This window comes from Miniopterus natalensis, chromosome 7, assembly GCF_054644295.1.
Source record: "Miniopterus natalensis isolate mMinNat1 chromosome 7, mMinNat1.hap1, whole genome shotgun sequence".
Taxonomy (NCBI): Eukaryota; Metazoa; Chordata; class Mammalia; order Chiroptera; family Miniopteridae; genus Miniopterus; species Miniopterus natalensis.
This window is the reverse complement of record NC_142087.1, coordinates 74,499,345-74,630,993: the sequence shown is the minus strand read 5'-3', so window position 1 is coordinate 74,630,993 and position 131,649 is coordinate 74,499,345. Positions and strand designations below refer to the sequence as shown.

Sequence of the window (131,649 nt, the reverse complement as noted above, 5' to 3'; positions counted from 1 at the left end):
AATGAACATAAAGCTCAAGCACAATGTCCAGCCCAAAGGGATGCTCAATAAATGGTAATTTTATTGATAAGAAATGTGTATGGTGGGTAAGAACATGAACTCAGAAATCAGACAGACCTGGGGTCAAATATAGAATCTTCTACTTCTTAGCCGGGCAAATTATTTAACCTCTCTGCCCCTCAGTCCCCTCATCTGTGAAATGGGAGCAATAACAGGCCCAGCTTACTAAGTGATTTTGAGGCTCTAAGGAACGGCTGGCACATTGAAACCAGCCAAGCAAAGTGAGTTATTATTAGGCTCCCATTCCCACTTTGAGTTTGTGGAGGAAGAAGCAGGGTAAAAAGGCTGTTGCTACAAACATAATGTTGTGAAAAGAAGTCATACATGAAAGAATTAGTGCTGTGTGATGCCATTACACGAAGTCTGCAAGCAGGAAAATAGTCATTGGTGCTGGGATTCAGCATAATGGTTCCCACCGAGGGTGGTGGTAGAGACTGGGGCTGCTAGGCGTCTGGTCTGGGGTCTGGTGACCCTGGTGCGCTGCCTTTTTGAAAATTTATCTCCCCGTCATTTATGTGCGCACTTTTTTGTGTGCACGTTACACTTCAATAGAAAGTTTCCTTCCAAAAGCATCTGTGGTCTCTTAGAAGCCAGCAGTGGCTGAGGGTTGGGGGACACACAGATGGGGCCTCTTTCCTTGCCAGCCACCACAGTTTCTGTTTCAGCTCAAGGTACAGGTTTCAGCTCCCCCTCCAAGTGCTCCGGTTGGCACCCACAAAATTCCCCTTCCCCTTGTGATGCAGACTAATGACCACATCCGGGTTTACTCTGGTGCTGCCCAGCTCCCCTTCCCCAGTGATACGGTCTGATGGCCGCATCTGGGTCCAGTCTGGCTAATCAGTCCCCGGACAGGAAATGTCACTAAGTCCCCATGAACAGCAGCCTCATATTCTTGATCTCACAAGTGGGGTTGGTGCGGTTCATTCCTTATTTCATTAATTCAAACACTTTTTGGCACCCACTATGTAAGTAGCTCCAGGGGAGGGTTGTGGTCGGTACAAAGATGCTTCATTCATTCATTCATTCATTCATTCATTCATTCATTCATTCATTCATTCATTCATTCAGTATTAATTGAGCACCTAGCAGGCATGGTACTGGGGATGCCTCTATGCAGGAAACAGACATGGCCCCTGCTCTCCTGGAGCTGACTTGTTACTGGAGGGTGATGGAAAACAAATAAATAAGTAAATATACAGTATATTAGATGGCGACGTGTGCCATGGGGAAAGATTAAGCCGAGACAGGGATATGGAGTGTAAGACATGTCAGGAGTTTGCACTTTTTAGCGGTGTTCAGGGAACGCCTCCCTGAGAAGGTGACATTTAAGCAAAGACTTGAAGAAGAGGAGGGAGAGGACCGTGTGAGGACAGGAGGAAAGAACATTCCAGCCAGAAGAAGAGAGTGGGGCGCTGAGGTCAGAGAAGTTGCAGGGAACCAGATCCCTGCAATGTTAATGTCATAAAAACAAAGAAAGGCGAAGAATCATTCCAGGTTAAAGAAAACTAAAGAGACGTAATAACTAAATGCAAGACATGACCTTGAACTGGATCCTGTACTAGAGGGGAAAGTGTGTAAAGGACATTGTTGCAACAGCTGACAAAATAAGAATATGGATGGTAGATTAACGCATTGTAAGCTTCCTGCATTTGGTAACTGGAGTAGCTACATAATATAATATCCTGTTCTTAGGAAATATATGCTGAAATATCAAGGGGCATGATGTGTGCAATCTATTCTCAAATGATTCAGAAAAATAAATATTAATAATGATGAATAAATATATTCACATGAGCAAAGAGAAGATGATAAACATGGTAAAATAATAAAAATCGGTGAATCTGGGTAAAGGGTATACTGGAATTCTTGGAATTATTCTTGCAACGTTTTATAAATTTAAAACTATTTTGCAACCTGTAATTGTGGTTGCGTCTGGATTGGGGAAGTGGGTGAGGAAAGAAAGGAAGAGAGACTCACCTTTCACCCTTTTTGGAAGCACCACCTAGTCAAATAAATAAGTAAAAAGTGAAAAATAACATAAGTTCATAAATTAGACACACACTCTAGGCACTGCGTGAAGCCACTTACATGTTTGAGGTGATTCTCATTTATTTCTCTCAAGTATTCCATTGCACAGAGGAGGAAACTGAGGCTCGGAAAAGGGAGGTGATTTGTCCGAGGCAGAGCCCAGAACCAAGAACTAACCCAGGTCAGTCTCAATTCAGAGGCCTCAGAATAAATTGGGCAGGATCTTTGCCTTTAAGGAGAGATTTCTCAAAACTGTCTTCATTATTTAAAGGATAAACTAAACACTAGGCTCTTGACTGTGTAGGTGTGGGTTGTCCACTGTGAACATTAATCTGGGTGTAGCTATTTGACCAATTAGTCATCCAACAGATGTCTGTTAAAAATCTTATTGGACCCAAAGGCAGATTTATCAGTCCTGGGAGGTGTTGGGAGCTCTAGAGTGTTCCGGGGTGACCGAGGGGCAGCCAGGGTACAACCAGGAAGCGTTTCTGTGTAAATTACATAAAGAGACCTCAGAAGAAATGGTCCCCACTTTCCAAGTGTCCAATAATTTGAGGTGAGTTACGATTTGCCTTGTCAATAAATACCCTCTTTGTTTCTATTTCACATTTATAATTTTGCATTCTTTTTCTAGCGCAGCTGGCGTGGCGCAGCAGCTGAGCATCGACCTCGATGTAGGAGATCACTGGTCAGATCCCGGTCGGGGCACATGCCCGGGTTGTGGGCTCCATCCCCAGTCGGGGGCGTGCAGGAGGCGGCCGATCAACGACTCTCTCATTGATGTTTCTCTCTCTCTCTCCCTCTCCCTTCCTCTCTCTGAAATCAATAAAGATATATTTTAAAAAATAAATAAAATAAATAAAATTGCATGAACTTCAGAACCCATAACCACCAAGAGTCAAAGAGGGAGCTCCAAGTCCGACGGGACTGAGCAGTTACAACACAGTAAGGACGCTCCGCTGGGGACAACCCTGATCCAGTCACTCAAGAAGTCCCAGGGCTTCTTTCACCTTTTACACTGAGTTGCCTCTAAAACTCCTTTTTAACCAGCAATTGATATTTTTATTACCTGCTTTCCTGCTGTCTGTCCCAAAAGTGGCTGGGTAACTGCCAATGGCTTTCTAGCACATGTGTGATAATACTAGGTAATAAAATGAGTGCTTCTTATGTGCTGGGCACCCCTCTAAGTCCTTTACTGGAGGTATCTCATTTAAGCCTTAGAGCAACCCTTTGAAGGACATACTATTACTATCTCCATTTTACAGATGAAGACACTGAGGCATGGAAAGGTTAAGTACTTTGCCCAGATCACAGAACTGGCATGGGGAGGAAGCAAGAGTCAAATCTGGGCAGTGGGTCCACAGTGCAGGTGTCTGTGGCTCACACCTGCCCAGAATCCAAATTTTCTTTTGGGGACCCACTTGCCCTCCTACAGACCATGTGATCTGGGTAGAGCTGATCATACTCCCTGGTTCTAAGGTGAGTCATATCACCCATTCCTAGCCCATCAGAGCCACAAATTGTCCTGGCCATAGTGATTAATTCAATAATGACCCCAGCCAGGTCAGTGAGAACCTTCCCTCAATCCTTTACTGAATTCATGCAGAAGAAAGTACTCCTTAGGGTGGCTGGGATCTGCCAAGTCCCTCTTTGTCACTTGCTCAAGAAGGAAGCCGACATAGGCAAATCTGAGCTAAGAGACTGGGCACAACCAAGCTCCTGGATCCAGCCATGCCTGAAATGCCCGTAGACTTTTCCATTATGTGAACTAATATATCCTGTCTCTGCCCCCCCCCCCCCTTGTTTTTTTTTTTGGCTCAGGCTAGTTAAGCACATACTGAGAATAGAGAGTCAAACAGTGGTTGTGGTTTAGGCCATGGTCAGAGCCCATCCCCTTACTTTTTTTTCCTTTCTTTTTTTACTTTCTTTAATAGCTTTATTGAGATATTAAATTCACTGAATACCATATGACTCACCCATTTAAAATACTGAATTCAATGGCATTTCATATATATATTCAGAGTCATGCAGCCACCTCCACAATCAATTTTAGAACATTTTCACCACCCTTAAAAGAAGCTTTGCACCCATTATTAGCCACTTACTCCCCAACCCCTCTCCTTGCGGCCCTTGCCAATCACTAATCTACCTTCTGTGTCTAGAGATTTGCCTAGTCTGGACATTTCATAGAAATACGATTATATCATATGTGCTTCTTTGGGCCTTTCTTTCACTTAGCATGTTTTCAGCATTCATCGGTGTCATAGCATGTATCACTACTTCACGCCTTTTTATTGACGAATAATATTCCATTGTATGGAGAGACCACATTTCATGTATCCATTCCTCAGTTGAATATTTGGGTGGTTTCTGTTTGGCTATAATAAATAATGTTGCTATAGACCTAGTGTACATGTTTTTGTGTGGACATGTTTTCCATTTGGAGGTATATACCTGGGAGTAGAATTGCTGGGTGATATGGTAATGCTGTTTAACCTTCTGAGGAACCGCCAGACTATATTCCAAAGTGGCTGCACCATTTTCCAGTCTCACCAGCAAAGTATGAGCCTCCTCCACAATCTTACTTTTGCTGTGTGACTCTGGCAAGTTGTTTCAACCCTCTGGGCCTTAGTTTCCCACATCTGAAATGGGGATGAATTGTTGTGAGGATTAAAAAGAACTCATGTATGTGAGATTTGGGTCAAACCTGAGTTCTTGACCTCAGTTCTCATCTGTAAAATTGGGATAGCAAAAGCATTTCCCTCACAGAGTTCTGAGGATGAAAGGGAACTCCGGAGGCCAGTAGTGACAGGACACACTCAATAAAAGGTGGCTGTAGACCTAGTTATAATGATTCCCCTCTTTCCAAATGAACAAAACTCGCTTGCACATTTGTGTGCTGTGCACCTGGCTGTATCACATGTATTAATGCTCTCTTGATTTTTTAGTTGGAATTCCTTTGCCTCGTGAAACTCTGGGAGATTGGTGGTCAAATCTGTGATGATCAGCTGACATTTGGGAACCTTCAGTGTGGATCAGTGGTGTGACATGATCTGCTGATGAATGACACATTCGCTGAGATAGAGCAACTATGCCAAGCTTTAAGCATGAGAGTGTGAAAAACCCATGACTGAGTCATGATCCCAAGGGAGAGGATGAGGGTGGGGAGGTAGGGAGAGGACTGATTGGGGCTGGGTAAAATCACAGTTCCCTAAAGGCATCTGCCTTTCTCTCTGACCTCAACACTTTCTTTCCCTCCTCCTACGGGACCCATCAGTCAGAGTAAATCACTTGCACTTTCTGGAACAAGCAATGCTCTCCAGACTTTGTACATGCTGTTCTCTCTGCCAGGAGCACCCTTTCTGCCCATGTTCTTCCTGTCACCTGGCATAGTCCAGTTTACCCTTGAGATTTCCTCTTAGAGGTCAATTTCTCCAGGATGCTTTCTGCAGTGGGGATTTTAATCTTGCCTGTGCACATTTGTTTCCTCTGGTTCAGAAAAAAGCATCTCAGTTTTCCTTTGGGGAACCACTCCCTCCCCCGCTCTTATCCATGGGTTCAGGGATGGGCCCCTGGCTTCATGGGCATGCCTGGCCAATCAGCATGTTTGACTCTCCTGGCCACAGTGATTGGTTTCTGGATGGGCATGTCAATCCAGAGAGGCCAATGAGAACCATTCTTGGGATTTTGGCTGGAATTGTTGGGAAAGAGGATCTCCTTTTACACTGGGTGTGCCAGTTATAAATATAAAGCAAGCTTCCAGTGGCTGCTGGCCATCTTTGCCAGCATGTGCAAAAAGCCTATCCAAAAGGAAATCCAAAACAGAGGAAGCAGAGCTTAAAGATGGAGGAAGGGAAGGGAGAGGGAGAGAGAGAGAGAGAGGGAGAGAAGAGACACAGAGAAATATTTATTGACATTATTTGAACCCTGGATTCAGTTCATGCCTGAAGGCAGTTTTATATGATTTCTCAGAAACCAGTAATCTCCCTGCCCCTCATCATTTATTTGACTAGTTGGGTGGGTATTCTACCACTTACAACCTAAATACTCCTAACTAATACTCCTCTACTCTGGGCTGGGATGGGTACCCTTTTGGGATCTCTCATAGCCCCCTTGCCTCTATTTTCATTGCCGTTATTAGGTTGTGTCATAACAATCTCTTTGTTTGGTCATATCTCCCATTAAACTCAAGGAGCAGTTGTATGTTGTCTACTGCTGTATCTCTAGCACCTAGCCATGCCTGGCACCTATTAGCATGTCAATAAGTTCAATTTTAATTGCCTTTAAAAAAATTACAAATGAATTCATGATAGCATATATGCAAATACACACAAAACAATTGTAAAGCTTTTAATGGGTCCATATGGAAATGCACAAAAAGAGTGGAAATATATCACCCATGCATCATGGTGTAAGTTACCTTGCATCATGGTGGTTACAAGAAGAATGTGCCTATGTATCAGTCATTATTAAAAATTAATTTAAGCCCTGGACCCTGTGGCTAAGTGATTAGAGCATTAGCCCATGAACCAAAGAGTCGTGGGTTCGATTCCAAGTCAAGGGCCTGTACCTGGTGGCAGATCCCCGCCCCAGTCAGGGTGCGGTTGGAAGGCAACCAATCAATGTGTCTCTCTCACATTGATATTTCTCTCTCTCTCTCTCTCTTTCTCTCTCTCTCCCCCTTCCTCTCTTCCTTCCACTCTCTCTGAAAATCAATGGAAAAAATATCCTTGGGTGAGAATTAACAAAAAAAAACAGAAACAAAACAAAACAAAAACATTAATTTGAAATGAAGCTTAACAAAAGCAGCACATGCTCTTTGTAATAATGAATATTCACAATTCAAAAAGTATAGTTAAAAGTGAGCTCCCCTGCCCACCCCGATAAATATTTGTTGAATGAAGAGTTGAAAATCTTAAGTATAAATAGTTGATGAATGATTGAATAAGAAAACGGTTTTATCCAGAGACCTCAATTTGAGGTGACCCCCTTCCCCCCTCCTCACCCCCAGGGGGTCAGCTGGTTTCCCTGAAAGTATGGGCCTTGGGCCAAGGTTTTATTTCTTTCCGGGATGGGGCCCCTATCAAGGAATCTTTTTCCCCTGGAGCCTCAGAGAATGACTCACAAGGTTTTGCTTTGACAATTAGTTACCTAGTGACCAGAGAGTCACCTCCTGATCCTCAAACAGGTGGGTTCTATGGAGACTCCCTAGGGTCGGGGGGAAAGGGGGTGCTGTGTAGCTGTGTGGCCAGTGGCTGATTGTTGTTTCTCAAGAAACAGCCTCCAGCAGACACGCAGCTCCTAGTTGTAACAGACAGTGGGGAGAGTCTGTTGGCCCAGACAGTGGGCTCAAGGTCCGGTCCTGCCAATGAACTTGCTGTGGGACCTCTCCCTTCTATAAAATGAAAGGAGTATGTAGCCGACCCTGGTGTTTGCCTATCTAATAACTGTCCTGCCCTTTCTTTCTTGCTTATAGAACCTCACTTCGGGGGAGGGGGTGCATTGGGTGGCCATGTGTGGATTTTATCAGCTTGGGAATTACCAGTTTGGGAGATTAATTCTAATCCCTGATTTTACCCTTTACCATCTGGGTAAGTCCTACTTCCATAGCCCTGGTTTCCTCATCTGTAAAATGATGATATTACCAACCTTAGTAGTTTGTAGCATGAGTTAACAATGGTTCCCAATTGGGGGTGATTTTTCCCCTCAGAGGACATGTGGCAATGTCTAGACATTTTTGGCTGTTATAATTGGGGGAATGGGGGTGAAAGGAGGGTGCTACTGGCTGTTAGTGAGCAGAAGCCAGGATGTTGCTAAATATCCTACAGTGCACAGGATGGGCCCCATTACAGAAAATTTATCTGGCCCCAAATGTCACTAGTGCCAAGATTGAAAAACTCAGGTTAAAAGTATTAATGTGGCATGTGTTCTAAGGGGGGTGGATGGCAAGGATACTTTTCTATTGCCTTAGCACAAAGTTGCCCACAACATAGAGTTAAGTGGAGAAGTTCGGAGAGCCAGAGAGAGCTACACTATTCCTCATGAGGGTGGTGGGGAGAGCAGCAGTGGTGCCAGTGTCTCTGTGTATGACCCCCTGGGAGAAGCCAACTGGCTGCCCAGGCAACCCCATCGGTCAGACGATAGTCCTATGGCCACACCCAGTGTCAAGGGAGGCTGGGAAACGGAGTCTTTATTTTGGGTGCCCATGTGCCCTGCTAAACTTGGTGTTTCTATTACTCATGAAGAAGAAAATAGATTGGGGAATGTGGAACTGGCAGTGTCTGCCGCAGTCAGCTACCATTTATTGAGCTCCTGCTGTGTACCAGATGCTTGCCATCCTTTGTCCATTTAATCCTCACAAGACTTATGGCAGATGAGGAAGCCAAAGCTTGGAGAGGACAAGGGACTATCTCAAAGTTACAAAGCTAGAAATGTCCATGCAAGATAGCAACTCAGGTTTCTGTACGCTACTTTGTCAATGCTTGCTGATGGGCTCAGACTGAGTGGGCCACCCAGTTGGCTCCTTAGATGAACAACTGTTTGTTTGATCTGCCTAACAACAGTGCCTTCTTCTGATTACAGAGCCCCAGCTTTTGTTTGGAAAATGTAGAAGATGCTACTGGTGCCGTGGCCATTGTCATAATCTTCAATGCACATTGGCCCAACCTTTTTCTCTTTGTTCTAGGACTTTCTTAGGTCACCAGGAACCAGCGAGCTCTTGCATGCCGAAAGTTCTGGGCAATTAAAACTTCTTGAGAGCAGCTCTTAGACAACTATCAGGAGTTGGTAGATAAATCCCTCAGTACTGCAACCCTAAAATGGGGTAACTCTGAGGTGCCTGTTCTACACTGGTTCCCATAGTTGGGTAGAATTAAGCTCCAATGGCTTGCAGTGGTAACTTACTCAATTACACATCCTCTGTTCACTGCCTTCCCTTCCCTGTCTCATTCCCTCAACTCCCTAATGGTTCTGCCTGGGATCATCACCCAAATAAGCTACTTGTACCTCAAGTCCTTGTCCTGGGGTCTTCTCCTGGGGGAGCCCACTCTAAGGGAGGAAACTATTCTCCCCATTCTTTGGTCTCTTTTTATGCTGTTAAAGTGGTACTGACCCCACCCCCAACTCCAGGGATGGGCAGGACTCAGATCTGACCAATCACCACCATAACTCTTTAGCTACCTTGAATGGTTCAGAGACCACCATGTGACCCCCAAGCAGGCCAATGACAACTTCTTCCTGAATTTCTGTTGGAACATATGAGAAAAAGAACATTTTTCTGCTATGGTCTCTAAACTTCAGGATGTTGGCTCCGGGGCCCACATTCTCTGAGAGTGAAGCCACCTCCAGAGGAAAGGAGTGCTGAGATGAAAAAGAGTAATCAGATCCTGATGGCTTTAAGTGTGTCTCTGGTTCCAAGGAAGTATATAAATAATTTTAAATGTCATTTATTAGACTGAGACATCCTGAGCTCTCCTGTTCCCCACAGGCAGGACTACTCCCCACTTACTGCCTCCCTACCTGGCCCCTCAAAGCTGCAGGGCTTGCAAAATCTCTGGATTTGGCCAGAAAACAGTTCTTGCCTAAGTGTTCCAAGTTGCTTTAGCAACATTGTGGAGCAAGGAGAGTTACCCAAGTTTAACTTTACCTTGCCTTGCCGGTACTCACGATTGAGAAATGAGCTGCTTTCATTTCCTCAACTCCCATAGTCATTAAGAAAGAATGAAAGGTATTTCCCCTTTTCTTTGCCAGGCAGCTAGCTGGGACATTGTGATGGAAAGGTCTGAGTTTCTTTTACCCCCAGGCAGAATTAACAGGCTCCTTTTTCCACAAGGTTGAAGGGTGGACAAGACTACTACACTGGGGGACCTGGAGGAACAAGTTCCTGGAGGAGCCAGGGTGACTCAGTCACAATCTTTGGGGACCAGACATAGGAATATGCCTTTCAAATATCCTTCTCCAGAAGTTGAGAAACTTAGGATTCTTTTTTGTAAATGACCGAAAACCCATTTGAAACTGGCTTATGCAAAAAGGGCAATTTATTGGCTTCAGTAACTGAAATAAAAAAACAAAACCCACCCAAGTTAAATAACTAAAGAATTCTGGCTGGCCCAGCCGGCGTGGCTCAGCCGCTGAGCGGCAACCTATGAACCAGGAGGTCACGGTTCAATTCCCGGTCAGGGCACATGCCCAGGTTGTGGGCTCGATCCCCAGTAGGGGGCGTGCAGGAGGCAGCAGATCAGTGACTCTCATCATTGATGTTTCTATCTCTCTTTCCCTCTCCCTTCTTCTCTCTGAAAATCGATTACAGAAACATAAAAAAAAAAAAAAAAGAATTCTGGCTTTAGACCTGCCTGGATCCATGAACTCAAACAAGGTTGCCGGACCCTATCTTGCCATCTCTTGGTTTTGCTCTTCAGTGAATTGGCTCCATTTTCAGTCTCCACTTGACAAGATGGAAACCAGTAGCTCCATATCTGCATCCTACGAAGCATAGCAGTTCCCCCTTATCCATGGGGGATATGTTCCAAGATACCCAGTGGATGCCTGAAACCTTAGATTATACTGAACCCTATATATACTGTTTTTTCCTGTACATACATACCTTTTAACTTAAAGGAAGCAGTTTATGGGAAGTGCAAGATTTTATTACGCTACTCAGAATGGTGTATAATTTAAAACTTATAAATTGCTTATTTTTGGAATTTTCCATTTAATATTTTTGGACCACAGTTGACCAAAGGTAACTGAAACTGTGGTAGGCAGTTAGACAGACATGAACAGAGCAAGGACAATGGGCCAGCAACAGAGGGCCACCAAGGCAGAAAGCCCCAGGTTCCTAGAAAAGGACAATTGTAGGGTGGGACCTTACCCTTAAGATGATCTTTCCTCCCCTAGCATAACGATAGTCATGTGGTTTGGACCCCCTGACCTTTCCTCCCTAGAGATAACATCTAGGCCTCAGTTGTATTTCAGCTCCAGGCCCAGAAAAGCAGCAAAACCGGCCACAGCTGACCTCAGGACCAGCTGCATTGGATAATGGCCCCTTCCCTGGTGCCAGCCAAGCAATCAGTGAGAACACAACCTGGAAAGAACACCCCTGGAAAGCTGATGAATAATTCTACTCTTAATTTTTTTTATTTTAAATATATCTTTATTGATTTCAGAGAGAGGAAAGGAGATAGAGAGAGAGACAGAGAAACATCAATGATGACAGAGTCATTGATTGAGCCCACAACCCAGGCATGTGCCCTGACCGGAAATCGAACCCCAATCGCCTGGATCCTAGGTCGACGCTCAACCGCTGAGCCACGCCTGGCCAGGCCTGATGAATAATTCTATTGAGAGCTTCCCCTGGGACCTCCCCTAAAATCTCCACCCTTAAAACTCTTAGCCCAAGCCTTTCCTTTCCCTTTCTCCTCCCTCTTCCCCCAGGAACTTTACCATTAGCTTCCTCACCCCCAAGCTCCAAGGGCCCTTCCTTGGCCTCTATAACTTGTATCTTCAGCCCATTACTTCTAGGAATTACTTCTTCCATCTCTGTGATTTTATAAATAAATGTTCTCTTATAGTTTGGGTCTTGGCTCTGAATTCTTTCCTAGCCAGAACTCAAGTACTGAGGTTGCTGAACCCGGGTCTAGTATGACCCCCCTGGTCTAACACCTGGTGCCCTTCCCGCCATCTACAACAAAACCATGGAAAGCGAACCTTGGATAAGGGGGGACTACTATACAAGTCTGGTGGGAAAGAGAGGGTCATTTCTTAGAAGCTTCAGCATGAAGTTCTAGCATTTACTCTGATTGAACTAACTTAGGTCATCGCCCATCTCTAAACCAATCACTGTCACTCAAGGAAGGCAATGCTCTGATTGTCCAGGCCTGGTCACATACCTGAACTTCAGGGACTGAATGTGGGTGAGGTGAAGTTCTCCTAATAAAAACTGGGTGCTGTGAGCAAACATAGGGGAACGAATGCTGGGCAGGCAAGGACAATTGATGGCCAAGAGTGCCTGGTCTAGGCCATGAATCTCAGGGGCTCTGGGCTTCTTGGCACTCTTTCTGGGTCCAACTTGTTCTTTGGTCTAGATCACTAAAGGAGAACCAAGGTGGCCACTCAAGAGACCACCAAAGCCATGAAGCAGACTCTGTTGATTGCTTAATTCCCCTTTTCCTTGCCAATGGAACCTAATTTTGGGTGATAAGGAACAACATGCCAGGCCCAGAGAATGAATTCTGATTTGTTTAAGTCAGCCATGGCAATCTTGTCTCCCTTTGTCTTTATCTTGGGGTAAGCATGGAACCTATTCCTGGCCAACTTGGCAACTGGGGTAGTCTGCTGAGGGCTTCTGGGAAGTATTCTCCATCCTGTTCAAAGAAAGAGAAGATTTCTCCCTCAGCCTCTTTTCTTTTACACACACATTCTTCCATCCTTTAGACACTGTTGTTCTAGGATGTAACATTTGGAGCTACAGTAGTCATTTTGAGACCATGACGGAAAAACCAACGGGATCCTTGGGAAGCTCATATTGAGATGCTGAAATATCCAATTCTTAAAAAAGCCTACTTATTGAATTATTGTTACCTGAGATAATAAGTGTCCTAGTCATTTAAGGCCCTCTTAATCGAGCACCCAGTTATCTGCAGCCCAAAGCACCCTAATGGTTTCACTCTAGACTATAAAAGTTGAAGGCAGGGAGGGCAGAAGGCAGAACAAAAAAGGCTGTCACTTCTCAGAGATTATTCTGGTTCTAAAGCTGGTCAGGCCTCTTCCACTTTGCTCTTTGAATGTTCTATTATGAATCACTTGCACATGGTAAACATTAATAATTCATTAGGACCCTACCACTATGGACTGAGTTTTGTAAACTTCCTTGTAAGTCTGAAAGTTGCCTGAAGCCCTGTGCAAGCATCTACAACACAAAGGATAAGAGTGGGCTTGCCTAGGAGTCTGGTTGTTGACATTTTTATCTTTGTTTTTCCAGTGTTTTATTTGTTAATGATATCAAACCTACAGAAAAGCCAGACAAAAATATGACAAAACACACCTATATGTTGTTTACTAGATGCATCTATTGTTAGTATTTTATGTTATCATTCTCTCTCTCCCTCTTTTCCTCCCTCCCTGTTTAATTTCTGAACCACCTGAGCATAGTTACATATATCATGGCCCCTTACTAGTAAATACTTCAGTGTGTATTTGCTAAGAATAGGAACATTACCTTACATAACCCCAGTAGAGTTATCAACCTCAGCACCTTTAACACTGATAAAATCCTTTAATCTACCATTTCTACCATGGGTTTCCAACTTTGCTAATTGATCCAATAATGTTCTCAAGTTTTTTTCTCCTCAGGTACAAGATCTGTTTAGGGTCAGACATTGCACTTAGTTGTCATGTCTCTAGTCTCCTATAATCTGGAACATTTCACAGCCTTTCTTTGTCTTTTATGACATTGACATGTTTGAATAATACCCACTACCCCACCCCTTGTATTATTTTTGTTTTTAAACACTGTTTCTCAGTTGGGATTTGTCTATTATTTCCTCATGATCAGATTCAGTGTAGGTATTCTAAACCTGGCTACTGATTTTGATTCTGCTAGAACCTGGCCATACGCTCCTAAGCAAGTTACACCTCCTCTTTGAGTCTCATTTCCGCTATCTGTAACCAAAAAAAAGGTTGGATTAAATGATTAAAATTTTCATATGACACTAACCCTTTAAATTCATTCTTTCATTTTTTTTCCTTTTAGAAGAATAAAAGGAAGTAATAATAGAAGTAAGTAGCTGCTGCCAATTTGGGATCCATTCATTCATTCAACAGATATTTACTGTTCACCTATAGTAGCCAGGATACTTCCTATTGGAAGGTCCAAAAATCCAACCCATACTGACTTGAGCTCCAAAAAGAAAAAGTCCAGAGATAGATGGAGCTTCAGGCCATGCTGGATGCAGATGCTCAAGTGATGTCTCATGAAACCTGTGTTTCTCCGTTTCTTCACCCTGCTTTCCTTTCTGTCAGCTTCATTCTCAGGCTGGCCCATTATGCGCTGTGACAAGATCATCTCCAGCAGTGCCAGGCTTCCAAACAACCAGCTCAGCAACGCCAGTGGAAAGATTGCTTCTGCTTCCCATTGTTCCAGCAAAAATCCTGGGTCAGGCTCTCATTGGCCAGAACTGGGTTATATGCCTATGCCTACACCAATCACTGTGGACAGGAGGGTGGGATTTTCTGGATGGGGGCGTGGATTAGTCTCCTTCCCCAAAGCAAGAGGTGGTGTCTTCTCCTGGACTGTGTATTGGTCAGGGAAGCAGCGTCACTGTGAGTGATTATCCCACAGGGTAAGGGATTTATTATAGGAAGTAGGCCTCTGACAATTATGGGAGGAATCGGAGAGTAAAGGCTTGTAAGAGGACTTAGAGAATCAGAGAAGAATCACCTGTCAAACTGAGAAACGAACCGTGTCCAGCTACAGAAGTGAAACTGCAAAAGGAAGTTCGTGGAGAGATCTATAGGAGCAGTTGCCTCTGCGAATCTACAGATAAGCATCTGGTCAGGAGCTCAAGGCAGCTTTTGGTCAGCAGGGCCACCGGTTAAAAAAAAAGAGCTTGAAGTAGAATAGTTGAGAGCAAGGACAAGTTCACCAGTCACAAAAAGAGATAGTTACAATCTGGGTTGTTAAGTGTTTTAATAGAGGAAAGCATAATGGGTAATGGGAGTCCCAAGGGTTTGCTGATTCTAGTCTAGAAATCAAGGAAGGCTTCCTGGAGAAGACAACATTTGAACAGAGATCCGAAGAATGAAGATAGAGCCAGATGAACTGAGGGAAGAAGAGAGAAGAGGAAATAGCACGTGCAAAAGTCTAGAGGTAAGATAGGACTCTTGAGGACTAAAAGTAGTTCAGTCTGATTGGGGTGTAAGTAAGGATGGTCAGGGTTGATGTAAGGGGCCAGTGAGGGCCAGACTGCAGGTCTTATAACAAGGACTTTGAACCCTTCCCTAAGAGCAATGGGGAGTCTTAGAAGGACATGAAAAAAGGGAGAGGTAAGTGTCATATTTAGGTGTTGACAATTTGGAAATGGGAGGATTTTCTAAGTATCTCCCTTCCAGGATAAGTTCAAATACTTCCTTCCTTTGGAACAGCAAAGTGCCTGGAGGTCGGCATCTTCAAAGTTGTTGCAGTGGTTCATGGTATTCTCAAGGACCCAGGCTCTTCTCATCTTTCTGCCCTGTAATCTCCAGCAGTTGGCATTTGGCCTCAGAACTGTCACCTGCTACTGCTGCTGCAGTGCCACACATCATATGATCACAGGACATTGATCAAAGCTGGAAGGAAGGGGCAGGGGCAAAGGGTTTCACCTCATGAAGCTCTATGTATCTTATTAATAAAGTGAACCCCCTAATTTCTCCTGACATTTCATTGGCTAAGAGCTGGATCATGTGCCCATTCTGGACTAATCATTGCTGAAGGGGAATGGATTACTGTTCCTATTAAAGCTGGATCATTATTTATCTGCTGGGATTGGAGAGCAACCCACCCTCCAAAGATCAAGGGATTTCTACCCCTAAACTGAGCTCTAAATCAGGGTTCTTTGGAGTGTTATGCTTGTGAAAAAATATGGGAGGAAGCCAAACTGGCCAAGGGAGCTTCAGGCTGGAGTGCAGATCTGATGGTCTTGATCAACTCAGTGGGAGTTACAGAACCTAGACTGCTCCTAGTCCTGCACTGTGCTCAGTCATCATTGGCTGGAGCGACTCAGGAAGACCATGGTCTTGGCTTGAAAATTGAGACAGATTCCATAGAAGCTGTAGCTGGAGGCTGTCAGCTAACAGCACTCTTCACTGGAGAATGGCAAGTTCTTCCTTGAAGCTGTGCCCTTCCAGGCCTGCCCAGTATCTGGCCTGTCTGTGCCCAAGGAGGTCAACCTTGAGGTGACACATCCATTTCTGCCAGGATCAGCATTGGATTTGACACAGGGAGTCAGAAAACCAATTGAGAGATTAGGCTCAATTCAGAAATTCAGTTTCTTTTTTTTTTTTTTTTAAAGTGTTTCCCCACACTGAATATTTTTATTATAGTAAAATTATAACTTGCATATATGCACAAAGAAGAAGATAAAATCAGTCATAATTTTTCCACCATTGAAAAGATGATATTAATAAGATCATAATAGCTAACATTTATGTGCCAGGCACTGCAAAAGACAACTCATATTCATTACCTCATTTAATCCCAACACTGCTGCTTAAGTAAGTTACTTAGTCCCTCTATGCCTCAGTTTGCTCATCTGCCTAATGGGGAGACACAATATATTAACCACATGGGTTGTTCAGTGGATTCAAAGAGTTAATCCGTGTGAAGTGCTTGGAACATTGCCTGGTTCAAATAAATACTTAACAGAGAGTAACTATTATTTTCATTACATGTTCTCATTTCTTTATCCACAATTCTGAAAAAAAATTTTTTTTAACTATGAAAGCCAATAATTTCCCAAAAGTCTGGTACCAAAACTTATTTGGGAGCAAACCTTTATTGTCTTATTGAGGCTCTTTATTGTCTTGTTGAACCCACTTAGTGTGAATATTCATATGTTTCATATCAATGTGTTTGATTCTGAGATTCTATAACAAAAATGGCATATATACCACATTACTTTTCTAAAATCTAAACATTTCTAAATTTTGAAACACTGATTTCTGATAAGAGACTGAACTTGTGCTATCAGTCCTCACGGCAACTCTGTGAGGTGGGTGCTATTAAAGTCCTTATTTTACTGAAGAGGAAACTTAAGTGCAGAGGCATTATATTCTTAGCCCAGGGCCACCTAGCTAAGGGATGGGAGAGGGAGGTTGTGAACCCAAGGCAGACTGATTGTTAAAATAGTTTCCTTTATTGCAAGACTTTCCAGAGCCTTTAATATCCTAAGATTCTCTGTAAATCTCCAGGAGGACGTTAGAAAATATATCATTCCCCAGACTTATAGACTGTGAATGTCAAGCTTGTTTTTCAGAGGAGATCTCCCAGTGCTAACACTGAGGACCAGGGAGGTCCCTTAGAGGAGATAAGGACTCCTGGGCCGACCAGGAGCATAAGACCAAACTAAGTGCACACAGACAGACAGGGAAATCCTTGGCGACTCCCAACCTGTCACCAACTGACTTCATAGGACTTCAAAAATATTCCTACTTCCTGACTTGTACAACAAATGACAAAACCATCTTTGAGGTCCTTTAGTATCAGGAACGCAAGCAGGAAAAATTCTGACTGTTCCTGGAGTTCCCAGATCACCTTCCAACTCTTTAGTAACCAAACTTGTCTTTTTTCACTGTCCCAACAGCCTCTCTGAGACTATTTCAGCTAGGGCCGGGCTTGCCAGATTCAATTTACTTCATGCACTTAAAAGAAATGTAAAACTCAATTGTTCCACTGACTTTGGAAGTTTTGCCTTCTAATTTCTGAAATGGTGAAAGCTGATCCAAGATAAACAAAATTCAAGCAAGATAAAAATATCCAGAAAACATAGTCTTCCTCTCATTATTACCAATTTTGCACATCTCCTTCCAGGTGAATTTTATACGTACATCAGTATATACTATTGTATCTGTTGAGATGCGTTTGGCTGCAAGTAAACAACAATATCCAACATTTAAGGGAGCAATGATATCATCAAGGATCCAGATCCTCCCCCCCTCCCCCGTTCTGAATTCCGTGACCTCTGGGCCTACACTTTGTGTCTCTTTTTAAAAAAAAAATTTTTATTGATTTCAGAGAGAGAGAGAAAGAAACATCAATGATTAGAGAATCGTCATTGATCAGCTGCCTCCTGCATGCCCCCTACTGTGGATTGAGCCCGTAACCCGGGCATGTGCCCTCACCGGGAATCGAACCGTGATCTCCTGGATCCCAGGTTGATGCACAACAGCTGAGCCACACCAGCCAGGCCACCTTGTGTCTCAATATTGGGCAATTCAGTAGTGTGGGTAGGAGGAGTATCCTGGAAGTCACTCCCATGCCGGGACAGCAGGCAGCACCTTCACTGTGCATAGAAGAGACTGTGAGCGCCACGATGACAGCCACTAAACCCAAACTGAATGGATTCCCCAATTTAGCTTCTCTTTAGCTGTTCCTCCCAAAATGCCCTGGCTCCCTGATGCCAGGGCAGGGAATGCTGGGAGTTGATGGTTTTGGTGATTGCAATTAAAACACCTTATCTTTGCTATTCTAGTCATGTAATGACTCCATGGACACATTGAAAGGGCTGGGCAATAGACTGGCCCTGAACTCTTGTTTCATTCTCATCACAGTAGAGCTACCTCCAGATTTAAGGAAAGCAGGACCAGGCTGGGAGATGGGATGCATGTAAAGAGTGAGTATAAGAGAGAAATCGAGAGTGATTCTAATGAACTTTCGGGCTTAAGCAACCGAGTGTTCAGTAAGGGAGGAAAAGGTTCTGGGGGTTAGGAATCGAAAGCTCAATTCTAACAATGTTAAGTTTGAGATTTCTATTAGACATCAATAAGTAACAGTTGGACACAAGAGACAGGCATTTATTACCTCCAAACTTCTTGATAAGTAAATCATACGTTTGTAGGTTGTTGGTTTTTGAACTTATAGCCAAAAGTACTCCAACAGATATAATATATGCATATACATATGTGTGTGTCTATATTTAAATATAGGAATCTATCATCTATCTATCTATCATCTATCTATCTATCATCTATCTATCTATCTATCTATCTATCTATCTATCTATCTATCTATCTATCTATCTATCATCTATATCTATCTATCATCTATCATCTATCATCTTCCTATTTATCTACCTGTGGTTCATGCATTCAGGGGATGGGAGACTAGCAGCTGTGGAATGGGGGTGGGGGAGAGACTAAAAGGCTTACTTTTTCTGAATACTTTTATTTTGTTTAAACAAGAAAATGGAGGCTTGGATGTAACTTGCGTAAGGTCATACAGTGAGTGGGTGACATAGCTGCCATTTGAAAGGAGGTTGGCCTGGCCTCAGAGTCCAAACTCCGTCTATTCTAACAGACTCTCTCCTAATGGAGCTAGAAAGGGAAATGAGTTCTTCCAGGAAAAGCGCTGATCTTCTTGCCTGCCTCTCCCTGGGCTGGCTCCTCAGATGTCTCACTGTGGCCTCTCCTGTGGCTGAACATCAATAGCTGCCTGAAGGGATTCCTGTCTGTGGCTGGAAAAGGCTGTGTGCACTCTCCTTCCCTCTGATACAAAAACCACAAAGCCTACGGCTACAGCTGCAGTGAAAGTGGTCCCAGAAGGCCCCCAGACTACCCACTTGTCCCAAATAAATGGATTTCTCTTGCCTTCCTTTACTTAAGGATTAGAGCTGCTTGGGATTCCAGTCGGAGAAGCCCAGCTCTACTACCACTGATGGAGCTATGTGCTCTTGGGAGAATTACTTACCTTCTCTGTGCCTCGGTTTCCTCATCTGCAATATAATATTAAAAACAGTAGCTATCTCACAGGACTGTCATGAAGTTTCAGCGAGTCAGCAGATGGGAATCACTGGGTTCTCTGTCTATCTGGCTCACCATTAGTCCACCTGCATCGCTCCTGCCTCACACACTCCCTCCCCGTACAAGGCCTTAGCACCAGCTGTTCCCTCTACCTGGAATGCTTTTCAGGTCTTCTTCCAAAAACAGCACCTTGATTTCCCCAAGGGAACTACAACCTCTCTCCTACTTTCTGTTCACGGTGATTAGCAAAGCTGATTCCATTTCCACCTGGCTCTATGCCAGCCCAATCACACCTTATCCCCTGAGGGTGATAAGTGGTTGGTTCAGAAAAGGACAGATGACCCCATTAGAACCAATAGGACTTCATTCTGGGATGTTTTGTTGACAGCAGTGAGAAGACAGATTCTCTTGGCCCTGTAATTGCTGAGAGGGCTGGAGCCACTGGTGCCATCTTGTCCCCAGAAGGAGAGGCTCACTGCTGAAATGGAGGAAATGTACCTGAGGCATTATTTTAGCCCTTGGATCCAACTATGCTTAAAGCTGATACTTGAAGCTAGTCTTTTCAATTAAGTGATCCAATCAACTTCTTTTTTTCACTTAAGCCGATTTTAGTTGGTTTTTTGTCACTCACGCTCCTTATTAATACTCCTCACAGTGAGACCCCCTTTTCGCTTGAGCTAGTTTGAATGGGTTCTGTCACTTATGACCTAAAGATCTTGGACTAGAATTAAGGATTGAGCTTCTATTCTGATGACCATGCTTCTGCTCAGTTCCCAGTGACTGTATGTTCCAAATTTCTGGCCTTACTTCCTTCTCTTGACGTTCTCTTTTGAGAACTTGCCTGAGTAAAAGAGAAGTGGGACCTCCCATTCATCAAGCAATTACAATTTTTTAAAAAAACATATCTTTATTGATTTCAGAGAGAGAGGAGAAGAGAGATAGAAACATCAATGATGAGAGAGTCATTGATCGGCTGCCTCCTGCACGCCCCACACTGGGGATCGAGCCCCGAACCGGGGCATGTGCCCTGAATGGGAATCGAACTGAGATCTCTTGGATCCTAGGTCGATGTTCAAAGCTGAGCCACGCCCGGCCGGGCAAGTGATTATAATTTTAATCCTCACGGCTGTCCTCTGAGGAAGGTATTATAACCAGCCAGAAGTGAGATGGGGATCAATGAAGGCAGGGCTATATAGATGAGGAAACTGAGACTCAAGTCACTGGTAAAGTGACTTGCCCAATATTATCCACCTAGTAAATAGCTGATTTAAACCCTGATCTATATGACTTCAAAACTGGCCTTTAACCACCATCTCGACTGTTCAATAGCAAGAATATGCCCATGCACAGCCACCTATCTAAATGATATGCATCAGAAGTCCCCTGCAGACTCCAAGTCTAGGTGTTTATCTTAAGAAACTGAAGTTGTGCTTTGCAATATGGAAAGTGAAAAACTGGAGACAACCTAAATGCCCCTGAGTGGGGATTAGATAAAGTATGATATAAGTTGTGCTAGGAAAAGTTATATATATTACAGGTTAATGGTGAAAGTCATAGGCTCTAAAATCAGACTGTTTTGAGTTCAAATTCTGACTCTGCTATTTACTAACTGCTATTTACTAGCAGTGTACTAGGGCCCCCCTGTCTCCACATCCTCCCAGCAGGAGTCGTTTGTTGATTTGTTGATGGAGCCATTCTGACAGGTATGAAGTGATACCTCATTGTGGTTTTAATTTGCATCTCTGATGATTATCGATGTTGAGTATTTTCTCATGCAATTTGTTTTCTTATTGCCCATGATTGCTTTGGCCTGTAAAGGCAGACCTGAGTTGTGACAGAGACCCAATGGCCCACAAGACAAGGTATTTACTAAGTGGCTCCTTACCTAAAAGATTTGTGGACCCCTGTCTTATTTGATTCTTATGACATTTTTAAGCCCCTTTGTACTAATGAGAAGACTGGGCAGTTATGCTACACCCAGGGTCACATGGCAGGAAAAGCTTGTCTTGGAACTCAGGTATCCTGGCTTCTGAGTTTGAGGCCTGGCCACTGGGCTAGAACCTTCCTTGCTAGCTTTCCCTGTGCCTGGGAATCCCCCAGCTTATGGCCCATCAGCACTGTTACAGTAGAGGCCGGTCCAGCATGAGAGTGGCCGTGTCTCCTCAGATGGCCTTGCGGGGCGCCTTGCCAGGCCCTTTTTTTCCCCTGGAGCCGAGCCTAGCTCACATAGGCCACTCTGCAATGCTGTGGGCAGGAGGCCTCTCTCGCCAGCAGTGTTTGGTTACCCCAGTGACATTCAATTGTTCCTAAGAGAGGAGGCCCATTTTTGGCAGCTCCTAGACCTGGATTCCAGGAAGCTCTGCCTGACTCCTTTTCTGTTTGTTTCCAATCAGCCAGGTCCCCTGTATCACTTTCCACTGGGTTGCGTAAGTCCGCCCGCCGCTCTCTCTCACTCTCTCTCTCGCTGTTATCTCTATACCACTCTGAGCTCATCACCGGCCTGGGAGGAAGACACGGGACCTACAGGGCAAGGGCAAGGTAGAGGGCATGTCAGCAGGAGTTTACTGCTGCCCACAAAGACCCAAATGGCAGCTTGGCCCAGCTTTAAAGTTTCCAGGGATGGGTGTCTTGAGCCCTGAAAAGAGACTCCTGGGGTGGCAGTTCAGCCCTGTGGATGAAGGACCCATGCCTGTGTATACACCGGCACAACCTCTTGACCCTTTGCAGGGTAGCTTGACAGGAGCTAGTGAGACAGGCCAGTAAGCCAGGACAAGTGGAAGAGGGAAACTGAGGCAGAGAGCTGAACAGACTCGCAGAGCAATTTACAGCAGATACAGAAGGTCACCTCCCTAGAAATAACATCTAGGCCTCGGTTGTATTTCAGCACCAGACCCAGAAAAGCAGCAAAGCCAGGTGGGTGACACCAGGACAAGGTGCAGTGACTGACAACCCCCTGCCCTGAGACTGACCGATCAGTGAAGACCACGGCACTGGAGGAGCACACCTAAAAAAACTGATAAATATTCTGCTGAAACCCTCCCCGAGGCCTCCCCTAAGATACACTTTTGAGAAAGATAAAACCTCAGAACAAAGGACCCAGCGAGTACTCTTCCTCTGGGGAGCACCCTTCTTCCCCCACGTCTTCCCCCACAGGAATCATCTCCTAAACTCTAAGGGGCCCCACCAGACTTGCAACCTGGGAAGCAATGGGTGGTGGCGGCTCATAGCGGGCTAGTCCCCTGAACCTGACCCCAAGGCCCCCTTTTCTCTGACTTCCCAGAGAGCTAGGGCAGCCCAGCCTGGGCTCTCCTGCTGCTTCTTCTATACTAAGCCCTTTTTGGTTTTATTCTTTAATAAGCGTTCCCTCATAGTCATCTGGACTCGTGTTGTGACATTTTTCCTTCACGAAGTCAAGAACCCACACACTACAGGCCGGCCCTAGGCAGACTCGCTTAGAGCTAGGTCCCCTTTCCAGTAACACCAGGAAAATTGAAATTAAACAAACAACTCTGGAGGCAAGTGCCTGAGTTCAAATACTCGTTCTGCCACTTACTGGCTGTGTGACTTTGGGCAAATTACTGAATCTCTCTGTGCCTCAATTTCTGCATTCATATTTTGGAGATAATAAAACCTCCCTTATTAGACTGTAATAACAACTGAATCATTGTAAATGGCTGAGTACAATGCTTGGCACATAATAAAGGCTCAATAAGTACAAGTGATTATGATTATAATTATAACTATTATCAATGATATTCACCAGAAAGAAAAGGTCATATATGTGCCCAAGAAGATATGAATAGTAATATTCATCACAGCACTATTTTTAATAGTGGCAGATTGAAAACCACCTAAGTATCTCTCTATAGGGAATGGCTAAACAAATTATGACATGCCTGCATTATGGAACTCTGGGCAGCAGTTATAAGGAATGAATCAGATCTATCTGGCCTGATATAAAAAGACTTCCAAAATACAGTGTCCAGTGAAAGGGAAGTGAGAAGCATATACAAAGCATGAAAATGTATGTAAAACACAAAAATGCAAAACACTCTAGGCGTAATGTACATAGCACCATCTGACATAGTTGTCACATTTAAACGTAAATTAGTTAAAATAAAATAAAATTTAAAATTCAGCTGCTCCTTGGTGGCATCAGCCACACGTCAAGTGTCCAATAGCCACTTGTGGCTAGTGGCTAGTGGATAGGACAGTGCAGACACAGAATATCTTCATCACTGTGGAACTTTCTATCTGATGGTGCTGGTCCAGTTGGGTAAAAAAGCCAAACTAATAAAAAGCAATTACCTTGGCATGGAGGGAGCAAGGATCACAGGATTGCATTTCTCTTTTTTTTTTTTCTCTTCCTTTTTGTTCATCCTCACTCGAGGGCATTTTTTCCATTGACTTTTTAGAGAGAGTGCAAGGGAGGGAGAGAGAGAGAAACATCAATGTGAGAGACACACATCAATTGGCTGCCTCCTGCACATGTCCCAACAAGGGCCAGGGATTGAGCCTGCAACGGAGGCATGTGCCCTTGACTGGGGATCGAACCCATGATCCTTCAGTCTGGGAGCCGATGCTCTAACCATTGAGCAAACCGGCCAGGGAAGCATTTATTTATTTTTTTAAATATGTATTTATTGATTTCAGAGAGAGGAAGGAAGAGGGAGAGAGAGAGATAGAAACATCAATGATCAGAGAGACATTGATCAGCCATCTCCTGCACGCTCCCCACTGAGGATTGAGCCAGCAGCCCGAGCATGTGCCCTGACTGGGAACTGAATCACCATCTCCTGGATCATAGGTCGATGCTCAACTGCTGAGCCACGCCGGCCAGGCAGCATTTATTCTTTCAACAGATATTTATTGACACTCTGTTCCAGGCAATATCCTCACACTGCGACCACAATTATGAATAAAACAGGCCCAAATCTCTTGACATTCTGCATCCAGGGGGTGGTCTGTCAAGTGGAAATGGGTGCTGAAATGGGTGCTGAAAAATAGAGCAGGGATGTAGGTAAAGAACACTGGAAGATGACACACGGTGGTCATTGAACACATTTTTTTCACTTACCTGCATTTTTTTAGAAATGAGAAGACTGCTTTATTTGTGTAATTAAAAATTTATAGAAGGAAATAGAAGTACCTCAGCCCTGGAGAGAGGAAACCTGGATTCCTGCCTGGTTCTGTCCCTAACTTGTGTGCCCTGTGCTTTAACCTTTCTGGTCCCCCATTTCTTTATCCCAATGGGCATTAGACAAGGGCTCCGAGGCTCCTCTGTCCTGTGGTTGGATGCTTCCACAAGTCTCTGCACCTGTCCAGGAAGCCCAGGGATAACTGGAGACCTTTGGAGGTGTTAACATGTAAAGACTCTGCAGGAATCACAACAAATTAAGGAGGAGGGGTAGGGGGAGGAAAGGAGGTGGGGAGATCCCCCCCACTCCACCCACCAGTCAGCAGAGGCTGGGAGCTTTGCCTGAGGGCTCTCTGTGCACCCAGGTTAAACCAACACAGAATTCTTGAGAAATTCCTGTTAACAGTAGTGCAGATAGAAACTCTGTAATATAATAGCTAATATCGCCCTGGCTGGTGTGACTCAGTGGATAGAGCATCGGCCCACGCATCGAAAGGTCTCGGGTTTGATTCCTTGTCAAGGGTGAGTACCTGGGTTACCTGGGCTGCAGGTTGGATCCCTGGCCCTGGTAGGGGCATGTGCGGGAGGCAAGTGCGTGTGGGAGCCAACCGACTGATGTGTCGCTCTCACATCAATGTTTCTCTCTCTCCCTCCCTTCTCCTCCCTCCCTCTCTTCCACTTTCTCTAAAAATCAATGGAAAAAATATCCTTGGTGAGGATGAACAATAACAGAATAATAATAATAGCTAATATTGATTAAGCACTGACCATGCTCTGGGCATCCTTTCTGTGGAATAACTCATTTAATCCTCATGACAACTCTATGGAGGTGGATACAATTTATCAAGCCCATTTTACAGATGGAAAAAACCTGAGGCTCCAACAAATTATATAACCAGATTATTGGGTGGAGGCCACCCAGAGGCCAGCCTCCAGAGCCCTAGGTCTTACCACCATGCTTCAGTGCCTGCTGTTTACAGTCAACTAGAACATAAACAGAAGACATAAAGGCTTTTGCTTGTTTAAAGCAATCCATGCATGTGTTCTGGGTGCATAGACCAAGTGAGGATTAATTCTGATTGAGGATGTTGGGTTTTCTTGTTTCTGCCCTAACCAGCCACTCCCCAGAAGCCAAAAGAATCCTGTCAGACCATAAACCTCCCATGGCTCCCAGCTTATTCATTATAAAAACCTCACCAGGATCAATGTGGCCTTCTGTGATGGCCACCACCCTCTTCACCTCTGATCTCCTCCTGCTCCCTCGCACTCCTCTTCAGCTAGTCGTTCACCCAGTTGCTCCACCTTGACAGCTTGGCACTTCCTCTGGGTGTTTATGAGCTGTAACCTCAGCCACTGAGGCTTCTTGGTGGAGGTGAGGTCTGAGCTGAGGCTGGCAGGGTGTGTACGTGTTAGCCCTCAGTGCATGGGAAAGGGAGGGGAGGCCTTCAGGGAAAAGGCGAGAAAGAGAGGGAGAAAATGAAAATGTTTCATTCAAGGGACATAATGAAAACCTGCGAGGTCCATGTTCCCGAGAAGAAGAAGTGAGTGGGAAATGGCAAGGAGGAATGAGAAAGGTGGGCAGAGATCACTTCATGCAGGGCCCGGCACAAGAGTAAGGTTATTTGGATTTTTTCTTGAGGGCAATAGGGAGCTATGGAAGAGTGCTGAGCCAAGGAGGGGTGCATTTGGATTTGCTTTCCCCCAGCCCACTCTATTTTTCCAGGATGCGCTTGGCTGGTCATGGATTGCCATCTGTTTTAGCTATAGGTGACCCTGTCTCAACTTCATCAATAATTCATCCAATAATTTTTTTAAAAAATTACTTCTTTTCCCCTCTTGAGGTGTGTGTGTTTAAAGCAATTTTAGGTTTACAAGAAAATTCAGAGGGAGGTATAGAAATTTCCCCCATATTCCTTGCCCCTCCACATGCGCAGACTCCCCCATTATCAACATCACTCACCAGAACGGCCCATTTTTTTACCCAGGATGAACCTATGTGGATACATCATTACCACCCAAAGTCTATAGTTTATCTTAGTCGTACATTCACTCTTGGTTGTACATTCTATAGGATTTTTTTTTTTTTTTGCTATTACGACCCATGCAATAAATAATTCCATACAAATGTCAACTCACAGATATGCAGGATTATTTTGAGGATAAATTTCCAGAAATGGATCAAAAAGGTATACGTATGTATTATTTTGATTGATTTTGCTAGGTTGCCTCTGGAGAGGTTGTGGTGATTTATACCCCGCCAGGAATCGTGAAGGTGCCTGTTGCCTCAAACTCTGATCACCCAGCATGTTATCAAGCTTCTAGGACTTTGCCAATGTGATAGATGGATGGAACACACTGGGTTCTGTAGTTTTCATCTGCATTTCTTAGAATGAGAAGAGCTGAGCAGCTTTTCATATGTTTACCAGCCATTTGATTTTCCTTTTCTGTGAGCTGTCTGTTTGCGCCCTTTGTTCATTTCTCTATTGGGTTGTTGTCTCTAAGAGCTCTTCTTACAGGAGGAAGAGTAGCTCTTTGTGGTATGAATTACAGGAATTTTTCCCTGGTTTGTTATTTGTGTTTTGACTTTGCACATGGCAGTTTTTTCTCCCCCGTCCCTCTTGTGTACTCTCTTTTCGCCCTCTCTTTGCTCATAAACTTATTTATTTTTAATTTTAATTAATTAATTAATTATAATCCTCATCTGAGGATATTTTTCCCATTGCTTTTCAGAGAGAGAGAAAAAAACAAACAAACATTGATGGGAGAGAACATTGATTGGCTGCCTCCCGCACGAGCCCCAACAAGGGTCAGGGATTGAACCTACGACCGACCGAGGTACATGCCCTTGGCCAGAATGAAACTTGGGACCCTCCCTCTAGTCCACAGGCCGACGCTCTAACCACTGAGTCAGATTGGCTAGGGCTAACCTTTTTTTTAATGTAGTCAATATATCAGTCTTTTATGGCTTCTGGACTTCGAATCATAGAAAGTCCTCTTTCATATTTTCTTTCCTTTTAGGATGAATGCATTTTATTTTATTTTATTATTTTCATTTCATTTCATTTCACTTCTTTTTTTCTTTTTTTTAAGCCTTACCCAACGATGAGAGGAAGGGAAAGGGGGGGGGGAGACACATTGATGCGAGAGAGAAACACCGATTGGTTGCCTTCAGTATGTGCCTCGACTGGGGACCTGACCCAAAACCCAGGTATGTGCCGCACTGACCAGGAATCGAAGCAGCAACTTGTGTGTGCTCAGGATGACACACAAGGAACTGAGCCACTCCAGCTGGCCTCATCTTTTCTTATAGTTTCATTGTTTGTGTGTTTCACAATACAGCCAAAGGTTATCCTACTCTGTGTCTCATTCTGTTGCTTGCTGTTAACTGCTGCCTCATATGCCATCATGTGACTGATAAAAAACCCCATTTTATTAGCCTGTTCCCCTCACAATGGAATTTAGGTTGCTCCTAACTTCCTCAGTGCTGCAGTGGGCACCCTTGTGAATTTCTCCTTTTGCTCACTTGCCAGAATTTCTTTGGTGCACACACCCAGAAGTAGAATTTCTGAATGTAAAACAGCATCTGATTCTGGTCTTAATTTGCATTTTTTCCGATTAATCCTGAGGCTGGGCTTTTTTTCACGTGTTTATGGGCCCTCTGGGTTTTCTCTTTATTGCAGTAATGTTTCTTTAAACCCTTTAGTCCCTTTTCATTGAGGTGATTGTCATTTTTTCCTCTTATTGATCTGTGAGAGTTCTTTATAAATTCTGGATAAAATTCCTTTGTATATTGGTTGTGAATATCTTCTCTCGGCTTGTCACTTGTCTTTTCCTTCTGTGGGGTCTTTTGTCCTATAGGAATATTTAATTTTTATATAGTCCAATATGTTAATATTTTCCTTTATAGTTTGTGCTTTTTGTGCCTGGTTTAGGGACTCCCTTTCTCTCCAAGTTCATAAGGATATTCTTCTGTATGTTCCTTTAATCATTTAAGAGTTTTTGAAGAAAAAAAATTTTTTGAAATCTAAAATAGTGCCAAAGCAGACAGAGATGCTTTTATGTTCATTGAAATGGGGTATGGGTTAAGAAAATTGAGAAACATAGCTATAACCTCTGCCATCCCGTGGCCTCTAGCTCAGGGCAACATTTGCTGTCATGTGGGTTGATTGATTATGGCTGGGCTCTGGGCTGTTAAGATCCTAGACTTAGATTTTCTCTCACTGCCTTTGATCAACACCCCTCATTCTTGCCTGTGGCCCTGGGGTTTAGCTGTGGCTACAGCTCCTCTCTCTGGCTCCCATTTCTCTACTTAAAGCAATGCTGCTGGCTCAGAGCCCTTCCCTGGGACTCAGGGGATGCATACAGGGAGAGAGGGGGAAGGAGCAGAAACAGCTGTTTTTCCTCTTTGAGACCATGACAATATCTGATTCCTCCAGACACCTGCCACAACATAATGTCCTTGGCTAATTGGCTTTCCCTGTTGCCAACATGGGAGGCCTTCCCTCCAATGAGTGGGTGATATTTGGAGTCCTGTCCAGCCCTTGGGAGTTTGGAGAGTTTCTCACCCCAGCAGTGAATGAACTGAGCCCAGCTTTGGAACGTCAGCTTTCTGTTCAGGAGCGGAGCTGGCGGGGAGCAGCACTGGGCTTGGCTATGAGAGTTCTCTGACCTAGCCATGGGAACTCTCCAGCATCCAGGGCCATGTTAGGATCTTCCTGGCCTCTAGCATTCTTATTGTTGAGGCTCTTCCTGGGCCTCTAGCACTGTTACTTTTTAAGGCCCCATCCACCTCCTATTAAGCATAACAAAATGCAGCCTCATGGCCTTGTAGATATAATTAGTTGTAACCATGTGAGTTCATAGGCAGTTATTAGTTGACCTAATATTATATTTGTAGACATTCTAATTAAACATTGATTAATTTCAATTTTTGCAGCTTCTGTTTTATATTTTGTAGTCTATTATTTTTCAGGTCTCAAATATATATATATATATATTTAAATATGTCTTTTAAAAAGACATATTGATTTCAGAGAGAAGAAGGGAGAGGGAGAGAGAGGGATAGAAACGTCAATGATGAAAGTCATTGATCTGCTGCTTCCTGCACACCTCCTATGGGGATTGAGCCCGCAACCCGGGCTTGTGCCCTGACTGGGAATTGAACCACGATCTCCTGGATCGTGGGTCAGTGTTCATCCACTGAGCCACGCCAGCTGGGCAGGTCTCAAATATCTTTATGTGCACTTGAAATATTTGGGGATTCTGGGCTCTGGTCTATGGTGTCCATTGCTAAAACTGGCCCAGTCCCCAGTTTTCCTTCATAAGATCGAATTTGCCAAGGCCCCTACAACCCACAGACTCTCCAAGCACTTGCCAGGCACCTTCCAGTGTATTAAATTATGACCTGCTTTCAAATCTTCCTCTAGTAGGTGACATTGAGGGATATTTACAGAAATATTTTTGTCCTCTCAGCAGAATCAAAGAGTATTTGCTGGACCACTTCATCTGTGTAAAATCTGGATTGTGTTCTGAATCCTCTACATATAAAATCACAAGATATTTGCAGAATACTATATTGTGTATAGTCATGGCTTGTTTGCACTGTCCCCTCCTCCGTGTAAAATCAAAGAATATTTACAGAACACCCTCCTATCTGTAGACTCGTTAACTGTCAGTTTCCTATGTTTAGTGCCATAGAATATTTACAGAGCACCTCTGTTCTAGGTAGAATCAGGGAAATGAATGCCTCCTGTGAGTAGGATCATTAATCATTTGTAGAGCCCTCCCCAAGATCACCAACTGTTTGCATAGCACATTGGAAGACCAAGGAAGATCTTTTCCATCTATAGAATTATATAATATTTGTAAAGTCTTGGCCTAGGTATAAAATCATAAAATGTTTACAGGGCATTCCCTGTGTATAGAATTTTAGAGCTTGTGAACAACTTTTCTGTGTAGAGAATTATGAACTGTTTGTGAGGAACACTCTCATGTATACAGAATCATGGACTGTCTGCAGAGTCTCTTATTGTGGCCAGAATCTTGCACTATTTGCAGAACACCTGTATATAAAATCATTAAATGTTTGCAGAGCCTCTTTGCTTATCAATATGTATAGATTCTGTATAGATTCATCTGTATAGATTCAAGGAATGTTAGCAGAACCACCTTTTTCTCTGTAGTTGACTGAGCCCCCTACATTTAGAATCATGGAATGTTGGCTGTATGGACTCATGGAATGTTGACTGAGCCCCCTACATATAGAATTATGGAATGTTGGCTGTATGGACTCATGGAATGTTGACTGAGCCCTCTACATATAGAATCATGGAATGTTGGCTGTATGGACTCATGGAATGTTGACTGAGCCCCCTACATATAGAATTATGGAATGTTGGCTGTATGGACTCATGGAATGTTGACTGAGCCCTCTACATATAGAATCATGGAATGTTGGCTGTATGGACTCATGGAATGTTGACTGAGCCCCCTACATATAGAATTATGGAATGTTGGCTGTATGGACTCATGGAATGTTGACTGAGCCCTCTACATATAGAATCATGGAATGTTGGCTGTATGGACTCATGGAATGTTGACTGAGCCCCCTACATATAGAATTATGGAATGTTGGCTGTATGGACTCATGGAATGTTGACTGAGCCCCCTACATATAGAATCATGGAATGTTGGCTGTATGGACTCATGGAATGTTGACTGAGCCCTCTACATATAGAATCATGGAATGTTGGCTGTATGGACTCATGGAATGTTGACTGAGCCCCCTACATATAGAATTATGGAATGTTGGCTGTATGGACTCATGGAATGTTGACTGAGCCCTCTACATATAGAACCATGGAATGTTACTAACCAATCCTCACTTTTTATATGAAATGTTTACTCTGTATCCCTGCTTACATGCTGGAGAGAAGTGAGAGATGCAAAGGGTCGTGGCCAGGTCATGGAAGGTCTTAAAGATCAAACGAAGCTTAGACTTTATTCCTTAAACTGTAGGGAGCCACCAAAGTCTTGGAAGTAGAAGACTGACACAATGAAAATTATGTTCCAGAAAGCTTAATATAATAAAGGAAGTAAATAGGATAAACTGAAAGGTGGTGGCTTATAAAAAGAATTTTTCAAAACAAAACAAAAATTAAGGTACTGATTGATTTTACTAAACTCAATAATCTTTAGTAAACACTTTGATAAAATATTCATTCTTTAGTGCACAGTTAGCAAACTACAACCCACGGTCCAAGTCTGGTAACTCTTTTATACCAGTTCTTCCCATCTTACTCTCTCTTCAGAGGCGTTTTGTGGCCGAGGGTTAGAGCCCTGGAAAAGTCTGACCATAGCAACTGTGGGTGAGGCAGGAAGCCATGGGAGCCCTCATTCACTGCTGCAGGGAGTGCAAATTGGTACACCCACTTTGGAGAACAATTTGGAAACAGTTAAGCAGAAAACATGCATACCCTATGGCTCATCAAATCCATTCTTGTGTGTATGTGCTCTGGAGAAACTCTTGCCCTGACGCACAGGATACACACAGAAAGGCGCTGTTAGAGTTTTTATTGCTGTTTAACATCCACTCCAAACCAAATGGTATAAACAATAACAATTTTATTATGCTCATGGATTTGGAAAGGACACAGTGGGGACAGCTTCTCTGGAGCTTTTGCTGTGGAGACTTGAAGGTTCGGATGGCTTGGCAGTTGGGGGCTGGAATATCTAAAGATTTGTTCTCTCACATGTCTGGTGATTGATGCTGGCAGTTAGCTGGGACCTCTGCTGGGGCCACTGACCAGAGCACCTGGGCTTCCTCCCAACACAGTGGCTGAAGGCCAATCAACAAGTCAGTAGCTGCATTTCCTCAGAGTATGTGTAGTGTCATTTCCACTTCTTTTTATTGGCTATAAGTGATTCACAATCCCACCCAGATTCAAAGGGAGAGGAATTAGAGAACGTTCTAGAAGAGCATGGAGTTGGGAAATATTGTTGAGGCCAACTTGGGAAAAGATTCTGCCACAGGTGTTCATTGCAGTGGTGTTTGTACTGGCCTCCATCCCTTATCCAAACCCCTTGGGGCCAGATGTGTTCTGAAATTTAGAAAATCTTAGAATTTTGAAGGTAATATGGTACACACACTGAATATTTACAAAACACTCCTTGAGGGGGATGGGTCACTCTGTAAGTAAAAGCTCTAAATATTTCCTCAGTGGAACATATGTATAACAATAAGTGCAGTAAAGATTATAGATAGCTGCCAGGCCAGCATGGTTCAGTGGTTGAGTGTCAACCTATAGACCAGCAAGTCATGGTTTGATTTCCAGTCAGGGCACATGCCCGGGTTGCAGGCTTGATCCCCGGTGGGGGGTATGCAGGAGGCAGCAGATCAATGACTCTCTCATCATTGATGTTTCTATCTCTCCCTTCCTCTCTATGAAATTAATATATAAAAGAGTATAGATAGCTTTCTGTCTACCAAGGTCCAGTTTTGTCACTAAAGAAGTTCAGGTCAGGCCAGGCCTTGCTGCCAAATAAATTATGAAAAAATTTTAGGTTTCAGATTTTTCAGATTTTTGAATTGTGGCTAAGGATCTATGCATCACTAATAGCAAAATACTGGATACAACCTAACTAGACATCATCAGGAAAAAAAGACTCTAAAAAGTGTGGCCTAATTATACGCTGAAACACTATACAGCAGGGAAAAAGAATAAACTCAAGCTACATGTTTTATTGTGGATATCTTATAATGTTGAGAGAAAGCAAGTTGCAGAAGAGTGTATTTGTGATCAGTAAGGATAAGCCAGGTTATACAGTCTTGACAAACAGCCCCTATATCTGAGGCCTAAAACCGAGTTTTAGTTCTTGCTCATGCTACGTGTTCATCACTGGCCAGATGGGGTTTGATGAGAACCCAGCAGTTGGGGCAGCTGCTCTGTGGAAAATTGATGGTTATCGTGGCAGAGAGAAAAGAGTGGCAAAGGACACACTGTTTCTTAAAGCTGCTGGCAGGAAGTGATCCACCTCTGCTCTGAGCATCAGTTTCCTCGGCAAGGAGGTGTTTAACCACGAACCTCATAGTCAATGCACAGCCACCTGGCATCTCTGGCACTGGAACCACTCAATGCTAAGTAAGGCTCCTGGGACCTGGAGAACAGTTATGCTCATGTCAATGATCTTTATCTGCTGACCGCCTCTGGAGGTTTGAACTGAGGTAGTCATTCCTCAGTGATATTATCACACTACTGGTTATTAGTATTTGTGGATTGTGCAACGGCTTCCCCAAGGCGGGTGGCTGAAACCTTCTCCAGTAGGGTTTGAGAGGGTGGGCAGGACACACAGGCCCAACTGGTGCTCTCCTGGCATTTCTCCAGAGACCTCACTTTCTTTAGGCTACTCCCCTCCTCTAAAACCTTTAAGGGCTCCCTATGGCCCACAGGAACAAGTGTAAGAATAGTGATAGCTCCCATTGACTGAGTACCTGTTACATGGCAGACACTTTATAGACACCATCTCAAATCCTCACAGCAACCCCAGGAGAAAGGAACTGTGTGATCTCCATTTTACAGATATGGACATGGAGGTTCAGAGGGGTGAAATAACCTGCCAAATCACAGAGTCAGGGGAAGGAAGAGGCAGGACTGGTTAGTCATCAGATCTTTCTGATGCTGGGGCCCCTGCTAAGTTACAGGGTCAACCCCCCCATCCTTGTCTTACCCCTCCCCTTTTCCTTTTCCTCCAAGGGACCTGCTGCTCCAGCCAGGCTGGCCTCCTCTCAGTGCCCTTGAGCAAGCCTGTTTCACCTCCCCTTCAAAGACCATCTAGAATCTCACCAGACACCTTCCCTGCCTGCCTGCAACATGAATCCTGCCCTCATTGCACTGTACCAGTTACTCACTTTCCTGTTCATCTAGTCTCTGGGCTTCGAGAACCTCCACTTAGTCACCCCTGCACTGTGCTAGATGCAAAGATACAGCAGAGAATGAAACAAAATCCCTGACCTCATGGACTAATGTTCTGACACGGGAGACAGAAAATGGACAAAGAAACATACATGGATAAAATAATGTCAAGATGAAAAGTGCTTCGAAAAAAAAAAAGCTGGGTAAGGGGATAGAGAGTTCTGGGGTGGGGAGAGGAAGATATTTTAGAGGAAAGGTCTCTTAGAGATAACTTTTGAGCAGAAATAAAAGTGCAGTGATCTCGTTTGACTGAAGAACTGACTAGTAAATGAATAAATGAACAAATGCATAAATGTAGGCTTGAGTGAGTTGGAAAGGGAGTGTGGAAGGAAGAATTTGAGGTAGGGACCCCCTCTGACATCTTTTCCCCCTCCTTTCATTAAAAAACAACTGAGTTTTTTCAGTGCCTTGCTATTTTAGATGGGACATGAGTAGAGATTGGTCAGCGGTGTATAGTCCAGATGTGGGAAGGCCTCCTCATTTCTTTTCTCAGGGGAACAGAGGAATTCCTTGCCCACCTAGGCTATGGTAGAGGTGGGTGGTGGGGGAATCCAACTGTAGCGGATGGTTGCTGTTTTGAGTTGGCTAGATCGCCACCATCCCCTTCCTGATTGGAACCCATTTTATATGAATCAAAGGGGCCAGATCTTTTTCCCTGTCCCAACGTGGTCAGAGGTATGCAAGTCTCTGAGATCTCTTCACCTCCTGGCACGCTGTGGAAGTCAGTCCAGTGAGTGCCACTTTACAGATGTGGAAGTGATGGAGTGAGGGCTTCCAAGGACATAATGCATCCAAGGCCAGTGAGGAGCCACCTTTGGCCTATTCACAAGAAGCCTCTCTTCCCTCCACTTCTAGAGCACCCAGCCTCCTGGCTTTGCTTCCTTTCCCTCCTTTTTCCTGGCAGAGTCACACTCTATTCTGCCATTCAAAGTTGGACTTCCCTAAGGCTTAGTCCAGGTGCTCCCTCTCTTTCTCAAAACCAGCGGCCCACAGATGGTATTGAGGTGTGGTTTTTATTTGCATTTTTCAAAAGACGTAAGCATCTTTAATTTATCTTTATTGTTGACAGTATTACAAATGTCCACCTTTTCCCACCACTAATCCTTTCCACCCTGCACCACACTATTGTGTGTGTCCATGGGTTACGCATGTATGCATACAAGATCTTAGGTTAATCTTTCCCCACACACCCACTCACCCACCTCTGCCTTCCCTCTGAGAATCAGTCTGTTCCAGAAAGCATCTTTTCATATGCTTACTGGCCATTTGGATCTCTTCTTTTATAAGAACCGTATTCGTCTTTTGCTTGCCTTTTTTCCCCTTTTCCTTACTGGATTGTTGCTCTTGTCTTCATAATATTTTGGATGTAAACTCTCTATATTTCTGTATCTTCTCCTACTGTGCAGCCTATTTTTCCCCCTTAATAGTGTCTTTTGATGAAGAGAAACTGTTATTTGAATGTAGACTGGTCTATCAAATTTTTCCCTTTTGGTTAGTGTTTGTGTCCTCTGACGAGTCTTCACCTACTCCGAGGGCATGAAGCTATTCTTCTATGTTTTCATCTAAAAGCTATATTTTGCTTCCTATTTCACATTTAGAGTTACAATTCACCTTGAATTGGTTTTGTGGAAAGTGTGAGGTAGCAGTGAAGAGTCTTCCCCTCCCCCCCACATGAAGTCCAATTGATGTAATACTAGTTCAATTAAACAGAACAACACTGCAAGGTGCTTAGAGGGGTGTTCGTGGTACCATTCTTGCAGCTTCCCTGTAGGTTTCAAAATGTTTTAAATTAAGCGTTGGGGGAAATGATGGGGAAAAAAAGGCAGAGGGAGTATTGTAGATAAACAAATACTAAAAATCATTCCAAATGCAATGTGTAAAACTTGATTTGATACTATTGAAAAGTAAACAGCTATAAAAGACATTCTTTAAATAAATGGGGAAATTCGGGAATGAATCATATTTTATAGGATATTATGGTATGATTGTTCATTTTCATAGGTTTGAAAATATTATTGTGGTTATCCAGGAGAATGCAATTTTTCTTAGGATTTTTGCTGAAGTATTGAGACATAAAGTACCAGTAAGGCAGCAACTTATTTTTCAATAATTCAGAAAAAATTTGTATATATAAATACAGATAAATCTGGAAGATCATAACAATTGTTGAATCCAAATGGAGAATGTTCCTTGTACTATTGTTTCAAGTTTTCTGTATGTTTGAAAATGTTTATTGAAGACATGGCAGGTCAGCTTGTTTTTGGCCTAGGGCCTCACCTCTGCTATCTCACTTATTCCACACCACTTCACAGAAACCAAATAGAAACTCAGAGGGGTTTGTGATTTACTTAAGGTCACACAGCTAGTTGACGTCAAGCCAAGATTTGAACCCACATCTGTCTGCGTCAAAATCCTCTGCTTTTCTTTTTTGTCACTTAAGCCTCTTCTCTCCCATCTCATTTTCCAGGGTTGATGGAGCTGGTGAGAGCTATGTGTGTTTACTACACGCACCGGACTTTGCAGATATTACTCAAATCCTCACAACAACCTGATGCAGTTGTTAACTAATAACATCTCCCATTTTACTGAGAGGCACAGTGAGGTTAAGTAACCTGCCTAAGGTCACTCAGGTTAAGAATGGAAGGGCTGGGAGTCAGAGAACCTGGGCAGTCTGGTTCTAGAGTCCTCAGTTAAAGGATCAAAGGAACACTGAAAAGTATGTCATCTTTAGGAATATAAAGCAGACTATTGTTGGTTCTCACAGAATCCCTGCAAAATCCCCTCTCCTCCTGACTGCTTCTGGCATTCCAAGACAGTGCCCCCAGGTTCAGGGAGCTCTTGCCTCAATTCAGCTGGCAGCTTCTTGAAGCTGTGGCTGGTTCTACTGGTCCTGGCCATTAGTCTCTAGGGACTGCTCTGCCTTTGAGATCTGGCCCGGCCTGATCGAGAAAAGCAATGTTTTGAATATAGTCTCACACTTTCCTATGGAGTAGGATACCAATTTGCGTGCAGGATGGAAATTAGGGGCCAGATGGAATACGCAGGCAGTTACGACCTAGTGGTCAAGGATCTGCCTTGGGAGATAGGTCAGTTTTAATTTGAGCCCTTAATGCAAGGCTTTAAGGTGAATTGCTCCTCCCTCTAGGAGTCTGTTTCTTCTTTTTTTTTGACAATAGGAATAATAAGAGTACATATCTCAGGGATGTTGGGGGGATATAATGAGATAAATAAAACCCAGTATCTCTCAACATATGTCTTCACATTGATAACTGTTATCATTACAAACTCACGATTTTGCGGGATGTGGAATCTGCATAGAGTTCCAGCCTCATCCCTGCTTCTCTCCCTATCTTACTGGAGTCAATCTGGGGACAAATCAGGCTTTTTAACCTCAGGCCTTTGCATCTGCTATTCACTTTTTAATGTTTCAGTTCATGTCATCCGTTCATTTTGGCCTTTCTTGACCCCACTGGCTTGCCTCCAACATGTTCTCCTGTTTTCTTGCGTTCCTATCACTTATCAGTACCAGATATTACGAATTGATGTTTCTTTTTCTCCTCTCATTTGAATGTAGGTTCCAAGAAGACACAGATTCTGTCTGTTTTGTTCTTTGAAGTCTCCCCAGCATCAAGATCGGTGTCTGGCATATGTCCGGCGTCCCATACATGGTAATTGAATGAATGAGTGAACTGGGTGAATGAATGAATACTTAGCTCCAGATCTCGTGCCGCACTTGGCGACCAGCCGCTTCGACATTGCAGACCGCCCCTTGGCTCCCGGGTGCAGGGGTGCCAAAGCGCAAAGCCTACGGGCACTTGAGCGACGCTCCCCGAAAGCCTGGGCGGTGGCCGCGCCGGGAGAGGGGTTGTAGCCATTTGGCGACGTTCCCTGCTGGCGCCGAGCTGCCGCCAGGGCCGAGCGGCGAGCGCGCGCGCGCGGGTCTTTTGCTACGGTGCCCGGCGGCACTGGCCCCGCCCCGCCCCGGCCCGCCCCCCGCCGCCCGCCCGCCCCGCCCCTCCCCGCCCCGCCCCGCCGCTGCGCTCGCTCCGGGCCGCTCGGGCCCTCGCTTGCTTCATGTGTCCCGGCCCGCGGCGGCCGGCGGCTGGGAGCGGCGAGGCGGCGGCCGGCGAGACCCGGGAGGTGGTGGCCGAGGCCCAGGCGGCGGCGGAGGCGGAGGCCGAGGCGGCGGTGGACGGGAAGCGGCGGGAGCAGGCCCGGCCCGGCCCTCGAGCGGCCGCCCGGCTGCAGCATGCGCGTCCGCCGGGGGCTGCTGCGGCTGCCGCGCCGCTCGCTGATCGCCGCGCTCTTCTTCTTCTCGCTCTCGTCCTCGCTGCTCTACTTCGTCTATGTGGCGCCCGGCATAGGTAGGAAGGGGCCTGGGGCCCGGGGGGGACTGCCGCTCTGGCCACGAGGGAACTCCGGGAACCCCCGCCCTGCCCTGAGGGGACGCCGGCCCGGAGGCGACCCCGAGCCTGGCCCTCAGAAGCTGCTGGGACCCCGGCCTGACCCTCGGGAGACGCCAGGACATTCCCGCTCTCTGCGCTCGGACGGGCTCCGGAACTCCCCCCCCCCCCCGCCCCAAGCCAGCCTCCTGCCCTCCTAACCCCATCCCCTCGCGAACGCGACCTGCTTTCACACACCCCTCCTTGGCGCCGGGACACCCCCTTTCCCGTCCTTACCTCCCTGGAACCCTCTCTTCCCGCTTCTCGGTTCGATTAGTGCCGCTCCTCCTCCCCCGGGGTCTCCTCAAGCCCCCGTTCCCGGCATTCCGCGCACCCCAACCTCGCCCGCCCGCCCGCCCGCCCGCCCGCGGGTCCCGGCCGAGCGGCGAGAGCCGGGTCTGGAGGCGCCCCACCTTCCCGGTTGCCATCCATCCTCCCCCTCCCGCCTCCGCGGTCACTCCACCGTTTCCCTCTCGTCATCGCTACCCTTTCTTCCCTCCGCGTCCCCCCGTTACATCCACCTCAGGTCCTCCTCCCCGACACATCCATTCTCTCCCGAGCGGCTGGATCCCTTTGCTCGCGCAGCGCACCCCTCCCCCGTACGGAGGTCCGCTCCCCATTCGCTCTACTAACCCCGTGAGCGTCCGAGCCATTTCCCCGTCTCTGCCCCACCCCCGCCCGGCCTACCCCCAAGGGCACACTCTTGTCACCCCCACCTTACGCACCCCCCCCGTTCGTCTCAAGCCCCCACCCCCTTCTCCCGCCCCCTGCCAGTTTCTTCCTGAATGAAGGCTTAAGATGCTGCCCCAGCGCTTCCTTTTTCTTTCACTTCTGCCCTCTCCGAGCCTTGAGGGTAGAGAAGGTGGCCCTTCTGTATTCTCCGGTGCCTGCTCTGGGGTCAGAGGGAACATTTAAATTGGCCCTGGGGGAGATGTGATAAAGGCCTCGCGTAGATGGTGTCAGGTGGGAGGGAGGGGAGTGGAGACAAGATGGGTTGGGTACTCATTCTGCTCAAAGGCACGTCCTTTAAAGGAAGGACAGCCCCTGAAGAAACGGAACCCCTCTGCCCAAGACTTCATAAGACGACGGAGCAGACGTCTAGGACGTGAGGAGGGATTAGGAGGAACTGTATAGGGAGTGTTAAGGTCAGAGGACGTTGAGGTCAGACTTGGATTTGAGTCCCTGCCCTGTATGACCTTGGGTTAGTTATTAAACCTCAGCTTTTCTCCTCTGTAAAATGGGGTACTATTCCTAACCTCATAAAGTTTTAAGGATGGAAGTAGATAAATTTCCTTTTAAAACGCTTATCACTATACCTGATGCATAGTTTTCATAAAAAACACATACACGGACAAAAACTTTAGTAAAAAAAGGAGTAGATGGAAGGTTTCAGGAATGTATTTGCCTGACTTGGTGTCACCATGGAGCTCTAGAGAAAACCTCAGTTTAGGCTGAAAAATTATCAGGGGATGATGTTGAGGGCAGGGTAAGGAGAGTAAATTCTGCTAGAAAAAGTCTGGATTATTTGGATGTTAGGAAAAGGCTGATGGTTTAATTAACTATAGAGAAATACCATGTGGGATTGTAGTGGTGACTAGTGCATTCTGAACTAGCTGAATAGAGAAATTTCTAGATAGGGCAGGATAGTCTCTCCTGATTTTGTTAAAGAGTATATTTCACTTGATGGTTAGTATTGATGGTTTGTACTATAACTGGGTCTAGGAAGATAGAACAGGCAACATCAGATTGCCCTAGGTTTGTGAGGTGTCCAGTAGACAGAGTATATGGCCTGATGGATCAGTAGATAGGAATTTTGGCAGAACAAGAACAGGTTGAGGGAGGGGAGGGGCGGGGGCGGGAACAGGGTCGAGGGGGTCAGTGGGGGGAAAAAGAGGACATCTGTAATACTTTCAACAATAAAGGGAAATGAAAAAAAAAAGAACAGGTTGAGTAATTAGTAGAATTAATTGAGAAGAGCCCGTTAGCATATTGGATATTAGACTCTGATAAAAATGGGTGTGAAATGATGGATTTGGACCTAGAGGCAGCCTTGGAGCCATAACCCCTTTTGTGAAAGTGACAGGTTATTTCTGCTGTGGGTGCATAAATCAGGCATATCTAAATGGAAAAATATATCCCTCTGGGATTGTAATCACCCTTCTGATTACAAGGATTAGAAGCCAAATTCTCCAACAGAAATGGAACTTATCAACTTAATTAAAATTCCTCAGTGGTAGATTTTTAGGTCATTGGAACCCCAGTGAAAAGTGATGGGCTTTTACCATGCTTAGATTCCTATATCACTTATCACTGAAAAGGCTGCAAAGCACTTAAATTTTCCATTGTATCTCCTTAAATATAAGTCTTCTAAAAGGCAGATCTTCTTAGGACTTATATTCTGTTAGTGAGAGAGGATGTGGAGTGGTGTTAGGGTTCATGAAAGCATGGTTGGTTAGATTCAGCCAATTTGGTGGTTTTGACTAGGCTTTCCTGTTAATGAGCTTAATTTTTCAAATGACCAGGTTTGGACAGTGGCATGGCAAATCTTTTTAAAAGGTTAAGGCAGTCTAAAAAACTAAAAGGTTTATGTGCTTTGGGATATGAAGACCTTATTTGAGATAATTATTAAAATGAGCTTAGAAAATAATATTAGGTCAAACCCTATGAAATTTCTGTGTTTGCAGGGAAAATACAGTTTTATATAATGGCGGTTTGGTATGGCTCAACCTAATACATTTCCAAGTAATGACAATTGTTTTCTGGCATAATGGAAAGTGTCAGACTTGTATTTCCTTCCAGGTTTAATTTTTTCCAGTCCTCTCTTTTGATTTGCTTTATATACCCTGTGGCCACATTTTGCTCAAGGGCTAAAGAGAAACTATCACTCCAAGAGTGTGTTACAACTGTATTCAGAAATAGGTAGACTTGAATTTGAGATGAAAAAAAATCATGTTGGTTATAAAAGTTTTAAAGTTGTTCATATAGTATAACCCAGCCACGGTTTCAGCCTAGCCATTAACTTAATACTTTTGAGATCTAATGCTAACTCTTAATGTCAATGACTCATAGTTTCAAAGCAAAGGGAAATTTTCCTGGACTTGAGGGTCACCTGAAATGGGAGGATGTACTGTTTGACCTAGGAGATTGGATGTGAGGAAAATTACTAAATATGACTATAATAGATTTGTAACAAATACAGAGGACTCTTAGCTACTTTAATATCCCTATCCCAATCCAATTAGTATTTTTTTAATATGGCTTCATTGGACATTATGTTTTTGTTAATTCAAAAGTAATGTTTTATATCAGCAGTTTAAAAGTAGAAATGAAAAGGATGGTGCAGGAAGTGTGATGGAAGTGGTGGATTTGAAAAAGGAAGAGGAAGGTGATAGGGTGATAAAAACGCCTCTTTCCTCGAGTTCTCTGTGCCCCTCAGCCTGAGTGATTCTTGTTTATTTAATCACTTATTTTACATACACTGTTGAAATATCCCTGTTCCTTTCAGGGTTCTGAAGAAAACTTTGAACTTATTTATGATCCTTTACCTTAGAAAAGACCTAAGAGCTCAGAGTACTTCCACATTCCAGTCTGACCAGGTCTTTTAGGAGATATGTGAACTATTTATAGATGTACATATGAAGTGTTGATTTAAAAACATCTTCATGAGTTTATGATGCCATCACATGGGAAGGTTGTATAGAGGTTCCTGACCTTTGCAAATTGTTAAATGTTGCCAATTTTGAGAGAGGTGCCTGTGCATGGTTAGAGGTAATACTCTATGCACTGATGAAATTTTATTAATTGCAATTCTACCATTTAAACTAACATTTCTTTTGTCCTTTGATAATGGAAAGGAAATGGGGAATGGTTTTTCCGTTTTGGCCTGCTTAGTTCCAAGAAAAGTTTGATTTATGGCTGGCTTTTGGAAAGCAGGAACCAGTAATTCTAATCCAACCTGACTTGACCAGATGACCTTGAGCAAGTCACTTGATTCTCTGATCTGCTTGGCACAAAAAAACAAAGCTGGTTGAAAAACTAGAACTACATCATAATCAAACTTTTAATGAATTGTTTTTACATATAGAAAGTTGAGAATTCATCCACATTCTATACGAATACTAGTCCTAAGATTTTAGATAAGATACATGTTTTGTATAACCAAATGCAACTTTTTCTAATAACTGCAGGACAGTTGCAGATTTCCCCCAGGTTAGTATTGTATGAAAATAGCTGTTTCTCATTGTTTCTCACATGAAAATGTGCTCTAAATGCCTCAATGCACTTAGTTCCTGAGCTTTTCTGGAATGAAATAAATGTGAAATGTGGATTATTTTATTTTAGAAAATTAAGAAGCCTCACCCTGTTAAAGACACCCCCTCTTTCCATATGTGCCTGCATATGCACACTTACATGTTTTCTTCGAGTATTGTGTCATGTCATTCTTCTCAGAAGGAAACCATATTTGGAGAACAGGTTGGAGTTATAAATCTGAACAGCACCTTTTTGACCAGGACTTTGGTCATGTTTTATGCCCTCTTTGCAGAATTTTGCTATGTTGGAAACAAGGTTTTGGGTTTGGAGTTGAAATGTCTTTAACAGTGAAAATCTGCTAGACTTGGACGCTTTTTGGAAGCAGCCGTTCAGACAGTATCAGTTACTTTTCCAGGCCATCAGTACTCAAGCCAGTAGATGATTCTGCTCCAGTCCAGTTTCCTGCCCCATGCTTGACAGGCCAGTGGGAGCAGCCTACAATAAATCACCTGGAAGGAAGGTCTCTTTGTGTTGCCGTGACTCTTTAGAGCTCTCAAGGGAGTAAGAATTCCAAAGCATAGATCCAAAATGCTACTGACCTACTTGCCCTAATTTTACAGTTTTTTAGATCATGGAAGATATGTTGAACACATCGAACCATATAAAGCAAGCAAAACTTTAGCAAGCAATAAGTAAGGAATGCGATGCTGCTGAGGCCTGTCAGAGAAATGAGAGAAAACTGGAGGTTAACGCTGGCCAAGATAAAAGATAATCTGAAGCAAACAGATTGGGTGTTGGCTTAAAAGAAATTAATGGCGCTATCATGAGAAGAGGGAGGCTTGTGTGTACTATTAATGAAAGGGCAGTTACTCTTTAGTTTCTAATACTAGCGACATAAAGGAATGTGTTTCTTTACACACTATGTGTATTTTTGTGGAACGTTGTGAGGATATTAAAGGAATGTAAGATCTGTGGATCAATAGTACAGTATTTAATACAGTATGAGTGCCTATCATGTTACCAACTATGGGAGTTAATTGAATTCTAGTCTGTTGACTGCTTTTTTTATAGATGATCATATAAACCCATGTCGAGTCATTAATTTGCCTCAAGCAGAAAATTATAAGATATTCCTGAGGCAGATACAATATGGTTGAAAAGGCAAGATTCCTCACAGGAAACAACTGGAGAAAAATAGAAGGTAGTATGTAATCAAGTGCTAAATTGTATGATACTGACCCATAATGAGATGGGGTTCAGACAGGTATTCATGCATTTATTCAGCAGATAGTTTTTTTCAATTCCTCCTCTTGTCAGATACTCTTTTGTGTATTGGGCAGTGTAGAAATGAATGTGGGGGAGCATTTCTGGACGTTTTTGTCCTTGTGGTGCTTTTATTCTAATGGGGAGACAGCCAATATACAAGATAATTTCAGACAGTGGCAAGAGTGACTGAGGGTCTGTTTTAATATATATCTTTATTGATTTCAGAGAGAGGAAGGGAGAGAGAGAGAGAGAGAAACATCAATCATGAGAGAGTCATTGATTGGCTGCAGCCCGAAACCCGGGCATGTGCCCTGACCAGGAATCAAACCCTGGTCACCTGGATCCTAGGTCGACGCTCAACCGCTGAGCCACGCCCGGCTGGGCTGAGGGTCTGTTTTAGATTGAGTGGTTAGGGAAAGGCTGATTGAAGAGCTCACAGGCCTGGGGGGAGTGGTTGGGGTGAGTTTGGGGAGCACTCAGTACATGTAAAGGCCCTGAGGCAGGGATGAGCTTGAGTGAAGGTTGACTGGATTTTGTGAGTGAAAGGTGAGTGAGTGGTAGGAGATGAGTTCAGAAAGGTAAAGGAGGGGTCAGCATCCTGTAGGCCATGATAAGAACTGTAGAATAGGACTGAACTTTTAACTTAGAAATCAGCCTGACCTAGATTTGAATCAGCCCTGAGTGGGCAAATCATTTTCAATTTTCTTATCTGCCAAATAGAGGATATACTCTCTTTCTGAGTGTTGTTGTGAGAAGTAAATGGAATATGCATTTATAATGGCTTAACACAGAGTTTGACACAAAGCTCCATATTTGTAATTATTATTTATAACCTCAGATGTCCAGTTGGTCTAATGCTAGTACTACACTGAGAGTTAGGAGGATTTGGCTACAGTCTGACTTTACCAATAACTAGATATAAACTTTTACTTCAGTTTTCTCATCTGTAAACTTAAGTAATTGGACAGATTCTAGAGTCCCTTTTGCATCTGATATTAACATGATTCTGAGCAAGTGTGAGTTGAACCTTGAATTATGAAAAGGAATAGTGACTTCTGTCACTATTAAAGCCACCCCATTTTTAAAAATTCAGATTTCAGATTTCTCATTCACTTAGTCTCCCACCTCTACTGAAATACTGAGCCATAGATTCTGCAGTGCTGCTGTAATGGTGAAGTATTTGTGTGTAATCATCAGACTTCACAGTTTCACTTTTGGGGTGAATAGCAAGTTCATACTGCAATACTATTGTTTTAAGACATAAATCTTAAAGAAGACAGATTTCTACACTGAAGTCTATCTTTGAAATTGTTGTGACAAAGAAAGGGGGGGAAAAAGAAATTTGTGTTGCCTTGGTCAAAGGAAAAAACTAAAAGAATTTTATGGAAATATCTTTTGGATGTTAAGATCTTCACCCCGTTTTGTCCTCTGGGTAATCCTTTTGAGTTTTAATCTTATAAATCAGTCCTTTCCTCTAGCTTCATACTTTTGCTTTTAAGCATGAAATAGAGCCCTGGACTCATTCCCTATTCTCAGTCCTCTAGGTAACTGGATGTTAAATGAAAATGAATATTACATTTTGACCCAGTAATTCTTTTTATATTGTGGCTTTATACTGGAGAACATTCATACCTCCTGCTGATCCCGTGAATTCAGTGTTTTCCCAAGCATGGGAATCACACTGAATAATTTAAAGTGCTATCTCTTCTCAAATTCCCCCTTTGCCTCCCTTCTTTTGTTAAGTGAGTAAGCAATTATTAGACTCTAGGTATTGTTCCTCCCCCTTCCCAGGTTACAGAAATATGCAGGTACTTTGCATCAACTAGAAGGGAACCTGGTCATTGTTTCTGAGGTACCTTACGTACTGTCATCAATTACAAACAGTGCTCTGAGGCAATTAGTGGCCTGATTACGAAGATGAAAAAGGTGTAGTATCAGGTACAGGAAAGTGTACATTGTAGGAAAGCTCAGTGTTGTGTTTTAGAACTTAAATTAATCTAGGGTATACTAGTGAGTGCAACTGTTTATTATTAAAGAGCTGAAAAACATTTAAATATCAGTAGAAAGGGAACTTTTTTCACCCTTCAGGTGGTCCTCTAAGTATGATTAATAGACGTTTAAACTTTTGCCTAATTCTCATGTGTTCAACACCCCTAAACTTAGAAAGATGGAAAAACGGGAATATTTTTTCCTCATAGAACTACTAATTGCCCCATTTTGAGGAGTTATGCTTTTAGGCACCAAGACTAAATTATATTCTTGATTGTGATGTGTATTTTTTCTGATCAGTAGACCATGGGCTGAGGAAGGTCAGACAATAGTGTTTTTCTAAATGTGTTGTGGTCATGTTTGTGTAGTTAAAATCTTTTATTCTAGTTTAGAAAAATCACAAAGTTGCCAGTTTAAGGAAGTTGGGGCAAAGATGATAGTAGACTGGCTTTTTAGGGTTCTTAATGTACTTATTTTGATTCTGTGTATTTTAAGTAAAAGAATTTACTCTTAACTTTTGAATAAAAGCTTATAATTTATAGAGAGAAGTTTTCTGGATTATAATTTCCTTGTGCCTAGGATAGGGCCTCCATTATATGCAATTAAATACTTAGTGATGCGAGTGAAGAAAACACTGAATTCACTGTTGCCAGGGCACGCCAGCCTCTTCGTTGTTGGATTGCATTTACCCTGAGGGGAGGAATGCTTTATATATATATATATATATGTTTTTATTGATTTATTTCAGAGAAGAAGGGAAAAGGACAGAGAAATAGAAACATTGATAAGAGAGAGACATCAGTCGGCTGCCTCCTGCACACCCCCTACTGGGGATTGAGCCCACAACCCAGGCATGTGCCCTGACCAGGAATGGAACCGGGACCCTCTTGGTTCGTGGGTCTACACTCAACCACTGAGCCACATCGGCCAGGCAGAATGCTTCCTATATTAATCCTGATTTTGAAATGCTTTGTTTTTTCTTGCTTTTTTTGTGTGTGTGCATGTGTGCAAACATAAAGTTTGCCATGTGTTTTGATCATTTAAATGTGCAATTCAGTGGCATTAATTACATTCACAATGTAACACAACCATCATCACTATTTCCATTACCCTAACTCTGTTACCATTAAGCAGTAACCCCTACCACCCCCTCAACCTAGTTTCTGTCTCTATGAATTTGCCTTTTCTGGATACTTCATATAAGTGAATCATATAATATTTGTCCTTTTATGTCTGGCTTATTCCACTTAGCATGATAGTTTCAAGGTTCATTTATATGGTAGCGTTAGCGTATGTCAGAACTGCATTCTTTTTATGGCTGAATAATATTACATTGCATGTCTTCATCTGTTGATGAACACTTGAGTGGTTTCTACCTTTCGGCTATGGTGAATAATGCTGCTATGAATTTTGGTGTACAAGTATGTGTTTGAGTCCCTGTTTTCAGTTCTTTCGGGTGTATACCTAGGAGTGGAATTGCTGGCTCATATGGTAATTCTATTTAATTTTTTGCAGAACTGCTAGGCTTTTTCCACAGTGGTGGCACCAATTTACATTCCTGACAGCAATGTATGAGAGTTCCAGTTTGTCCACATACTGGCCTACACTTGTTATTTCCTGTTTTTTCTTTTCTTTTGAGTATAGGTATAGGCATCCTTGAAGGTGTGAAATGATGGTTCATTGTGGTTTTGCTTTGCATTTCCTTAAAGACCAGTACTGTTGAGCATCTTTTCATGTGTTTATTGGCCATTTGTATATTAAATATTTTTTTTCTTCTGATTCTTTGAACACCAGTTGATAATTCTTTATTCACCAGAGCCTTCGTTTCCCCATGCCTTCCCAGTCCATGACACAGGCACAAGATGGCAGGTGGTGATGAGAAATGGGCTGCTAGGATGGTCCCTGGATGACTGGGAAGTATGTAGGTGTGTGATGTGAGCACAGGGTTATTTTTCCCTATTTCCTTCAAAACATTATCAGAGAATGAAGAAAGTGCTAAAGAATGAGGAAACAGAAAAATCTAACATGTAAAACCTGCTGGCTCCTGCAACTCTCCTGATAAAATTTGGCAATTTTTTTTTTTTGGTATCAGCGGAACTTCAAAAGTATTTATCTAAACGTGAGTGATAATGTAGTGATTAAAGACAGGCAGGTACTTACAAATTTTTTATATTTTGGGGCCTGTGATAAAAGAAAAAAATTACAACTTGGCTATACATTTGCCTGATTTGGCTATTTTCTCAGAGCTAATTTCATTAATCTCTACATGTTACATCCCTACAGTGATGAATGAAGCCTAAATCATATCTGTTACTTTTTTTAAAATCCTTACCCAAGGATATTTTTTTTTAAATGAATTTTAGAGAGAGAAGAAGGGAGAGGCAGAGAGAGAGAGAGAAATATCAATCTGAGAGAGAGATGGATTGGTTGCCTCCCATACGTGCCTTGGCTGGGGATCAAACCCGAAACCTGGGTATGTGCCCTGACTGGGAATTGAACCCATGACCTTTCGGTGCATGGGATGATGCTCCAACCAACTGAGCCACACTGGCCCGGGCTCTCTCTTACATTTTAACTCTTTGGCTAGGGAGCACAGCTTTAGGTTAGTAAAAAATGTTCAGAGTTTTGAGTGATTTTATTCTCCCGGGTGGATGTGTTCAGTTGAGGGTCAGTTCATCTGGGATTCAATTGGTGTTAACATTCCTTAATTGCCAGGAATAATAGTGAATATATTTTAATTGTAGACATTTAAGACAGCAAAAAAATTTTAAAGAAATTTTTGAAAAGACATAGTTCAATGTCTTACCCCATTGGGCCCACTGGTTGTGCCTGTTCTTGGTAGGGATTAGTGGTAGTGGTGCTATTCATATTTATTGGGAATGTTTCTGCTGTTTATCTCCTGAAGAGCGTGATGCTGATGAGCAGTACCTGAAGTTTCTTAAAATAGATGCTCTCAGGACCAATGGAGGAGGGATGCATTTACATGCTGAGGCCTCTTCCCTTAGACCTTGAAGAGTGTTAGACTTAGAAGACTTAGACTTAGTAGGTGCTCAGTCTATTTATTTGTCAGATATGATGAATCTTGTCTCCTCCCCTTCAGTGGCTCTCATTGCTCTTAGGATACAATTCAAACTCATTATTGTAGCTTATAAGGCCGTTGGTGACCTTGGCTTCTGCCTCCCTTTTCAGCTTCATTGTGCTCCTCCTCTCCTTTCCCTCCAGCCATGTGGGCCTTCACCTGGTTTCCAGCACAGACTAAGCTCTGTCCTTGTCTTTTTCACTGGCTAACTCCTATACTCCTGCCCAACCTCAGACCTCTAATTCAGTGTTAAATGCATGAGCCCCATCTCTCTTGTTCATTGTTGTAGTTCTAGTGCAAGGGTGGGGAATGTCCGGCCATATGGCCTGCAAAATCATTTGGCCTGGCCCTGCCAGGGCAACCACAGGCAGGACTCAAAATTCAATAAATTTAGGAGCTTTTTCATAGCTAATTTTTAAGTTGATGATTTTGTATGGCTCACAAATGGTTATAAATATCCAAATGGCCCTTGACAGAAAAAAGGTTCCCCACCCCTGCTCTAGTGCCTAGAACACTGTTTTGGCACACAGTAGATGCTCAGTAAATATTTTGTTGTCAGTGAAGTAAAGTTGAGGCAGCAAATCTGAGGTCCTAAAAGGTACGTCTAGCCAGTCCCCTGCTCATTTGAGTAAGTTAAAGGTTGATGTACTAAATACTAAGACTTCAAGGTGAGAAACTAAAAGAATTAAATAAAAACATGATGGATTTGTAAAAATGTTAATTATATTTGAAAGTATGATTCATAGCATAGTTTCAGATTAATTAAGCCCAGTGCAGTCAGATGTTTGGTTATATGGGTTTTTGATGACAAGTAGGAGTTTTAAGTTTTACCTATTTAGGATTCAACATGGACTTTAACCCTTTTAAGTGCTTTGTATCTTATGTTATATAGCATGAATATGATAATGCTTTGAAATTGAAAATCACAAATGACTGTATTAATGGTTTGTCTTGTACATAAACTTGAAATTTAGTTTAAGAAGATGGATAAACTAGGAAAACAGTCCTCATTTAGAATGGGGGCAGATGCAAGAAGTTTTACACATTGCTAGGAGCCTAGTTTCTGATTTTTAATTACAAAAGTATTTAGGTTAATGGCTTTGGTATTTTCTAATTTATGGTAATAGCTATTTCTTTATGTCTTGAATATACTTGCCTACCTTTGAGAGGGAGTTTTTGCCTAGGAAATGAGAAATTGTCTTATATTATGCTACTTTCAAGGATAGATGAGGAAGAAACACTTTCTGAAATCGGAAGTCTATATGGGTGGTATAGGAATAAATCTGTTATTCATAAGTAGCTAGTCTCTAGTGCTCCATACTATAGGATGGAAGGTGGAAATGACCTCTATTGCTGAGATTTTTCAGTAATAGCTTAAGCTTGACTAGTGGCAGGCTTTATCTGAAAGGGACAGGTGGAATCCTTCACTGTGTGTGTGTGTGTGTGTGTGTGTGTGTGTGTGTGTGTGTGTGAATGTGAGAGTGGGAGGGTGTGAAATGTTTGGGTTTTGGTGTTGGTTTGATATTCTGTTTCATTGTTAGCTTGCTTGCGTGCCTGGCTTTTTCATTCTGGTTTTAAGTATCCAGAAATCTTAAGATTTGTGTGAATTAAAAGATTTGGATTTATTTGAATTTCATTTGTCACTAGGGGTAAGAGCTACTTTTTTTGGTTGGCTTTATTTATGTTTAAGATAATGTTTTTCCTTAATTATTTTGTTTTGTTATAGAAAATTTTCAAATATATACAAAAGTAGAATGAATAGTATAATGGACCCCCATGAACAAAGGTAATTTTTTTGATGTGACCTTTATATTTATGAAAAATTAAAGGTGATAGGGCCCAAAGGACCCCCAGCCCCAAACAACAACAACAACAGTAAAACAAAACAAAAGTACAAGCTTTGCCTATTTTACCTGGATTTTTTAAGCTTTTGGATGATCGGATTTCATTTTTGTTCAGATGTCTTCTTGATCCAGTTATTGGAATGAGTGTTTCCTAGTGTATAAAAAGGGAAGCCCAGCTGGGCGTGGCTTAGTGGTTGAGCATCGACCTAGGAAGAGAGAGAGAAGACAGCTATCAACACAGGATTACTGTGAGGGCTTATTTAAAAAAAAAAAAAGTTTTATTGATTGATTTTAGAGAGAGAGAGAGGAAGAGTGGAGAGAGAAAGAAAAAAAAAAATCAACCCATTGTTTCACCCATTCACACACTAATCGGTTGATTCTTGTATGTGACCTGACTGGGGATTGAACCCACAACCTTGTCTTATCTGAATGATGGTTTAACCAACTGAGCTACCTGGCTAGGGCTACTGTGAGGTTTAAAGAAGAGAATATTTGTCAGATGTTTGCAAGTCTTGATACTAGATAGATAGATATTCAGCAGATAAACCGTTTACAGTTTCTTAGTCACAGTGCTAAGTTGGAATAGAGAGAGAAGGGCAAGGAAGGAAACTTCCTACTGTGTTAGCATCTCTGATGAACTGGTCGTGGTAGAGCAGGGTTGAAGCAGTTAATTACAACAAGTTTAATTTTTTCCATTACCCCGTCCTTCATTTGAACTCTGAAAATTTAGATCTGGAAGAACAAGGGTCAGCATGTTTGCAAAGGAGAAGTCCTCCCATGCTGTGGTGGTATTGCCAAGGCTGTGCTGAGCTGGAGGAGCAGGTGCTATGGCTGGGGATGCTGAAGGCTCTGAGGTGCCCTGGGAGTAGAGGATTATTGCTAACGTGTGTACCACCTGTGTTCTTTTGATTTCCTTGGCCCTTTTTTCTGAGAATATATTGCTAATTTCTGTAGCTATTCACGCCAGTTTGACTAAAGCCAAGCGGGAAGCTTGCAATGGAAAGAATGGCAAAAATAATTCTTTTAGGTCTTGTTTTGGAACAGATTTTGTGGTGTGTGTTTAGTAACATTCCCCAGTAGCCGCAAATTAAACACCACTACCAGTTTAATTTGGGTATTGTTAGTTCTATTGATTTAATAGTTCAGATATTAAAATAGTAAGACATTCTGCATAGATTGAAGTTATAGTTTCAAGTTGTGTATTGTATGTGTGAAAAACTGACTCTTTTCATTGTGATACTTGAGTAAACACAGATTATTTATGTAAGCTTGTATCATCAGACATATCCCAGAATCATGTTTAATTGGGATCTAGCAAATGTTACCACCGTTGTTCTGTTGAACAATATTTTAAAACTATTAAATCAACTTTAAGAATGATAAAAGAAATTAATTTATTTATAATCATCTTTTCATCACAAGTGTTTTCATTTTTTTGTTTTTGTCTCATCTTTATACACACACAGATATTTGAAAAATTTGCACCTTAGGAAGTGCTAGGCCAAGAGAACTGATTTTTGAAGGGTAATAGCAATTTAGTAAATGCTGTGTTCGTGCTAGGATAACTTTTACAATCTTTTTGCTATAACATCTTTTCCTGGTTGGTTCTGTGTTTCCCCACTATAATTCCACATAGTGCCTTGATATAAGATTATTTTTGGCAAGAAATTCTTGAAAGGAAAGCTATAAAGAAAATATACTTGCTGTGTTTATCAATATATGAAAAACTTGATGGGAAATTCTAGCCCCTTTGGTGACAAGTTGATTTAATCTCATTCCTAAATACTATTAATAAAATTAAATAGAAGAATTTCAAATTTCTTTAAATGTTATAGCAGTGTGGCTAATTTAATATGAAAGTATAATATTTGATCTACTCTTTTGATTGGATTCTACAATGTAGAAATAAAGGCTTTCTTGAAACCTATTTGTGCTTAGTGATTATTTTTTTCCAGTCTGGTAATTTTTGCCCGGTTTTCCCACTATAATGTGTATATATCTATTAGTATGGATCCATGCTTTTTAATTTTTAAAGTTTACTTATTTTTATCACCATAGGCTTGTGACTTTAATGTTACTATCATTATTTTTGTACATGCTCAGTTGTCCTGATTAGGCCAATGGGAACCCCTTTGCCCTGATATCTGTCCTTTTTAATTTTTTAAAAAATATGTTTTTATTGATTTTAGAGAGAGAGGAAGGGAGAGCAGTAAAGAGATAGAAACATCGATAAGAGAGAAACATCATGTGGCTGCCTCCTGCATGCCCCCTACTGGGGATCGAGCCCATAACCCGGACACGTGCTCTGGCTGGGAATTGAACCCATTAGCTCTTCGTTCATGGCTCTATGCTCAACCACTGAGCCACACCGGCCGGCTGACATCTGTCCATTTTACACATGCCCATCCTTCTTGAACACTTCCTTATTACCTCCTGGCCTAACAAGGTGTCCTGGGCACATTTTGTGCTTTCCTACCCCAGACCTAGAGTCGCCTATTTCTCCAAAGAACGCATTCTTTTCAGCGCAGAAGGGGTATTTAGAAGTCAAGATCCAGGTGCCGGGCGCGCTTATCGCTATTGGAGTGTTGTGACGTCTAGGCCATCTCAATGTATAGCGCTATGGGATATATGTATGCATACCCATGCACACACTGGCATCTATATTTAGTTTTGCATATACATATCCCTGTGATTTAAATCCTACACCTCGGGGTTCATTCTAGTTTTCTTCCTTTCCATATTTGTAGCTCCTCTTTGACAGTGAGAATCCTAACTCATTTTCCTTAATATATTTGCTCAATCCCTTGTATGTAGGTAGCCATGCGCCCATTTCCCAGTCCCTTTCGGAGATCCCTCTCACCCCAAACATAGTTCAGTTCTCTTTGCTGGGCTGTCCTTTTTTCTTCTCACCCCTCTTGAGCTCCCTTGCCCTGCGCCAGGCCATCTACCAGCATGTGTGCCCTCTGTGCCCCATGGGCTCTGACCCCCTGCATCAGGCTGCTCCTTCCCTGTGTGGACATTCCTCTGAGCCCTGCCTGCACTCTGGTGCCCCATCGCGGCACCCCCCCTTCCCGGCTGGACGCTCTCCTCTTTCTGGCTACGCCGCCTCACGCAGGGCAGCCTTCCTCATCCTGCTGTGGCCCATTGGGTCTCCCGTGGCTGCCCGTGGCATAGACACCCGGCCCCACCTAATGACTGAATTGTTCTTGGAAGAAAAGGGGAAGGGAAAGGGGCTTTATAAAACTTCTTGATGAGAACATTTCTTTTTTTTTGGAGAAGGGGATTATTCCTGACCATGTCACCTAGTTTCGCTTTCTGAAACTCACCGTTTCACCTTTTAGACTGTTTCTGTGTCTCTTGATGCACAGAATAATCTTGATTTCTTCCTATAGACTGCACATTTTTCGCTAACCAGAGGGTAACAGTGAAACATTTAGCCCACATCATGATGGCGAGTCTTCTCTTCCTCTTCAGTCTTTCCTCTGACTTAAAGACGGTGGTGTTTGAGAAATCCTGTTTCCCGGAAGTGACTAACCCTGGTCAGTAGTTTCCATCTTCGCTCTCCCCTTCTTCTAGCTCTTTGGTCCATCTTCCTGTCTCCCAGCATGGCAGTGGCAGCAGGTGCTGCCTCCACTTGTTGAGCCCTTTCTATAGGCGTTTTGTGTGCATTTCCCTATTAATTAACACCCTAGCCCCGAGATGTAGTGTTTTACAGATGAGGAAAGCAGGCTTGTAGAGCTAAATAATTTGTTCAAGGTCACATAACTTGTAAGGGGTGTAATTTGAACACAAGCCTGCTTTTTTTTCTTTTTTCTTTTCCTAGAGCTTAAGCTCTTGAATAAGTCTATGCTGGCTCTAGAGGATCAGGACACATTTGATTAGATCAAGTTTTTCACTCACTGTTTTTTATTTCTTTTCATTTAAGAAGAGAAAGTGGAAATTCTTGAAAGTTACAGTTAGAGGAAGAAAAATAGATGCTGTTAGCTGTCTGGAAATACTGACCCTTAAATGACTATATTACTGAATTAGGCCCAGAGGAGTGGTATTAGGTCTGAAGCCCAGATAAGTGCACTTTCTTTTCTGATCTGAGTACAATTTCTGCCTTTATACAGAAAGGGCAGTTTTAAGTATGAGGATCAGAACTTTTCTAACTTCTCTTTGGAAAGTAATGTGAAAATTAAAGTCTTAAGGTATACTTAAGCTGTCTGATGCTTTTTAAGAAGGAAGAGCGGCCCAGCCGGTGTGGCTCAGTGGTTGAGCATCGACCTGTGATCCAGATCTTGGTTTGATTCCTGGTCAGGGCACAGGCCTGTGCTGTGGGCTCGATCCCCAGTAGGGGGTGTGCAGGAGGCAGCCGATCAATGATTCTCATCATTGATGTTTCTCTCTCTCTCCCTCTCCCTTCCTCTCTGTCTGAAAAAAATCAATAAAAACATATATACACACATATATATGTGTATATATGTGTGTGTGTATATATATATATATATATTTTTTTTTTTTTTTAAAGGAAGAGCAGCCTAGACTTCTGCTGAGCTTACTCATTTTATCAGCCCCAGTTCTGGTTTTTGTGTGTGTGTGTGTGAATGGAATGATGTGACTACTTGTCATGTTGAAAACGGGTGTCCATCGTATGGTTTTGATGTATTTTCTAGGTGCAGACATTGTTTTGCACCCATCACTTTCCCTGTGACTGGTTAGGCATTTTTGAGGTAGCTGTGTGGAATTGGGGAACTTCCCCCAGCCTACTCCTTATGCAAAGAGTTGTGTGTTTTTTTTAATCCTCACCAGAGGATATTTTTTCCCTTGCTTTTCAGAGAGAGGCAGAAAGGGAGAGAAACACATCAATTGATTGCCTCCCACACGCTCCCCGACATGGGTGGGAGATGGAGCCTGCAACCGAGCTACATGCCCTTGACTGGAATCAAACCCAAGACCCCTCAGTCCATGGGCTAATGCTCTAACCACTGAGCAACCGGGTAGGGCAAAGAATTGTTCTTTATGCAGAGCTGCAGGCCTGCCTTGGAGTCAAACTGGCACCATAACCTCATTTGCACTACTCTAACCCTGGAGCTGAGCTAGTCATATCTGAGCATAAACACACTGACTGTCAGCCAGGCTTTTGAAAGTGGTGAGGAAAGTAAGCTTGTTTCTTGATGATGTATAATTGTGAGAATAGTAAGTGTATCTATACTCAGTTCTCAGACTTCTATGTATCAGAGGTGTAGAAAGCTAGCTTGCTTGCTTTCTGTCCGTCGTCTGTGTTGTGCTCTGTTTAGACAAAGAGAATTTGCCTGCACCTGGGAGATATAAATCTCAATGAGCTCTGGAGTCATACCTTCGGAGCTTATGTACCAGCTCTGCAATTTGTAACTCTGGGCAAGTTACTGAGCCATTCTGTTCCTGCATCCGTTTCTTCATGGGATGATAATAATTCCTACTTCATAGTGAAGTGCTTAGCAAGGTCCCTGGCAGTGGTGAGCATATCTCATAAATGTTAGCTGCTCCTGTGATTGATATTCTGCCTGTTGGGAGACTAATCTTAGGTGTGTTTTGGTGACTAATTCACATATATAGAGCATAACAGGATCTTGAAGAATTACAATATAAAAGAGTAGGGGAGGATATTCAAGATTACTGGAACATCTTCTGTACTTTATATGTGGAGAAATGGAAACTTAGAGATGGTGAAGGGTTTACTCAGTCTCCCAGACAATGTCAAGACTAGAACTGATTCCCAGTGTAGTTATTAAACCAGCGATTTTCATAAAGGTGGCATTGGGTGATGATGATATGATGACATCAGTATTTTTTTTTTATTTTTTTATTGGGTGTGAGGCAGAGAGAGGTTTATGTATAAGTAGAAAAAGCACACTCAACGTACTTAATTGTTTTTGTAATGCAGACTACAGTGAATAAGTTAAAAAAGAAACTCGGCAGATGGGATTACACCAAAGATAGTGAGAAAGCATGATTCTAGGGGGCTTGGTTTCAAACAGTTGCATTACTCTCTGCTGTCCTTACAAACATGGGATAAATGGAATGTCGGGGGTTTTGTTGCTGGAAAAGCCAGGTTATATGTACCTTTGGGGTGAGCAGCAAGATTAAAACTGGTACAAAGGGCATTGAAGCTCCTTAATCAGAGTGTGATGGGGATCATTACAGGACTGGTACAACTAGGGTTTTGTGTTTTTTCCACAGTTTTTATTTATTTTGGGTTCTCAATATAATATACTCAGTGTATGAAATTTTGAAAATACAGCAAAGCATAAAGAAGATAAAGACAGCCTAAAATCTCATGACCCCAAAACAATTAATTCCCAATTAACATTTTGGGTGCTATTTCTTGGTATGTGAAATTTTTCAAAAACATAATTGAGCTCACATTATATGTACAGTTTTATATGGCAACTTAAAATGTTGAAAGTATATCCTAGAGGCAAAATGACTGTCAGGTTTTCAGTCCTTTAAGAGAATGTGAACTTTACCATATGCCAGAGAACATTCTTTTGTGTGTGTGTTTATAGTAGTAACGTCTAAAGCAAGCTGATTGTGCTACACCTTTGTTTTTATCAGAATGACTCATATTTTCCCATCAATAGGTAGTCTCAGAAATGAAAATAATAAATTACTTGATCCATAAGGAAGTTTTGCCTGGTTCAACAAGCCCAGTTTTGGTCACTTGAAGCTCTTATCTGTTATGTAATATTCTAGGACCAGTGTACAGGCATAATCTGCTAATTTATGTTAAATTAACTGGTTACCAGGTAAAGTATTTAACTACAGTTTACAGCAGAGAGAACAACCTATTCTTGCCAAGAAAGATTTGGTTTGGTCATATGCAGAAAGGAAAACCATATATTCAGGGAATATAAGTTACAGATAAAATTGAAATCCAAAGGTGAAGATTCTTCATTATTTTTCTAAGATTGACTCTTTACACCAGAGACTTAAAGATTGTTCAAAATTCAGTTCTGAAAAATAGTGGGTTAAAAATAGCACTTGTTCTGGGAGGGGGAAATGAGCAGGGGATTGACTGGAAGGGGGCTAGAGGAAAATTTCAGGGGTTTTAGGAATGTTTCTGATCTTGACAGCGTTTTGGGTTACACAGGTTTGTGCAATTGTCAAAACTCGGCAAATGTACACTTATTCATTTTATGAAATTTTACACCAAAAAGTGAAAATTTTATGCAAATATTGATCTCTTATTAATGATGTGCATGCTAAAGTACTTAGAGGATCGTATACCGATCTCTGCAATTTACTTGGAAATTCATGAAAAAATAGGATGAATTGATGAATAGATGGATATATTTGCGATAAGAAAGTTAAGAGTAGATTCAAGATGCTGAGTATATGGGTGTTCACTAAAATTCTTTCAACTTTGCTGTATGTTTGAAATTTTTAATAATAAAATGTTGGTTAAGAGAGTGTTATAAATTAGTACCTTTAAGGTTCTAGTTGCAGTTATCGGGCAGAAATGGCGTCATTTGAATCTGACACTGCCGTGATCATTTTAATTTTGAGATTGCTCAAGAGAGAACTAGTAATTGTTGGATTCTTCATCTTTACTATGTTAAGGATCTCTCAGTTTCTTTCTTATTGAGTGCAAAGATTATTTTTGTCATTATTGTACTGCCCTGGAAATCACCAGATGGCATAAACCTTGTATTAATTGCCATAATGTGTTCCTTTCTGCATAGAAGATCCGTGGATACACAAACACCATTTTGCCCAGACACTTTCCAAGGCTAGCACTCAGTACAAATCTGTATTTTTCTGTTCACCTTCCCTACTCTTCACACTTTAGCCTGGATATTTTCTATTGTTCTGTCTTCCAGTTCACTAATTCTCCTTTTTTTGCTGTGTCTAATTCAGTATTAAATCCATCTGTTACGTTAATTTTGATTATTGTATTTCTCAGTTCTAGAATTTTTATTCGATACTTTTTATAGATTCCAGTTTTATGGTGACGTTCTCTGTTTTCTCCCCATCTTTTTTTTTTTAAATATATCTTTATTGATTTCAGAGAGAGAAAAGGAGAGGGAGAGAGAGAGATAGAAACATCAATGATGAGAGAGTCATTGATCCTCTGCAGCCTGCAACTCGGGCACGTGCCCTCACCGGGAATCGAACCCTGATTGCCTGGATCCCAGGTCGACGCTCAACCACTGAGCCACGCCCGGCAGAGCTCCCCATCTTTTTTCTTCATTTCCCCCCCCTTTATTTTCTTGAATGTAGTTATTTTTAAAGCGCATGAGTAATAACTCCAGTATCTGAATAACATGTGGATTTCTTCTTGTTGTCTGGTTCTTTTGATATTCAGTCATTTGGTCTTGTCTCTTGGCATGCCTGGTAACAGTGATTGAAAACTGGACATGGTGTATAAAAAGTTGTAGTGGCCCTAGATTATTTTTCCCTCCTCTAGAGAAGGCTCATTCCCGTTACTAGGCAAATAGGATGGGGCTGGTCCCATGCATCCTGTCAGCGTTGAGCTGACCAAAGCTGGTGTGCGGTTTACTTCCGGTTTCTCTGTAGTCTTAGGGAGTAGTCCTGCAGGAGTTCCAGCGGAGACCCTTAGGTGTTCAAGACCCTCCTCCCATGGTGAGCCCTGAACTTTCATTTTTGTCTCCTCAGCACTTGTAATGGATGAAAACTCTGCTGTGTTCTTTGGAGGCTTCTTATTTGTTCTCTTAGCCTCCAGAACTATGCAGCTTTGGTATTTACAAATCTCTTAAGGGGAAAACTCGCTCAAGTCTTTTCATCAGGATCCTTGCCCCATAAGTCTCTCTTTTTGTTTCTCCAGACCTGAGATAACTGCCAAAAGTTCTGCTGGTTTCTCTGCCTCCTAGTAGTGGCTCCCGGTCCTATGCCCCGAGTGTTTGCCTGCTTCCCCAGACTTGTTCTTAGTACTCAGAATTGGCAGATGTCTTGCAGGACAAACCAACTATAGTACGTTGGCTAATTCCTGAGGGGTTCATCCTTCTTCAAGATTTTGTTCCCTCAATTCCTGGTAGCCTCAGAAGCTCTGCAAAGCCTTCAGACTTTTTACATTTTTATTTTACCTGGCTTTTCTGGTTATTCTCTGAGGGATCCCTTGTCTACAGCAAGGTACTCAGGCATAGTCAGAAGCAGGAGCCACTTTATATATAAATTGTGGCTCATGTGTTTTATTTATTCCTTGTGTTGTAGAAAAGATGTTAGTCTGTGCTCCATATATTAAGGAAGATGTGTCCAGTTTAAAGGGAATTAAAAAGAAATCTGTTTATTAATCTAAAAATGAACCAGCCAGTACAAGCTTATTTATACATTACTACTATGCTTTTTGTGTAACAATATCAGTGGTAAGTAGTAGCATAAAGAAGTTAAATGATTTTAACTAAGGCCAAGTTTCTCAATCTCAGCACTGTTGACATTTTGGGCTGGATAATTCTTTGTTGTTGGGGGCTGTCCTGTGCATTGTAGAATGTTTAGCAGCATCCCTGGTCTTTTACTTACTAGGTCCAATAGCTCCTTCTCCCCCAGCTTGTGACAACCAAAAATGTTTCCAGATATTGCCAAATGTCTCCCAGGGAGCAAAATGACCCCTGTTTGAGAACCACTGGTGTAATTTGATATATATTACCAGAGATGTAGAATTGAATTTTGAGTTACTGAAGTTGTTGCCTTTCATTCTTTCCTGATCACTTGATGGCAGGTGTGGGGGCCCTAAAATGGTTACAAGAGTAAATGGAGTTTTTCACCATTAGCTTGCCTGCTGTGATTTGGGAGCTTAGGCCACATGTTCACTTGTTCTAGAGTTGAGAAGACTGACTCCTGATTCTAGGCAACACGAACTGTTCCAGCTCATGCGTGGTGTCTCCTTGGGCCTCTGCAGAGCAGTACTGTTGCAGTCTGTACTCATTGTGATCTAACACATGTACAGTCTTTAAGCTGACGGGAGCAAATTAATACAGAGACATCTACACTGAATGTAGATAACCATTTGAAATCTAAGGTAGGAAGGGCATAAAGAAATCAGAATTAGGGCTAAAATTAAGGGTTAAAAGAGATAAAGACCACTTAGAAGAACAATGACTTAGAAGGGATATTTCTGAATGGTATGACACTGCCAAAAATCATTTAAACTGTTTGCTACTCTTTCTCTGCAGACATTTTCCTGTTTTTCAAATCATTCTGCTTTGATGCCAAGGCTTTTATTAATAATGCATGGCCTTTTTATGGTACTCGCTTCCCATCATGCCGTTTAGGTGCTGAGTCAGAGAAGATTGTTATAGCAGCACCTCAGCACCAGTGAAGAGGAGAGATCCCTCTGCAGTGCTCATGCTGCCATTTTTCTTGCGCATATATCTCGTAGCAAGCATTTCACCTTAATTTCTGTGAAGCTTCAATTCAGAGGATGCTTTTTTTCTTACTCTTAAGGAATAAAGCTTTAAAAACTTACCCAGAAATGTTTGACATGAGGCGTTTGAGAGCCCTTAAAGTTGGGGTCTGAAAAAAGAAAACTAAGTTGTTCTGAATGTTAGTGTGAATTGCATTCCACCTCTGGGACAATAGCCACTCTTTTCTCACTTTTCTAGCTGTTGTCTGGATATGTCTCTTCTGAATCCCTAATTTATATTTTGTAAAATTTAAACTGATATTTTCACATTACCTTTGTGATAGGCAACTGCTAGGAGTCAAGACAGATAAGAGGGAGTGGGACAAGTGATTAATTGTTGGGTGAGCACTGGGATGTTGGCTTGGAGCCAGCATTTTTCTCCGTTTGCCAGCCCACAGCATTCTGGATAGCTGTTCAGAGTCTGACCTTCGAGAGCTCAGCAGCTGCTGTCCACGCTGCTTTCAAATGAGGTCTGTCTGGGCCACAGTTTTTCATTTCCTGGTTGGTTAGGACATACTGTGTTGTGATGGGTCCTGGGGCAGGAAAGGAATTTTTGAAGCCATTGAGTATGAGTTGGGTGGTACCCACAGCACCTGCTGTAGCTCCTGTTGGAGATGGTAACATGGAGGTGTTGTTAGATCTATGATGAGCATCTTAGCCTTTTACTCGTGTCTGTCTTTAAACTATGACACATCTTAAAACTTGTTAAATCAGTTAACTAATGTATGGTGTGTTTAAGTGCTTAAGTCAGGATTTTCCTAGAGTTACAGCCTTCATTATCCTGGGCTTTAAAGGTAGCTTAGAAATTATATCTCTTCACAATTAGAATAAAAATATGGGTAAAAATAATAATTGTATGGGAACTCTTTGTAATATCTTCAAAATTTTTCTGTAAGCCTAAAATTATTCTAAAATAAAAGGCTTATAAAAATAATAATAACTGATTTACTAGTACCAGTGAAGAGGAGCATGCAATGCTTACACTGTCCACTTTGTTCTAACCACTAACTTGTGGATCTGATATTTGTCATTTCAAATCCTCACAAGACTGTAAGAAGTTCAGTCTTGCGCTCAAGACTACACAGCTAATCAGGGTCTGGACTCAGACGTTGGTCTGAGCTGAATGAAAGACTAATCCTACCCAACTTTGCCTCCTCTGTGTTCACTGGGGAGTGGGGATAGAATTAACATGAGCAAGTGGTTTGTCGTTTAAGTTTCATTTGAGGGTCATTTAAGTTTACACATATGCCTTGTTTTTTTTTCTCTTATACGCTAAATAATATTGCGTGGCACTTACTGATTTGCATGCTTGTCTTTTTTGGTATATAGCCTCTGTCAGTTCAGGGACCAACTTTTTCTTTTTAAATTAAAATAAATTCTGAATTAAAATGTGAGTGCTAACCATATACAAGGCACTGATCTTAGAGCTTTGCGTGTGTTGCTTATCTTCCTAACCCAATGACATGGGTGCTATTTTCATCATTTTATAGGTGAGAAAATTGAGGTACAGAGAGGCTGTAACTTGACCAAGATTTACACAGTTAATACAGTGTGGCAAAGCCAGCACTAGAGTCCAGGTAGTCTTATTCTGGAGGCCAGGCTCTGAACCACTGTGCTGCAGTCCCATTTTAATGTCTTTGGACCCCCATTGCTTCATAGTAGATACTTAAATGTTGATTGATGGTTAGATTAATAAATAATGAATATAAAAGCAACACCATGGAGGGTAAAAATAATGAAATTCTGATTTTATAAAGTATTTCCTTTTTTCAGTTAGAGGATGTGAACTCAAATGCTGGTATCTGTAAGGACTAGGTAGCCCCTAGTGAGGGATAGGGTCAGCTAAAAAGATGGTATTCTGTTAAAAGGAGACAGCCACCAGGCTGTTTAGCACCTGATCATTGCATCAAGGTGGGAACTGCATGCCCATTTTTGCTAGATCTTTCAGTATTTTAAGAGAATAAAAAATCTGGATTTTTATGTGAATAATAACAACAAATATTTAAATAAATATAGTGCTTATTGTGTTCCAGGCTTTCTTCTTAGTGTTGTACAAATATTAACTCATTTAATCCTGAATGAGGTAGGGATATTGTGATCCCCATTTTATGGGTGAAGAAACTGAGGCACAGAATAGTTAGGTAATTTGCTCAAGGTCATCAGCCTGTAGGATTTACCACTAGGTGGTTCTCCAAAGTTGATACTTATAATCACCAAACTACTTATCTGGCAGTTCACAGTTTAAAAATAAAAGGAAAACAAGAAGATACCTAATAGGCCAAACGAAACACATTTGTGTGTGGATAGTTTGTAATAACTTCTCATCTGATCATTAACTGTGAGATTGAGACAATTTATTTCTAACCTAAGTGCTTCATTAGAAATTTTTAGTTGAGAACTTTTATTTGTGGTATGCAAAGTTATTTCACTCTTCTATATCATTTCTCTACCTTTATTTTTCTCTTACAAAGGAATGTAAAGTTATATGAAATTCAAACAGTATAGTAGTATATAATCTTAAAAAGTCAAAAGTCCTGCATAATCTTCCCTGTTCCTCCAAGTAACCACTATGAAACAGCCTAGGCTTTTTTCTAAACATAAACTGTGTTTTTAGTTCCTGAGTTCATTTCAGGTATATTAGTGTTGTTAAATATAAAATAGCTGATTTGTTACTTTATTTGGTAAATTCAAAACCTGGAGTTCTTATACATTAGCCTTTCAGGTTTCCTTGATGTTCTTGATTGTGGGGCAAAGAATTTACTATCCTTCCACCATCTTTGATTTTGTTTGCCTGATACTTTTTTTTTCTTTTAAATATTGTTTATAAAAATTAGAGTTACCAGTTTTGTTAGCATAGGGTTGGTTTGAGTTTTGCATACCATTTCTTTATGTTATTTTATTTTTTGTTATCTTCACCTGAGGATTTTTTTCCTTTTTTTTTAATTTAAATTTTAATTTTTAGAGAAAGTGGAAGGGAAGGAAGGAGGTGGGGAGGAGAGAGAAACATCAATGTGAGAGAGACACATTGATTTGCCTCCCGCATGCCCCAACCTGGCCGGGGATTGAACCCGCAACCCAGGTACGTGCCCTTGACCAGGAATCGAATCCATGACCCTTGGATGTATGAGTCGACGCTCTAACAACTGAGCCACACTGGCCATGGCCATACCATTTATTTAACCTACTTTATCAAACAGATTTTTTTCTAGTGTTGGTCATTTCAGCTAAGAAGGTGGATACTGGAATAGAATTCATGTAAATTAAGTTACAGACTTCTGAAGATTAAAAATAAGGTTCAGTAGGATATACATTGGAGAGCTATAGCTTGAAATATGTTTCAAATTGTGAACATATGTACTATTTATTACTTAATTGAAATTCTAGACTGGTGTTCGATTTTTTAATTGAGAAACTTATCTTTAACTTTGGATTTGAAATGTGTTATAAGCCAAGATTGTGCTTTCAGATTCTTTTTAAGTATGGATTCTAATTTTCCCCATCTCTTTTGTTAACCGTTTGATTTTTTTACCTCCTACAATTAGAATAGAAATCTTGAATTTTTGCCTCAGGCTCACTAACTATACCATGCATACTCTTTCAACTATATTTAACAAATATTTATTGGCTTGCTACTATATTCTAGGCACTGTTCTAGGCTCTGGATACACAACTAAAACACACAAAGATCTTTGCCTCATGGAACTAATAATTATTCTAGTGTGTAGGGGTCAAGTCAGACAAAAAGAAAGTTATGTATCATATTAGGCAATTAGTGCTATGGAGAAAGATAAGCAGAGAAGGGGAAAGTGTGGATAAGTGGATTTTGGTGAGCAAGGAGGGGTTGCAGTTTTAACTACAGTGCAGTTGGGGAAGGTCTCCCTGAAGTGACAACTAAATAAAGACTTTCAGGAGTTGCACAAGCAAGCCTTGTAGTTGCAGCCCAGCTGAGAGAGCAGCATGGGCAGTGACCTTGAGGTGGGAGCTCGCCTGGGGTATCTTGGAACTGCCAGGAGGCTCTTGAGGCTGGAGCAGAGCCAGCGAGCCAGGCAGAGCGTAAAAAGAAGGGTGAGGATGAGGCACAGACCCTTCAGAGCAGAGGTGGGCAGACGTAAATGGCCTCACGTAAATGTTTTAGGCTTTGCTGTCTGTAGCAAGTACTCAACTCTGCCTTGTGGCTTGTAGCGCTGAAACAATCATAGACAATACTGTACATAAACGAATAGGTGTGTCAGTGCTCCAATAATACTTTGTTTACAAAAATAGGCAATGGGCAGGGTTTGACCCCCAAAGTTTGCTGACTCCTGGTTTAGAGACTTGTAGGCCATTTTCCAGAGTTTGTCTTTTACTCTGAGTGAGATGAGGTTTTTGAATAGAGAGGAGTGAGATCATTTGACTTCTATTTTAAAAGGATGCTGCTGGCTGCCTGGTTGAGAAGATTGTCAAGGGCTGAGGGTGAAAGGGTAGATTTATCATTAACCAGGACAGGAAGGCTACAGGTGGAGCAAGTTTGTGGGTTGGTGGAAGGACAATGGACAGTTAAGCTAGGGAGGACTGTTAGATGTTGAAGATGCAGTTGGTATACAGACTGGGTGTTTAGGGTAGAAGTCAAGGCTGGACTGGGAGTCTTCAGCATACGTATGGCATTTAAGGTCACGAGACTGAATGAGAGAAGACTGAGACTGACTGGAGCTTTGTCTGGACTGTTTTGATACTTTGGGAATTGATTCTTTTGACCCTTAAAAAGTTCAGAACCTTCATGCCCCTTGGGTTAGGTTTATTATTTACCACATTTAATCTTATTAAGTTACAATTCTGGTTTTTATATATAGCTTTTTTGTAGTAAAATACATATAACTTAAAATTTACCATTGTAACCATTTTAAGTGTACAATCTAGTGGCATTAGACACATTCACAGTACTGTGTAGCCATCACCACTATCCATTTCCATAACTTATTCATCATCCTAAATGGCAACTCCATACCCATTGAACAATTTCTCAGTTCCCGTTTCCCCTGACCCTGGGTAATCACGTTACTACTTTCTGTCTCTGAATTTGACTGTTCTAGGTACATCATATAAGTGGAATCATGCAATATTTGTGCTTTTGTGTCTGATTTATTTCACTTAGCACACAGCGTTTTCAGTGTTCATGTTGTAGTATGCCAGTGCTTTCATTGTTTTTTAAAACTTCTTTGAGTGATGAATATAAACCCCTTGTATTGAGTTTTATTTGTAAGAGGAATTCTTTGCTACAGAGAGGTCTCAATAACTTAGCCTTGTGTTCCAAAGTACTCATAGTCTGTGTGCCTGGAAAGCTTTAAGAGTTTACGGAAGTGTCTCTTCAGCCCATGAACCTCTCTTTCTTATTTGTGCTACTGGTAAAATAATGACAATGATTTTATGTAGCTGGGAGATTTACTCTCATAGCTAATGTGATATGATGGATTTTCTGATATTATGTGGCATTTTTAATTAATGATAAGCTTGTCTCATTTGAAATAGAAAACCTGAAAAATAAGCTTAAAAATAGCAATCAAGTCAGAATAGATTCCTTTTGGAAATGGGAGGAGGGGTATTTTGGAGGGCATAATCTATAGCTTGCTCATTTGATAAATTGCTGAGCTTGGGGTTAAATCCTGTAATGTTTGCCCCTTGCTCTAAGGCAGTTGTAGAGTTATTTGCAATATCTCTGAAATAACCTCTTCACTCTTTGCTTGATATCAGCAGTATTTATGGCAGTGAGTGCCCTGAAGGAAAACCTGGCTCTTCTGTGGAGTTCAGGAGTTAAGTCCACTGAAAGCTCAGTTGACATGTGAACAAGGCATTGTTTGTTTAACCAACATTCGGTCTCTTAGTCAAGTCTCAGTAATGTTCTTGACTGTGGTGGCAGAGACGATGAAGGATGGAATGCAAATTAATTTTTAGCTTAACTTCAGGAATGGCAGTTGCAAAAAATCCTTTGTTAGTTTTAAAAAATTTTGAGAAAAAAATTAGAAGCAAGAGGTTATTTCCAAGACACAGCCCCAGTTTAGTCCTTTCCAGTAGACCTTTCAGGTCATTTCCTGTAGTTCATTGAGTCATCCAAGCAGTGCTGAAAACCATCAGCTATAATGAAAGTTGAAAAGGAAGATCAGAGTATCCATTGTTCTCTCTTTTTGCACTATGGTTAGCTTTGAGTCTTGGCCCTAGATTTTTAAATTTTTCTTTTTTTTAATGTGATTATCTAGTGGGCAAATGATTAATATATTAGAGAGGTTGGAGGGGACTTTGCTTTGGGCTCTAGGAACCCTGAGAACTTTTCACTTTGCTGGTTAGCAGTAACAGCAATAGTGTCTGTATTGATGTACATATGGAGGCCAAGAATCTCCAAGGTCTTGGTAGCAAACTTAGTGGGAGCTTTTAAGCCAGGTCAAGGCAGTGATTGACGCTAAGCTTGTTTTCTATAAAATTGAAATAATACTTACTTCATCTAAATTAAATGAAACCACTTACTCTTAATTTTTTTCTTGAATAAGCCTGAGCAAGGAGGAAGTTTGAGAAGAGTGTGTCCTTGTTACATGTCCTATTTCACTTCATCCTGGAAAAGACCAAGTTCCTGGATGGCTTCCAGGGCTCAGTGATAGTATATCTTATCAAGCATGCATTGGTAGGCTGTTTTCAAGACCTCATGGCCAGTCTTGCCCTTCAGAGGCAGTGCCCACGCCAGTGGTGTATCCACCTGAGGGCTCATGGCTGCTGCTTAGCTTGTGGCTACAATAGGAAGGCATCTGCATTCTTTGAACAGTAGGTGAGTAAACTTGGGAAAGGGCCTAAACTCTTGTCTAGCCAAATTATTACCCACCTGTCCTGGACTATAAATAATGCTGTGACATACATTCAGTCCTATTTGAATTCCAGGGTTGGTTCTGCTTCTCTGTCTTGATTCCCTTGTGCTGTCTCTGGGAAATTAATAACCAAGTTGACTTTCAACTTTTAATTTAGCCCAGGAGCCCTAGGCTGTATCTGATTGGCATATCAGGAGGAGTGAGATATAGGCTCACTTCCAATGTCATCTGATTCTCTACCTTGCCATTCTCCTGTGCTCTGAAAAAATAAAATTTGTTTACTCTGTGTCCTAAGGTAGAAAATGTCTTTTAGAGCACATGCCAGTATTCGACTTAAAAGATATTTTACCTATCACATTAGACAAATTCATATTGAGTGTGATGTATTTTGTATTACATTCTGGTTATATTTAATTTTTGTTTCATCCATTCAGCTGCATAATAAAAAGCAATTTCTACTCTTTTTCCATGTAGACAGTTCCACTTGAGAAATCAGAAGTAGATTGAATAGAATCAAAGAAGCCTCACTTTAACATGAACACCATCAAATGTTTGCACTCAGCATTCGGGACCAGAGATCAGTGTGTTTAGCCTAAATGGTGTGAAAGGGAATAAAAAAAATGGAAATAATGGTACACTTTAGCCAGTGTTGAAGTTGTCAGTGGGTTAAAGATAGTGCTGTTCTGGAAGTACTGCTTTGGAGAAACTGGAGTAAGGGTGTGGTGCTGAGGGGGATTAAGGGGTAACAGGAGATTAGGAGCATTTTACTGGACTTAATATCTGTAGTGGTTTCTTAGAGCCAGACTTTAGGGAGGGAGATTACTTGAAGACATCTCATACGCAAGATGAACTTGTACTGTAGTTGCATGTGGCTCATTTTTGCACAATAGGCAGTATAGTTGTGGCTATTCTATCTTTGAAGCCTTGAGGTTCTCTTTCTAGCCCATGCTTCCCAGATGACATCAGAAAGTTGCAGTGCTCTGTAATACTCTTGAGTTTTTTTTCTGAAAAGGGTGTAAAAATACTTAAGGGAAAAAAGAAGTCAGCAAAACTATAACACCTTTTAAAAGACAGGCACACATATCCCATAGGGTAGTATTGGAATGCCCATATCCCATAATTTTGGTACGATTATGCGCCTACGTAGGTAGAAGTAATTCTGTGCTCCTCAGGATGACTCCTCTTCATTACTCATGAGAAAGCGGCAGGTACTAGTCGGCTTAAACATAGAGTCTGAGTGCTGTTTAACCTGTTCTTTTAAGGAGAGAAGACTGTTGCTGTGTAGCGTTCCCCCTCTCCTTTCCCCATCATGGGCCAGGACAGGCCTTTCACTGTCTTCTCTCTGGTTGTGCCTGTCCTTCCTTCAGCCAGCTTCCTAGTAGTTTTGTATGTGCCTGCACTAGCCCTGGGAGCATGAAGCCTTCACACATTTCACAGGCACCACACAACTGCCAAGTGCAGAAAGTGTTGCCCATAGTAGCAACGGACTTTTTAGAAGGAAGAGATCAGTTGGCAGGTACTTTTGCTCTGGGTCTTGAAGGTACTTGTTCACCCTCCCTTTTTTGGGTGCAAGGTTAGTACAGTCTTCAATCAGTAACTTCATTTCTGCTTTCATTACCATTCCCAACACAAATTATTTAGTACAAATGAAGACATAATCTCATAAAATTGCTTAATATTATTGTCCTGTGAGCATCATTTTCTTGAGTGTGTTGTGCCCTAACCACAAATTAGCAGACACTTGAAGAAAAATCTTTCTGTGGCTTCATTTAGAGGGGTCATTTAGGTGGAAGGTTATAATTGTTGCTACCTGATTTTTTTTTTCTTTAGGTGAATTTTTCTTTTATTATATAGTTCACAGCTTTTCTAGAACAGTATTTTTTCAAAATATGTTTTTATTGATTTTAGAGAGGGAGAGAGAGAGAAACATCAATGTGAGAGAGAAACATCAATTGGTTGCCTCCCAAATGCACCCACCGCGTACCCTCAGGACCAAGCCTGCAACCTGGGCATGTGCCCTGACCAGGAATCAAACCGGCGTCTTTCTGGTACCCAGGATGATGCTCAGCCAACTGAACCATACCGGTCAGGGTTAGAACAATATATTTTTTAATTCACTTTTTACCTGATGATATTTTAATCCCTTAAAAATGTGTCAGTTACCCCATCAGTGAGCTGAGTCATTTTATGAGCAGAGACCCAGAAAGTACGAAGCTTTGTTTTGGGGATTGGGTTGGGGGAAGAGGCAGTAATAAAACTCTAACCTGAGGACTCAGGACCTACAGTTGTGAGTTCAAGAATTAGGTTTGATTTAGGGTGGCCTCCTAGTATAGTGACCCTGCTCAATAGATGAAGTCATACTCTCTCCTCTTTAATGATTTGCAAGATTGTTGAAGTAAAGTCTAGAGCTGAAAATTTTGCTCCTTTTTAACAGTGATCTAATTGTGAAAAGCACAGATGGCCAACGACAGTTTACGAATAGTAGGCATTTGCTGAATTTAAAAATAACTGTGAGAAGGGAAAACCAAGGTGAGAAGAGAAACTAAAAAATCAAATAGCCGCATTACATTTGGGATTCAGACTGCAGAAGAAGCAAAACAAAATACAGGCATACTAAATTTGCTCAGGTGGTTATGCACTGAACCCCTAATGCATTGATTGTAATAGGTTATTGGGCAGAGGCCTCTGCTGACAAATCCACAGGGTCTTAAGCAACCTTGAACTCTAGAGACTCTAGTTGTTGGGTGTGATGGGAAATGTTAATTGGCCTCTGAGTGAGTACTGCTAGGATTCTCATCCCTTGATAAACTTACTCCCTCTGGCAGTCTTGTTAATATTTAAAAACAAAGTGCTAAATCTATTACAAAGCACTGTAATTTAATTTTTGTGGCATTTCAGTGCTACGTGGTTGCCAGCAGAGGGTCAGTATTTTAAGGTCGTTGAGCTCACTGAGTTTTAACTCTTAACCTCTGCAGTTTTTTTATTGTGGGGTGTACAAGCCTAGGAATTGATTTTAGTCTGAGAGTAAGGCCAGTCTCAGGAATTCGTCATTTTTCTTTTGGTGAACCTGCTGTCAGCATAAGAAATGCCCAAACCTGTAGAGAATTTTTATGAGTTTATTTCAGTCAAGCTGATGACAGTTGCCTGGAAGCAAAATCTCAATGGATTGAGAAAATGCTCTGGAAAATGGCGATTTTACCACTTATTTTATACATCAGAGTCAAAGGAGGAGATGTAAGGAGTTGCATGAAGTCCACTGGTGATCGATTAGGGAGGCAGGAGAAAGCAAAGTGGGGAAATCTGAGATTGGATAAAAAGTAAAACAGACATACTTTTACATTGGTAGGTAGGGGATAGTTACCAATATTGACAGCACATAGAGCTGGAAGTGGGAGAACAGATAACAATGAGGGTTCTGTGTTCTCCTCTTCTGGTGGGGAGAGTGTGCCCTGAGGGGTCTGGAAAAAGGGGATTACTCGGAAATTCCAAAGGTATGTTATCGAAGATGCAACAGACAGGCTCAGTTAAGGTAAAGACTGACCTTTGTCAAGGAAGCTACAGACCTAGGACATGACTACCCGCCATGACAAACTTTTAGTTAAGAAATTTTAAGTTCAGACCATCTTATGTGGTTACTTTAGGTCTCTGAGTTCGTAAGGCCCACTATGCAGGCCTCCCTGAGCTTGTCAGGTTTAGTGTGTGGCCCCCTTTCCATCCACACTACAAATGTAATTGAAGAGGTCCGCAAACAAGCCAACCTTAGGAATGCTACATGTAAGAGGAGAGGGAAGCACAGCTGGGTTTGGTGTTCACTGAATCTCTTCCCCTCCTCTCCCATTTCATCCTGAGCTCATGCTTTTGTTATGATAGTTGATTTTTCCTGGAGTTTTTTCCTTGTTTTCATCTTGAGTTTTGTGTCTTTAATTTTTGGACAATAGGAGCACATTGTCTGAGTTTTTGGCTGGTTTCAGAGACTTGCTGATGTCCATTGTGGCTGGAATTGGGAATTGGCAAGATCTGAGAGAGGGGCCAGGTTTTATGGATTCTTCTAAGGCATGCTAACCATGAGGAATTTGAACTTGACCTTGGAGGCAGTGGAAAGCCATTCAGAGATTAAATGAGGGAGTAACAGGAAAGTTTCTTTATAATTTCTCTTCAGCTTTCCTATGAAATTATAGCTAAAGAGTAAATGCAATTCTTGGTTCCAAAAACAAACTAAAGAAGGGGCGGGATGGGGGGCAAAGAATAGTTGCTGAATGCTTTAACTTCTGATGTGACCATTTCTAAGGTTTTTGCTCCCTGTATTATAATTTTGGACACATTTATAGGATTCTTAGTATTTGTATGGTATTAGTTTACTTTAATTTATTTTAGTTGACAATTTAGATACATCCAATATCAAACTTCTCTTCCGACTTTTTATTATGAAAAAAATGTAAACATACAGAGCAGTTAAAAGAAGAACACAGTGGACACATTACCATCCATCTAGAGTCAACAATTATTACCATTTTGCTTTATTTATCTTAACTCTGGCTTTCTTTTTTCCCCCTGACCCATGTGAAATTAAATTATAGAGTGATGTCAAGATACTTAACCTCTAAATACATCAATGTACATCTTTTTAAAAAAATGAGGATAGTATCCTCTTATATAACCACAATACTATTATAACCACTAAGAAAATTAACAGTGCTTTCCTAATATCTTCTAATATTCAGTCCATATTCAGGTTTCCTCAGTGGTGCTCAAAATGTTACTTGTAGCTGCCCTCCCCCAAAATCACATATTTGATTATGTCTCTTTGGTCTCAGTCTGTAGCAACCTTCTCACTCACATTCCCCCATTATAGTAACTTTTTGAAGAGTCCAGGTCAGTTGTTTTATAGACTGTGTACATTCTGGAATTACCAGGAGTCAGTTTGATGTGTTCCTTAATCCCCAGTATTTTTGTAAACAGAAAGATAGTTTAAAAGCTTGGTTAGATTCAGGTTAAACATTTTTGATAAGAGTACTTTGAAGGTCATGTTGGCTTGTTCCAATGTTAGTGAAGCCCAGCTTGATCCCTTGGGCAAATGGTGCCTGTCTGATCGCTCCATTGTAAATGTGCATTTTCCCCTTCGCAATCAGGTAATCTCTGGGAAGAATTTGTTTTTAATGTTCCAGAGTCATCTTACAAGTTTTGACCGTGCATGTGCTTTTCAACATTCCCTTGTAGAGTGGGTTGGCCCTTCTGTTTCTGTGGACTTGGTGGGTCTTGCTTTATCAGGTCAGCATGACTTAGCTAAAGAAAAAAAGTTAATGCCTGATCATTCTGGATCCAGCAAAAGACAAAGTGATATAATAGATGACAGAAAATGAGCCCGGCTTTCTGCATGGCTCAGAGGACTCCTTTCTAGGACTATAAATTGATGTTTGAAAAAGACAAGCCATCTGGTCTGGAGGAAGGATTTCACACCCACAGGGGAGACCTTCCTTGTTTTGCTAAGTGTTTGTGCCTTGGAGTCAAGACATTTTCTTGTGCTTTCTCTGGTAATTTTTGCCTTTCTATGGAAATCATGGCTCTGATTTCATGTGTTTCACAATTTGGTGTTAATATTGGCTAGAATGATACCTTCTGGAAACACTTAAATTCCCAAAGAGTAGATAACCCTGTTAGTCTGTTATAATCTTTCAGGCTAACAGTAATATGATTATAATGTATTATCCCCGTTATGTGGAGAATAATCTCCTTTCCAAAAGAGGATCAGGAGGGAGACCAAAGAACTGTCGCTGGAAGAACACTTTAGGATTGTCAGCTAGATAGCGGAAACTTGCTTGGTGAAGTTACAACAAGAAGCACCATAGATTTTAGGATAATTAGAAATCACTGGGGGTAGGTGAAGGTGGAATAATAGTTTGGGATTGGGGAAATCATTTGTGTGTTATTAAAAAGCAAAACAGTGGAGTAAATTTGATCTAATTGGCTTTATTAAGCAATTCATGAATCAGTCAGCATTTCTTCTAGCAACTAAAAGGTTGCTCCGAGGGGTTGTACAAAATGGAAGGTATTCATAGGAAGAAAGGAGGGGCAAAGGTGCTATTAAAAGAGGAAATAAAAGATACCTGGGGGAGGGGTAGTGGAGAATGGGAAGGGTTTTTATCATGCAAAATGCCTCTTGTTTCTGTGGGGGTGGAGAGGTCCCAAGTGACAGATTCCTCATTGGTGTTGATCAGAAAATTCCATATTGTTTGATTAAGATTATGTTTCTGGGAGAAGTTGAAACTGCAGTTAGATCAGGCATTATCCCTAAATCTAAGTTTGGTATAATGGGCTTTTAGCACTAGTGATGCGTGTGGTTTTCTTTAACAGTCTGGAGCAGTAAAAAGGGGAACTCTCATAGGCAAAGCTTGGTTTTGATGGGTGTTTTTTTTTGCACCCCTCCTCCCCATTAAAAAAAATGTATGAGTATTGTTTTAAAAAATGAAAAGAAAGAAAAAGAGCATGTCCCAAAGGCAGCATTCCTAGAATGTGTTCATAGATATTAAATAGGTGCTGTGTAAAAAAGGCATTCTCAGTAACTCTGGAAACTTTCAAATTTGGGGTAATTTCAAACAGATTTGGTTACTGCAAGAATTTTCACTGTTGAAACAGAGACTCTCTTTATTATACAAGTTTTTCTGACAGTCATGGAAATGCTACGTAGTAACAAAGAAAGGAAAGTGCAAGTGACCTATAATTTTAAGCAGAGTGATACTGAACATTTAGATGTACAATTTCTAAAATTGTTTTATGCCTATATTTTCTCGTGTCTTTTTCTTTAACACAGATTTTGATATACTATATACATCGTTATACAATATGATATTTTGTTTGTTTGTTAATCCTCACCAGAGGATATTTTCTCCATTTAATTTCAGAGAGAGTAGAAGAGAGGGAGGGAGGTGGTGGGGAGGGGGGGGGGAGAGAAAGAGAGAGAAACAGCTATATGTGTGAGAGAGACTCATCGATTGGTTGCCTCCCATGTGCCCCCAACTAGGCCAGGGGTTGAACCTGCAACCTAGGGGAATCAAACCCTAGACCCCTCAGTGTGCCAGCCTATGTTATCACCACTGAGCCACACCAGCCAGGGCATACAATATAATTTTTAAAAAATGAAATAATGATTGCTTAGTTTTCCACAGTATGACTTTGATATAACATTTTTTCCCTAGGCCCTTTTGTTGTACATTTAGGTAGGTTTGGGGTTTTGCTTTGTTGGGGAAGAACAGACTTTCCTGGTTCTTCTGACTGGTCTAATAATCAAATAGACATGAGGCAGATTAGCAAGAGAAAATAACCAAATTTACTATATATATATATGTGTGTGTGTGTGTGTGTGGTGTGTGTGTGTGTGTGTGTGTGTGTGTGTGTGTATGTATGTATAGGAACCCTACATCCATGAGAGAATCAGAGACCCCAAATGCAGGAGAGGTTCAGAGATAGAAAAGGGGGATTGAGGTATCTGACATCCTGAGCTAGGGATGTGGTAATCACCTTGGGGCCTTCAAAGGATCTTTTCATAAAGAAGAACAGACCTTTAGTAAAAAGTTTGCCCTGCCCTATAGATAGGTCAAAAGAAGTTATCTCTGATAGTCTCTTATTATGGGCAAAGCCCCTAATTCAAGTTCTTCTAGGTAGTTAAAGGGAGGGCGTAGAAGTTTCTTTTGAGCCTGAAGCTAAAATTGCCTTTAGCTCAAAGTAATCTACATACCATTGAGGCAAATCTTGGGATGGGTCATTCTGAACCCCCACAGCTTTTTATTAATACTAAGATAGACATCCTTGAACATCTTATTTGTTCAGTTGTTTCTTTAGGATGAATACCTGAAAATGGGAACTGTTGGGTTAAAGAGTATGAGCATTTCACTTTGATATCTATTACCAGGTTGCCTTCTGTGGGTTATACCAATTTGTGTTGCTTTCTACAAGGTACAAGGTACCTATTTCCCCAATCCTCACCAACATTCATTTTGACCACTCTTTTGAATCATTTGATAAGTAACATCTAGTTTCATTCCAAAATCTTACATTACATATTTGCAAAGGGATAGAAGAAACTTAGCTGCAAGTGAAGAGCATTTCAGAGTTGAAGAAATTCAGTTCTTTCCTATAGAATTGTATTCTTTTAAATCATCACTGAAATGCAATTTTTCAGCATGGTAAGAGAGGAAGAAGGGAAATACAAAGAATTAGAATCACCTGATCTCTCAGAAACTAAAAAAATAGTCCCATTTACCCTTGCAACAAAAAAATTAAGATACTTAGGAATAAACTTAACCAAGGAGATAAAACACCTGTACTGAGAAAAATATAAGACGTTGAAGAAAGAGATAGAAAAAGATATAAACAAGTTGCCCAGCCGGGCGTGGCTCAGCGGTTGAGGGTCGACCTGGGATCCAGGCAGTCAGGGTTCGATTCCCGGTCAGGGCACATGTCCGGGTTGTGGGCTCGATCAATGCCTCTCTCATCATTGATGTTTCTATCTCTCTCTCTCCCTTTCCTTCCCTCTCTCTGAAATCAATAAAGACATATATTTTAAAAAATAATAAAAAAAAACACACAACATAAACAAGTGGAAGAATATACCATGTTCATGGACTGATAGAATTAACATAATTAAAATGGCCATACTATACAAAGCAATCTATAGATTCAATGCAATCTCTATTAAAATGCCAGTGACATATTTCACAGATCTAGAACAAACACTCCAAAAATTTATATGGAATCAAAAAAGACTCCCAATAGCTGCAGCAATCTCAAAAAAGAAGAACAAAGTTGGAGGGATCACAGTGCCAGATATCAAGTTATACTACAAAGCCACTGTAATCAAAAACAGCGTGGTACTGGCACAAGAACAGGCATATAGATCAATGGAACAGAACAGAGAACCCAGAAACTGACCTAAGCCATGCTCAATTAATATTTGACAACGGAGGCAAGAGCATACAATGAAGTAAAGACATTCTCTTCAATAAATGGTGTTGGGAAAATTGGACAGATACATGCAAAAAAATGAGATTAGACCACCAACTTACACCATACAGAAGAATAAACTAAAAATGAATAAAAGACTTCAGTGTAAGTTGTGAAGCCATTAAAATCCTGGAAGAAAATATAGGCTCCAAAATATCAAAAATCTCACATAGCAGAACTTTTACAGATACATCACTTAGGGCAAGAGAAACAAAAGAAAAAAATAAATGGGACTACATCAAACTAAAAAGCTTCTGCACAGCAAAGGAAACAGCACCAAAATGAAAAGGGAACCCACTGTATGGGAGAACATACTTTCCAATGATACATTTGATAAGGGGTTAATTTCCCAAATATATAAAGTACTGATGCAGCTCAACAAAAGGAAGACAAAACAATCCAATTTAAAAATGGACAGAAGATCTGAATAGATATTTCTCCAAAGAAGAAATACAAATGGCCAAGAAACAGGAAAAAATGCTCACTGTCACTAATCATCAGAGAGATGCAAATTAAAACTATGTTGAGGTATCACCTCACACCTGCCAGAATGGCTCCCATCAGTAAATCAACAAACATGTGCTGGCGTGGATGTGGAGAAAGGGGAACCCTTGTGTACTGTTGGTGGGAATGCAGACTGGTACAACCACTATGGAAAACAGTGTGGAGTTTCCTCAAAAAATTAAAAATGGGACTGCCGTTTGACTCAATTATCCCCACTTCTAGGAATATATCCTAAGAAGCCTGAAACACCAATCTGAAAGAATCTATGCACCCCTATGTTCGTAGCAGCATTACTTACAATTGCTAAGATCTGAACCCCCCCCCCCCCAAGTGCACATCAGTAGATGAGTGGGTAAAAAAGCTGTGGTGCACTTATATCACAGAATACTATGCAGCTGTAAAAAAGAAGGATCTCTTACCCTTTGAGACAGCATGGAGGGACCTAGAGAGTATTATGTTAAGTGAAATAAGCCAGTGAGAGAAAGACAAGTATCACATGATCTCATCTACATGTGGAATCTAATGAACAGTATAAACTGATGAATAAAATAGACACAGAGACATTGAAGCATGGAACAGACTCAAGTATTTCAGAGGGAAAGGGTAGGGGGCAGGGGCAGGAAGAGATTACCCAAAGAACTTACATGCATATATGCATAACCCACAGATAATAGTTCAGTGAAGGCCCAGGGAGGGGGTGGGAGCAGGGTGGAGGGAGTTAATGGGGGGGGGGGGGGGGAAGGGAACATCTGTAATACTTTAAACAATAAAGATAAATTTAAAAACAGACAAAAAATTAGAAGCCCCATGTCCACTCTAGGTAATTCCAGTACAATCTCCTGACCAGTATGTATGAAGGAGGAAGTGGCTACAGAAATGTGCTTTTTCATCTAATTCAGACACCACTCCCCAGCTTCATCAGGAAAAGGGCTAGAGTGCCGTTGTTCTGGAATGGAAGGCCAACCTTGTAGGACAGTCATACTCTAATCCCCTGTGGAAAGGGAAAAGAGGGAAGACAGACAGATGTATATCTGAAGTGTATGTAAACCAGATTTTCCAAAATGAAGAGCAGAGAAAACAATGAAGTTATAATTGTAGGATTTTATTTTAGTATTTTAATTTAAAACTTTTATTCTTTAAAATTTTATTTTAAATATGTTTTTTATTGATTTCAGAGAGGGGAAGGGAGAGGGAGAGAGAGAAAGAGAAACATCAATGAGGAGCGAGTCATTGATGAGCCGCTCCCTGCATGCCTCCTGCTGGGGATCGAGCCTGCAACCCGGGCATGTGCTGGCCCGAGAATCAAATCTCGATCTCCTGGATCATAGGTGGATGCTCAACTGCTGAGCCATGCTGGCCGGGCTTAAACTTTATTTTTAATTATTGTTGACATACAATGTTATATTAGTTTCAAGTGTACAACATAGTGATTCATCATTTAAATACCTTACAAAATGGTTGAGCACACTAAGTCTAGTAACCATCTGTCACAATACATAGTTATATGATATTATTGACTCTGATCCCTGTGCTGTACTTTACCTCTAACTGGGATTTTTAAGGTGAGTGAGACTTTGCAATGTAGTGATTCTCAAGGTCCAAAGGGAAGGGATCAGAATTTACAGGGGTTTGTGTAATTTGTAAAAGCATAATCAGCATTACATAATTCATATTTTGAAAGCATGCAGTGTAAATACACACTAAGGTTTTTATTTGCAGAAGACCTCTGTATGAATGTACTCTGGTGACATTAAAGCTCAAACTAAGCTTTAGTGACTCTTTTCAGTGTATCAGTGATGGGGGTTGGGGTGTGGTTGAAAAGACTGAGAAAACCACATCCAGTTCACCAACACCATCTTCTAGATGGGGTGGCTGAGGTTTGGAGAGGACCACAAAGCCAGCCAGGGGCCAGTATTCGCAGCAAGGTTATTGGTCTCCTCAGTCCAGGAGTTTCCCCTCTACCTTTCTTCCTTAGAAGGAAGATCTTTATGAGGGGGTAAAAGTGTGATAGTCTATGATAGGTGTTCTACATTTGTTCTGTTTATAAGATTTCATAGCTTTTCCTTTTAAAGCTGTATAAGATTCTATCAAGCCCGGCCAAGTGTGGCTCAGTGGTTAAGCGTCAGCCTATGAACCAGAAAGTCATGGTTCGATTCCGGGTCAGGGCACATACCTTGCTTTTTGGGCTCAATCGTCAGTAGGCGGCATGCAGGAGGCAGCCAGTCAATGACTCTCTCAACACTGATGTTTCTATTTCTCTTCCTTTCCCTTTTTCTCTCTGAAATCAATAAAAACATAAAAAAAGAGATTCTATCAGTAAACTTATCTGTTATTTTATTGTTGCTTTTGAGTTGTTTCCCAAGTTTTTGCTTTTAGAAATAATTTATGTCCTCATATTTGGGATAATTTATTTGAAATTGCTAGATCAGAGGGTAGGAACATTTTTATGTCTCTTTGTTGAATTTGCAAATACTTTTCCCAAAGGGTTATACCAATTTACACTTACACCAGCAAAACTAGATGAGTATCAGTTTCACTCTGCCCTTTTCTGGCTTATAGAGTCTCTTCTCTGGTTGCAGAAAAATCAGTATATTCCTAACTTGAGAAAACACCTTGGTGAAGGCACCTTCACCAAGTGGCCACAGAATGGTGCGTGCTAAGCTGTAATTTGTTGATTTAATCAATAGCTAAGTGTCTATTATTTATCAGAAATTGTAGATGAAGAACAGGATAAGACAGTCTGTAGTCTTAAGGAGTCATAGCCTGCTGGAAGAGACGTGCTCAGATTTCTAGGAATCATGGGTAGAAGTTTACATATCAGTTGGGAAGGAGCCAAGAGAGTGCTAATCATGGAGGTGGGGTGCTATCAGGAAAAGCTATGAAAAGAGCCATTAAAGCTTGGCATGAGCAGGTGTCACCAAAGCACAGTCATGCAGAGAAGAGGTGTCAGCAGGGGCAGGAGGCATGGTTCTTTCTGGTTGGTGGGACAGAAAGTGGGGATAGTTTAGGCCCAAGAGGTGGGCAGAGCCTTTGTCTAGAGTCAGCTCCAGAGAGCAGTGTTGTTCTGCTGCTCTGTGTCTCTAGCACATTCCCATCCGGATATCTGTACTCATTCTGAAACTTTATCCCCAGGGAAGGCCAAAATAGATGCAGGCGTTCAATGCAGACAACACCAGAAAGATAATTTATAGTTTCCTCTGACCCAGGGGTACATTTAGGTTATACATTGCAAGATTTGGGCATCCTTGTTTGCCGAGCCCCTTTGGTGGGTGTGTACTTCTGGATGTTGGTAATTGATAATGCTATTAAGAATTTGGGGGGAAACAAAGCTGAATCAGTTAAGTGATTACTATAGACCAGTGATTTTCAAACTTTTTATCTCATAGCACACATATAAACTAATTAACTAAAATTTAGCAGCACACCAAAAAAATGTATTTTTTGCCAATCTGACAAAAAATAGATATAATTTTGATTCATTCTCACTGGACGGCTGTTGTGTGAGCTGTTATCATTTTTTTATTTGACAGTCAAAGGGAAAAGAGGTCAGTGCCCCTGACTAAATAGTCAGGCATTGCATGTTTTAAAAATCATTGCATCACACGAACTGAAAATCACTGCCATAGACTACTCAGCTAGTTAGTATGTGTTTAGGCAGCATTTTTATTTCTAATCTCATGTGCAGTTTAATAATTTAACAGAACATAGACTAACAGGTCAGCGGAAATGTTTACAGGATATTTCATAGTTGTTAATTTTTACCACTTGGGTGGTTTTGTTTTTTTAAATAGCTACAGATAAAAACTAGAGAGGGTGGAAAACGTAACCTATGATCGACTTCATCGTTTTTCTGCCTCTAGTGGAAGGATAAGGAATGCAGAATATTCATCAAATGACATTTTTCCCAAAAAGTAATTGTTAGAATTCCTTACTCTTAATGTCTCTCCTCCCCTCACCCCCAAACAGTTTTCTTTTAATACTTTTTGTGTGAAAGTTGTCACACAGTTGCTCAGAACATGAAAATAGATGTGCCAAAGGGTGTAAATTTGTTGTCAGAAATTTTCTTGTATCTTAAAAAAGGGGGGGGCTTTTTTTTTAATTTCTTAAATGTGTCACCCATAACCTTGCACCTAAATATGTCTCAGTGCATATAGTATGAGTATCGTTGGATATTATTTTAAGTAGATCTGAAATGTAAGAATTCCTGGATTCACATTAGAGCTTCAAACTTATAAAATTTTTATAAAACTTAATAAAATTTTAAGGATGCACCATATTCTATTATGAGCGTTGGAGCCCACGACTGAAATGAAATATTAGGCCAGTCGTGTATAAGAATATCAACAGTAACAACCCAGATCAAAGGAACCAGTAAGCGAAGTGTGGGAGTGACAGCTGTGATAGCTGTGGATTCAAGGGATTTCTGAGCTTTAGGAACCTGAGAGATAATAGAACATAACATATTTTTTAAACACTTGAACTCTGGAGACAAAGACATGTGAAATCTTGGCTCCATGTTCTCGTTACTTGTTTAAACCTCAGTCCCCTCATTTACAAAATGAGGATAATGTACCCCTCAGTGTCTTGTGAGGATGAAATTAGATTATGCATACAGATATTTAGAAAGGCACTGGCACATAGGGACTCAGTAAATGTATATTTTTTTACAGGAATTCATCTCTTTATAAACAGAATAAGTGGATTTATTCTTTACACAACATCTGTCGTACAGAACAGTGAACACTGATAATCTCTGATTTGGGGGGTAGAGATCAGTTATATTTCAGGTTCTGTTTTTTTCTCAGAAAATATTGGTCAAAAAAGGTAGTGTGGGTTTTTCAGATTTTTCTAGTGTGGCAAAATCAAACTTCAACATTCCTAGGACACATTTCTGTTCTTTGTTTCCCCTTAATTTTTATTGTATCTTGTATGTTTATCTTGTATATGGGAGGAGGGAGACAGTGAGAACCTTCCTGTTTTCTTCTATGTATTCCTTTTCTGCTTCTGTTCCTTCCTCTCCCGGTCCCTCATCCTTTATTTTACTTTGAAAGCATTGGCACATCGATTTTCATGTTCTGGAGCAACTGTGTGACAACTTTCACACAAAAAGTATTAAAAGAATTGGGGTACAACCCCTAGTCCATACATTTGCTAGTGTTTTCTTGAATATACTTACTCTTACAGACCACACATTGTGTGGTCTGTAAGGGGTTTTCGAAACAAAGATGCATGATGTGAGTAAATCCAGGAGAGAACATCTAGTCCAGCAGGCCCACCCTAACACTAAGCAACACCTTTGCTGACTGTCAGATGCCTGCTCCCTGCCCCAGCTGTCCCTGGCTGTGGTTAGTGTTAGTGGTGCCCGGCTGTGTATCTTGACATCGTCACTCCATCTGCTTGCTCCAGGATTTGGCAGACAGCGTAGTCCTCCTGCTGAATCATGTAGAAAATGAAAATATAGCCTTTGGTAAGACTTAGACACCCAACTTTCAGTAACAAAATGGGACGCTACATTCAGGGCATCCAAAGAAGTTCCCCCCTTTAAGGAATTTGTCTGGATACTAAAAAGCTCAGTCCTTTATCTGGAGCCATGAATCTGAGTAAGGGAGAATATACTTGTTTTGATTGATACTTCGTAGTTGGCACACCTGAAATCTGATCCTGAACCATTTCTTCAGTGTCAAGCCCCTAAGTATAGCACACAAAGCCCTTTGTGGTCTTGCTCCCCTCTGTTTTTCTAGCCGCCTTTGACGTTTTTGCCATATCTGCCCTTCATTCCAGCCACGCCAGACTGCTTTAGTTCCTCAGATTTCTCCCTTTATGCCCCTTCCCTTCGTCTTCATCTGTGCTCCTCCTTTTCCCGTTTCAGAGCTTTTCCTTCAAGGCCTTATCCTAGAGTCACCTCTCTTGAATATTTTCCTGACCCTGCCCTCACATTATGATTTAGTAGCTGTTCTCCTATGTTTCCTTATTAAAGTATAACATGTATTAAAATGTGCTCAAATAAGTGACTACTGTGATGAATTTTTACAAAATGAGTGTAACTATGTAAACAGTGCTCAGGTCAAGAAATAAAAGATTACCAGAAGCCCCCTTTCAAGGTCCCCCTGCCCTCGGATACCTGTTCTCCTGACTTCTAACACTGTAGATTTGTTGTGCTTGTGTTTGGACTTTATGTATACGGAATTATACCATATGTGCGCTTTGGTGTCGTTTCACATGGTGCTGAAATTCAAATAGGCTACACATTTTCATCTGCTCTCCTGTAGATGGACTTCTGGGCTCTTTTCAGATTGGGGCTATTTTGAATGGTTCCTCATATTACAAATAATGTTGCATAGAGTTTTGAATAAACTTGTGCATTATATTAAGGAACACTAAAAAACCAAACAACTTTGTGAGGAATGAGAGTACCAGAGAACATTTTTTTGAGGGGAAGAGCTGATCTGTTTGACACCTCTGCTCAATTGGTAAAAGGAATTGCTGAACTTTTTTAGGAACAGGTTAGTGCGGTGAATCTGGTTGACTCACAACATTATGGGCTCCTTCATTAAGGAGTAGGGAGCTAATACAAGAGAAAGGCCTGAAATCCCATTATCCATGCCTCCTTAGGCACAACTGAGTTTAGAAGGCTCAGTTGTTTTGTCCCAACTTAGATATCCATTTATTTAAATATTTATTATGCATCTTCTTGCCATCAGGGAGGGCGTAGCAACTTGCCCTCATGGAGCTCATATTCTGGTGAGGGAGATAACAATAGACAAGACAAATAAGAAAATATGTAGTATGTTAAACAGAAACATAGAGCAGGGAAGGCAGAGAGAGAGAGAGAGAGAGTGTGTGTGTGTGTGTGTGTTGGAGTGTTTGTGCATTGAGGGTAAGACAGATTTTGAAGAGTGGTCAGGAAAGGAATGGATTTCTTTTAGCTCACCAAGCCAGATGCAACAAACATTAAGGATACACATGTTTAGGATAAAAAATTGTGAACTCTTTTTTAAGTATATGCAGTCTTATAATTCTGTCTTTTGCTCTTGGATTCATTTTGCGCCTAATCTCGAATGTCAGATTTCATTATCTTGTGAGGAATTTTTATGAGTTAGTCATTTATTAATGTGTGTGTTCAAGTGACAGCCCTGTTACCTGATTCATAAGGATATGGAAGCTGACTGGAATTCTAATGGAGAGGAAGAGTGTGTCTTCCTGTTAGGAGACCCAATGCTTTGCTCCCTGGAAACTCCAGTTAAAGCGATGCCCAAGGCTGCTTACACTGGCATCTGGCTGGAAATTTCCGATGATATAAACCTGAATGGGGCTTATTTTTCTCAACCCAGTTGTAGTCATAAGAGATCCCTTCATCTAGATACTGGGGCTGGATAATTATTACGATTTCTCATGAAAGTGTAAAAAAGTTATTAGTAAGCTTGAATTTGTAGTAACTGTAATTGTAGCACTTGTCATACTGCATCGTAATTGTTTGTGCCTGTACCTTATCCTGTGCTGTCCCCAGTGGCCTAGTGCTGTGTGAAAAGCGCTCAGGGAAGTGGGTGCTCTGTAGATACTGAAACAATGGAGGATCTAACAGCTGTGTGCCAATTAAAAAAACAAAACAAAAACACTTGAAAGCTGTGATTCAGCCACTGTTGATGGGGCCGTGTTATTGGAAAGCACTGTTTTTTCAAAGTAAAGCTCATCAAAATGTTGTGGAACCTCACTTCTCTCTGTTTCTGACTTCACTCACCTTGGGTAAAGGACTTCTGGAGGGCTTGACTTTCTTATCTCAAATAAAAAATCAAGATGATAACTGATTCACAAAGATGTGAATTTTAAATGAGATAATTTAGAGTGAAAGCAGTATGTGTGCATAGTCACCTCCTACTTTAGGCCAGAGCCCTGGGCTACATTTAGTAACAAGACTTTTAATAGGGACCCTTGTAAGGTCCTACAGTTGGGTCTGTATAACCGACTGCATGAGCACAGAACAGAAGGTGGCGTAGCAGCAACATATCTAAAAAGACTGAGGGTTTGCCTCCAGCAAGCTTAATATGAATCAGTAATATGGTGTGACTATTTTTCAACAACATTCATTAATTATTGACTGATTACCTAACATGTAATAGAAGTTTTAAATTCTGTTAACAGAAATATCCAAAACAGAATTTCCCAAAGTGAGTTCTGCAATCACTTGATGTTACTAGTTATTACATTGGTGGCCGGGGGGGGGGGGGGGGGGGGGCGCTGGTTTGGGAAATGGCAGGTTAGGTTATTGAACATCTATGTTGGAGAATTTCTTTGGTCTAGAGTTATTTATGAATTGTGGATCCAAGAGGGGGCCCGAGTTGATAGTGCTTTGGTAACAGATGGAACAGGACTGCTGGTAATTCTGCTTGTTCCTGGACCCATCAGACTGCACCGGGTCCACTCTGCCAGCATGGGCACCGCCCTGTGTGAAGCGTGGGCTACAGGGGCAATATCCATAGGAGAGCAGACAGGGTGGGGAGGGACGTGTGATGATACCATGGGAGGAGCCCTCGAAGGAGGTGAGGCTGTCTGGCTTGGGGTATGGGGGCGGTTAGGTAGGATAGAGGTGAAGGTGATTGGGTGGGTGTGAGGGAGATTGAAAATATTTCAAGTGGGGGGAAAGGGATTTGACTGGTCTGTCAAGGGGCAGAATGAGAACCAGTGGGTAAAAGTGACTGGGAAACATTTTGGACCCCACCCAAAGTAAAATTTTCTTGGATGATGGCTGTATTTTACATGCTGACTCTGTTCTTGGAAGGCATAGTTTTTGGATGGTGTAAAAGCATTAGATGTTTTTGAAAAGTGTTCTTTAAAATCCCATCCAATCCCAAGTCTATAAATTTGTGATTTTTTTCTTTTGTTTTGTAAAATTTATTTCCTCTGCCTTTCATTTTTTCAGCATTGTGCTCATTCCTGTGGATAATTAGGAAAAGCAGTAATAAGATGTGGTTTAAGTTTGTTAGTTGAATGACAAGACTGACAGACACATGAGATAGTTGTTAGCAAACTAAGAGAAAATATAAACAAAAGGCTCATTTTTTATAATCTGTAACTACAGAGATTCGAGAAGCAGGGGAGACTGGAGAAGTATGTAAACTGGGGTTTGAAGGATTAATAAGGTTTGCATAGCAGAAAGAACAGAAACACTGCAGGTCAGCAGGAGCCCAAGGATGAAGGCAAGAAATATAGAAGGCTTCTGAGCAGTAGCAGTGTGGATAAATCTATAATTAAGAAAAATTCATCAGACAGCTTTGTGTAAGAGATAAAGATTTGAGAGCTATCTCTTTAAGAGTAATTATTTAAACCATCAGGGTGCTTGACATCTTTGAGGAGATTGTGGCTAGAACATAGGTGAGCAAGGTCTTAAATAGCTTAATGGTTAGAGCATAGGTACACCTGATTCAAGTCCATTTCACTGTTGACCTATGTGGAGAAACCAAAGCCTAGAAGTTGACTGTAAATTGGATTACTTTCCTCCTAAGATAATTATGATGATTAAGTGAGATAAAGAATTATAGAATTACTTGCTCAGTAAATATTACTTACTATTATTTTTTATGTAGCTGAAGTTCCCTAGAACTGTGATTCTGGAAATGTGGTCCTCAGACCAACCCCATTGTATCACCTGTAAGCTTGTTACAAGTGCAAGTCTTCACCACAGCTCTCACACACTGAATCAGAGGGGGTGGGGCCCAGGAAGCAGGCTTTTGAAAGCTGTCTGGGAGACAGCAGCACAGAGTTTGAGTACTGCCTTAGAGTAATCCTGCAGTTGGGATCCTAGAACTAAGAAAGGGAGAGAATTTAAGAGAGAGGCTTAACTATAGTGTTCTTTGCTGAGAAGATTGTGAAATTTGTGGGGAAGGAGGTAGTGTATTTTTTGCAGGGCCTAATAGCTTTACATGTAATGTTCAATGAATACTTTTTTTAAAAAAAATGTCTTTATTGATTTCAGAGAGAGGAAGGGAGAGGAGGAGAGAGAGAGAGAGAGAGAGAAACCTCAATGATGAAAGAGTCATTGATTGGCTGCCTTCTGCATGCCCCCAACTGGGGATCGAGCCCGCAACCCGGGCATGAGTCCTGACTGGGAATCGAACCTCGATCTCCTGGATCCTAGGTCGATGCTCAACCACTGAACCATGCCAACCAGGCAATACTTTTGTTGTGGTGGTGGTTATTGAAGACAACTGGTTTTGTAGTATGTTGGGAATGGGAGGATTTCAGGGCAATCATATATAATATGTATAATGTATATATTCTGTAGCCCAAGTGATAAAAAAATACCACAGAACTACTTTAGAAATTTGATATTGGATGAAGTTTAAATCTTATGTTTAACAGATATTTATGGACTGCCTACCAACTGTGACCAGGCACCATGCTATCTGCTGTAAACAGAAAATGAAATATAACTCATGTTTTCAGAGGCTTCACAGAATTACACTTGTTTAAGGATTTGAAGCTTTTTTTTGTAACATTGTCCAGCTACAGAGAACAGTAACTATCTGAACTGATCTCTGCCAATGCCGCAAGTTAAGCATGTGGTTGCCTTACAGTCAACTCACCTAATTTGAAAGTGCTGCTTCATTTCTGAAAGTATTCTGAACATTGACTTATTTTGTTTATTATTTTATGGCTCAGGATATACCTTAGAGGTGATTTGAAATCCCTTGAAAGATTTAATGCCCCTGTTTAATGTAGGCCGCCTGAGGTTTTCAATATTATGCCAGTTGTCAAGTCCTGATCTCCATTCCCATCACCAGCACAAGCACCACACAAGCTTGAAATAAAGTAAATTGACTTTTAAACTTCACCCATTTAGTTATTTACCGCCCATTATATACAGGACACTGTGATAATAGTTGAAACTGAGTCCACGAAATATATCTAGTTGAAGAGCCAGGCCAGCTGGAGGCCATGTATATTGAATCTGGAGGAGTGGTTCAAGCTTTCCATTGACTACCTGCCTGGAGCCTGGTTGGAAGTCAGCCAAGTGTTCAGAGGATCCTGACATACACCAGAGTTTAGATTTGTAAACGTGCCACCCTGTGAGACACCCCCCCTTTCACAGTGGTGAGAGGAAGGTGAGGAAATTAAATAGGCTGGTTAAGAAGCTATATTTTTAAAGCTTACAATTTCTTGAAAATAGAGGTCGCAAGTGGAATACAGGAATTATAATCACTTCTATATGTGATCTCTGAGTTTCGTATCATAGAGACACTTAAAGAAAATCCAGTGGAACTCACTTTTCCAAAATGACAATGATCGGGCAGTTAACTTGAATAATCATTTGTTAAGAATATGATTTTGTTTTGTTCTGTTTTTATTAAGGTATAACTGATGTGTATAACATTATTTAAGTTTTAGGTGTACAGTATCATAATTTGATATTGTATAATTCAAAGTGAATATGTTTCAGCTGACACTTGAACGTAGCCCCCTGCTTTTCCCCATTGCTTAAGATGTTGGGGCCAAGGTGGGTGGTAGTGAGTGCTGCTTACATTCTTTGATTACTTTCTTTTTCTTTCCAAATACTCCAAAGAAAAGTAGCTGGAGTCTTAGTCTACCACTTTCAAAAGGTTGCCAAGACCAGACCTAGATCTGAGGGTTTCATTAAGCAGAGCAGTCAGTGGTTTCCATTTTCTGTATATAGCTATGAGTATTGAGAAGGTAAATTAAAGAGATCGGAGAGGTTTTGTTAAAGATGCTTTTATTTATACTTTACAAAAGGTTGAGAAACATTATACTGTCCCCAGAGAGACAAAGAATAATTATTATATAAAATTATGTTAATATGTTAGTCATAAAAATCATTATTATTACTGTTCTTCGTCAATTCTTAGATGCACATTATTCTCACATTTTAACATCCCTAAAATCAGAATGCGTGATATAATCAATGGGATCAAATAATCTCTGGGCCTGAACTGAAGTTGAATTCCCTCCCTCCCTTCCTATCTATTGTTGGCACTATTACAGATGTCACCACTTTGCCTCTCCCCCCAGCCCCTGGTACCCCCTTCCCTCTGGCCATCACCACACTGTTGTCTGTGTCTATGGGTTATGCATATATGTGAGATCAGAGATCTTTTAAAAGGTCTGTTAATTGATCCATAAAGGTCTTTTTTATTGTTACCTTGCTAGAACACAGACTGGATATTTGAAGACCTGGTGGAGTATAATTTTTAAAATGTATGGTTTTTCTGAAACTGCTGAGTATTGTCAGAAATTCCCCTAAGTCCTACTAGCTACACAAGGAATGTTGGTGTCCTGAAAACATTGAACTCAGTGTGGAAAAGAGTTAACGGCATTTGTAGGGTTTTAGAGCTGAAAGAGGTTAAATTAAAAAAAACGAAAGAAACCCAAAGTTATGTGTGTTTTGTTTTGTTTTAATGGTTGCTTTTGAATTCACCTCTTTTCCCCCTCTCCCTTCTCTTTTCTGCAGTAAACACCTACCTCTTCATGATGCAAGCTCAAGGCATTCTGATCCGGGACAACATGAAGACAATAGGTGCTCAGGTTTATGAGCAGGTGGTTCGAAGCGCTTATGCCAAGAGGAATAGCAGCGTAAATGACTCAGGTATATTTTTAGTAAAGATGTGGTCTGCTTAGAATGTCGCCTCCCAGGAGAGGAAAATTTGGTTCAAATAATTATCTTTGATGGGACAAAGTGCATTGTAAAAGATGGAAGGTTTGGCTGAGCCTTACCTTGTTACTAAAAAGAAGCTCTTGCAAAATGAATCCTAGTTTGTTTTGCTAATAGTATGTTAAGCGTGACTAAATGATTCCATATTCTCACCTAATACTTTCCAGGGATGGGGGGAGCGTGAGGAGAATCTTTCAAGACCTCTTTTTTTCAGTGTAGTTGCCCCCAGTAGGCGGCTTAAGCACAGGTTAGGATGCTAGCAAAACTGGAGCAGCAAAAGCTTTTCTGGAAGTAATTTCAAAAAATGTATTTGTACTGCCAGTGAGGAAAAACAACTTGCTTGGACTTCCTGATACTTAGTTTATGGCTTCGTATTGTGGGATTTGTTTGTTTTGCTTTTTCAGTTACACACGGTGATGACCATGTTCCATATTGTTTTCAGAGCTAATCTAGCCTGGTTGCCACACAGGAAGAGTTGCTCCAACACTGTTCTTCCTATTGGACTCTACTTGAATACGTTCCACCCAGTAGAACTCATTGTCCATGAATGGTTATTAACAAGTTTTCATTTCATAATAATCATGTCATCAGGGACAGTTTCCACAAATTAAAACAGCGGCTTCTGGAAGAAGTTTACTGGGTCACCTGGTTTACCTTCCCCAGTCAGGTGTGGTTTTCATCCTGTGGTTTAATTCCTGCTCTGTGGCTGAGTCTGGTGGTCAGAGTCATTCAGCCTTGAAGAAAGTTTTTCAGGCTGTTCAGCTGAACGTCGCAGTGGTGGACACAGAGTGAACATTTCTGCCTCAATCTTTGGAACTTTTACCTGTGGCTTTTATTATCTTATAAGCACTAATTATATAAAGAGGAGGAAAGAACACAGGCTAGATGGCTTGCTTAAAATATATTGTAAGAACTTGTTCCTGAGTCATGGTTTTGACTATTTTTATAAAAGACTAAATAATAGAGTTCTTTACCTTTGAGAAAAAACTGTCTTTTTTTATATCTCTCCTTTTAACTCTTCCAAAAATTGAACAAAAGAAGTATTTCCAGGTGGTTAAATGGGACTGTCGTGAGGCTTGTCCAGTCCAACCAGGGATAGTTTTCATTTTAAAAATAGATTCTGAGATTTTATTCTGCTAAGCATTCATGATTTGCCTCTTATTTCTCTGAGGACTAATGTGCTTTCCTATGGCTTCTTACTGTTTTCACTCAACATAGATTTATATGTATATTTTAAAAAGTATTATTTCCTTCAAATTAGTTCTCCCTTCTGTAGTAAGTTCTAAGGTAGTCCGCAGCTCACTGTAGAATGTGAAACTGGCTTTGCAAACATTGCAAATGAGAATTATTCTATGGTGCTTGGGATCTCAAGAGAAAGCATTGTCTCTGGAAGGGAAGTTAAATCTTTAAAATTGACCACATCCTAATTTATCAATCAGTCCATCCTGCTTAGCAGCAACAAAGGACTATAGTTAGCAAGCCAGATAAGCTTTGGTACTTCCTTTTTGTTTGCGAAGAGCAAGTGATTGACTTTTCAGGGCATTTTAGCCAAACTGATCTCCGAACAAATTGCTTGAGCTCTGAACTATACCTGGGAGAGGAATCCCTGCAGTTCCCAAAGTCATGAGAGAAGGCTGAGCACATTTTTGTTCCCTGATTCATTGTGTGGCATTAGGTTTTACAAATGATCCCACACACTTTGTCTGATCTGGTTAGACTATGTCTCAGTCAGATAGGCAGGATTTTATATTCTGTTTTTCACATGTAGTACAAATCATCTTGGGAGTGTTGGAGTGCCTTGATCATGTGACTTTCCCTAAACCCTGCCCAAACCTGCTTTAGGTTGTGTGGTAAAACTAGGGGGCCCTTTGACTGCCATTCCAGAGCTCTTTGCTCTGTTTCACTCTGGATAAAGGAACATTTGTGCTGTCGTGACATTTATCCAGTCCAGGCGATCATGTCGCTCCAAGGTTAGATGATGGTAGGACTTCCTTCTGGGCATCTAGTGAGGTAGTCTGTTCTCTTTGAGCGGTTAGAGGAGCGCATAGCAGAACTATATCCCTACACTGCTGCTGGTCTTGAACACAGGATCTCACTAATTCCCCGAGGGGTGGTTTTCCTTAAAAACTGAGCTCAGAAGTGACTTGCACCCTTGGAAGGCATATCCAGGGACTCATTATTATTTGATTTTGCATGTATTTCTCAAATTATCAAACACTAAATTCTTGCCATCATCCCTCTGGTAGAAATAATCATCCAATTTGTGTTTAATGTGCTGTTATTTCCCTTATAAATTGGAAGCCGTTGCTGCTGGGGGCTATGTTATTATGCTAGCCACTTTACTTGAATTATCCCCATGGAATCTTCACAAGAACTCAGTAAGGTAACTGCTTGTCTCATTTAGGGATGAAGGAGTTGGAGCGTACAGCGCTGAGAAGATTTGATGCAGCAGTTGAGTTGAGATTTGCTGATCTCTGAGTCCCTGCATTGCCCTCACAGTCTCTATCTTCTTTGTATCCTCAGTTTCTTGTACACAGCCTAGAACATAGGAAACTCTCTGTAAATGATTTTTGAGTGTGCAAGTGAATAGATATAACAAGAAAACACATTTTTTTAAGTGTTGTAGCCTAATTCTGAGACTATCATGTTGATTGGCTTCTGTTACAGGCACATCCTTAGTGAGTAAATATTAAAGAAAAATTTATCATTTCATTGGATGTGTATGCAATGAAAACCTACAATTTTTCTTCATTTCAAAGCATTTCTCTGCCTAGCACAGTCAGAGAGAGATTCTGGGCCTAAAGCTGCTCAGATAGCCAGATGACTGTCAACCTCTGACCCAGCCACTCCCATCAGGAGTGCTATGGGCTTGAGGACAGTAACCCAGACTAAGGTCGCCTGCCAGCTCCTGCCCCACCCTGTAAGTAGTGCCATGACACACACCCACATTCAAAGGCCTTCATTAAGCAAATGTAGCTAAAAAGCTTAGTGTGACATTTAAGTAATGCTAGCTTTCTTTATCCTTGAAAGCTAAAGTGGCGATTGTCTAATAAGAATGTTCTTCGGGGGGATCAAGACTATGAGCCTGGAATAAGCCTGACGTATTGCACTAAAAGCCATGGGTGGGTGAGACTGTGAATCCGTAGAACTTACTAGTAGTAGTACAGGGAGACAGGCAAAAGAATATTGACATCAGAAGAGAATTCTCTGGGTTCATCCAGTCTCGCCATTTAGTTTTATAGGTGAGGTGAGGAGTTGGATGGCCTAGCATTTCTCATTCTTAAATACGAATTTCCAGGTGCCATCTTAACCAGTAACTTCTTACCAGAGGGAGATTTCTTATTTTTCTACACACATGCACACAAACCCCTCACACTTGTGGTCCCAAGCCCCTCCTAGCCACATACTCAGAAAAATGTCCTGTTACCCACATCACTCAAAACAGGTCTGTTGCCATAGGCAAATAAAATGAGTGAAGTCATTGCCAGTGCACTCTATGATATATTCAGTGAAGTAAATACTCACAACCTCTTCCTCTCTGGTTTTTAGATGCTCGGTCCATAGTCATCTTTATGTCTGCTCTCCTGCAGGGGTAGTCAGCCTTAAGCATGCTAACTCTTGAAGAATGCTAATTCTTTATATTCCACAGGACATCTTTCTAGCATATATAAATTTCTACATTTTTAAAGCAGAGAGGCAAGTGTTTGTTTTTTTCCTCAGTGGGAGGGGAAAGTGGTGGTTCTTTCTGAAATCTTTTGGTGAGCACTTGCCAGACCCTGCTCAAGTAGATTTGGTAATAAAAAGAAGAAAGCTGCCTGGCTGGGTGTGGCTCAGTGATTGAGCGTTGACGTAGGATCCAGGCAATTGGGGTTCGATTCCCGGTCAGGACACATGCCCGGGTTGCGGACTTGATCCCCAGTCAGGGGTGTGCAGGAGGCAGCCAATCAATGACTCTCTCATCATTGATGCTTCTCTCTCTCGCTCTCTCCTTTCCTCTCTCTGAAATCAATAAAGATATATTTTTTAAAAAAGAAGAAAGATTTTTGCCACACCTCATATTGGGGTAGCCGTGTCAATTGTAACTGTTAGCCATGTCAACTATGACTGCATTAGAATCCCTTGCAGGTGTGGGGGGAGGGGGGGGCTTTAAAAAATACTGGTACCGCCCAGCCGGGCGTGGCTCAGTGGTTGAGCATCGACCTAGGATCCAGGAGATCTTGGTTCAGTTCCCGGTTGGGCCACATGCCCAGGTTGTGGGCTTGATCAATGACTCTTATCATTGATGTTTCTTTCTATCTCTCGCTCTCCCTTCCTCTCTCTGAAATCAATAAAGATATTTTTTTAAAAAAAATACTGATACCTACACCATGCCCCCAGAGGTTCTTATTTAATTAGCCTGAGCATAGCCTGGGCATTATGGTTTTTAAAGCTTCTAGATGATTCTAACGTGCAACCAAAGTTGCCGAAACACTGGTATAGAATAAAGTTGAATAGCAGGCCATTTGAATCTGGAGGTAGGTAGGATGTCTGTTGTTTCCCCATTTTATAAACATGAAAACACAGCTGCCGCCTTTGCCCTTCTGCCTCCCTTGCTGGAAGAGCATGTCCTGATTTGAAACAGATTAGATTTAAATGAAAAAATAAAACCATGGCCATGGACATTCCGCAAGCTTGTTTTTTTTCTTTCAGCAGTTCCCTCATTCAGTAAGTACCTGCTTGGGAAGAGTAGACCTTGATGTTTGGTTCCCCTGAGAAGCATCTGCAGTATAATCCACCCATTTCCAGGCAGCTGGACAGGAGGACCAGGACCCACAATAACCATGCAATTTTACCACGTCGTAAATTAATATCCGTAAATTAATATCCAGAGCAATTAATATCCTCTGCCTCTTCCACTTCTTTAAAATTTTTATCTATACAACTTAAAATTGGAAATGAGGAAATTAGGGGTTTTCAGAGGTTTCCCCCCAAGATGTAGGGCCAAGTTACTATGTTGAACTTCCACTTAGGAGTTGTGTATTTGAATATTTTTTTTTTATGACACTCTTAATTTAGTAACCAGAAGAAGAAAATATGTGGTGTTTTGTTTTGTCATGTTTTATTCCGTGCTAGTTGCTACCAGGCTTAGTATATCACAGTTTGAAGGAAGTAGAAAGGAATTTATCTGTGTCTTTCCCCCAAATAGGATCATTAAGGTTAGAACGTATCTTTTCTCCTCTCCTACATGTATTTTTGTTTTTTTGTGTTTTGTTTTTACTTCCTGTTTAGATTGTAGCTCCAAGGCTTAGTTCTGTCATTGCCCAGAAGTATTATTCTTTTTTTTGTTGATTTGCTTATGAAAATGCTCATTATAATACCTTTGGGGATTTCTTTGCCTTTCAGATGTAATTACCGTGATGCTATTTTAAAGAGAAGTATGTGTGTGTGATTAAGAAGCAAAATCAGAATCATCCAGAGTAATGATGGGCATAGAAGGTCCTTGGTGTAGCTTTCTGAAGTGTTAATACCTTCAGAAAAGGCTCAACTTAGGACAGGTTTGCATGTGTGAATGAGGACTTTGGGCTAATTTCTGTATAAATAATTTTACCTTTGGAGTTAATGCTGACTTGGCTTAAGTTTTTATATAAATGCAGGCTTAGTGTCCTTCAGGAAAGCTACAACTAAAAAGGACAGAAAGTGTTCTGTTTCTTTCTTCCCCTGTTAAGAGACTGTTAATATTCTCTCCAAGTTGCCTCATTGAGTTTTGTCCTCTGAGTACTTGTAGAGTAGGCAGCCATGTGCCTATATAAAAGGATTCACTGTATTAGCAGTTTGATTCTTGGAAACCATCTCATAGTGCATCTGTAATACTCTCAACAATAAAGATAAATTTTTAAAAAATGAAAATAAAAACCACTGGACTACAAAAAATTACTAGCTAGGTTGATTGAATGATTATTACCTATCGGCAATTATTTTTTAAAAATCTGAGTTGAAGATTCTGGACTTTCATGTTGTGAAGTGAATTTGAATAGGAAGTTTTAATGTTCATAGAATCAGCATGAATCCAAAAGGACTGGTGAGAGAGATTGTAATACTCTGAAAAAATAGTGCAGTATAATAGAAAGATCGCCGACCAGAGTTTAGTTGGGTCTTTGTCATATAAAGCCAAGTCTCCTTGTACAAGTTGTGTACATGGTGCCTCAGTTTCCTTATCTGTAAAAAAAATAAGAGGTTAGAGGGGCTTCCTTCATACAGTCTCCTAGGAATAAGGCGTCTGCTTTGCACCCTTAAATCTCACTAAATGACAGTAACTGGGCGCGCGCATGTGTGTACACATGTAATGTTATAAGCCCTTAGGAATGAAGAGAACAAGAAAGGAGACCACAGCAAAAACTTTTGGAAGTGGGAAAACAGATGGACCAATGATAAGGACTTTACAGACACCCCACAAACTTGACTGCTAATGTGGCAGCAGGGAAAGCCATCACCCCAGTTTATACCCAGAATCTTCCAGAAGCTCATGCATTGGCAATATTAAGTACTTTTGGAGATAAGAATAAAGGTAGCAAGTTAGATAAAGGTTGGTTCAAAGCTATTTGAAAAGCAGTCAGATGCCCAGATCCCTGTCCCCATGTTGGCAAAGGTCTAGAGACTTGATAACACTCAAAGATGGTAAAACAGGGTGTCCTTCAACTTGGGGTCACCTAGCTTGTTTTAGGTGTCCTCAGTTCTGGGATACTTGTAGTCAAGACTGTACAATTCTGGCAGGAAATTAGAATAGATTTCTCTGGGGATGTGACCAGACCAAGAGGAAAGACCTAACGATACTGATGCTGGAAGTTTCTAAACCAAACTTCTGGCCAGAACACCCTATGATGAAGAACCTCAGTCCACACCCTTTTAGTTAGCTGATTAGTGCCCTACTCAAATATCAGCAGAGCCTGGCCGGCGTGGCTCCGGGGTTGAGCACTGGCCTGTGATCCAGGAGATCGTGGTTCGGTTCCCGGTCAGGGCTCAGGCCTGGGTTGCGGGCTCAATTCCCAGTAGGGGGCGTTCAGGAGGCAGCCGTTAAGTGACTCTCTCACCATTGATGTTTGTATCTCTCCCTTCCTCTCTCTGAAATCAATAGACATATTTTTTTAAAAATAATAATAAATTTAAAAATATGTATATATACTTATATATATATATATATATATATATATATATATATCAGCAGAAGACCAAGGATTGCTATTGCTAGGGATCAAAACAAACAAGAAGCGGTGAATTGGAAGAAACGGACTGTGCTAGGAGAATATTAAAAACATACATTCTCAAGGATAAGCAAAAAAGGATAACAAATATGAAACAATAATACACTGTAAGAAATGAACATTCAGAAAATAAAAAGGACTCTTTGAAGTTAAAAATATAATAGCAGAAATGATCATTAAAAGAAGGGCTGGGTAAAATTCAGGAAATTGGTAGAGTAGCAAAATGGCTACGTACAGTCAACAGTGGGTAAAACAGACCCCTAACAAGGCACCAATTTTTACCAATGTGAAATTTCCTGAACAAAGAGAAAGTTCTTTACACTTCCAGAAAGACATTATTGGTCACCTTTGACAAAGATCAGGGACTGGAATGGCTTTGGACTTAACAGACACAGTGGAATCTAGAAACAGTGGGACAGCACCTTCACAGCTCTTACGGAAAATTATTTCCGTCCAAGAATTCTATAAACCAACCAACTTAGGAGTCAAGTGAGGAAGAGTAACAACCAGATATACAGGGCTTCAAAATCACTCCCATTTCCCCTTCATAGGAAGCTACTTTAAGGATGTGTTCCTTTAGGCGAGAAAAAGGGAGAGACTGAACTTGGGGAAAATGAGGTTCCATATTGTAAAGCGATGAAAGGAATCTCCGGGACCCCGAGGCAGGAAGGTCCGAAGATAGCATCTGCACGTCAGGCAGAAAGGAAAGGCCTCCAAGTTGGAGCAGATCAGAAGGCATGACCTTTGGGGGATGAAGTTGAGAGCACCCCCGATGCCCGTGAATGGCTCAAGGAGAAACGCAGTGGTAAAGGGCGTGGTGTTGAGTCAGTCATTACGCCACACAAAACTTGGCAAACAGAAAAACACGGGTCACTCAGGGAAAAATATATACAGGAAAGGACGGAAAAGTAATCATAACTTTCCACATTTCTCGGCTATGAACAGTATCGATAACCAGTTATCATATGTGAGTGTTGGGAGACTGGAGGGTGGAAATGGTATGTGTGTGGTGGGGCAGGGGAGAAAGGGAGGGAAATCCTCATCATTCCCCAAAGTGGGAAGTCAGCAGGTAAGACTCGAAACGGAAACGTCACGATGAACTGTGTAGGCGAATGGGGGCCACTAACAAAGTAGCTGGCTAACAGAAGTGAGAATAGTTCCTTTAGAGAATAAGGTATTGGGGGGGTGTTGTTTTTATAATTACATTGTGGAGTTATTTTACTGTAACCTGAGTGCATATAAAGCTGTAATATCACTAAAAGTAGAAACACTGGTTAAAATAGTATCATCTGGTTAACATTTTTATTGATGGATTCAAATTTGTGGCTGCAGTGAAGAGCTAGTCCAGAGTCCTGCTTCACAAAAAATGATGTCTAAGAAAAAAACTTATTTGGTAGACATCCGAGAATTGCAGGCTTGATCCCATGTACCGGTCTGAGTTGCCTTTTGTTCTTACCTCTCTAGATTATCTTCTTGACTTGAACCACAGCGAAACCTTCCTGCAAACCACAACTTTTCTTCCTGAAGACTTCACCTACTTTGCAAATCATACCTGTCCTGAAAGGCTCCCTTCCATGAGTGAGTAGAGCTCTTGCTTATTTGCCTCTACTTTTGAAACTGCTGTCTTTTTATTTGGTTAAAGCAAGAGGGCGAGTGTTCTTGCTCTCGCAACGTGTCTGCCTATATAGAGAACGTAAACGCCGCCCTGCCGTTGGAAACGGGGACTGTGAAAGTTACTTGTGTCCTGACTCCTTCTCAACCCCTCTGCAAAGTTGCCCATGATCTGGGTGCCATTTTCTACATGTTTCCCTTTCTTTGCACACGCACCCTCATTTGTAACGTGGGATCTGTTAGGACATCCTAGAGAAACTATAGGCAGCGAGCACGCTGATTATAACTTGTTTGATACGAGAGACGTTATTTTCTTAACAGAGTGTTAGTTTAAAAAATTCTTGGATCTTTTCTTCTTTCCTTCTTTCTTGGAATCCCATGTGCAGTCTAAAGCAGTGGTAACAAAGTGTTACACCTTCTCTGTAGCTGAGACAGTTCTGCTGCTTAAGTAAGATGATGTGTGTTCTGAGTTTGGACATGACCAGTCAGGTCACTGAGAAATCAGCTGGGACAGTGCGTCTGTACTTGCCTCAGGAGCACACAGAGATGGCTCCAAGCTCAGCCTCGTTTCTCCTTCCTCTTTGAGAAGTTCAGCTGCTGTCTTACTTGGTTTTAACTTCTTTCTACACCCTAGGCAGAAGCAAAACTCTAGTTTCTTGATTTGCTGCAGTAATAGTGATAGCCTGAAATGCACTGAGTTGGAAAAAGCATTGAACTTATCCAGAGAGTAAAACCCTGGACATAGGGGAAAGAACCTACCATTTTCCGGCCTCTTAATTTTTTCTCTCTCTGTTCAGAGGGCCCAATAGACATAAACATGAGTGAAATCGGAATGGATACCATTCATGAAGTCTTCTCCAAAGACCCAGCCATCAAGCTTGGAGGTCACTGGATGCCTTCCGATTGTGTGCCCCGATGGAAGGTAGGTTGTGGCGTCAGACCTGAAGCGCTGGGAAGCCCACCTGGGACTTGCCATTGTTTCCAATGACCGCGGGATGCACTGATTATGACATTTTGTAATTTGCTTCCTGCTACCTGATGAAAAGTATTTGCATTTGATGGAAATACTTTGGAGAATATGTTTTCCCTGAGTCCTCTCCTGTAGCCAGAAATTTGCATCATTTCAACCCTTTTGTCTTCCTTACTGAACTGTCGGCTAAGCAGGGGCGGCATTAGTAGGTCTCTTACATTTACAGAAGCCATCTTCACAAATTCAGTGCTTCATGCCTTATTCGCACGAAGTTTAGTAAAGTAAAAACCCGAGACAGCTCGCCTAACACTGAGAATGTTTAAGTGCTTGCTCTGTTCCAGCCCTGTGAGATGTCTGTGGTGCAGCAGTGACCCAAGCAGAGGCGGAACAGATCAGTGCTTCTAGCCCATTGCTAGAATATAAAATCAGTTTAATGACCATCATAAATAAATACATCTATGTTACAGTGCATTGCACGTTGTATGGGGAAGTACTGGTTTTTGAAGCGTATTTTAGTTGTATGTTTACATATCTGTGGATATAGATAGATAGGTCTTCCTCTGGGCTGTGGTCTAGAATGAGTTCATTCAGCAGGCCCACCGTGTGCACAGCATGGTGTGTGTGAGAACAAGGTCCTCTGACTTCCAGGGTCGGCCTTCCTTTAGAGGAAGCTGAGGACAAGGCAGCCTCCCAGCCTTACTCCCCAAGAGCTGGTCACTGATTCTGCAGAAGTCGAGGGGACTAACAGGGCGGCCTCTTTTGCTTGACCCACTCCAGGTGGCAATCCTTATCCCGTTCCGGAACCGCCACGAGCACCTCCCAGTCCTGCTCAGACACCTGATTCCCATGCTTCAGCGCCAGCGCCTGCGGTTTGCATTTTATGTAATTGAGCAAGTGAGTTGTCAGTCCTTTCTTTCCTACCCTTTCTCTTCTGAGGCAGCAGTTTTTAGAGTGCTCCAAGCTAATCCATCTTTGGTGTGAAGAGCCAGTAAAACTGAAATCTTATGATTGAGTCACCCTGAGTTGGGAGGGGGAACAGAGAGCAATTTTTTTCTCCTCTTTGAAATGTTGCTCAGTCAATACCACAGATTTGCGTCCAGGGTGGAACTTTGTTTACCCTGAACAAAGGCCTCTTGTACGGTGGCTTTGCTAGAGTTGCTTTGGGTGGTATCTTCAGGCTTCAGGAAATTCCCCTTATGATAAGGAGCAGTAAGTAGAAATAGCAGTGTGTTCTTCCTTTCATGGGGCTGGATAATCTAAATGCTGTCTGCCTTTACCACAGCCTTGGGAGAGAGAAGCTTGGGTTTATCATTATTACTCCTTTTATCTCTAAGGAAATCCGAGGCTAGAGGTCAGATGGCTTGTGAGTCAGTGATGAGTGGTGCTGGATCTGTCTCACTTCTGGCCCAGTGGGCTTTTCCAGTTGGTTTCATTAAGCTTTCCTTTAGGCAGAGCTGAGGCAGCAGCGATCTTGCTTCAAGAGTCCTTTTAAAAATAAAGTTCTGCTTCTTTTAGGTTGGCACCCAACCCTTTAATCGAGCCATGCTTTTTAATGTCGGTTTTCAAGAAGCAATGAAGGATTTGGACTGGGACTGTCTTATTTTTCATGACGTGGATCACATACCAGAAAGTGATCGTAACTACTATGGATGTGGACAAATGCCACGGCATTTTGCAACTAAATTGGATAAGTATATGTATCTGTGAGTATCATTTCTTCTTAATTAAAGAAGTTAAATTTAAAAGGATAGTGAGAGATGCAAAGATGGCAAATCCAGTTAGCTCCAACCCAAATGTCCATCAGCTGATGAATGGGTAAACGAAATGTGATAGATCCACACAGTGGAATACTATTTGTCAATATGAAGGAATGAAGTACTGATATATGCAACACATGGATGAACCTTGGAAACATGCTAAGTGAAAGAAACTAGTTACAAGAGACAACATATTACATGATTTCATTTATATGAAATATCCCGAATAGGCAAACATATAGTAACAGGAAGGAGAATAGTGGTTGTGTGGGGGAGTTGGGGGAAATGAAGAGGACTGCTGATGGGTACAAGGCTTCTTTTGGTTGTAATGAAATGTGTTAAAATTGATTGTGGTCATGGTTGCACAACTCTTGTGAATATACTAAAAGTCTTTGAATTATGCACTTGAAATGAAATGAGTGAATTACATGGCATGTCAATTATGTCTCAGTAAAGCTGTTATAAAAAATATTCAATGAGCTACTCAGGTTGATGCATCTCAGCATGAGGAATCAATTTCAGATGGTTCATGGCAGTAGCACAGAGAGCATTGTTTTACTTAAGACAAAGTTCTCCAGTGAGTTGGCCTGTTCTAGAAAAAAGTCACCCTTTCATGCACAGATGACTGATGCTCTCCATCTCCTTTTAGGCTTCCTTATACCGAGTTCTTCGGTGGAGTGAGCGGCTTAACAGTGGAACAGTTTCGGAAAATCAATGGCTTTCCTAATGCTTTCTGGGGTTGGGGTGGAGAAGACGACGACCTGTGGAACAGGTACTGTCCTTCCGGGGTCTTCTAGAAATGCTCCTTTAGACTCTCCAGACAGTTCTGTCCAGTACAAATAGAATGTAAGCCGTGTATGTAATTTAAAATGTTCTAGTAGCCACGTTTCAAACAGTTAAAAAGAAGGTCAAATTAATTTTTAATATGGCAATAAAATATGTTAATGTATTTATCATAATGTATCCAAAATAATATTATTTCAACATGTAATCAATATAAAAATGTTAATGAAATATTTTACATTCCCTTTTATTTACCAAATCTTCAAAATCTGGTGTGTGCTTTCTACTCATAGCACATTTCACTGAAACCTCCCTAAACCAGAGGTAGAATGTTAGTGATGTGCACACAGATTTATCCGTGCCATCAGATAAGGCTTGTATTATACCAGTTTGTGTGAACAATCCTGTGAGTAGTGTAGTAACTTAATAAGGAATGAATATGCAAAAGAATTGCCACCTTGTATCTGTTTACTTTTAGCTTGGTTTAAAAAAAGAAAGTATGTGTTAGCTGTTAATTACAAAGTAATATTTGTTGGTAAAAATTCGTATGATACAAAAATACATAAACCAAAGAGTGTAAGTCAATCCCAGTTGCCATCCTATTTCATTCCCAGGAAGTAGCCATTTTAACAAGCTGTTTATTTCTGGGCTTCTTTCTGTTCATATAGAAGTAACTCAGGCACATCCCTTCCCACCTCCCACCACTTTAATATAGTGAGAACTGCTTCATTATTTTTAATAACTGCATAATATTCCTTTCTCCACATATAAAATAATTTACTTTAATCCTCTCCTGTTGTCAATTACAATTTTGAACATCCTTTGTTCACATGTGCAAATATTTCTTTAGATTAAATTCCTAGTTGTGGAACTAGAGTCAAGAAATAAACGCACTTTAAATTTTGATAGTTATTGCCAAATTTTCCTTCAAAAAAGATTGCAAAAAGATTCTAACCAATGGTGCATTCGTGTGCCCATTTTCTTACACCACTGCCAACATTGGAGATAAACGACCTTTTAAATTTTGGCTACAGTTTAGCCCTTAAATAGCCACAAATGGGTCATGGCTACTACACTGGACAACCCAGCTCCAGACAATTCTTGCTCAATCTGATAGGTACAAATGGCATCTCATCCTTTTAGTTTGAGTTTCTTAGGAACCTAGAAAGGATGAAAAGCTCTCCCATACACTTCACTGGTTTGGCTGGTCCTTGAATCCAGTCTCTCCCAGAACATCTGTCACCATTCTCATCTCTCTCTCTCCCCAGCTTAGGAGAGGGTGCAGTTCAAGCGCAGGAGCTGTGCTGGTTTCCCCTCAGCACCCTGCACAATTCCAGGCACACAGTGGGCATTCCATGTGTACTTATCAAATAAGAGTATAATTGGGAGTCAGGAGGATATTGAAATAATATGAAAATGAATGTAAATTTCCCATAGACTGCAAAGTCTATTAATGATTCCTTAGAGCCCTGTTAAGTTTCCAGTAAGTCTGGCTGGGAAATCGTATCTTTATCATGTAGGATAATATCCTGAACACCTCCTCCGTATGCTGGCTCCCTCACAGTGACTTTTCATAATTGTGATGTTTTACATCTGGAGACTGTCATGTAAATTCCTTCATCTCCGTAGTGATGGGGGAGGTGAGCAGAGACATAATTTCTACCTAAGCAGGGAAAATGCATAGGAACTCTGACTTTGCTGGGTTGCTTTATGGTAGCTTGTGGAAGGGAAAGGTGCTGTCTGCCCATGAGAAGGTATTTCTGATAGGACCCAAGCAAGCTGGCAAGAGGGAGTGGCTGTACTTGTCTGCCAGGGGCACCCACTCTTGGACTTGTCACTGAGAACCTGTGTCAAACTTTAACCCTCAAGAATTTTGAACTTCATTTTGAATTTTTTTTTTTCCCAAAATTTTTTTGTATTGTTGATTTCTTTTCTAAAACCATGAACTTATCCAGAGGGTATAGGCAATTTAAATACTTAGATGCAGAGGAAGTTCTGTTGTTCAACTTGGTGTTTCTTAACCTTGGCCTCGGTTTGGTCACCTATAGGACTTGATCACTTTATCTAAAAGCCCATCCTCTTTGTCTTGGACAGAGTACAGAATGCAGGCTATTCTGTGAGCCGGCCAGAAGGTGACACAGGGAAGTACAAGTCCATTCCTCATCACCATCGAGGAGAAGTCCAATTTCTAGGAAGGTTGGTGTCATTTATTTATTCCTCTTACAAATATCCTCTATGCTCTGCATTTCCAGATGTCCCAGAGCATATTATAGCCCCTCGTCTTACTCCCCAGCCTCTCTCCAAGGTCCTGTTCTGACAGCTGTTTTATAGTTCCAAACATATATATTTTTTTAATATATCTTTATTGATTTCAGAGAGAGGAAAGGAGAGGGAGAGGGAGAGAGAGAGAGAGAGAGAGAGAGAGAGAGAGAGAGAGAGAGAGATAGAAACATCAATGATGAGAGAGTCATTGATCGGCTGCCTCCTGCACACCCCTGACCTGGGATCAAGCCCGCAACCCAGCATGTGCCCTGACCAGGAATTGAACCCTGATCGCCTGAATCCTAGGTTGACGCTCAACTGCTGAGCCACGCCTGGCCGGACTTCCAAACATGTTTTAATTTAACTGTGAGGCTAATGTCTGAGGGTGAAATCAGACTATTGGTGAAAAATTTGATTGTAAGATCTTTTAAGGAAATCACTCTTTCTACATCTTAAGCTTTATAATCTCCTCTGCAGCCTTCAGAAAGTTGGAGGAAAGCCTACTGGGGTAAAGGTCTCTGTGACTTACATTGCCGTGACAGAGCAGAGCTGGCACCCTTCCTCCAAGCCCCAGTCCTGGAGGGGTGTCCCTGAGCTTCTGTGCGTGTGGTTGCAGTTGCTTTAATACCTCTTTGCTTTCAATAAGTAAATCCCAGATCGGACTCTCAGGGCATGTGGACAGAGTGACATCTCTGCATTTTCAAGGGTGTCTCTGTCTTTTGTTAACGGGGAGAGGACTGGTCTCCGGAGAGCCGATTCTGATTGCATGAACTCTGTCTTCATGGGAGGGACAGGGCACTGAATACAGACTCTGAACTTTCCTGTCCGATGTGTTAGTATCTTACCTCCCCCTTTTCCATTCTGTGACCTTGGGCAAGTCATTTAACATCATGGGCCTTGGTTTCCTCATTTGCTTAAGGGATGGTTGCATTAAATGAAATCTGTAATAAGTAAAGCACCTGGCATGAAATAGGAGGTGTTTCTAATGATAACGTTTAGTGTAGAGTAGCTGAATGGCCATTCACCCACCATGTGTCCTCTTCTGCTCCATTGTCTGTCCTGAGGAGGTTGGACCCCACTCAGAGCCACCTCTGTTCTCTGCATCACAGGTATGCTCTGCTGAGAAGGTCCAAAGAGCGGCAAGGGCTGGATGGCCTCAACAACTTGAACTACTTTGCAAACATCACATACGACGCCTTGTATAAAAACATTACTGTCAACTTGACACCTGAGCTGGCTCAGGTGACCGAGTACTGAGGCGAGGAGGGAGTGTATGTTTGCTTTACCCACCACCACCAAGAAAGCAGCCTGATGAGATGTCCTGGGGCTCCACACAGGAAGAGAATTAGAAAGACGGTGTCTAATGAAGGATCACAGGGTTCAAGGAAAAATGTGAACAGAGTACACGCACAAAATGCCTTCACTGTTGGACCCGCTGGGATTGAGGGAGTAAGCTCGGGAACTTCTTTCATCAGGACTAGCTTTCTATTTCCACAAGACAGACGTCTGTCCTGCTGCTCTTCTCCCTGTCTCCTACCCCGACGTCCATCGTAGCCACAATCTCCGGAAGCGGAACTGTGATCCGCCGTGGGCCTGCCCCAGAGCCTGTCCTACGAATGGCCTTTGGAGCTTCTTGGCCTTCAGAGCAAAGAGGCAAACCCACCACCGGGCAGCTGTTTTTGGAAGAGCAAATGAAACTCCACACACCATTCTTCATCTCTGGTGTTCTCTTTGGTTTCATTTTTTAAAAAATTACCTGCTTTGGGTGGGGATTGAGGGCGGGAAGGGAGGGATGGGGAAGATAAATAGACATGTAACAATCACTTCTTGAAGAAGTATAACTGTAAATAAGCCATGTAAAATGCCTTTTTAAAATTTAATTTTATAGCTGGCTTCAATTCAAACTGGGGATTTATATTATTAGATCACTTATTTGGTTGGCAGATGCAGGACCTCAGTTAAAATGCAGTGGAAGAATATATCTCCCAAATTGCTGTCATTTTGGAAGGGAGTGGATGTAGGGCATGTCACAAAAGAACAAAATAGTTGAATCTTTGTCACTGGCAACTACTTTTGCCCCCGCCCATTCCCTACTCCCAAGGTCTTGCTCTTGGCTTCCGCTCTGGATTCTCTCCCCTGCTGGGCACAGACATGCTCCTGCCAATCTTTTGCTAAACAGGAGGTTGCTGTTTTACAGCAGCCTGCTCCCTGCTCACAGCAAGCCCCTCAGGGGCGCTCATGGGCACGCACCCACGGGCCCCTGCGTTTTGTTTTGTCCTTTCATCACCGTGAGAGAGATGAGTGGTGTCCTTTCTTCTCTCTCTCATAGTTTTTTTTCTCTTGTGGAACATGGTCACAAATTCTGAAATCTGTGCCTAAATCACCAATGAGCTTCAATGATTCTTCTGAATAGTTCCCTTTTTATTTTCTGGAAAGATTTCCTTGTCAACATTATTAACTATACATAGAACTAATGAGCAATCAAATGAAGAGGAACTCAATCGGGAGCAGGTGACACTTGTGTGCTGTGGGTCAGCTGGGATCCAGCTTAGACCAAATCAGAGCTTCAAAATTAGACCAACAAAGCTCCAGGGTGCAAGAGCCCTGTGCTCTGTTCACACCCTCATGTGCTTTTGGAAGTCAGATTCTAAATTGCATTTGAATTTGTGCCTCTCTGAGTTTTCCCCCTGAGCCAAATCCCTCAATTCACAGTCCCCATTGACTTCTGCAGGACTCTGAAAAAATGCCAGTTTTCCCCCCTCCTTTTCCATAAAACATATTTATATATCGTGATTGGGAGTACTTTCTGAAGAGTACTTCATATTTTTTTTAATTGCCTTGTTTGCCTTCAACTTCCTTAATTTTCATGGTTTACATGATGTGTGTGTAGGGGTATATTTGTGTATACACGTGTGGGTTGGGATTTTTCTGTTGCATGTATTGGTTCCATGGACATATGATCCCCACAAGCTGTGGGAGGGATTGGCCAGTACTTGTTTCTGTTCATGTTTTTGTCCTTTTGAAGAATAGAGTGGTATTTAGAAAATCAATTGCATTGCAAAGGTCTTATCGGCTCATATGAGAGAGCAGGCTGCTGCCCTTGAAAAGGCTGGTAAGTTGTATCATATGTTTTAAAAGAATTTGAGAATTTCATGCTTTAAAAGACCTTCACAAGGGAACATTACACACAGAAGTTCGTTTGGTTTTCCTTTGATGTATGGTGCATATAGCAATAAAGATTACTTCCCCCTTCTCCCCCCCCCCCCCCCCCCACACCCCCAGGCCTCTGTGCTGGCCTTGGCTTCTCACCTTCTCATTTGCCTTCCCTCCTTCGTCACCGAAGGCTGAGCTGCTCTGTGTGACAAAACTATGATGCCATTTGGAAGAATTGACCAAGACAGACTGCTTGATACTTGGCAGTGTTGTAAAGTGATCTTCTTTTAAGCTTTTTTATTAACATTTACCACCAAGAACCAAATGTTGGCAAAAGGCTAACACCTGACTTAAAAAAGAAATTGCTGGATTGAGGGCAAAAAGGAAAGGTCTCATGAAGCAGGGTCACTTAAATTATCTTGCAATCATGTGTAAGTTCGTATCATTATTGTGAACTCTCTTACTGTGCACTGTTGATCATTTATCCACCATGCTGAGTACTGTGTGGGAAACTAAAATGTTGAGAACGTACAGCCAGGCCCGAGTGCTGTTAATGGTGTGAAATTCTCATGTTAAAAAAAAAAAAAGAACCAAATGTGACCTTGTGCATATTTTGGCAGCTGAAATTCTTTAAGGCTACTGATAGGGGACCCCTTAAATCATTCTTGTCTTTGATTATTGAGTGTGGGGAAAGGTTTCTCCTTTCACACTTTTTTTGGGGGGGTGGTTATTTGCAAAAATATTCATTTTGACATTATAGGGACTCTTGCTAGAGCTCCTCTGCCACAGACATGAATAGCTGAGCAACAGCCACATGTATTGATTGTATCCACTCACCATTGACGATGACATTGAACGTAGCTAGCTTATTTCCATCACTACGTTTTTCGAGCTTGCTCTTACGTTTTAAGAGGTGCCAGGGGTACATTTTTGCACTGAAATCTAAAGATGTTTTAAAAAACACTTTCACAAAGATAGTTCTTTGTCATTACATTATTTACTCATGTGTTTGTACATTTTTGTATGTTAATTTATGAATGATTTTTTCAGTAAAAAATACATATTCAAGAACTAAACCTTGGTGGTTGTCTCTTATTTGTCTGGGACACTGTGGCTTCTTGGGGCCTCCCTTTCTTGTGGGGGTTCAGCTCCTCCACGTGTTGCTTCAAGCACTTGGCTTTTGCTTTGCTCAGCTGGCCACTGGGTGTTCCTAAGAGAGGCACTGCCTGCCCGACCCCTGCAGCCAGACCAGTGGAGTGAAAAACTCAGCCCATGTAGCAAAAGCCCCGACCCCCACTGTGCATCCAGGCCTCCTTCCACACCTGGGTTTTCTGTCAAGAATTGGCTCAGGTAATGCCCAAGTCGGGTAAGTCATCTGGGCAAGGGGAGGGTGGGGGTTGACAGAGTTTGGGTCCAGAAGGTCCTCTGGGACCAGTCCAGAGTTTGCTGTTTGCCTGATTCTGCTCAGAGATTATAATCATGAATGCTGACCACTCTGATATTTAGTGAGTAAGAAGTGTCCCGGTGCTGGGGATACAATGATGAGCAGTAAGACAGGTCAGTGTCATAGCTTACTGTCCCCCCCCCCCACACACACACCTTATCAAGGCTGAAGCTCCATCCTCGGTGAGTGAGTGCTATAGAGGAGATACTGTGGCCACGAGGACATGGTAGGGCAGGTGTCCCTGAGGTGAGGTGGATGAGCTGGGCATCCAGGGAGCTGCAGGAGCAGGAAGCCGGGAAGGTTGGCGAGAGATCAAAGGGGCACACTGGGCACTGTCTGAAGCTTGAAGGGGCCAGACTGCAGTGCAGGGCCTTGTGGGCCAAGGGAAGGAGTTTAGATTTTATCCTTAGAACAGTGGGTCCGAGAGTTTCCAGCAGGTAGGGCTGGGTGTCATGTGATTAGAGAGTAATTTTTAATAAGCCGCAGGCTGCAGGGAGAAGGGGGGATTGTAGAGGGTCAAAGGGAAAGCAGGGGGCCATTTAGGTGTCCAGTCGTGTGGCCGTGCCGGGGTAAAACAGGATGTGGACACGTGCTGCTGGGATGGAGGACTCCCCTGAGCTGCTGGCTTCCCCACTCGCTCGGACGGCAAGGCCGTTCCCTGAGATGAGGGCACTGGGATTGGACCAGGGTCCCCGGGAAGATCACGAGATCAGTTGCGAGCGTGTCAAGTTCAGGGGGTTTTGAGACAATCGGCAGAAACTGCAGGTAGGCAACTGTACGCGCTCTGGTTTGGGGACTCAAAGGAATGGTCGGGCCCGGGGATGGACTTGAGATCTAGGAGGAGGCGAGATTGCTCAGGGACCGAGTGGAGCGGAGGCGTGGAGGGTGAAGAGGGGTGGCCTTGGCCCAAGCCTCTGAGGTCTCCGCTGAGTAACAGCTGAGAAGAGAGTGAGTGAGCGGAGCAGACAGGGAAAGAGGTGGGAGAGCAGCAGAGGAGAGGCCTGAAAGTTACCAGAATGGATGTCGGAGGGAGTGGGCCCAGCAAAGAAGGGGTGCAAGGTGAGCAGTGAAGCCAACGACTAGCAAAGGGGGGACGGGGGACGCTGGTCCTGTGGTGCAAGCAGCTTTGCTGAACTTGGGGGTGGATGAGAGGAGGAAACGCGGTGGCAGAGGCGGGCGCTGCGGGCATCTCATTTCATGAGACGGGAAAGGGAAGGCTGGTGGTTTTGATTCTGGTTTTCCACAAGAGAAACCCGAGTGTGTTCTTGAACCAGAGGGAGATGGCCACCAGAGAAAGAGCTGGATCTACAAGAGCCCAGGATAATCCCGCAGGAATGCCCTCGAACTGGAGACGGGGAAAGAGACTAAAAAAATGAAAAACCCCAGGGGGAATGAGGAGCCCCTCAGGCCACTTTCAGTTGGCAGACAGGCGCCCTGCGGAGACCAGGGTTGCCCTTAGAAAGAGCAGGGGCCTCGTGGCCAGAGTTAGAGTTCCAGGTACTACGGCTTCCTCCCTACTCGCTTTGTAATTTGTGGGAAGTCCAGTCAAAAATAGTAGTTCCCGTTTATCGAGGGCTTGTTCTGGGCAGGGCTGTGCTGATGAAGCACATTGTACTCGGTGCTCAGCCCCTTTACTAGAGCACCGCGACTCAGCCTCAACTCTGAGGTTTGGGGCTGGGTAATTCTCGTACGCGAAAGGGGAAGGCTGCTGTCCGGGGTACTGTAGGATGTTTAGTAGAACCCCCACCTCCCCAGTTGTAACAACCAGAAGTGTCAGCAGACATTGCCAAATGTCCCTGGGGAGAGAAAACCCCTGGTTCTGCTGCTGTAGGGCTGAGGCACAGAGGCCACCAAAGCCACTGCTTGCCTGAGGTCACAAAACACCCACAGAGCCAGTGTCATGTGGACACCAAGCCTTTTTACCCCAAGGTTCATGCCCTGAACCCCCAAGCTGCGTCTGATCCAATGTCCTTTAGCGCATGTGCTCTTAAGAGCTTTTGTTCACAGACACAGTTCACAAGTACTTTAATTGTAAATGTAATGCATGAGTTTGTGCTTACGGAAAAAAAATCTCAAATCTCTCTCCCTTTAATGCCAGCGGTTTGGCTGGTATCTGTACCTATATCCAAATACCTATATGTATGTACAGGGAAACAAAGACAGGTAATGTATACTTAAAAACACACATAAATTGTCTTGGAATTATTTTGTTTTTTGGTGTGTGTTTTTTTTTAATTTATCTTTATTGTTGAAAGTATTACAGGTGTCCCATTCCCCCCCCAGTTGACCCCCTCCACCTTGCTCACACCCCCTCCCCAGGCCTTCACCCCGTTATTGACTGTGTCCATGGGTTATGCATATATGCATATAACTTCTTTGGTTAATCTCTTCCCACCCTCCACCCCTCTTCCCTCTTTCCTCTGAAATATGATTGTCTGTTGCCTGTGTCAGTGTCTCTGGATCTATTTTGTTTGTCAGATTCTTTTGTTCATTAGCTTCTTCTTAAAGAAGACCCTTCAACTTTTCCTGTAGTGCTGGTCTGGTGGTGATGAACTCCTTTAGCTTTTTCTTATCTGTGAAGCTCTTTATCTGACCTTCAATTCTAAATGATAGCTTTGCTGGGTAGAGCAATCTTGGTTGTAGTTCCATGTTTTTCATCTCTTTGAATATTTCTTGCCACTCCCTTCTGGCCTGCAAAGTTTCTGTTGAGAAATCAGCTGACAGTCATATGGGTGCTCCCTTGTAGGTAACTAATTGCTTTTCTCTTGCTGCTTTTAAGATGTTCTCTTTGTCTTTAACCTTTGGCATTTTAATTATGATGTGTCTTGCTGTGGGCCTCTTTGGGGTCCTCTTGTTTGGGGCCCTCTGTGCTTCCTGGACTTGTAAGTCTATTTCTTTCCCCAGGTAAGGAAGTTTTCTGCAATTATATTTTCTTTTTTTTCTTTTTTAAATATATCTTTATTGATTTCAGAGAGGAGAGGGAGAGAGAGAGAGAGAGAGAAACATCAATGATGAGAGAGTCATTGATCAAGCCCACACCTGGGCATGTGCCCTGGCCGGGAATTGAACCCCAATCGCCTGGATCCTAGATCGACGCTCAACCACTGAGCCACTCCAGGCCGGGCTCTGTAATTATATTTTCAAATAGGCTTTCAGTTTCTTGGTCTCTTTCCTCTCCTGGCACCCTAATAATACGAATGTTGGGCCTCTTGAAGTTGTCCCAGAGGCTCCTTACACTATCTTCATATTTCTGGATCCTTTTTTCTTTTTGCTCTTCTGGTTGGGTGTTTTTTTGTTTCCTCATGTTCCAAATTGCTGATTTGATTCTTAGCGTCCTCTACTCTACTGTTGATTCCCTGTAAATTATTCATTTCAGTTCATGTCGCCTTCATTTCAAATTGGTACTTTATTATGTCATCGATAGTCTCAGTTGTTTCCGTCATACTCTTACTAATATCCTTGAGCATCCTTATAACCATTATTCTGAACTCTGTATCTGTTAGCTTGCTTGGATCTATTTCATTTAGTTCCTCTTCTAGAGATTTCTTCCGTTCTTTCCTTTGTGACATGTTTCTTTGCCTCCACATTTTGGCTGCTTCCAGGTGTTTGTTTCTATGTATTAGGTAGAGCTGCTATGTCTCCTGGAATTTGTGGAGTGGCTTTGTGTAGTAGGTGTCCTGTGGGGTCCAGTGGCTCAGCCTCCCCTGTCACCTGAGCTGGGCCTTCTAGGTGCCCGCCTGTGTGGGTTGTGTGCACTGTTCTGTTGTAGCTGAGCCTTGGTAGCTGTTGGCGTCACTGGGAGGAATTGACCCCCCGGCCAGTCGGCTGTGAGGACCAGCTGCAGCTACAGCCAGAGAGCTGCTATGCTGGAGACACCCTCATCTCGTTGCTCCTTCAGTTCCCTCCTTGTAGGGCTTATGTTCAGCTAGATCTCAGGAGGATCTGAGTGATGGTTGTTCTGTATTTCAGTTGTAATTTTGATGTGGTTATGGGAGGCGGCGGGTACAGCTGTTACCTACGCCGCCATCGGAATTATTTTGGTTTTTAATCTTAATATTTCCTGGTGACCTCTTCTTTGTGACTGAAGAACTTCAAATAAAGCTCAGATGTCACCTACTTTGAATTCTGTTATATTTTTATTGGTTCTTCATTCATTGACTGTCAACCCCACTAAAATATAATCCCCAGGAAGGGAGAGACTGTTTCGTCCTCTGCTTTATTCCCCGTGCCCAGGACCGGTCCTGGCACATAGTAGGTGCTCAATCAATATTTATTGAATGAAGAACCCTACGTTATTCCTTTGAATGGCCACATGTAGTAACTCATTGTACGGACAGAGGTAATTTATTTAGCTGTCCTCCTCCTGATGGACATGGAGTTTGTTTCCAATTTTCCTCTATCGCATTATATGCACCACAGTGAACACAGCTGCACATAAATCATGTGCAAAATCTAAGTAGGTTGCCTTGAGAGAGCCCAAGAGCTGAAATGGCTGGAGCAAAGGATTTGCATGTTTTAAATATTGGTGGGGATTAAAATAAATAAATGAATATTGGTGAAACACACCAAATTGTCCTACAAAGAGGCAGTGTGGAGGAGAGACAGCTCAGGAAGTGACCACTGCTGGGCCTACCAGCTGGATCTGGGCCAGAATGGAGGTTGCTTCCCGTAAGTCAGAGACTGTCTGATGACCGTTCCCCTAGGCCCCAAGGTGTGCTGGTTCCTGGAACAGGCCTTTGTCCTGCCCCGGGCAAGCATGTGAGGCGGCCTTTCCCCTTATCTGGGGCGGTACCCGTATCCATCGTGCCTTGTTCGACAGAATTCTTCAGCTTCCACCATGCAGCTCTTAGGATTTCCACATCCTCTTGCCACCACCCAGGGCACCCCTCATGTATAAGTTCCCTTAAGAGAACTTATTAAGGGAGCTTACCTCATTACATCTTGATGTAATGATGGAGCTGTCAGCCTCTTTCTTTGGTGTCTCAGCCGTGGGAAATTTTACAGACAGACAGTATGACTTGACTCGTGTCCCATCTATGATTGCCCCTGCCCTTTATATCATTAATCCCCTGGGATTGATTTCATGTGAGGTCGGGAAGGGTCCAAATATATATATATTTTTAATCCTCACCTGAGGATATTTTTTCCATTGCTTTTCAGAGAGAGTGGAAGAGAGAGAGAGAAACAGAGAGAGAGAAACATCGATGTGAGAGAGACATATCGATTGGTTGCCTCCTGCACATGGCCTGACCAGGGCTGGGAATTGAGCCTGCAACTGAGGTACGTGCCCTTGGCCAGAATCGAATCCAGGACACTTCAGTCCACAGGCTGACACTCTAGCCACTGAGCCAAACCGGCTAGGGCCCAAATGTATTTTTTACTGAATGAACTGCTAATTGTCCCAGCAGTTTTTATTATTATAATGTCATTTCCTCATTTATTTGAAATACTGTGTGTCATACATTAAATTCTCTAGCAAGGTTCTTCCATTCTTTTGAGCTACTTGTCTCATTCTGCCTTATATTTATATTACTGCATTTCCATAGTATGTTTTTGGGTTTTTCTTAAACACATTCCTTTATTGATTTCAGAGAGAGGAAGGGAGAGGGAGAGAGATAGAAACATCAATGATGAGAGAGTCATTGATCAGCTGCCTCCTGCACGCCCCCAACTGGGGATCGAGCCCGCAACCTGGGCATGTGCCCTGACTGGGAATTGAACCCCGGCCGCCTGGATCCTAGTTCGAGGCTCAATTGCTGAGCCACACCCAGCTGGGCTCCACAGTATGTTTTTATAGGACAAGTGTCTCTCATCCCCCATCTCTTCCTCCAGCTTTTAAACAAGTTTTTCTAGAAGTGGACTTCACATACAGAGGAGTCTATAAATCATACATGAACAGCTAGCTTTTTGAATTGTCAGATTGAACACACCAGTATAACCTCATCATTATTTATTATCAATTTTTTCTTGGCTATTTTTATGTATTAATCCAGTGGAATTTAGATTCACTTTGTTGATTTCTAGTAAAAGTCTATATAGGGTTAAGACTGTCATGACATTAAACTGTTAACTTGGGAATACTTAGTAGCTTTACAATATCAAGTCTTATCTCCAAAATTATTACTTTTTATTTTTGCTGAGAGAAACCTTTGACCATCCACTCCAGCCATGACCAACTCATGTCCTCGCAAATACATTTTTACTAGTCACTGGATTTCCAACCAAAAAATAGTGTGAAAAAAGACAAATCCCTAAATAATAGGCAAACAAACCATATGGCCTTTTTCTGTTTTGTAACATTATTTTAAATTTAGTTCCATTAAGATAATTCCTTCAGCAGAAATGTCAGTGACCTTGCCACCAACTAGAAATCTTGGCTCCAATTTACTTCTCCTGTGAGCGGGTAGGTCTGAAGAATTAGACTTTAACAGGAAGAGTGCCTTGTATTTACATGTGGTGCTTTATAGGGAAGCCTCCTTGGACTGACCACCTATTATGTGTCAAGCACGCCAGGGGACTCATGTATGTCGTGACATTTACTCTTTACAGTGTGGAAAGGGTTGTCACCTCCCTTTTCCAAAGGAAAATACAGGATCTGAGAACTGTAACTTTACCAAGGGCACCAGAGTCAGAATTCAAGGTCAGGCGTCTTTGGTTTTTTCTATATCCATTATCTTACCTAATTCTGTTCTTTGTCTGTCCAACTGAGAAGGTTCATTGTTTCATTCATTCAGCAAATATGTGAGCACCTACACTGTACCTTAGGTCATGCTGAACACTTGTCCTGGACTAAGTGCTGGGGATCGGACAGTGAGCGAAATCGGGCCCATGTGCTGCTCCTAGTTAGGAAGAAAGGCAGACAAACAAGCAACCCCCACTTCCCGGTCTTCACGGTGCTGGGGAGTGACAGGGTACAGCCCAGGCTTCAGTCCTAAACCGCTCGGCCTCCAAGTGCTGATCGGGATGTGGAGGAAACGGGCCCCTTGTGTGCTGTCAAACGGTACAAATGCTGTGGAAAACAGCGTATCTTCAAGAAACTACAAGTAGAATTACCATGTGATGCAGCGATCCCACTTCTGAATATGTCAATAGAATCGGAAGCAGCCCTGGCCGGTGTGGCTCAGTGGTTAGGGCGCCGGCCCGCAGACTGAAGGGTCCCGGGTTCATTCCCGGTCAAGGGCACGTACCTCGGTTGCAGGCTCCATCCCCGCCCCGGTCGGGCCTGTGTGGGGGGCAGCCAATCAGTGTGTCTCTCTCACACCGATGTCTCTCTCTCTCCTGTTCCACTCTCTCTGAAAAGCAATGAAAAAATATCCTCAGGTGAGGATTAAAATAATATTAACAATAATAAAATGGGAGAAAAGAAAAGAATTGGAAGCAGAGTCTCAAAGAGATATTTGGACACCCATGTTCATAGCAGCCGTATTGACAGCCAAAAAGTGGCAGCAACCTCAGTACCCACTGATGGATGAGTGGATAAATAAAGAGGGGTACATACAGTGGAATATTATTTAGCTTTAAGAAGGAAGGACGGCCTGGCTGGTGTGGCTCAGTGGTTGAGCATCGCCCCATGAACCAGGAGGTCAGGGTTCAATTCCCAGTCAGGGCACACGCCTGGGGTTCAGGCTCGCTCCCCAGTAGACCGTGTGTAGGAGGCAGCCGATCAGTGATTCTCTCTCCTCCCTGGTGTTTCTATCTCTCTCTCCCTCTCCCTTCCTCTCTCTGAAGTCAATAAAAACATATTTTTTTTTAAACAGGAAGGACATTCTGACACATGGATGAACCTTGAGGATATTATGCTAAATGGAGTAAGCCAGTCACAAAAAGACAAATACCATAGGATTCCATTTGTATGGGGTTTCTAGAGAAGTAAAGCATGGAAACATTAAGTAGAATGGTGGTTGCCAGAGGATGAGAGGAGGGGAAGTGGGGAGTAGTTTAATGACTATACAGTTTCATTTTTGCAAGATGAAAAAGTTCTGGAGATTGTTGCACAACAATATGAATATACTTAATACTGAACTGTGCGTATGAAAACGGCTAAATTTTATATGTATTTTACCATAATCTAAAAATTTAAAAACTAGTAAAATATGACTTCTCAACAACCCCTTCTAACAGGAACTGCCATTATTACCACTTTAAGTCTTGGTAGCCCCGAATGCAATGGGCCCTTATTAAATATTTTTTCAATTAATTTGTAAATTAAAAAACGCCTGCTTTGCCCCTGTTTTGTTTTTGATCACCTGTTCAGGCAGAATGACAAACACAGAAATGCCCTGTTCCCTCCCCATTACCCTCAATCTCTAGCTCGCTCTCTCTCCACGTCCCAGGAGCAAAGACTGTGAGCTTAACACGGTAATCAGCGCGTCCTTCCTGTGGTGGGCCTCTCTCCACTCGACAGGCTTGCTTCTCCGTGTTTCTGTGTAATCTGTGTCACTCTTCACTGTCACTTTTCCTCTGTGTTGACAGAGCCCAGCTTGTTTGTCCACCCTTGTTGGGCGGTTTGATTTCCTCCCTTGCTATTGCTATTACGTTACCTGGTGATCAACCAGCCAGGACATATTGCTGGTTTCACGCTTCCTGGGCTCCTTCCTTGTTCTGTGATCTTCCTTCCCCATTCACATTGCTTTTAATTTTTAGCCTAACTCAGGGGTTGGGGGTGGGATTGGCAAACTCTGGCCAGCCAGCTGCCTGGCTTTGTAAATAGAGTGTGACTGGAACACGGCCATGCCCTTCTGCTTACATCGGGTCTACGACTGCTTCAAGTTACAGTGGCAGAACTGAGGAGTGACAGAGACGTGTGGCCCCCAAACTCTAAAATATTTACTACCTGGCCCTTTACAGAAAAAAATGTCCCAGCCTATTGCCTAATTCAGGTTAAAGTACAAAAGGTTAAATTTTGTCTTTGAGCCAGGAGCTTTTTAGGTTAAGGTTGTAAGTAAATCATTAGAGTCCGCGCGGTTAAAGCCGACTTGGGGCCATTAACTTGGGGGGACCTTCCCTGGCTCCTCCCTCTGCTGGGAGCCCTGCTTTGGTTTCAGACGTTAGTGATCAGTCCCAGTCCCGGTCCCGGTCCCAGTCCCAGTCCCGGGGGCTTCTCTCCCGTCGCATCCTTAGGCCAGTTCACTTGTTCATTCATCTGTGCCCCGGGCTATGGCCTATACGTCCCCCCACGCGGCGAACTTCCCGAGGCCACGAATCCCAGCTCGTCTCACCATCCAGAGCGGTGGCCGGCGGCAGGTGGTGTTCAAATAACTGTTGAGAGAAGGAAAGAAAAAAGCAAAGGCGATCGAGAGGGGAGCGTTTTCATTCTTGGCCTTTTTTGTCCGCAGGGAAGCGTGGCCGCCCCGCTGATTCTATCTTCCCTGCCTGCTGGGAAGCGGGTCCCGGGGAAGTGAGTGAGTGACTTCCCCAGGCCGCGGGCTCTGGTGGCAGCCGTGGTTCCCTGTTCTTTGGGGAATTAAGAGCAGACTTACACCCACTTTCCCTGTTCTTCACCCCCAGCCTCCCCGCGCCGCCGGGGCCTCCTTCCTCTTCGGTTCATTACCTCCCAGGGAAGCTGTCTGCCAGCCGCGAGCAGAACTCACTTCACGAACGGCATAAATGACCCTTCACAGTTTGTCCTCACAGCTAATTCTCATGCAATGACACATGTGCACATCGCTTAGCGATCCTGATGGCGAGGGAGCGGCTCACTCCCACTCCGCTGTGGCATCACGGGGGCCAGGTTAGGAGGGAGCACTTGTGTCTGTCACACACCTGGGCCTTCACGTCAGGCATGGGTGTTGTCCTGATGGTCAGTGGCAGCATCAAGGGTGGCTTAGGGCCGTACAAGGTGACTTTGATCCCTGCCCATAGTCTCAATGCCCCTAAAGCCACCCCGATAAACATATAAGACAGCGAGTTGCTAAGCAATGGTGGCTTCAGGACAAGTGCCTGGCGATTGACCCGATGGCCACAGGTCCCTCTTACGTGGAAACTGTCTGTTGTGCGCACTTTACAGATGAGGGAACAGGCTCAGAGAGGCAAAGTCACCTGGTCTAGTCAGAGCTGGTAACTGACAGGGTCAAGATTCATAGTAGGTATTTTTCCAAGCCACACTCTCATTTCATACTCCAATATAGTTAATAAATTCTCAAAGAGACCACAAATTCTTAACTTCTTAAAAAATCAGAGCTGCTCTTCTAAATGACCCCAGAATCAGAGGAAAAAATCCAAACTGAAATGGCCAATTATCTAGACTAAAAAGTAGACACTGCTCATCCAAAGCATAGTAGATGCAGCTAATGTGCCCACAGAGGAAATTCAGAGTCTAAAAACTTCTAATATTAAAAAGAAACACAAATGAATGAAGTATATAACCTTAAAAGTATAGAAAATATAAGTTTTTTAAAAGTAAGAGTAAGAAATGAAAGGTTAATTCTGCAACTAATGAAATAAAAAAAATGATAAAAACTTTTTAAGGATTTTTTGGGGGGAAGCACTGTAAAATAGATAAATCCTGGCAAATCTGATTCAGGAAAAGAGTAAAAAGAACAAGATTAGGAATAAATAAGGAGACAGAATGACAGAATCAGGAAATATTTATGAATCCATTCAAAAATAGCACCCCAGCCCCCTGGCCACCTCGCTGCCCTCAACCGTCTCGGGCACGCCCAGTAAGCCACCTGCAAGGCTCTGTCTCTGAGTCTGTTCCCCAGTGAACCCCGTCAAAGATGTTGACCGATTAGAAGAACCATAAAAATATATGTGACTCTGTGGTGACAAGTCCATTGTTTAGAGATGATGACTTGGGAGGGCCCCACCCCAGGTCATGGCCCCCTCTGCATCACAGCTCTGTTTCCGTCCAGACTACAACCAAGAGGCTGGAGTTTGGAAGAGCCTGAGAGGGCCACAAAGACCATAAGTACATCGGCAAGGCCAGAAGTCCCCAGAACCTTCACTTCCAGTGCTGTGGGGCTTCGTGGCTTTGGTTAAAATAGCGTGAAAGTGTCTTTTTACTCATCTGACACCCACAGCTCTTATAATTGGAGAATCAGGTCATTATTCAAATCACCCCTCCCGAGAGACACTGCCAACCTGATTTCTGGTAGGTTTCAGAGTTTCTCAGTCACCACAAAGCCCAGTCTCTGCACACTTTTGAAACCAGGAGCTGTGACCTGAAACAGTGAAACTATTCCCATGTCCTAAATTTGGAAAGCTCAGCTCTCTAGGCCTCAGAAGCTTCCTGCTTCTGTGTCTTCTCACTTGCTGGCGTATTGGATCACTCTGCCACTCACTCCCACTCACCAAAGCTCTCTGATGCTGCTGACGAGATACTGAGGTGAAGGTGACTAAAACCCTGCTCTCAGATGGCTTTTACCAGGTCGGGGAGGCAGACAGCTGACTGACCCGCTTCCTAAGGGTTCAGTATGAATGATTCGCTTATCTTCTGAGGGTGCAGCGAGCACCCTATTTGGGACCAGTTTAGAAAGCTTTGAGTGCGCCAAGAAGAGTTTGCTGTCTAGTCTATAAGCAGTGGGGAGCCAAGGAAGGTTCTTGAGAGTGAGCATGGCATAATTAAAGGTGAAGTTGAGGTTTGTTTATCTGTTACATATTCACCCATGCATGCCTTCATCCACCTAGCCAACAAATATTTATTGAGCATCTACTATGTGCCAAGCACTGTTCTGCTTTCATGGAACCATCACTCTGGGGAAAAGGGGTGGATAGACCATAAACAAGTAAACAAGTGAGTCCCAGGCATGCTAAGAGCTATGAAGGCACAGGGTAATGGGGCTGAGGGTGAACAAAGGACAGGGTAAGAAGTGATGATTCACCAGGAATTTACAAGAAAAGAGGCAGTTATGACAAGAATAGGGGAAAGACAGTTACAAAAGAGGGAAGGGCAAGTACAATAGCCCTGAGGCAGGAAAGAACTTGGCCTGTTAAAGAGAGTGAAAGGAAGCCAGTGTGTCTGAAGGGGTGTGGGGGAGGCAGAGACCATGATGAGAACTCTGGAGTCTTTGGAAGGGCAGCCAGAGGCTACTGGAAGGTTTTCAGCAGGTGAGTGACATGTTTTGATTTATGTTTCTGAAAGTTCCCTCTGGCTGTGTGAGAAGCAAATATGGCACCAGAGAAGCCAGCAAGGAGGCCATAGGTGAGGATGATGGTGGCTGGGACCCAAGTGCTGACACTGGAATTAGAAGTGGAAGATCCAGCACATATTTTAGAGGTGATGGTTCCATGCAGGTAGAGACTTATGTATGTCTGCCTTGTTCACTGCTGTAGACGGAAGCCAGGTAGGCAGAACAGTGCCTGGAACAGAGCAGATGCTCAATAAATATTTGTTGGATAGATGAATGCATGCATACATGGGCGAATATGCAACCAGATACTTCAAGAGTAATGCCTCATTTTGGAGCTTGAGCTCCCGGGTAGTGTTAGGAGCAGCAAAGACTGGAGGTTGGGGGTGGGGATAAGGGAGGAATAAGTATTTGGGGAAATCAAGATGCCTTTTTAGGAAGTTTCAAGTAGGCAATTAGATACTCAGGTCCAGGGCCCAGGAGAGAGGTTGGGATGCTGATGGGAGTGTGAGGCTCGTTGCATACATTTATTGTCGGCTGCAGAATGAGTGAGGTGGCCAAGGATGTGGCCAGGAGGGTCCAAAGACGGAGCTCAAGTGGGAACATTGCTGAGAGGTTACCACGAGCACGGGATGCCATGTGACTTGGACTTGGCAGCAAAGATTGTGACATCAAGAGACACGTGGTGGCACATAGGGTGGAAACCTAGTTGAGGAACCCTGCAGAGGGGGTGGGGTGAGAAGCGAGTGGGTCAGGGAGTGTGGACAAGCCCACCAGAAACTTGATGTGGGACAGAATGGAGGGATGGGGCCTCTGTGGGGATGAAGGGATGGGGTTCAAGGGAGGGCATTTTATGGTTTTTAACACAAGAGTCCTGAGAGGAAGAAACTGAGGCTGTACAAAGAGGCAGTTGCTGGAAAAATACCCCTGAGTAGGCAGGAGGGAGGAAATGAGCCAGGCCTCCTGTCCCCTGAATATCACCAACTGTGTCTGCTCTCTCCCCGGGTGACTTGGGGCAAGTTACAGGGGCGTTCTGAGTCTCTGTTTGTTTGTTTGTTTGTTTTTAAAATATGTCTTTATTGATTTCAGAGAGAGGAAGGGAGAGGGAGAGAGAGAGACAGGAACATCAATGATGAGAGAGCCATTGATTGGCTGCAGCCCACAACCCGGGCATGTGCCCTGACCGGGAATCGAACCCCGATCTCCTGGATCCTAGGTCGATGCTCAACCGCTGAGCCACGCCGGGCTGGGCTGGGCCTCTGTTTTTACATCTCCAAATGGGCGTCCCAGGCCCCAGATGACTTGTATGCTGCAGTGGGTTCGTCCTAGGTTGGGTAGGTCCCTGGAACAGAGCAGGCTCCAGCAGGGAGGCAGTTTTGATGTCCGACACTTCAGTTTGTGAGTGGTCTGGACTGTCCCCAGGGAGGCCACCAGGCTCCCTGATGCCCACTTGGCTCCAAGGTTCACAACCAGGCCTGGCTGGCCCCTAGAGGCTCAGTCCAGATTGCGGTACTTTTTTGAGGGGAAAATGAGAGCTTAGAATCCGAGGGGCTGCCAGGCTGGGCCAAAGGGGCTCTGAAATGAGACAGGCTTGGATTTGATTCTGGCTCTGCGGCTTCCTGGCTTGGACACTCTGAGCAAGCACTTTCCTTTCTAGGTCTTAGTTTTCTCATCTGCAAAATCATCGCCATTGCTTGTTATGAAGATTAAATGAGATGCTAGATATAGAATCCTTCCTTTTTTCCTCCCTCCCTCCCTCCCTCCTTCCCTCCCTTCCCCCTTTGCTCGCTTTCTCTTACAGAAGCCAAGTTCTGCTGCTGGAGTCTCCCTCTTCTTAGGTCATGTTATCTGGGTGGGGCCTGGGCCCCTGGGGTTCTGATGGCTCTGCCCCACCCACAGGAGTCTGGGCTTGTAGGGCCCACAGGATCTCCCACTGCCAGCATTTATCTGTCTTGCCCTTCTGCCCTCTGGCCTGGGCCCAGTATCAGCCATTGGCCAGCCAGGACTCCACAAAGTACAAAGGGGGCGGGGCACTGCAAACTTGGGGGCTGGGCCAAATAACAGGAGTATTGTGGGTCCAGAGATGGCTGGGGGCTTGCCTGAGGCCACACAGCAAAGGGAGAAGGGCAGATCTGGTGGCAGCTTGTCACTCAGCCCCCTGTGGGGCATTAAGCCCAGGTGGCAGTGGCCAGAACTGCCCCGGGAGTAGAAAGGGCATGGATGCCAAGGACACCTCCCCAGGGCTGCTCCTCCCTGCTGGAGGTTAGCTCTGGGCCCAATCTTGTGACTCAGGAGGCCTGCATTGGGTCCAGCAGGCATCATTAGCACTCTGGAGCTTCAGTTTCCCCAGCTGTAAAATGGGGCTGATAGTAACCATTAAGCCCTTTGATTAGGATTTAAAATGCAAATAAGATCAAGCCAGCCCCCTGCTCAAAACCCCGAAGAGGTGCCCACTTCCCTGGGAAGAAAATCCTATCTCCTCACCCCACAAAGCCTTGCAGGCCCTTTTCTCCCGATTTTCTCTACTCCAGCCACTTGGGTGTCCTCCTGCTCCTCCGTCTCACTGAACTCATTCCCACCTCAGGACATTTGTCCCTGCTGGTCTCTGCCTGGCATTCCCGCCACTGTTCCTTCAACTCCCCTCCTCACTGTCTCACACTCCTGTTTAATTTACTCCATCCCACTGAACACTATCTGAAAGAATCATATTTATTTGTTTACCTGTCCCTTATCTGCCCCTGAAATGTGAGCTCCACAAGCACAGAGGCTAGATCTGTTTAGTTCTTGGCTCTTCCAATACCTAGCACATAGTAGGTGCACTACAAATATTAGCTACTATAAGTTTTTCTAGAACAATTTCTAAGCTTAGAGCTATGTGGTGAACAGCGAGATAAGGGCCAGCTTTTAGAGGCTGCTTTTTCACACATGCATTATTTCACTTATTCATTCAGAACCATTACCCTGAGCACCTATTCTGTCGCAGGCCTGGGCTGGGTGCTGGGAATGAAGCTATGTAGTGGAACATTAGAGCTGTGCTAGCTTTCATGGCAAGGACGGCCTGGCTCTCAATCCTAAACCTTCCATGGCTCCCTATCACTCCAGCCAAAGTCCACACTCCTTATCTGAACATGTCTGCTCTCCCTCTCCCTTATCTGGGTCCAGCTGGCCTTTCTAGCAGGACCTCTCAGGGCACCCATGGCCCCTGCTGTCACCGCTGTGCTGTTTTTTACTCCCGGGGCCTTGCCCTTTCCCACCCTAACCTGTGGCCAAACTTGTAAATGTGTTCACATGAACATGCGAGGTCGCCTATATGCCTCCTGGCCCTTCCAGGCCCTGTCACATTCCAATTATCCTCCCATCTCCGGTGAACTTTCTTAGTCCTGTCATCAGATTGGCCCTCAGCCTGTCAACCAATCTTCATGTGAACTTTCTCTCATCAGGACCATACACCTACCCCATGGCTTAGTAGGGATGATCTTATCCCTATTTTACAGAAAACTGCACCAAGGCACAGAGAGGTTTAGTAAGTTGCCCAAGGACACACAGTTAGTACAGGGGACTCGAACCCAGCAGGCTCAGCCCAGATGCATTCTTCATGTCCCTGCTCTGCTGTCTTAGCTATTAGCTGAGCCTTTCCAGGAACCCTTGTGTTGCCAGCCTGTGGGGAACAAGCCCTCACGCTTCCTACCTGCCCTCCGGAGGCTGCCCTCCGAAACCCTGACCTTTCTGTAACCACAGTGCCCGAGCCCCATGCTGGGTGCTTTTACTGTCCTCCCTGTGTAAAGCTTCTCATAATCCATCTTACAGATGGGGAAACTGAGGCATGGAGCAGGGAGACCAGACCCGCCCAAGCTAGAAAGCAGGAGGTCTAAGTCAAACACAGGCTATCTGGGCCAGAAACCCAAGCCATGCTCCCCTGCTGGGCTTCGTGCTCAGTACCAGCATAGCGACCACCACAGCTCTGACGCTGCAGCCAGTCCATGGCCAGTCCACAGCCAGCCCGTGGCCAGTCCACAGCCGGCCCGTGGCCGACCACCACGGCTGACCACTGGCCATCAAGCACCCACTGGATGGCGCCTGGTTTCCACGGCTCTCCCGTGTGGCCTCACACTATCCTGTAAGCTCAGTCCTGTTTTTCACCCCACTTTAGAGATGAGGGAACCAAAGCTCAAAGAGTGGGATGACAAGGCCACGGCCACTCAGTTATCAAGGAGTGCGGATGAATTTAGAATGGAGCCGTGGGACCTCAAAGCCCCTTCCACAGCGGCCCTGGTGTCCAAGTGACCAGGCTACCTGCATTCCTCTCCCTCACCCAGGGAAACTCAAGTCTCCTGGGAAGCTCCAGATTGTCAGTTACTCCCAGCCAGAGCTTCCTGGAGCTGACAAGAGGGAGCCGCCCGCTTGGACTGCCCAAGGCCCTTTCCATTCAGCTGTCAATGGGCCTTTCTGTGGCCAGGCCTACAGCCCAGCCCCTGTCCACGCTGTATGGCTTCCTGATGACTCACGGGTGCTCTCAGCCGCAGCTGTGCGTGGCCTGGGAACACACCACCCAAGTGAACAGGGCCTGCCCAGACAGGTCTGCTCTAAGGCAGGCTCTGGAGGGTGAGCAGCCCCTGGGGCTTTGCACTTGCTACTCCCTCTGCCAGGAAAGACCTTTCCTCAGTTTCTCCCACATCCAGTCCCTTCTCATCCTTCCGGTCACAGCTCGAATGTCACCACTTCAAAAAGGCCCTTCCTGACCACCTGGCTCACTAGAATGAGAGCTCCTTGGAGGGCAGGGTTTTTCTGTTATGTGTGGGAGACAAACAATAAAGGCATTAACATTTCAACAAGATCCTTTCTGCTAGTGATATGTGCTATAAAAATAATCAGGTAAGCCTGGCCGGTGTGGCTCAGTGGTTGAATATCGACCATGAACCTGGAGGTCACAGTTTGATTCTTTTTTTAAAAAGATATGTCTTTATTGATTTCAGAGAGAGGAAGGGAGAGGGGGAGAGAGAGAGAGAGAAACATCAGTGATGAGAGAGAGTCATTGATCGGCTGCCTCCTGCACGCCCCTCACTGGGGATCGAGCTCACAAGCCGGTCATGTACCCTGACCAGGAATCAAACCTCAGTCTCCCGGATCCTAAGTCGATGCTCAACCGTCGAGCCAGGCCTGCTGGGCTTGATGTTCCTGTCTTTCTCTCTCTCCCTTCTTCTCTTTGAAGTCAATAAAAATCATATTAAAAAAACAATAATTAGGTAATTGGGTAAAGAGTGTTTGGGACGGGGCCTCTGTGAGGCAGTGATATTTGAGCAGAGACTTGGATGAAAGGGAGGAGCCATGCTAATATCTGGGGGGAGGGGGGAAGAGTTTTAGGCAGAGGGAACAGCAAGTGCAAAAGTCCTGAGGCAGGAATATGCTGATGTGTATGAGGAACTGCAAGGAGGCCAGTGTGTTCCGCACAGAGCAACTGAGTAAGGATTGGGGGTGATGAGGTCAAGGAGATGGGATTGGCTGGGGCAGGGGGTGGGGGTAGATCATGCAGGGCTTTATAGGCCATGGGAAAACTGGCTTTCCCTCTGAGTGAGGAGTGTTCCAAGGGACATGATCTGAAGTAGGTCTCCACAGGATCCCTCAGGCTGCCTTGTGGAGAATGGACTATATGGGGGCTATTTGGGGGCAAAAACGGAAGAAAGGAATTTATTCCCTCAACCAAATGGCATCTCTGCTGTGTACCAGGCACAGTCCTGCTGCTGGAGATACAGCAGAGAACAACTTCAACAAAAGTCTCTGCCCTGAAGAGCTCACATGCTTGAGTGAGGAGCCTGATGATAAACCAGAGGAATGGGTTAGCACGTCAGGTGATGATATGGAGACAACGTAGGCAGGGAAGCTTCTGGAAGTGTCAGGGTTCCTGCGTGCACCAGCATGTGCATTATTCACACTGTGGATGCCGTTCTCCAGTCCTGCGAGCTCCTGGAGGCGACAGTTGCCTTGCCAAGGCTTGGCTCCAAAACAGACTCCTAGCTCATTCGACATATGGGGAAACAGAGAGCTCAAGGTCACACAGCTAAAAAATGGGAAAACCTGGATTGCACCTAGGACTTCTCTCCCCTGTGCAGCGGATGAAGTTGACTTTTGGTATTCCCCTGCCTTAAAGGGTTATCTGGCTGTCACCTGGAGGCCTGCTCTGTCTCGGTGCCATCCCTGCTGGTACTCTGTCCTCTGGGCTGTGAACCCTGGGGGAGAGCAAACTGGGGCACACAGCAGGTGCTCAGTAAATGAACGCAGTGAAGCAGGCACCAAGGCAGGGGCTCCGACTGCTTCTGGACAGTTTCTCTCTCCAGGGGATTACTTGGCAATGTCTGAAGACAATTTTGGTTGTCATACAGAAAAATGGGGGGGCGATGCTGATACGAGTGAAGGGAGGCCAGAGACACTGCCAAGCTACCTGCAATGCACAGGACAGCCCTGACCACAGAGAAGGGTCCCGTCCTAAGCGGCTAATTGAGATCCTGGCCTAGAGGCCTGTGTCCCCTGAGATTCGGCTCTGCTATTCCCGCAGTGTGCTGGTGTCACCTGGTGGCTGAACTAGACATCGCAGCAGCCAAGACTCGAAGGAGCCAAGACTTCAGAAATGATCCCTCCAATGTTCTTGTAATAATATCAGCCACAGTGGCAGCTGCGATGGCGGGCCGGCGCAGGACTCACTGTGTGCCAGGTCAGTGCGAGTTGTCTTATTCGGATAAGTCCAAACGCCACATGCATGCTAACAGGCAACTCAGAATGGACGCCCCTGAAATTGAACTTCTGATTTCACCCCCAACACCCCCAGCTTGTTGCACCCTCCCTGGATGCCTTATGTTCACCCCTATGTTTATCCCCTGCTCAGAAACCCCCCCTCCAATGGCTCAGTGCCTAAATGGCCCACAAGGCCATCAATGCACTATTTAAAATGGAAATGCACCCCAGCCCTTCTCCTCTTTCTGCATGCTATTTTTTATGTTCAGCAAGGCACCAAGTGACATATATTCTACTCATTTATCTTGCTTGTTACCCATCTCTTCCATGTGAACAGCTCTCTTGGGCCAAGGGCTGTGTCTGTTCGGTCACTGCTCTCTTCCCAGCATCCAGCACTGGGCCTGACACGTAGTATGTGCTCAATTTATTGAATAAATGGATGGATGATCTGTACAACACCCCAGTCTCGCACTAGAATTTTGTGGGTTCTAGTCCCACCTCCACTACCAAGGCTGCTCGACATTGGACAGGTTAGTTAACCTCTCTGGGCCTCAAGTTCCTAACAGGAACAAAAAATGGTACCCATCTCATTGTGTTCTGAGAACATTAAATGTGCTAATATACAAGCGTTTAGAACAGTATGTGGTGCCTAACATGTGCTCAATAGGGTCAGTGCCTTACTTCAGTCACCTTCCCAGCCTTCTTCCTCCCACTAAACCCCCTCCACTTCTTAAACTCCTGGAGGGGACATCTCATGTCTCAGTCATTTTCTTTAGTCTTTTGCACATAGTAGGTGCTCATTAAATGCTGGCATTCCTGGAAGGACCTTGATGGGTGAAGGATGCCTCCTGTTCTCCATGTGCTGTGAGGCAGGCTCTCCTACCCCAGTTTACTGGTGATGAAATCTAGGTTTCCACTGGCAGAGGCAGGACCTGTCCCTCCAAGTTAGGCAACTTCCTGCCAGTCAGCTCTGGGAGCGAGGGTCAGGAACAGGAGAGAGCAGAGGGAAGGGCTGTCATTCTGAAGAGTGACCAGCAGGCTGCAGTAGAGATCTAGGACGACTCGGTCTCTCAGAACCTGGGTCTGCGGCATCCTGAGGGTGAGCACCTTCTTAAATTTTGCACCCTGGGCACCTCACGTGCCTCACCCTAGTCAAGGCCCTGGTCTGAGATGCCCTGTCCTACCAGGAGGTGCCTTTTTCTTGCCCTGCTTCAAGCATTTTATGCTGGGCTCTGTGCTAAGGACTTTCCACATATGTTAACTCATTTAGCCTTCACAACAACCAGAATAAGGCGGCACTGTTATTGCCCCATTGTTTAGAGGCAGTAACTGAGGCCACATTGCGTGTTGGGTGTGTGGAAGCATTTGGATTCTATGCCATGACTGAATTACACATTCCCGTGGTCTCCTTTGGGGAGGGGGTGAGTGTATCTGCATGCTGAAGAAAGGGAGGCAGACATTTGTGCCCAAGAGGGTGGACTGTAGTAGAGGATAATAGTGCGTTTAAAATATTCATGGCCCGACCAGGCGTGGCTCAGCGGTTGAGCGTCGACCTGGGATCCAGGCAATCGGGGTTCGATTCCCGGTCAGGGCACATGCCTGGTTGCGGCTTGATCAATGACTCTCTCATCATTGATGTTTCTATCTCTCTCTCTCCCTCTCCTTTCCTCTCTCTGAAATCAATAAAGATATATTTAAATATATATATATTCATGGAGCCTCCATACCAGAGAATCAGATAATATCAGAGAACTGGGAGGCTAGGGGAGCCCAGAGAGGCGAAGCTTGACGCAGCCTCAGGGGGATGTGAGGAAGCCCACCTGCTTTCTCAGGGAGGAACAACAGTTAACCTGATGGAAGCAGGGAGACATTTCAGACTGAAGGGACAGTGTGTACAAAGGTCCTGGGGTGACTCAAGGCACCCCAAAGGCTGAGTCTGGCTAGAATGGCATCAAAAAGAGGGCGGAAAGCAGGAGAGGCAGAGAGATGGTGGGGTACAATTTGAGACTTAGAGGCAGGGGCTGACTACTGGGGTCAGACACAGGACACACAGGGTGCCATGGGGTTCCAGAAGATGGCCTTCTGCCTTCCAGGGGAAGCTCAAAAGACAATCAATATCCTCCTTAGAGGTGGGACAACTTGTCCAACATCCAGTGAGTGGTGGACTGGAATGAACCTGCTCTGGAACCTCCATGCTTTGTTGCTTTTAGAGGAAATGCCAGGAACCTGAGAGAGATGCTCAATGAATACCAGCTGAATGAATGTGTTTCCCGAGTCTTCATGTGCTTGGCACTGTGTGGAGTGTTCTCCCAGCATTGTCTTATCAAATCCTCAGAAGTAACTATATGAAGGAAGTGCGATTATTTGCCTTTCTTTTACAGATAAAGAACCAACACTCAGAGAGGGCAAGTGATTTGCTGAAGATCACACAGCTTACAAGTGTCAAAACCAGGATTCGAGCCCAGGCCCTCAGGCTCTGGAGTCTGCCCTCTTAACTGCAGCACCTGAGTCTCCGAAACTCCAGTCAGCTCTGAGTTTTGTGCTATCTGTGCTCTGCCTTCCTTAATCTATATTTTATTTCTTTATTATTATTTTTAAAAATATATCTTTATTGATTTCAGGAAGAGGAAGGGAGAGGGAGAGAGAGAGATAGAAACATCAATGATGAGAGAGTCATTGGTCAAGCCTGCAACCCGGGCATGTGCCCTGA

General features: G+C 42.8%; 1 protein-coding gene across 1 annotated transcript; it reads left to right on the top strand.

The window, feature by feature from the left end:
• The first annotated feature begins 38,892 nt into the window (after positions 1–38,892).
• B4GALT5 (beta-1,4-galactosyltransferase 5) lies at positions 38,893–109,777 on the top strand. The gene is made up of 9 exons (XM_087819162.1): positions 38,893–39,050; positions 90,727–90,861; positions 99,630–99,743; positions 100,574–100,698; positions 101,524–101,640; positions 102,262–102,449; positions 103,153–103,275; positions 105,381–105,482; positions 106,658–109,777. The coding sequence occupies exons 1-9, from the start codon at positions 38,936–38,938 to the stop codon at positions 106,803–106,805; spliced, it is 1,167 nt and encodes a 388-aa protein (XP_087675288.1). The 5' UTR covers positions 38,893–38,935; the 3' UTR covers positions 106,806–109,777.
• The last annotated feature ends 21,872 nt before the right edge of the window (positions 109,778–131,649 follow it).

What these genes read in the sequence shown, in the direction of transcription:
- B4GALT5 (XM_087819162.1), top strand. Translation starts at nt 38,936, where the DNA reads ATGCGCGTCCGCCGGGGGCTGCTGCGGCTGCCGCGCCGCTCGCTGATC. An exon ending in TAGCAGCGTAAATGACTCAG is followed by an intron (nt 90,862 to 99,629) that starts GTATATTTTTAG and finishes TTACCTCTCTAG; the next exon opens with ATTATCTTCTTGACTTGAAC. An exon ending in GAAGTCCAATTTCTAGGAAG is followed by an intron (nt 105,483 to 106,657) that starts GTTGGTGTCATT and finishes TCTGCATCACAG; the next exon opens with GTATGCTCTGCTGAGAAGGT.